We start from the raw sequence: 143,553 nt of genomic DNA on the forward strand, positions 1-143,553 counted from the left end.
CATCAGACCGAGGGTAAGGCGGCATTCACCAAGGCATCCTTGGTAGCGGTGAAGACAGCCTTGGCCTCCTTCATCCACTCCAGAGTTTTGTTCTTGATGTCTATCATGGCGAACAACAGTCGCATGATGCGGGCTGCCCCTGGGATGAAGCGGATTTAAAAGTTAACCATCCCGGTAAATTCCTAGAGGGTTTTGAGATTGTCGGGTTGGGCAAACTGGAGTATGGCTGCAATCTTCTCTGCTGATGGAACTGCTCCGTCTCCCGTGATGGTGTGGCCGAAGAACTGCATGGAGTTCTTGCCAAACTGGCATTTTGCCATGTTGACAGTGATCCCGAACTCTGCCAGGCAGGCAAACAGCCAGTGGAGGTGGGCCTTGTACTCGTCGTGGTCCCTGCTGGCAATGAGGATGTCGTCGAGGTAAATTAACTCAAAGTCCAGGTCTTTGCCCACTGCATCCATCAGGTGCTGGAAAGTTTGAGCCACTTTCTTGAGGCTGAAAGGCATGCACAGGAATTCAAAGTGTCCGAAAAGGGTAATGATGGCCATCTTGCCAATGTCGTCTGGGTGTATGGGGATTTGATGGTAGGCCTGCACTAAGTTGACCTTTGAAAATACCCTCGCACCGTGGAGGTTGTCTGTAAAGTCCTGAATGTGGAGAATGGGGTAGCAGTTAGATGTGGTTGTGTCATTCAGGCAGAAGTAGTCCCCGCAAAGTCGCCACCGCCCGATGATTTGGGGACCATGTGCAGTGGGAATGTCCATGGGTTGTCAGATCTGCAGACTACCCCCAACTCCTGCATGCTGGAGAATTCTTCCTTGGCCAACTGCAGCCTGTCTGGAGGCAGTCTTGGGGCTTTGGCATGGAGCAAGGATCCTTGGGTCAGAATTTGATGTAGCACCCGGTATTGTGGCATGGTGGAGGTGAACTGCGGTTGGAGGATCATGGGAATTCATTGAGTATGTGGCCGTACTCATCGTTGGGGATGTTGACTGTGGCTACGCCTGGGCCACGGGTGGTGGTGGCCGTGAGGCAGACTGTCTGGAAGGTCCGGGCATGTACCAGGCATTTGCCTTTGAGGTCCACCAGCAGACTGTGTGCTTAGAGGAAGTTGGCACCGGGGATCGCTGTGCCCACCATGGCTACGGTGAATCTCTAATGGAATTTCTCACTTCCCAACTAAATGCACATGTTGCTCATGCCTAAAGTCCGGATGTTGTTGCCGTTGGCTGCCCATAGCATGGGGCATTGCTGCCGGGTGTGGGTCTCCAGTGTGGTTAGTGGGATGACGTTGAGTTCTGTGCCCATGTCGACCAGGAACCGTCGGCCATTCACCTTGTCTGTTTCGTGGAGGAGGCTGTTGATGTGGCCAGCGTCTCAGCCATTAATGGCGGTTGGCCTGGTCATTTTCCTGAAACGAGTAGAGTTGACTGTATTTGCATGCCTTGGCTCCCCAACGCTGAAGATAGAAACACCAAGTGCTGTTCAAGGCCTCTGTCTTTTTGCTGGGGCACGGTTGTGGCTGGCTGGGGCTGGGACATGTCACCTGGCTCATGGCTGCTTCATTTTAGTGCTTCATGCTTCATTTTTGTGCTTCGTGTGCATCTCATGGACGAGATGCTCGCCCTGGCAGAAGTCCACAAGCCATGCCTCATGTTTGAGCAGGCTTTCCTAGAAAAAATGCCGGACAACATCCAGCTATTGTTGGTGGATGAGGACTTCTCGGACCCATGCAAGGTCGCGGCCTGAGGAGATGTCGGTTGTTTAGATACCATATTGCTTATTTCCCCTAATATGCATTACTAGGCAGTGTTTGTAATACTTTTAACATCACCATTGTGGGATGAAACTTTGGATTTTGATCATCTGAATTCTTGCTGAAAGCAAACTATGCTCTGTGCTTACTTATCCTCAAAATGATAATGCCTACAATAGTGGAAACCTTAGATAAATTATCAATTAATCTAAATGCATAAAGAAAAATATTGAAATAAAAGCTACTTACAGGACAGGTACCAGAAATGAATCTCTCATGCATAACAACTTAAAATTCCTTGATTAATTTTGCAGCGAGATTGTCAGCTGAGTGCATTCCCAGACCAAAGTAAATCACCAACCTTCAGTTTGCAGTACAGAACTGGAAGATTCAAAAAAGCAAAGAAAAAAAAATGTCGTATTTAGGAGGATGGAAGAAAAGGTTGTGGTGAAGCACAAAGCATAAAGTAAATGTGCAGGTTAACGCCAACTTGTGACATAATAACATTGTCATGGTAAACACAATCTCAAGGCTGCAGTACAAAGTCCTGAAAGCATTACTTCTAAATGTTTATATATTTGGAGCCTAATTTAGAAAACAAAATAATATTTGTAATATTCCAGATATGAAAAAATATGCAAAAGTACTGAAATATCATCCAAAATACTCAGTTGTACACTCAATTAAACCATTTTTTTTCTTTTGGGCCCCCCTCCCTTCTGGGCCCCTAGGCTTAAGCCTACTCAGCCAAATGGTTAATCTGTCACTGCTGTCCATGTCCTTATGTACTCTTCCACCAACACCACCCGCAAATTGGAGGAACAACACTTGATTTTCCGTTTGGGCACACTCCAGCCAGATGGCATTAATATTGACTATTCTGGTTTCTGATAACCTCCTCTCCTCTTCCCCTTTCTTATTCTCCTCTCTCCCTTCCCCCTCCCTTCACTTAGCCATCCCTCCTCCCCTTGATTTCTGCTGACCCCCTTCCCTTCTCCAACTATCATCTCCTGCCTTTGCGACCACCCCCCTCCCCCCACCTCTACTCTAGTTTGGATGCCGACATTTTCTCATACCTTGATGAAGGGCTTAAGCCCGAAACGTTGGTTATGTATTTTTGTCTTTGCTATATAAAGGACACTGTTGGACCTGCTGAGTTTCTCCAGCTTTGTGTTTTTACTATTCTGAATAGACTAATTCTGTTCTTCATATTTTCCTTTAACAAAGTTATTCTATTTCAAAGAAGAATACAAAATTTGTCTTCTTTCAAGAAGCTTGTAATATCAGGACAGATTTTCCAGATCTACACAGCATTAAAAATAATATGAATCTGCAATTAATTTCAAAGTAATTTTGGAGAATATGTCCACAGAGCCTGTATTTCAGCATATCTGAATGCTAGTCTTGTATTGATGCTGCCATTGGTGTTGGTGGAGGTGAATTTGCCAGCAGAATAAGAGAATCCAAAGGATTTGAAATAGCAATCACATTCCTTCCTCGGGGTTCCCAGTCCACATTCTATTCTTATGGACCTTCTCAACTTTTGGGACAAGATGTATTTCTTCTATATATTACTTGCAGTGCTCAAAATATTGGCCCTTGCTTGAAATCTTATGTTTTTTTTCTCTTTCCACAGATGTACCTCAGCTGCTGAACGTTTCTAATGTTTTTATTATTTTATTTATTTTTTACAGCATCTGATTTTTTGATTTTATGATCATACAAAGGTTGGGGAAGGCCAATTGTAAAGGTGTTCAAGTGGTGACATCTTGCCATGACTGTTAAAAAGCACCAGTTGTAGATTTTTATCTCTAGATGATATTCAAGTTTGCTTTAGTTAAAAAGATGCCCCAGAGATATCTGCGTCTTTAGTATCTGCATATTTGGGATTTGTAAAAAAAAATCTTACCTCAGACCAATAACCATTGACTCAAGACACCAGTTTATATTTTTGTAATGTTGATGGGAGTACCAGCAGGTTCTGTCAAACAGGTTATAACTAACAAGTATTAGGATCCAAATATGAATAAAGATCATTTGGTAGATGTATCAGAAGGAATTTAAACCTGATTAACAAAGACAATTGGTGTTTCACGGAGTGAACTCTGCAGAAAATCATCCCATACCAAATGGAAAAACTAAAAAAGATAATTGAGATTCTCAGAGTTTTAAAAGTCTCTGATCTGGGTAACAAATAATTGATGATTTTTGGCAAATATATTCCAGTCTGAGGCTGTGAAACATAAAGGCCTGCAAACACTGTGATTGTAATCAAAACACAGAAATGCTGGAAGAACTCAACCAGTCTCACAGCATCTTTCGGAGATTAAGATATATTACCAATGTTTTGGGCCTAAGCCCTTCCTCAAGGTGTGAGCAAAACAAGACAAGTGTCTGTGTTAAAGATTGGTGGTAAAAAAAGAGAAGAATAGGAGGGGGAGGAGTACAGGCCAACAGACAAAAGATGTTAATAGGATTTGATAAGAGTAAGAATTGATTTTGACTTTGTGAAAGCAGGTTGGAGGGTGCCTAGACAGAAGATATGACGTTGTTCCTCCAAGTTGCAGGTGGTCTCAGTCTGGCTGTGCATGAGACCATGCACAGACATGTCAGCAAGTGAATGGGGTGGAGAATTAAACTAGGTGGCCTCTGGGAGATCTGTCGCAGTTGTGTATTTACCTTCATCGGGAGCAGTGCTGGTTGCCGTTGATTGCATAAGTGAAGCGACGTGCAGGAGTAATATCACGCATGCTCAGGTGTGTTAAGTGTCAGTATATGGGTGATGAATCTCAGACAAAGGAGGAGGAGAGTGAGAGTGTTAGAATCACCTGTGTGGCAGTGACCCAATGAGAAGGTCAGAGGGTTTGCCTGGGTGGTGTTTGGGGAGTTGAAGAATGCAATGTTGTGTCTAGAGAATAATAAAAAGAAAGTTGGCTTCACGGTGTGCTGAAAGAAATAAGCGAGTGCATTTTTTATTTGTTTTTAAGCTGTAGAAAATCAGTATCATTTCAAGAGGTGATCCTGTGAGTTCACAGTACCTTCTAATTTAAAATGGATAGTGATGTAGATAAACCCCTTACAGGAGCAGTTGGGGAGGTCAAACTAAAGATTCCCCTCCTCCCACCACTTTTTATTAATAATGCACCAGCATGGTTTATGATCCCCGAAGCCCATTTCTTTGGCCTCAGTTGATGAGTCAGAAGACTAAATACAGTCACTTGTGGACCATCTTTCAGGGCAGATTGCCTGTGAAATGGAGGATGTCTTAGTGGATCCAGATGGTAATCTCCCATATCACATGCTTAAGGTGGCTGTTCTGTGATGTATTCAACCATCTAGGGAAGACACATATTGCCCATCTACTAGCTGATGGCAGGCTAGGTGATAAGCAACCATTACAGATGATGAGGAAGTGGCACAGGCTAGCTGGAACAGATCCTGTTGAAGGCAAATTTTGGAAACAGAGTTTCCTTCAATGTTTACCATGTCATGTTCATGAGCATTTGGTAAATGTCCACCCTCGATCAGTTGGTGGATCATGCTGACCTTATTATATCCACGATCTCCACATTGAAGATAGAAGGATTGGTTTCTTCCCCTAGTCAACATGAGCAAATGGAACTGGAACAACTACCTTGTGAAGTGCCAGCATCTTATCAAACGAAGGTAGCACCAGCACCATATCAATTGAAGATAATTGAGTTGGAGCAGCAAATGGCAGCACTGACTACGCAGGTCCAGGTTTTGGGCATGCAGTGGAATTCCTTCCATCAACCTGGTTGGAATCACGGTGGTTGAGATGAAGGAGGGCGTATTTGTTGTAAGCAGTGGAGATTTGGTGCAGCCACCTTACATCTTCTACAAATGGCAGCCAGGAAACGATCAGGCCCTGTAGTGGAAATAACTGCTGCCCGTGGGCATATCGGCTGCCATATTTTCCTCAAAGAACATCTCTCAGGTGTTCAATTTCTTGTCAATTCCAGTACAGAGATTTCTGCAGTCCTGCCAATCCCTGAGGAATGTAGACACCCCAATATATCATATGTTCTTTCAGCCATGAATGATTCTCATATTTAAACATATGGCCAGAGGTCACTCATGTTGGATTTTGGTCTCAAGAAACCTTTTTGGTGGGTTTTGATGGTTGCAAATTCCATTTTGGGAGTGGATTTCCTGTCATGTTTTTCTTTGTTAGTGGATTTGAAAAATCGCTGTGTCATGGACCACAGCTCTTGTATGCAAGTGAGCTGCATCTGTCATCTCTCCAATGTCATGAGCTGCCTGACAAGCCTTCAACCTGGCTCCTGACCTTTCCAAACCTTGCTCAAGTGTTTCCCTCACCCAGTGATCCCATACAGATGGTAAACATACAGTAACCCACCCAATCTCTTCCTACCATGAAGGACACCTACTACACTCATTGCAGGGAGAAAGCAATAAACATTCTGAAAGACTCCACATATCTCATATGTAAACTGTTCTTCCTTCTGCCATCAGGCACGAGGTACTGTAACACTCGGGCCCTTACATCCAGAGTAGGAAACAGCTTTTCCCCTCAAGCCATCAGGCTACTGAATTCCCAATACAGATGTGTATAGTGTGCTGTGGCCTTTCAATGTATACGTCTTATTACCTTAATATTTTAATGTGTTAACTGCTTTCCTAACTTACATCTATGTAAATATGTTCTGTCGTCCTGGAGAAGCGCTATTTCATCCTACTGTGCGAGCATGGTATGAATGATAAATAAAATTGATTTGAGATTAAAGATTGGAAACCTTATAGGGAATAGGATGTGAATGGGGTGTACTTGAGGTAGGTGTGTGAGTTGGTGGGTTTGTAGATATCTGTTGAGAGTTTGTCTCCCAAGATCGAGACAGAGATCAGAAAAGGGAGAATGTTGCAAGAGATAGTTGGTTGGTGTATAGGCTCGGGTCTTGTATCCATTGTCAATGCTTGTTGGTTAGTCTGCACCCTTAATGCAGCCTTGTTTTTATCTCCTTGTATATTATTGAAGGCTGCTCTAGTTAGTTTGGGAGTTGAGACAGATAGAGAAAATGAAAGAATGTATTGTATCGACTGCTGCACAGATTGAAACACACCATGACCACGTTGGAGGTTTCAAACGAATTGTTTATTCAAACTTCGCACGTGCCCCTTTAAGGGCAGCGTGAGCTCCACCCCCGTGTCAGTGGTGAAATCACCATGCTCGCCCGAGGCGCGCGCCTTGCTCTAACCCACACGGCATGGAGGTCCCCCGATGGCGCCATCTTCTTGCGGCTGCCCCACCAGTGTGGCAGTACAAGTGGAGCCAGTTCACCACGTGGATGTGCACCGCCACACAAGCCCCCCTCCCAGAACCGGCTTATGCCTCTCACTGCTCGGGCGGCCGACCTCGTCGTTTCGGCCGGGACGTCACTACTAGCTGGCTAAGGTCCAGGTGTGCCACCTTGAATTGGTCGACTGTGAACAATTCCCCTTTGCCCCTGATGTCCAGGGTGAACATCTTGCCTGAGCGTTGCAGGACTTTGTAGAGGCCTTTGTAGGGGTACTGCAAGGGCGCTTTGTGTGGACCTCGCCAGATGAAAATGAAATCGGCCATAGCCAGCTCCTTGGGGACACAGGATGATTGGCTGCCATGGTGGGAGCACTTGTGAGGTGAGCTTACCCTGCAAGTCTGCCAGCAAGGTCCAACCCTTGGTCTTGGAGTCGATGCTCTGGCCGAAGAACTCCCCGGGTAGCGATAGTGGTGCGCCGTAGACCAACTCCGCAGATGATACCTGTAGGCCTTCTTTTGGAGCCATTCTAATGCTGAGCAGGACCAAGGGCAATTCGTCCATCAGCTGGGACTCGTGAGGCGAGCCATGAAGGCCAACTTTAGGTGCCGGTGGAAGCGCTCCACTAGGCCGTTGGCTTCGGGATGGTATGTGTTGGTGTGATGGAGCTTGATCTCCAAGAGGTTTGCCAGCTGTTACCAGGGGGCAGATGTGAACTGGGCACCCCTGTCGCTCGTCATGTGCACCGGGACCCCGAACCTGGTGATCCAGTGGGCGAGTAGGTTCCCGGCGTAGGTCTCGGTGGAAGTGTCCCTCAGTGGGATGGCTTCCAGCCACCTCATTGCTCAGTCGACCACTGTCAACAACTATCCTTGGGCACCAGCAGGGGGCCCACAATAATGATGTGTATGTGCTCAAACCTCTTGGCCGTAGAGTCAAACTGCTGTACCATGGCCTTTACATAGCGTTGGACCTTGGAGGTCTGACACTGCATGCAGTTTCTCTCCATCTGGGCTACCTGTTTCTTGAGGCCATGCCACTCGAACCATTCCACCGCCATGTGAACCGAGGTCTTGACCGAGGGGTGGGCAAAATCGTGGACCATCCTGAAGGCCTGCAGCCTCCATTGCAGTAGGACTACTGGGCATGGCGAGCCGTTGGAGACGTTGCAGAGCAGCATGTTGGGGCTGTCCGGTAGTTTGAAGTCCTGTTGCTAGAGACCCGTGATGGCGATGCGGAAAGGTTATGTGTCTGCATCGTCCTCTACACCTGCGCTAGCTGGGCGTAATCCAGGCCGGGGGTGAGACTGTGGGTGGTAGGCCTTGAGAGCGCGTCTGCCATGACATTGTCCTTACCCATTCGGATGCCAGTGTGTCGGAGGTGAAACTGCGCTTCTGCCTGCCCGAACCAAGTGCATGGGCGATACATCCAGAAGGTGGGGGGGGGGGGGAGGGGGAGAGTTTCATTGCAACCGTGTTGATTGCTGTGGAATCCATATCAGGAGGCCAGTAAAACGTCTGGACTCACTGGGATCACTGATGTAGTGACTGCTACATAGGTTGAAACACACTATGACCATGTTGGAGGTTTCAAATTAACTGTTCATTCAAACTTCGCATGTGCCCATTTAAGGGCGGCGTGAGCTCCGCCCCCGCATTGGCAGTGATGTCACCACACTCGCCCGAGGCGTGCAACTTGCTCTAACCCACGCGCCACGGAGGTCCCCCGATGACACCATCTTCTCACGGCTGCTCCGCCGGCGTGGCAGTACAAACCGGGCAGGTTCGCCACGAGGATGTGCGCCGCCACAGTGTCAACCTACCTCTTCATTACTATCCATAATTTTAAATTATTTCTAACACTTCTCCTTGGTGACTTGGTCTATTCTGATATTTTAACAAACTATCGACAGACAAATTGGCATATTTTCAAAGAATCAAAACTATTCCAAGATTCAAAATTCAACAAAAATTTTGCTTCCTGGACACTTTTGGGTATGACGTATTGTTTTTTAGATATAACCTACTTTTGTGAATGTTTCTCATATTTTAAGTCGACTTCAAGCATATGAAACCATGAAGTGCAACTTGTCATTGAAATTTCATTTTCTGCATTCGCACCTGCGGATCTTAGTGCAGTCAGTGATGAACACGGTGAAAGATTTCACTAGGACATTCTTCTTCTTTGACTTGGCTTCACGGACGAAGATTTATGGAGGGACATTATGGCCATGGAAAAGTGATATCAGAGCAACTGGAATCCATCAAGGCTGGCTGACTATTGTTGGACACTGACATGAGAAGCATCATATGCTGAGTACTAACAAAAAAAATAGCAGCAAAACATTTTTAGGTCAGTTGAACTAACACAATGTGTCAGCATCATTATGCAATTAAACATGCTAAATTCAATAAATGTTTACTTAATGTTTTTCCAACTTCCTACGTGATCAGCCAATCTGAAATTATCTCTGTGTTCAACTTGAAGCTGTCTATCATAATCTCCCATGTTCTTTTCAGGAAGCAAACCTTTTTGAGTAGATTTGATTTTGGAGAAATGAACACGATGTAGCACTTTGAATTGAAAACGACTATGCCTATCAAACAATGATGAATTGTAAATCAGGCCCAAAATTAAGTCCATTCTTCTTCTGAGAAAGAGATATTCAGATCATTCTTCCATTCCACTTAAAGAAATTACTTTCATATTCAATAGTTTATAATATAAAACAGATATCATGCTTTCATGAGTACATTGTAATGAATAGCTCGTCAATAAAATTTGGGTCAGGAAGAATAGGAAATGTTAAAAGCTTGGAGCAAACAAAATGTCGAATTTGATAGTATTTGAAATAATGTCTATTTGATAGGTTAATTATCATCCCCAATTGTTGAAGACATACAAAATGTAGTTGTATAAAAAGATCATAATACCTAAAAAATTCCATTCTTGAAAACTGGCATCTAAAATAGCTGGTTGAAATAAATAAATAAATAAATAGGACTTGTAACTATAAATCCTGCAGGTCCAAAAAAAATTATGAATTGATTCCAGATCTACAGTCTATGTGTCATTATTAAATTCTTTGTCAATTTTTGAACAGAAATAGGTAAAGATGACCCCAATACCACCCATAGGGAGGTACTTCTGCAGGATTTGAACTCCATCTCAATCCAATTAGGATATTCATCTGTATTTTCACATTGCAGCAATAGTATATATTTATTATGTTACTTTTATTTACTTATGTTAAATTCATGCTCATTTATTCTGAAAGAGGTACAAGGACTGCCTAAAGAAATCTCTTGGTGCCTGCCACATTGACCACCGCCAGTGGGCTGATATCGCCTCAAACCGTGCATCTTGGCGCCTCACAGTTCGGCGGGCAGCAACCTCCTTTAAAGAAGAGCGCAGAGCCCACCTCACTGACAAAAGACAAAGGAGGAAAAACCCAACACCCAACCCCAACCAACCAATTTTCCCCTTGCAACCGCTGCAACCGTGTCTGCCTGTCCCGCATCGAACTTGTCAGCCACAAACGAGCCTGCAGCTGACATGGACATTTACCCCCTCCATAAATCTTCGTCCGCGAAGCCAAGCCAAAGAGTTCACTTTATGAAAAATGTAAAATATTCAAAGCCTCTTTGTTACATATGTTTTGGACTTACCCTAATTTGCAAAAATATTGGACTGACATTTTTAGAACTTTTTCAACCATATTTAGGATTACTTTAGATCTGTGGTGCGGTGTCGGTCAAAAGAAAACACACAAATTTATTTGATGTTAAACTCCACAGAGCCAGCTGTCAGATTATGCTGCTGTGAGCTCCGAGAGTGACTTTGAAGGGCCGGCTCAGGCTTATATCCTGGAGGGTGATTGACACCCGACTGGGTGGGGCTTGGTCCAATCAGGTCGGCTGATTGACAGCCGGCCAGGTGTTGCCTTGTCCCCGTTCTCTTCTGCAGGTACAGAGGTTGCCCCCTGCAGTAGGCCAGTGGTGTACCACCCCATTATCCATGTCTATTTGGTTTTTCTAAAGATATTAATATTATTTTATCTTCTAATCAAAGACAGGTTACAGCATTCTCCACTTTATTAGCAAAAAGAGAAATTATGGTAAAAATGGAAAGATGAGTTTCCATCTACACATAATCAATGGTTATTAGATATTATGTCTTTTAAATCTGGAGAAAATTATGCATAACGTCACAAAAATCATGATTTCTTTTGATAAGACTTGGGGCCCACTTATAGCTCAGTTCCATCATTTAACTAATGAGATGCGATGATGAACATCCCTGGGCCTGCTTGTTTGGATCCCCTGAGGCCACATGTTCGGATTTAACACTACACACATGAATTTTATCCTTGAGTGCTGTGGATTTGAATTTTTTTTCTTTTGTTTTCATTTTTTTCTTACTTACCTCTTACAATATTTTATGTATTACCATTTATTAGATTTAAAATTAAGTAGTATTGCTACTGTACCATATGTTATTATTTGTAAATCTCCAAAGGTTTCATTGCAATTAATTTATTGTTGTTTTGTTTGTTTTCTAATAAAACTCAATAAAAATAATATTTAAAAGAAAGGAAGCAAACCTTCTGAAAAAAATTGTTGTCCAATTAGGGACATAAATTCATAACTGCTGCCTGACCAGATCAGTATTTCCAGAATTTTCTGTTAAGTCACAGGAAATCCTGGATAATGTCCTCATGATGGATCTAAAGTGGAGAGAAGATGTGTAAAACATGGAAGACAAAACAATCCAACCATCAGAATAAGCTTTACAGTGTTAAAACTATTATTTATTATTTTATGGCCAAAGTTTGAGTAGACAAAATGCTACTTACTTCATCTTAAGAATATTGCACAAAAATTATTAGCTGTATTTTATGATCTTCATCTCCACATGCTGTCGAGTCTCACAAAGCAGTGTGAACTGAAGCAGCTTCATCACATTTTGTAATTGGCATACTTACTTTCTTTCTTTGGTTTGGCTTCGCGGACGAAGATTTATGGAGGGGTATGTCCACGTCTGCTGCAGGCTCGTTGGTGACTGACAAGTCCGATGCGGGACAGGTAGGCATGGTTGCAGCGGTTGCAAGGGAAAATTGGTTGGTTGGGGTTGGGTGTTCGGTTTTTCGTCTGTCTTTTGTCAGTGAGGTGGGCTCTGCAGTCTTCTTCAAAGGAGGTTGCTGCCCGCCGAACTGTGAGGTGCCAAGATGCACGGTTGGAGGTGATATCAGCCCACTGGCGGTGGTCAGTGTGGCAGGCACCAAGAGATTTCTTTAAGCAGTCCTTGTACCTCTTCTTTGGTGCACCTCTGTCTCGGTGGCCAGTGGAGAGCTCGCCATATAACTCGATCTTGGGAAGGCGATGGTCCTCCATTCTGGAGACGTGATCCACCCAGTGCAGTTGGGTCTTCAGCAGCATGGATTCGATGCTTGCAGACTCTGCCAGCTCGAGTTGTTCGATGTTGGTGATGAAGTCATTCCAATGAATGTTGAGGATGGAGCAGAGACAGCGCTGATGGAAGCGTTCTAGGAGCCATAGGTGATGCCGGTAGAGGACCCATGATTCAGAGCCGAACAGGAGTTTTTGTATGACAACAGCTCTGTACATGCTGATCTTTGTGTGTTTCTTCAGGTGATTGTTTTTCCAGACTCTTGTGTAGTCTTCCAAAGGCACTATTTGCCTTGGCGAGTCTGTTGTCTATCTCTTTGTCGATCCTTGCATCAGATGAAATGGTGCAGCCGAGGTAGGTAAACTGGTTGACCGTTTTGAGTTCTGTGTGCCCGATGGAGATGTGGAGGGGCTGGTGGTCATGGTGGGGAGCTGGCTGATGGAGGACCTCAGTTTTCTTCAGGCTGACTTCCAGGCCAAACATTTTGGCAGTTTCCGCAAAACAGGACGTCATGCACTGGAGAGCTGGCTCTGAATGGGCAACTAAAGTGGCATCGTCTGCAAAGAGTAGTTCACGGACAAGTTGCTCTTGTGTCTTAGTGTGAGCTTGCAGACGCCTCAGATTGAAGAGACTGCCATCCGTGTGGTACCGGATGTAAACAGTGTCTTCATTGTTGAGGTCTTTCATGGCTTGTTTCAGCATCATGCTGAAGAAGATAGTAAAGAGGGTTGGTGCGAGGACGCAGCCTTGCTTCATGCTGTTGTCAATGGAGAAGGGTTCGGAGAGCTCATTGCTGTATCCGACCCGACCTTGAAAAGTGGCAAAGCAGCAGGTATGGATGGAATCCCCCCAGAGATCTGGAAGGCTGGCGTCAAAGCTCTGCATACCAAACTGCATGAGTTTTTTAAAATTTTTCACACTATAAAGCATATTGATCAAGATACATACATTTTCCTTCTTAAATATATAGAGTGTCATTTTCTCCCCCTTCCCTCCTCCCCTCCCTACCTCCCCTCCCATTTATTTAAAGTTCAGAATATAAGATACATTAAACTCGTCAAACAATGTTGTCACTCAATAAAAATAAACAAGAAATTCCACTGAGTCAGTTCTTTTCATTCTCTTTTCCTTCTGTCATTTTAGGTGGTAGATGTCCACGGTAGGTTTTCTCTATTATGTTTCATGTATGGCTCCCATATTTGTTCAAATATTGTAACATTATTTCTTAAATTATAGGTTATTTTTTCTAATGGAATACATTTATTCATTTCTATTTACCATTGTTGTATTCTCAAGTTATTTTCTAATTTCTAGGCTGACATAATACATTTTTTTGCTACAGCTAGGGCTTTCATAACAAATCTTTTTTGTGCACCATCCAAATCGAGTCCAAATTCTTTGTTTTTTATGTTACTTAGGAGGAAGATCTCTGGGTTTTTTGGTATATTGCTTTTTGTGATTTTATTTAATATCTGGTTTAGATCTTCCCAAAATTTTTTCACTTTCTCACATGTCCAAATTGCATGAATTGTTGTTCCCATTTCCTTTTCACAGTGAAAACATCTGTCAGATACTGTTGGGTCCCATTTATTTAACTTTTGAGGTGTAATGTATAGCCTGTGTATCCAGTTATATTGTATCATACGTAGCCTCGTGTTTATTGTATTTCTCATAGTTCCTGAGCATAACTTCTCCCATGTTTCATTCTTTATCTTTATGTTTAGATCTTGTTCCCATTTTTGTTTAGTTTTACCATTTGTTTCCTCATTCTGCTTTTCTTTTAGTTTAATATACATGTTTGTTACAAATTTTTTGATTATTATTGTGTCTGTAATCACATATTCAAAATTACTTCCCTCTGGTAACCTTAGACTGCTTCCCAATTTGTCCTTCAAGTAGGATTTCAGTTGGTAGTATGCCAACACTGTATCATGAGTTATATTATATTTATCCTTCATTTGTTCAAAGATAATAATTTATTTCCCGAAAAACAATTTTCTATTTTTCGATCCCTTTTTTCTCCCATTCTCTAAAGGAAAGGTTATCTATTGTAAAAGGGATTAGCTGATTTTGCATCAGTATTAGTTTTGATAGTTGGTAATTTGTTTTATTCCTTTCTACATGAATCTTCTTCCAAATGTTGAGCAGATGATGTAATACTGGAGAATTCCTACGTTGTACCAATTTTTCATCCCATTTATATATGTTCAGGTATCTTCTCCCCTATTTTATCTAGTTCTAATCTAGTCCAATCTGGCTTTTCCCTTGTTTGATAAAAATCTGATAGGTATCTTAATTGTGTGGCTCTATAATAATTTTTAAAGTTTGGCAGTTGTAAGCCTCCTTGTTTATACCATTCTGTTAATTTATCTAGTGCTATCCTCGGTTTCCCCCCTTTCCATAAATATTTCCTTATTATTTTCTTTAACTCCTTGAAGAATTTCTCTGTTAAGTGTATTGGTAATGCCTGAAATAGGTATTGTATCCTTGGGAAAATGTTCATTTTAATACAGATTATCCTTTCTATCAGTGTTAGTGGTAAGTCTTTCCAATGCTCTAAGTCGTCTTATAATTTTTTTATTAGTGGATAATAATTGAGTTTATATAGATGGCCGAGGTTTTTATTTATTTGTATACCTAGGTATCGTATTGCTTGCATTTGCCATCTGAATGGTGATTCTTTCTTAAATTTTGAGAAATCCGCATTATTCATTGGCATTGCTTCACTTTTATTTACGTTAATCTTGTACCCCGACACTTCTCCATATTCCTTCAATTTCGTATGTAATTCTTTTATTGATATTTCTGGTTCTGCTAAGTATACTACTATAACGTCATCTGCAAATAGACTGATTTTATATTCCTTATCTTTTATTTTTATCCCTTTCATATTATTTTCTGTTCTTATCAATTCTGCTAGTGGTTCTATGGCTAACGCGAACAATAAGGGAGATAGTGGGCATCCCTGCCTTGTTGATCTGCTTAAGTTAAATTGTTTTGATATATATCCATTTACTGTCACTTTCGCCAATGGCCCCTTATATAATGTTTTAATCCAATTAATATATTTCTCTGGTAAGCTGAATTTTTGTAGTACTTTGAATAAATAATTCCATTCTACTCTGTCAAAGGCCTTCTCTGCTTCTAAAGCAACCGCTACTGTTGGAGCTTTATTTCCTTCTACTGCATGAATTAAGTTAATACATTTACAGATATTGTCTATTGTTCGTCTTTTTTTTAATAAATCCAGTTTGGTCTAGATTTACTATTTTTGGTACATAGTCGGCTAATCTGTTTGCTAATAGTTTAGCTATTATCTTATAATCTGTGTTAAGTAAAGATATTGGTCTATATGATGCTGGTGCAAGTGGATCTTTCCCTGTATTTCGTATTACTGTAATTATTGCTGTTTTGCATGAATCTGGTAAGCTTTGTGTTTTATCAATCTGGTTGATTACTTCCAGAAGGGGAGGAATTAATAAATCTTTAAATGTTTTATAGAATTCTATTGGGAATCCATCCTCTCCTGGTGTTTTATTATTCAGTAGTTTTTTTTATTATCTCTTGTATTTCTTCTATTTCAAATGGTTCTGTTAATTTATTTTGTTCCTCTGTTTGTAATTTCGGTAGTTCAATTTTAGTTAAAAATTCATCTATTTTGTCATCTTTCCCTTCGTTTTTAGTTTGATATAATTGTTCGTAGAATTCTCTGAAGTTTTCATTAATCTCCATTGGATTATATGTGATTTGCTTGTCTTTTTTCCTTAATGCCAATACCATTCTCTTAGTTTGTTCTGTCTTAATCTGCCATACTAGAATTTTGTGCGTTTTTTCTCCCAGTTCATAATATTTCTGTTTTGTCTTCATTATGTTCTTCTCCACCTTATATGTTTGTAGTGTTTCATATTTTATTTTTTTATCTGCCAATTCTCTTCTTTTAGTTGTGTCTTCCTTCATTGCTAATTCTTTTTCTATATTTGCTATTTCCCTTTCCAACTGCTCTGTTTCCTGATTGTAGTCCTTCTTCATCTTAGTTACATAACTTATTATTTGCCCTCTGATGAACGCTTTCATTGCGTTTCATAGTATCAACTTATCTTTCACTGATTCCGTATTTATTTCAAAGTACATTTTAATTTGTCGTTCAATGAATTCTCTAAAATCCTGTCTTGTAAGTAGCATGGAGTTTAATCTCCATCTATACATTCTTGGTGGGATGTCCTCTAACTCTATTGTCAATAACAGGGGTGAGTGGTCCGATAATAGTCTAACTTTATATTCCGTTTTCCTAACTCTCTCTTGCATGTGAGCTGATAACAGGAATAGGTCTATTCTTGAGTATGTTTTATATCTGCCTGAATAATATGAATATTCCTTTTCCTTTGGGTGTTGTTTCCTCCATATATCCAAAAGTTGCATTTCTTGCATCGATTTAATTATAAATTTGGTTACTTTGTTCTTTCTATTAATTTTTTTCCAGTTTTATCCATGTTTGAATCCAAATTAAGATTGAAATCCCCTCCTATTATTATGTTCCCTTGCGTGTCTGCTATCTTCAAAAAGATATCTTGCATAAATTTTTGATCTTCTTCATTAGGGGAATATACATTGAGTAAATTCCAAAACTCCGAATATATCTGACATTTTATCATTACATATCTCCCTGCTGGATCTATTATTTCCTCTTCTATTTTAATTGGTACATTTTTACTGATTAATATAGCTACTCCTCTAGCTTTTGAATTATATGATGCTGCTGTTACATGTCCTATCCAATCTCTTTTTAATTTCTTGTGTTCCACTTCAGTTAAGTGTGTCTCTTATATGAATGCTATATCAATTTTTTCTTTTTTCAGTAAATTTAACAGTTTCTTCCTTTTGATTTGGTTATGTATTCCATTAATATTTAAAGTCATATAGTTCAACATAGCCATTTCATACTTTGTTTATCTTTCCTTTCCGTTTTCTCATCATCACCTTTCCTTCTTATCCATTTCTGCTTTCTTTTTTTGAACACATTATAAGACAACATTTCTAAAACATAAAATATTTCCATTATTCTCCTATCTAAAATTCCTTTAACCCCACTATCCCCTCCCCTTCCTGAGTTGCCCTTTGTCCCTTGTCGGGCAGCCACATCTCCCCTCTCCATTTGGATTTGCGAAATCTCTCGCAAGAGTCAACTGATTTCGCAGTGACCGTAATTCTTCCCCACCCAGCCCCCCCCAGAAAAGATTTTAACCTTCATATATAACAAAGGTCACTCTCTTAATTCCCTCCTTACTTCCTTTCTTCCCTTACTTTCCCTTCTTAGTTCTTATCTATACTCTATTTTTAAAAAAATATACATACACACATATATGCATACATATATATATATATATATATATACCCATATACACACATGCATATAGTTTGTGGTCATTTTTGTTCTTCTCATTACATGTCTTCATCTCTCTGTCTGTTTTGTAGTTGTTCTGCAGATTTTCGTGCTTCCTCCGGATCCAAGAATAGTCTGTTTTGCTGCCCTGGAATAACTATTTTAAGTACCGCTGGGTACTTTAGCATAAATTTATATCCTTTTTTCCATAGGATTGTTTTTGCTGTATTAAACTCCTTCCTCTTCTTCAGGAGTTCAAAACTTATATCTGGATAGAAAAAAAAAATTTGACCTTTGTATTCCAGTGGTTTTTTGTCTTCTCTTATTTTCCTCATTGCTTTCTCCAATATATTTTCTCTTGTTGTATATCATATAGTTATTGTTGACCTGTATATATGGAGCTGGCCCACCCACTGATGACTCATACCCTATGACTCCTCCCCCGTGGTCCTGAGCATTAAAGGTCAAGCCACCTCTCCCTTCCCCCCATCTGCAGCCATGATCAGAAGGACCACGACGCTAACCTTGCTAAATTTCTGTAGACTGCAAAGTCCCTTAACTTCTTATACAATAAAGACAAGTGTGTCTTTAATCCCAATAGCCTGGCTCTCCTTGGATGCGTCATGGCACATGGAGTCATTGCCCTGGACCTCAACTGCATGTGGCCTCTTATGGAGCTCCCAGTCCCGAACACGCTGAAAGCACTGAAGAGATGCCCGGGGCTGTCCTCCTACTATGCACAATGGGTGCCCATCTATGCCGATAAGGCCCACCCCCTTATTAGGCCCACAACTTTGCCGTTATCAGCGAAGGCCCAGGCTGCATTCCATCTAATCCGAGGAGATATCACAAAGACCACTCTGCATGATGTGGACGAATCCGTCCCGTTCCAAGTGGAGAGCAATGCCTCTGACTTCCCACTGGCCACCACACTCAACCAGGCAGGCAGCCCAGTAGCATTTTTTTCACTTACCCTTCACGGCCCTGAGACATGGCACTCCTATGTTGAGAAGGAGGTGCAGGCAATTGTTGAGGCGGTGCCACTACCTGGCTGAAAAAGGTTTACCCTGCTGATGGACATGAAAACCGTTGCTTTCATGTTCAACAGGGTAAAATTAAAAATGACAAGATTCTCAGGTGGAGAATCGAGCTCTCCACCTACAACTATGATATCTTGTATCAGCCAGGTAAACGCAATGATCCGCCTGATGCCCTCTCCCGGGGTATGTGCACCAGCACACACCTCAATCATCTCCAAGCCCTACACAATGCCCTTTGCCACCCTGGAGTTACGAGACTGTTCCATCAAGACTTGAAACCTCCCGTAATCCGTTGAGGATTACCAGACACTGTTGGATCTGCACTGAATGGAAGCCGCAGTTCTACAGACCCAACAAGGCACACCTCATAAAGGCCACTCGCCCATTTGAATGACTAAGTGTCGATTTCAAGGACCCCTTTCCTCGTCCAACAAGAACATTTATTTCCTGAACGTTATCGAAGAGTACTTCCGGATCCCTTTTGCCATTCCCTGTCCAGATATGACCTCGGTCACTGTGATTAAGGCACTACACAATATCTTCACTCTGTTCAGGTACCCGGATTACATCCACAGCGATCGCGGGTCCTCGTTCATGAGTGAGGAGCTGCGACAGTACTTTCTGGCCAGAGGCATATCCACCAGTAGGACCACCAGCTATAACCCTAGGGATAATGACCAGGTGGAGAGAACGCCACCATTTGGAAGGCTGTGCTCCTGGCCCTGAATTCCAGGGACCTGCCAATGTCTTGCTGGCAGGACATCCTGCCAGAGGCATTCCACACCATCTGATCACTCCTGTGTACCGCTACAAACACCACCCTGCAAGATTGTATATTTGCCTTCCCCAGAAAGTCAGCGAATGGACCCTCAGTGCCTCCCTGTTTGGCAACGCTAGGCCAGGTCCTGCTCTGGAGACATGTGAGGGGCCATAAGACTGACCTGTTGGTTGAAGAGGTGCACCTCATCCATGCTAACCTTCAGTACGCTTTTGTGAGGTACCCTGACGGCCTGAGAACACAGTACCTGTCTGGCATCTGGCACATGCCGGCGAGCCCGGAACCACTCCATACACCTCTGACCTCCCTGAGTTTATCACCACCCGACAATGGGACTTACTGTTAGGGGCAGACTCGTCTGGGATACCACCCACCATGGATCTCACTTGAACGGGGCTGGCTCCCCTCAGGGCACTGTCCCCCCTCCACCCCATACCATTTCCGACATCAACCCAACAGACAGCACCCTCTCCACGTAGTCAGATGGTGACTCCGTCTCTTGACACCAGGCCGGCGGAACAGCAGACCATCCCCACCCCTGCTCCCCACAGGTCCTGTAGACAGGAGGTCACTGATGCGATTGAATCTTTAGTCTTGGCAGTTTTTTTTGTTCAAAGACTGAGGGAGGTTTCTGTTTTAAAAGGAGGGGTGAATGTGGTGATATATTTCCTCCATTGTATATAGTTATTGTTAACTCCTGCATATATGGAGCTGGCCCGCCCACTGATGGCTCATACCCTATGACACCTCCCCCGTGGTCCTGAGCCGTAAGGGTCAAGCCACCTCTCCCTTCCCTCTATTCCTATACCTGGATCCAGGCCATCAAGGTTCTTATGTATATTAAAGCCTATTGTTCCCTCAGCCTAGTCTTTGTGGTTACTGGTAGTGCCTAACAACAATTCACATGTAATTTAAGTGCACATTCCAGATTTTATTCAAGTTTTTTTGTATACAATTTGGTTTGACCATGTAGAAATGACAGCACTTTTTATACATTGTCACCTCATTTCAGGGCACCATAATGTTTGGGACATTTATCTTCAGGTGGCTATGTTTAATTGTTTCATTGGTGCAGGTGTAAGAGCGCTTGGTTTGCTTCCAATCACCTTTGGTGACTGTAGTCACCATTTTTCAACATGAGCACCAGAGTTCTGCCAAGGGAAGTCAAAGAAGTCATAATAAGGCTGAAAAATAAGAATAAAAATAAGACATTTCCCAAACCATAGTGTCAGAAATAAAACTTCTCACACATGAGTCTCTTTAAAACTGATGACACGACAAGCTTTATTTACAAGTCTGCAGAGTTGGACTCAACTGGTTTCTCACCAGTTAAGCCCCGATACATACAGTGCATTGATTTTTATACCCTTATTGTTTGCCCTTCCCCTACTTATTAATACTGTTTTAATTGGTTAGTATTGCAAAAGCATTCTAAGTACAACTGCATTTTTAATTATCACGTTCGTTACGTACGCTGCGAACTCTACATACACTAAATTCTGTTTCTCACCCTTCTTATCAATCTTTTGTCTCCTGCATGTCTCTCACTATGACCATGGAAAGATATGTTTAAAAAAACATATCCAGCTGAACCTTTTGTCCTTGGCTGCTAGTAAGCTCCCTGTCCGTTCTGGCTTCCCTTTTTATGATTAATCATCACATTTTAACTTAAGCCATTTTAACCTAAATTCTCTATATATAACAATCCACCCCTTTCTCTCTTTAAAATGTGTGTATGCAAAACCAGAGTCCATCAGGGCATGGTGGGCCTGAGTCACCCTTCCAACCGTTAAGAGGGAAAGGAGTGGTATTAGGAATCTGTATATAATGACCCATATTATTTCCTTCTTTTTCCACACAAGGGGTATATGGATGTTGGGTGGTATTTTCTGCCCAGCATTTCTCAGGAACTGAGGTATGGGAAATAAAATTACCCTCCTTTCTTCCCCAAATGTGGTCCTGAAACAGGACCACTGTGTCTCTGCATTTCTTACATTTCACACCTGATAAAGACATAGGCAAACTAAGAAAAATCAAAGAACATAACAATAACATTGTGAATCAAGTCTTTCTGCGAAATCGCAAGGTAAGAGGTTTTTCTCCAGGAACACGTCCAATCTGAGTTCGTATCAGGGTCCTGAGGCGCCTCTACAGGTCCCTTAAATCTGGATGCGTGCGTCCACCCCTTCTCTCTTGTTCATGCTGCAGCCTCTGTAGTTAAGAGAACTTGGTATGGACCTTCCCACTGGGGCTGGAGTTTTTCAGTTTTCCAGGTCTTTTTTTTTTTTTTAATTTTTTTTATTTTTCACACCATAAATCACATTAGCCATGATATACACTATTTCTTTTCACACATATACAGTGACTTTTTCTCCCCCCCCCCTTTCCTCCCAAACCACCCCCCCACCCCCCCCTCTCATCCATTTTAGGTATACAATCTAGGTTGCATTAAGCCAGTCAGACAATGTTGTCATTCAACAAAATTACACCAGAAATTCTACTGAGTCCATTCTTTTCTTTCCTTCTCCTTCCATCAACTTAGGTAATGTTTGTCCCCGGTAGGATTTCGCTATTGTATTTAATGTAAGGCTCCTATACTTGTTCGAATATTTCAATATTATTTCTTAACCAATATGTTATTTTTTCTAATGGAATACATTTATTCATTTAAATTTGGTAGTTTCTTCCTTTTAATTTGGTTATGTATTCCATTAATATTTAGACATATAGTTCAGCGTAGCCCTTTTATATTTTGTTTATCTTCTCTTTCCGTTTTTCCATCATTACCTTTCCTCCTTTTCCATTTCTGTTTTCTTATTTTCAACTCTTTATAAGACAACATTCCTACAACATCTAACATTTTCCTTATTCTCCTATTTCTATCTTATTTATCCCCAATCTCCCCTTCACCTCCTGAGTTGTCCTTTATCCCTTGTCGGACAACCACATCTCCCCTCTCCATTTGGATTTGCGAATCCACTCGCAAGCGTCAACTGATTTTGCAGTGACCGCTATTTCCCCCCACCCCGCCTCCCCCAGAAAAGATTTCACTTTTCATATGTCACAAAGGTCCCTCTTTTAATTCCCTCCTTATTCTCTCTATTCCATTACCTTCCCTTATTAATTCTTGTCTATACTATCTATATTTTCCTCTAAGTACAGATACATTCATGTATGCTCATTGTCTCTATTCACTCTTATACCTCTTTACCTGCATACATATCAATCGTGATCATTTTTACTCTCATTACCCGTCTTCATCCCTCAGTCTATTTTTGTCTTTACCCACATACATATCAGTCGTGATCATTTTAACTCTCATTACCCGTCTTCCTCCCTCAGTCTATTTTTGTAATTGTTCTGCAAATTTTCGTGCTTCTTCTGGATCCGAGAATAGTCTGTTTTGCTGTCCTGGAATAAATATTTTCAATACCGCTGGATGCTTTAGTATAAATTTATACCCTTTCTTCCATAAAATCGCCTTTGCTGTATTGAACTCTTTTCTCTTCTTTAGGAGTTCAAAACTTATATCTGGATAAATGAAGATTTTTTGCCCTTTATACTCCAGTGGTTTGTTGCCCTCTTTTACTTTTTCCATTGTCTTCTCCAGTACCTTTTCTCTTGTAGTATATCTTAGGAATTTTACTACAATAGATCTTGGTTTTTGTTGTGGTTGTGGTTTAGAGGCCAATACTCTATGTGCCCTTTCTATTTCCATTTCATGCTGTAGTTCTGGACATCCTAGGGTCTTAGGGATCCACTCTTTTATAAACTCCCTCATATTCTTGCCTTCTTCATCTTCCTTAAGGCCTACTATCTTTATGTTATTTCTTCTGTTATGGTTTTCCATTGTATCTATTTTTTGAGCTAGTAGTTCTTGTGTCTCTTTAGTTTTTTTATTAGATTTCTCCAATTTCTTTTTTAAGTCTTCTACCTCCATTTCTGCTGCTACTGCCCGCTCTTCCATCTTGTCCATTTTTTTTCCCATTTCTGTTAAGGTCATCTCCATTTTAATTATTTTCTCCTCTGTGTTGTTTATTCTTTTTCTTAAATCCTTAAATTCCTGTGTTTGCCATTCTTTAAATGATTCCATGTATCCTCTAATAAGAGCAAGTATATCCTTTACCTTGCCTCTCTTTTCTTCTTCTATTTCACCATACTCTTCCTCTTCTTCTTCCTCTGGGTTGACCATCTGTTGTTTCTTTGTTGCCCTTTCCTCCTCTTCTATCTTGTTTCTATTGTCTTCTGTGGTCTCTTCTTGCTGCAGGTGTTCTGCAGCTGTCGTTGCCGGCTGTGGAGATCGACTCCCCAGCTGGTCCCCCCTCCCGTCGGTGTGTTTTTTTTCATTCGCATCGCGCATGCGCGAAGTTTCGCGCATGCGCGGTTGCGCACTTTTGTTCGGCTCTGCGAGCCATTTTTGTAGTCCATTATTTACCGACCTGAGGGAGCGGGTTTCTCTCTCCGCAGCGGGCCTCTTCGGACAGGTAAGGCCTTCACCTTTTTCCTCCTTTGTCTTCTCTTCCTCTCTTCTTACCGTTGCTTTCGACTTTTCTTTTTTTGTCGCCATCTTCTTTCCACCTTTATACTCACTTTTCTGTAACTTTTATTTCTGTGCCTTTGTGTTTTCTCTTGTTTTTCCCGACTTTTCTGGAGAGGGCTGGAGTTCACCGTCCGGCCACTACTCCATCACGTGACTCCTCCCCCAGTTTTCCAGGTCTTGATGAGAATCCAGTCTCGTGGTTCCACTTTGTGTAAAGAAAAGTCTAGAGGCGGTGTTTGTGCCAATAGTCCTCTCTTTCGTAAATCTGTAAGAGAGCGTGACAGTGCCTGTAAATAGTTCCTAACAAATATATCCCCTTCCCCCAAGGTGGGGCACCCCTCAACTGTACTCCAGAAGGGAAGCCCAAACATCATTTCATAAGGGGACAACCCTACATCTTTTCGTGGGGCAGTACGAATTCTTAATAAAGCCAGGGGCAGACACTTTATCCAAGGCATTTTAGTTTCCACCATTAATTTTGTCAATTGCATTTTTAGGGTTCCATTCATACGTTCAACCCTCCCTGAGCTTTGTGGATGCCAAGGGGTATGCAATTTCCAAGAGATCTGTAATGCATTACAAATCAATTGCTGGATTTTTGAACAAAAATGTGGACCCCTGTCTGAGTCTATAGAATCCATTATATCATATCTGGGGATTATCTGCTCTAGGAGGAGGCGAGCTACTGTAGAGGCTGTAGCATTTACTGTTGGGAAGGCTTCCACCCATCGGGTAAAGTGATCTATTACCACCAATAGATACTTCCATCTTTGGACTTGAGGTAACTCTGTGAAGTCGATCTGGATACTTTGAAAAGGGCGTATGGCTAATGGTTGACCTCCCATGGTCCCTGTCCTCATCACCTTTTTATTAATTTTTGTGCATAGGTGACAGTTCTGCACCTCCTGTTGGGCCAAGGTGTAGATTCCCTTACACACATATTCTCGAAGCACTGTGTCACATAAGGCTTGGGTGCCCCAGTGGCTCTGATGATGCAGGTGTTTTAAAATATTGCGAGTTATTTCTTTATTTAGAACCATTCTTCCATCTGGTGTCTTCCATGTTCCATCAGGCAGCTGGCTTGCGCCCAGCTGAGCCATGTCCTTTTTTTCCTTAGCAGAGAAAATGGGAGCCTTCTTTATGCCTTGTCTTATTGGGATTAAGGTCAGCAAACAGACTTCTTGTTGCATGGTTGCCCTTTTGGCTTCTTCATCAGCCAGTCTGTTTCCAATTGCTGTCGGGTTATCTCCCCTTTGATGGCTTGGTATGTAGACCACTGCTATTTCTTGGGGTAATGTCAAGGCTTCTAAAGTCAGAGTAATCATCTGTTCGTGTGCCAATTCCTTTCCTCTTGATGTAATTAGACCACGCTCCTTTCAGATCTTACCAAAGGTATGCACTACCCCGTATGCGTATTTGGAATCAGTGTAAATCGTTCCAATTTTCTTTGCCAGTATTCTGAGGGCTCTCTGCAAGGCATATAGTTCACAGGACTGTGCTGACCAGCTTCCGGGTAGTCTCGTGGATTCTACTACTTTCCAAGTATTTCCTTCTATTATAGCATACCCACTTCTTCTCATTCCGTCAACACATCTGGCGGAGCCGTCAATGTAGAATTCATATCCTTCTCCCAGCGGAGTATCGCAAAGGTCTTCTCGGGTCTTGGTCTGAAGATCCGTCAACTCGACACAGTCGTGCTCCACCTCTCTCTCTGTTTCACTGCCGTATAAAAACTGAGCTGGGTTGCAGCTATTAATCTTTGCAAACTGTAGATCTTCTCCAACCATTAAAATGGTTTCATACTTTAATATGCGAGAATCAGTCAGCCATCGATGGGCAGTTTGTGTTAATAAAACACTCACAGAATGGGAGGTGTACACAGTCATCTTTCCTCCAAAAGTAGGTTTACGTGCTTCCTCTACCAACAGAGCAGCAGCCGCTACTCCCTGGATACACGTCGGCCATCCGCGAGACACTGGGTCCATCATTTTGGAAAGGAAAGCCACTGGGTGTCGCTGACCGCCTTTTTCCTGTGTTAAAACCCCCACTGCTGTTCCTTGGTTATGAGTGACAAATAGCTGGAAGGGCTGTTTTAAAGAGGGCAGAGTGAGTACCGGGGCTCGTGTCAGGCGATGCTTCAAGTCCTCAAACCATCCCTCCTCCTCCTGGGTCCATTTCAATGGATATTCATTTTCATTTGTCAGCTTTTCATACATAAACTTCACCAACGCTGAGTAGTCCTCTATCCATAACCTACAGTAACCTAAGAGTCCCAGGAATTGTCTTATTTCCTTCTTATTACGGGGTAACGGCATTCTAGTGATTCCCGCAATCCGTTCAGGGGTAATCCGTTTCTGTCCTTTACTTATCTGGTGTCCCAGATATACCACAGTTCTCTCAACGAACTGTAACTTGTTCCTGGACACCCGTAGACCCTTTTTCCTCAGATAATTCAAGAGTCTAATTGTATCTCCCCTCATTTCTTGTTCCTTGGGTCCTAATAATAGTAAATCGTCCACATACTGCATTAGTTGGGAATCATCAGATTGTGGATAGTCCGCCAGGATTTGTTCTAGTATTTGTCCAAACAGGTTCGGAGATTCAGTGAACCCTTGGGGCAATACAGTCCACCGAAGCTGTCTCCGTCTACCTGTCCATGGATTTTCCCATTCAAACGCGAACATATCTCTACTTTCCTCTTCTAATGGACATGTCCAGAAGGCATCCTTCAAGTCGATAACACTAAACCACTCATGGTCTGGGGGAATCCGACTCATAATAGTATAGGGATTAGGCACCACTGGGTGGCGGGTCTGAACAACAGCATTCAAACTTCTTAGATCCTGAACTAGGCGATAGGATCCATCTGACTTTTTCACTGGGAGTATAGGGGTGTTATAAGGTGACATGCATTCTTCTAATAGTCCGTCTCGTATTAGAGTCTCAATTACCGGCTGTAGCCCTTTTCTCCCTTCCAAAGAAATAGGATACTGACGTTTCCTTACCGGCTGATGACCTGGTATTAATGTGACATGTAAAGGTGGGATGTCCAGACCTCCTCGATTTCCCTCCTTATACCAGACTCTCTCGTCAATCTGCCGTTCATCCTCTTCCTTTAAAGCGCAGAGGTGGACTCGCACTTCTCCGTCCACAGGGAGAGCACCCAAACCTAGGAGAGCCTGTAAGTCCCTTCCTAGGAGGTTAAATCCAGCCGAAGGTAATAACAAGAGGTCTTGTACCCCTTCTCTTTCTTCCAGTTTCACTGTTACTTGGGGGATTATTGATACCATTCTGGGAGCCCCTTCTATCCCAGAAATTGTCAAATTACTTTTTATAGGCTCAGTTCCGATTGGCACAGTTATTACACTACTTCGTTCCGCTCCTGTATCCACCATAAACACCACCTCTTCTCCCTTGGGACCAATTTTTAGTTTTACCAGGGGTTCCCTCTTATATTTGGTCCCTAACATTTGGAACCCCTGACACCCCTAATCTTCTTCCATAAGTTCGAGGGCACGCAATTCCCTCTTGTATCGGGGGCATTCCCTCTTAAAGTGTCCTTCCTCATTGCAGTAATAGCACTTAACGAACCTCCGGGGTCTTCCCTCTCTTGGATATTTTGGATTGTTTAGAGGAAGGTTTTGTTTTCTTTCCCCTCTGGATTCAGCATTCATCTGTCGGATAGTCTGTACCATAACCTTTGTCGCCTTCTTTTGATCTTCTTCTTCTCTCTGCACATATACTTTTTGTGCCTTTTTTAACAGTTCACTTAGGGGTTTTTCACTCCAGTCCTCCTCCTTTTCTAGTTTCTTTCTAATGTCTTGCCATGATTTGGAAACAAATTCAATTCGAATAAGCTGTTCACCCATTGGTGTACTAGGGTCCACACCAGCATACTGTTGGACATTCTTTCTCACCCTCTCCAAAAAATCAGTAGGGGACTCATCTTTCCCCTGGTGGTTCCCAAATGCGTTGGTGAAATTGTGACCCTATGGCACAGCCTCCCGTATCCCTTTAATTGTCCACTCTCTATATTGTCTCATACTTGCCAATCCCTCGGGTGTTCGTTTGTCCCACCTGGGTTCATTTAAGGGATATTTTTGTTCATGGGGTCTGGGGTCCCCAGGTTGTTCATATTCCCACATGAGGAGGGCAGCCCGTCGAATCATCTGCCTCTCCTGGGGTGAGAATAATGTTCCCATTATTGCCTGCATCTCTTCCCACGTATATGTGTTTGGTCCCAGGAATTGGTCGAGCTGTTCGGCCAGTCCTATAGGATCTTCCAATAACTTTTTCATTTCTTTCTTAAATCCCCGCACCTCTGTACTAGTTAGGGGAACATTCACATATCCCGTTCCCCCTCCCGGTCCTCCCATAGGAACTTCCCTCAGGGGATTTAGGCTTACTGAAAACTTTGATGGTCCTGGACCAGTCTGGGATCTTGTCCAGGGTCGGTTTACCGGTGGAAGTTTAGGGTCCGACTCCCTTAATTCATTCTTTTTTTCCTGGCCCCTTTCGGGGCAATCAGATTCATCACCTTTCCCCTCCGGTAATGAGCTTTCCTCGGGCGCAGTAGGCACCGGGGGAATATAAGGAGGGGGAAGGTTGTCCAGAGGTTCCCACTTCTTTTCTCCCGCTACCCTCAATTTAAAACATTTTGTTAAGGATCCTGGCCAGGGAACCCAACAAAATGCATATGCTGACTCTTCTTGATTCACCTTTGGTCTCGAATTTACATATATGTTTAATGCTTGTCTAACCCAATCCTCATCAGATCCAAATTTCGGCCACCAGACCGAGGAACCTTTAATAGGTTGTTTCGACCAAAGGAGACAATATTGAACCATCTTTTTCTTGTTTTTGTCCCGATATCTTTTACTATCCCAATTTTCAAACATTCTCCCCAAAGGGCTGTCAAGGGGTACTCCCAGGAATTGTCCTGAATTTTCAGACGAGCCCTTAGATTTTGATCCTCCCATTTTCCCACCTAGATCTGTTTATTGTTGCTGAGGACCCTCTCGTTCTGGACCCTACTCCCTTCCTCTCAGACGCCTCGTCGGAGGTGCTGTCCCTCCTTCGGTTACCGCTGAGGTTTTCCTGGGGTTGACCCCTCTCTTCTTGGCACTTCGTCGGAGGTACTGTCCCTCCTTCGGTTACCGCCGAGGTTTCCCTGGGGTCTATCCTAGAGTCCCGCGACAGGGTCCTCACACCACGACAAAAGATCTATACTTAATCTATTCCGTTAGGTTTTTATCCAAACAGGTGTATCCCGTTACACCTTTTACCCAATCCCCACACCACAATCGTAAGTCGTCACTTACCGGTGTCTTCTCGGGGATTGAACCGTCACCCTTCTCCTCTCCGTCTTGTCGTGTCACCTTGTCCGGATACCACTCGCTCAAGCCGCCCGAAGCGACGAGCAAGGGACTAGGAGCCGCTGAACTCAGCGGGGTGCACCGCCTCCGATGTCCCTCTTCTCGCCTCCCCTCACGGCCGGAGTGTAGATCCCGGACGAGCCCCCATTTGTCAGAAATAAAACTTCTCACACATGAGTCTCTTTAAAACTGATGACACGACAAGCTTTATTTACAAGTCTGCAGAGTTGGACTCAACTGGTTTCTCACCAGTTAAGCCCCGATACATACAGTGCATTGATTTTTATACCCTTATTGTTTGCCCTTCCCCTACTTATTAATACTGTTTTAATTGGTTAGTATTGCAAAAGCATTCTAAGTACAACTGCATTTTTAATTATCACGTTCGTTACGTACGCTGCGAACTCTACATACACTAAATTCTGTTTCTCACCCTTCTTATCAATCTTTTGTCTCCTGCATGTCTCTCACTATGACCATGGAAAGATATGTTTAAAAAAACATATCCAGCTGAACCTTTTGTCCTTGGCTGCTAGTATGCTCCCTGTCCGTTCTGGCTTCCCTTTTTATGATTAATCATCACATTTTAACTTAAGCCATTTTAACCTAAATTCTCTATATATAACAATAGGATTACCAAAATCAACAGTTTGAAACATCATCAAGAAAAAAGAGTGTATTTAAAAAAAAATATTTTTCACACCATGAACCATATTGACCAAAATACACGTAAACATTTCTCTCTTGAATATAGTGTCATTTTCTCTCCTTTCTCCCCCTCCCTTCCCTCCCTCCTTCACCCCCCCCCCACCCACTCAACATTCAACCTATTTGATACATTAAACAATGTCATCACACAATGAAAATAAACAAGAAAATTGTGTCATCTACCTTTACATACTGGGTCAGTTCATTTTGTCTTCTGTCATTTTAGGTGATGGAGGAACGCAGTGGGACAAAAAAAATTAGAAAGAGTGTACTGATGAGCTTAGTAATAACAAAGGGACTTCCACTGCTGATGAAGACTTCTCATCACAATGAAGAAAAATCCCTAAATGATTGACTGACATATCAGAAACACTCTTCAGGAGGAAACAACATAGCCAAAAGTGATCAAAAGCTGAGAAGCAAGTCGAGCTGCACCGATGAAGCAATTAAACATACCTGAGTACTCACAAACACCTGAGAAGCCAAATGTCCCAAACATTATGGTGCCCTGAAATAACGGGACTATGTATAAAAAGTGCTGTAATTTCTACATAGTCAAACCAACATATATACAAATAACCTTGAATTAAATCTGGATTGTGCACTTTAATCACATGTGAATCGTTTGATTAGAAATGTAAAACTGTTGAGCACAGGGACAGATAAAGGGAAAAAATGTATTTGTCCTAAATATTATGGAGTGCACTATATGCATGCTGAGTGAAACATAAAAGTCTGCAGATGGTGTGATATTGCCGTAGGGTCAGGGCCGAAACGTCGACTATACATCTTTGTCTCCTGTGGATGCTGAGTTCCTCCAGCATTTGGGTGCGTTTTTACTGTATACACGCTCTTTATTCTCATTGACTCAGTCAATTTCAACCAAGAAGCATTGGCATCCAGTATTGATGGTGAAAAAGGGCTGAATAAGCATTAACATATATTTTACTTCTCACCTAACTTGTATTTTTGTCATGTGCTGAGTTTGTCTTTACCATCTATTTTTGATCATTCATTCTTGGAGCTCCAATAATCCTGTCGCTTTACAGTTCTCATTTTCGGATTCCCTCTGCTTTTTAATGGTATGTAAATTTCCGCAAAGGGCCTTCGTCCATCAACATTCTTTTATACAGCTCTCACAATTATACAGCAATGAGCATTTGCACCTGCTGCTCAATGCTTGTCTATATTCCCAATCCTCGTAAAGTATAAAAAGCAATCTAGGGTCTTGTCATCAATATATTACTGAGGGACTGGTTTATGTTGGTTGATGGCCTTGATTTTGCACACGATCCATTCGCAGACTTCATGACTTGCTTGGATACAGGTCGGAGAGGACATTTTCCGATGATAAAATTTGGGTGCGTCAATGACTCAATGATTTCTAATTGAGGTATAATTCCGATAATTTTCAAAGTACACAATGACATTAATGAACGCTTCCAACAAGAAGCTCCGCGTCTCCCCGGCGAAGTCCGGAGCATGACGTCACTTCCTTTTCTGCGACCAGTCGAGCAGGGGCGGGGCACTGGCTGCTCTCGCGATTTCTGCCCCCTGTCTTGCGTCGCGCGCAACGTCTCTCTGGAGTTCGCGGCCTCCAGCATGATGGCGGATTTCGATGCGATCTATGAGGAGGAGGAAGGTGATGAGGAACGAGCGCTGGAGGAGCAGCTGCTGAAGTACGCGCCCGATCCAGTGGTGGTCCGGGGATCTGGTCACGTCACTGTGTAAGACCGAACGAAAAACCTAAAACCCTGGTTGGGTGGTGGGTCGGCGCCACGGAGGTGGCTGATGACTGGGAGCCGGACCAGCGCCGCCGGTGCGCCTGGGCTTTGAACCCAGGGGAGTGGGGGTGGTGTGGTGGGAGTGGGGGACAGTCCGTTTCGCGCCACCTGATGATCGGAATGCCCGTCCTCCGCTCTCTCGGTTTGTGAGGGAAGGGGAGGGGGCGAGGAGTTGACGCGAGTTGTGCGCAGCAGTGAAGGATGTGTCTCCGTGTCAACTCCCAGCCGAAGGGCTTCTCGCAACTCTGTTGAGGACCGACATTCGAAAAGTGGCCTGGGAAATTCTATTCATGGTGTATTTAACATTAGAGCAGTGTAATTCAGCCTTGTGTAGATTGAAGCATCGATTTAGATTGTGCTGTTCCATTACTGCGTGCAAATTTCGATTTAGTTCAAAAGTTTTGTCTCTTTTACGTAACGCCACCTCAAGGCACCGCGATGTGAATTGGTAAATGTTATGTCAACATGCATAAAATACAGGGTGTTGTAATGAGATTTATTAACATTTGTATGGCTTCAGTCAAACCCAAAATATTATTTAACATGATTGTGATAACAAGCTGTGATCAAATACCTCGTCTCCTGTTTGTAGTGTCTTAATGAGCAAAGTACCGGATTTGTCATAGATACGGAAGGCTTCTGTTAGCAACGACTTCCTTATTTTGTTAAGGTGTTAATTGTCAAGAATTAAAAGTTTAAGTTACACTGTTTATAAAGTAGTACAGCACCGAAAATGGGTTCTTGGGCCCATCTCAAATTTTCACTTGTTTAAAATTCTATTTATACAAAGTATTGGTATTGATAAACTTTTAACAGTGGCTGCAGTAATAATATTCCAAAGTATAGCATTGCAAATTTGCACTTGTAAATGTATGCATTGATTTTGGTGACTCACAATTTATTACACTTGATAATGCATTGTGATTCTTTATTTTCCTCCTTGGTTCCAACCTTGTAAATTTCAGAATTGAATTCTCCTTGTTGTCTGTTTTTAGCCTTAAAATAAAATGTCAAAGGCTGCTTTAGTGGAGGTTTACTAATTGATATCAAAACACACCTTGTTGGATTTAAAAACATTTGGAAGATTTAAGCTATTTCATAATGTTGATTTCACCAATTTTGAAGTATAGATTTCGTAAGATCTGTGCCCTTGGCCACTCAAGTGCTATGATTCAGTAAACAAAGAACCAAAGTTTATGCTTTAATACCACATCTGGAGAATTGTGTATGATATTGGTCTCCTTATTTAAGGAAGAATGTTTATATTTTAGCAGTTCAGAGAAAGTCAAGGTTTGACAGGGTAGTATACTCAAATTCAGAGAGAGAATAAGGACTTGATTGAAACAAATAATCCTGGGATGTCTTGTGACTGATAAGAGTTGCCATTTGCCAGAGGCTCAGCTGGTAGATCCAGAGCCTCTTGGCATCAGAGACTCGGGTTCAGTCCTGATCCCAGGTGCTGTCTGCATGAATTTGAACATTTTCCCTCGACCACATAGGGTTTCCTCTGGATGATGATAAAAGTTTTATTATAATTTACAAAACTAAAATGTATATATTCAGTGAAATTCTTATTTGCTGGAGTTATGCAGATATATAAAACACACTAACAAACAGTAAATGACATTCACACAACATGCCACAAGATTAAAAAATGTTCACATTTGCTATTGCACAAAAAAAGTGCTGTTTCAATGGCAGAGATGGCTCTTTGGTGTTGTTGAGAATAGGGTGGTTTTGGGAGGTTCAAGAGTCTGATAGTAGTTGTGGGGTGGGGAGAGGTGAGAGAACTGTTGTTGATCTTGGAGGTGCTGGACTTGAGGCTTCTCTACCATCTGCCTGAAGTTTGCACCAGGAAGAGAGCATGACCAGGGTGATTGGAATCCTATATGATGTTCCTTCTTTCTTGAGGCAGCATCTCAGTTGGATTTCTTCAATGTACAGAAGGTAATTGAAAACGATGGACAGCTAGGTCAGCTAAGGTCTGCAGTCTTATGTTCCTGGGCACTCATATTTCCAAATCTGGCCATGATGCAACGATTCAGTGTATTTTCCACAATATGACCTGTTGAAGTTTGAATGTATTAAATGATGTGCTGAATCTGCTCAGACTCCTTGCTAAGTGGTGGCACTGGTGTGTCACCTTCACATTTATCTTGATATGCTGCCCTCGGGAGTGTTCTGATATCTGGATGCCCAATAACTTGTAAGTACCAACCCTTTCCACTGCTATCCCACTGAAGAAAACAGGTGCATTGTTGGTTGGTACCCCCTTACTATAGTTTGCTCCTGCATCCTAAATTCATGCAGAATTGTAGGTTAATTGATCATTATAAATTGCCATTATAAATAAAGGTACTTGACGTGCCTATAGTGTAGTTGAGTAGTAGAATCTGGAGGATGTTGATGAGAATGAGGTGTGAACAGAAACAAATGCGATGAATGGGGGGTTTCTTCTTTGGCTTGGCTTCGCGGACAAAGATTTATGGAGGGGGTAAAAGTCCACGTCAGCTGCAGGCTCGTTTGTGGCTGACAAGTCCGATGCGGGACAGGCAGACACGGTTGCAGCGGCTGCAGGGGAAAATTGGTTGGTTGGGTGTTGGGTTTTTCCTCCTTTGCCTTTTGTCAGTGAGGTGGGCTCTGCGGTCTTCTTCAAAGGAGGTTGCTGCCCGCCAAACTGTGAGGTGCCAAGATGCACGGTTTGAGGCGATATCAGCCCACTGGCGGTGGTCAATGTGGCAGGCACCAAGAGATTTCTTTAGGCAGTCCTTGTACCTTTTCTTTGGTGCACCTCTGTCACGGTGGCCAGTGGAGAGCTCGCCATATAACACGATCTTAGGAAGGCGATGGTCCTCCATTCTGGAGACGTGACCCACCCAGCGCAGCTGGATCTTCAGCAGCGTGGACTCGATGCTGTCGACCTCTGCCATCTCGAGTACTTCGACGTTAGGGATGAAAGCGCTCCAATGGATGTTGAGGATGGAGCGGAGACAACGCTGGTGGAAGCGTTCTAGGAGCCGTAGGTGATGCCGGTAGAGGACCCATGATTCGGAGCCGAACAGGAGTGTGGGTATGACAACGGCTCTGTATACGCTTATCTTTGTGAGGTTTTTCAGTTGGTTGTTTTTCCAGACTCTTTTGTGTAGTCTTCCAAAGGCGCTATTTGCCTTGGCGAGTCTGTTGTCTATCTCATTGTCGATCCTTGCATCTGATGAAATGGTGCAGCCGAGATAGGTAAACTGGTTGACCGTTTTGAGTTTTGTGTGCCCGATGGAGATGTGGGGGGGCTGGTAGTCATGGTGGGGAGCTGGCTGATGGAGGACCTCAGTTTTCTTCAGGCTGACTTCCAGGCCAAACATTTTGGCAGTTTCCGCAAAGCAGGACGTCAAGCGCTGAAGAGCTGGCTCTGAATGGGTTTAGTGTAACTAGATCAGCACAGATGAGATGGGTTGAAGGGCTAGTTTTTTGCTGGAGCTCTCAATGAATCTAGGATGTTTCTAGTTGAAGTTTAAAAATACTGTTTACCCATTTGAGAGAGAGATAAGGCAAAAAAAAAATTGAGTTTGGAATTCTCTCTCTCAAAAAGTAGTGGAAGCAGAATCTTTCAGTAATTTTAAGGCTGATGTATATGATAAGCAAGATGGTGAAAGGCTACTTTGGGGTAAATGGGAATGTGGAATTGAGGTTGCAATTGGATTGTTAAGTGGTGTAGCAACTTTCAAAGACCAAATGAGTAGTCTGTAACTGCAACATTAACTTCTGCCATGGTGTGTTTCAACATGCTTGACATAAAAGCCAACTTTCTTTTAAACATTGTGCAAAAGTTTGTAGCACTCTAACGCACAATTTATAAAGAACGTGGGATAAAAACAATGGTGGACCTGCCTCTCAGAATTCCGCATGGCAGAGAAAGGGCTGTATGCACGGCTGTATGCACGGCTGCATGTATAGAGCGCCCTTGGAGGGGTTTCCCTTCCGCACGGAATTCTGGGAGGACAAGCCCGCCATTGTTTTTTTTCCCAAGGTCTTTATAAATTGTGCGCGATAGTGCTACTAACTTTCCCACACTGATAATAAATTGTCTGCTATTGCTATTTATTGTGAGCACTTCCTTCTTTTCTCCCCCATGACTTTCCCATGGCAAACTTTATACCTTCATTTTAATCTTTTCTTCCTCCACATTCCTGCACTCATACAAAAATTATTTTCTGTCCAAGAATCCAACTGCCCATTCTACACTTGCTTGATTGAAACGCTGGTGTCTGCAGAGAGCAGGGATTGTACAAGGGGTTGAGGCAGTGTATCCCCAGCGTGAGATGATGTCATCTCATGCCAGTGTTGAGATGATTTTCATTCTACACTAGACTGTTCTTGGGCCGATTGGCCATTAATTCCTGGGACCACATGCAAGTGTGAAAGGGGCTATTGATGCTATTGTCAGGAAAAAGGAACCATTTAAGCAGTCAGATTGATAGGCTGGGTCTTTATTTGCTGAACCTTTGGAGGCTGAGGAGCGATCTTGTAGACATATACAAATTATGAGGGGCATAGATAAAGTGAGTGCTCAGTCTTTTTCCAAGGGTAGATAATTCTACAATGGGAGGGCATGGATTTAAAGAGAGAGGGAAGGGCCGAGATTTAAGAAAGCTATATATGAGGGGCAATTTTTTTTCCACCTAGGACATGGTCTGTATCTGGATTAAGCTGCCAGAGGAAATTGTTGAAGGAGGTACAATTATTATGTTCAAAGGCCATTTGGACAGATGTATGGATAGGAAGTGCTTAGAAGGATATGGGCCAAATGCAGGCAAATGTGACTAGCCCAGAATGCTAAACTGGTTTGGTTCGAAGTGTCTGTTCTGTGCTTCAGTAGAAGACCTTCTGACCTGAGCTTTTCCAACATTTTTGTTTTATTTTCAATATGGTAAGTCTGACACATTCCCATTGGTTCACCTTTCCTTTCTGTACAGAGTTGGATGAGCTGTTTGATAACATTAGACTATCTAACCTAATGCTGTCGAACAATATAGCTCAACTCCAGGCTCCTTGTCCCATGGTATTTGTGCCATTCATGATGCTGATTTAAACTGTAAATCTGCCTGCATTAGTCTTTATCCCTCCATTCTGCTTGTTCATGTGTCTAAATGCCTCTTAAACATTGGTATTATGGTTAGTGTAATGGTTAGTTAGCACAATGTTATTATAGCACCAGCATCCTGGTTTTGAATCCGGCACTGTCTGAAGGAGTATTTAGGTTCTCCCCATGTTTGTGTGGGTTTCCTCCCACATTCCAAAGACTTGGGGTTAGTGGGTTAACTGGTCATAGATGTATTTTGGCAATGCAGGCTTGTGGGCTGTATCTCTAAATTTAAAAAAAAAAATCCAATCTGCTTCTGTACAGGTACACGATCCTTTATCCGGACATCTAAAATCCGGAAAGCTCCAAAATCCGGCAAGTGGGGTGAGAGATAGGCAGCGGGAGTTGGGCGGACGGGACACGGGCAGTGCAAGTCGGGCGGGTGAGGGGGGTAAGACAGGCAGCGCGTTGGGCAGGCGAGGGACTGGCAGCGCGAGTTGGGCAGGTGAGGTGGGTAGGGGGAGACAGCAGGGCAACTGGAAGGGGGTGGGGGTTGATATGGCAGCACAATTCAGGTGGGCTTAAATCTGGCTTTCCGAAATCCAGAAAAATCCAAAATTTGGAACACACTGTCCCCCCCAGTGGTTCTGGATAAAGGATTGTGTACCTGTACTGATATAGTATTCAACTTCATATTAAATTGTCATAACATGCAAGGGCTGGTGTTCTTTATTGAGCCTGCTAAACTCTTAAACAGGACAAAAAGCCAGATATGTGCCACACCATGCCACTTGATATTCATTGCCAGAGGTAGGTTGTTACACAAATAGCATCACCACTTTTATTTCATTGGTAACTGATGGAAATTCTTGGTGACATTTTTACCTGGTAGAGCAGAAACTAATCAAAAAGGCAGTTCTTCATAATGAGGCTTGCTAGTCCATTGTAATTTTGGCATCACGATTACTGTGTGGTTAGCACATGCTATTACAATGCCATTGTCCAAGGTTCGAATCACTGCTGTCTGTAAGGAGTTTTTGCATTCACCCTGTGTTTCCTGGATTTCCTCCAGGTAATCTGGTTTTCTCCTACTTTCCAAAGCAATATTTGGGTGGCATAGGGTTATTACAGTGCTGTAATTAAATTACATTTAAAAAAAAAAAAATTCTTTTCCAGGAGTGGCAACATAATTGTATCCCTTCATATTTTAAAAAAAAATGTGGTATCAGAGAAATGTCCCTGGGCTCTATGCCAATCTTCTGGAAGGATGCAAAATTTGAAAAATATTTTAACTGATTTAAAATTGAAACAAAAGTTTGATCAGGTTCTATCTTATTTTCTTGCCTGAAATACTTCCTACCATCGCATGATGCTTTGGGAAAACAACTACAGTGTTAATCAGATTCACTCTATTTCACCCAGGAGCTTCAGACTAAGCAAAAGAACCTGGGAAAGGTCAGTATTTCACTTGGATGGAATTGAAACACTTGCCATTCACCGATCTAGTTCCACCAAAATATCATTGTGGAGTTATGTGGCTGAACAGTGGAGGCAGCTTGCTCAGGCAACAGCAGCACAGTAAGGGATTGGCCTCATCTAGCAACCTTTTGGAAAGTGGCCAACTTGGTTATTTACAATGCACTGCCCTAATCTATCTACCATCTGACTGGATATGAAGGCACGTTGTAATGGTTATTCCAGCAACTGCTGGTCCATATGTGGTTTGATCTACCCACTATCTTCATGGTCATTAGAAGAATGACACACTTTCCTTAACCTGAAATGTCAAACACTCAATTTAGTTTGCGACTACTGTAGTACTGAAGGCATAACAGAGATTCCTTTACTATTATGTATACAACACGTGCTATTTTCTTTGTTTCACCTGTAAAGGCACACAGAGGTGCAGCTATTCCAGTGGTCCTATGAAGACGAAGAAGAGAAACAAAAGTCCCCTCAGGAACATGTAATTTCTGTGAATACTGCCACCTGTGATGCTGCTATGATTTGTGTTCCCGTAGCCTCCATAGCCACATAACCTGTTCATTCCAGAGGTGAATCAAACTTGAGGCATCCAAGTCACTCTCCTCCACCCTGGTTCCTAACACCTGATGCAATTAAGAAGCTAGGTCCCCCAAGACCCCTGCTCGGATTGGCACCTTTGTGAATCTTGATCCTGGTTTCCAAGAGCTAATCACCCCCAGCCTGGTGTGAGTCCTTCAGCCACTGAGCCCTGTGCTATTCCATAGCTGTGGTCCACTATCCTGTAGAGTTCTTCCAGGTTGCTGCTTCCATGTGGATGGGGCTGTCAAGCATGGGCTCTGCCATCTGGGGCATGGACCTCCTTGGGTTCTCCCATTTATTTTTTTTTGGGGGGGGGGTAAATTGGCAACCCTGTTCTACAGATGGTTTAAACCTGTGCAGGATGATCAGACAAGATGCTTCTCTGCTCTCCTGCTCCTGGGTCTGCACCAGTGGCAGCACTGCCATTTTTTTTGCCATCACTTTTGGGACCTGCTTCAATATCTGTAATGATTGATGCAAACGAACCTTGAGCTTGATGTTAATGCACAAATGTAGAAACAGAAAAGATGATTAATTATTTTTTGCACTCCCTGAATTTTGATGAAATTATAAAATGACAGTTAATGTTTTGAAATATAAGCCGCTTTCAGGTGGCCAGAATACCGACTGTAAAGCCACCTATTCTAACTCAATGCGGCTGTCGGGTGGTCAGGAGGAGCACTTACCTAACCCTTCACCTGTTGCCACTGTTGCACCTGAAAGTAGCACTGGGACTACAGCCACAGTCCACAGGAGCCGGCGTTCGCTCAGACGCGGCTCTCGTTCAGCCGGCATGTTCAGGTGACAAAGGAGTCTTCTCCGCGACCACCTGAACGTCCCTGGAGCACTCCCCCAGCCTCGTCTGCTGGCGCATTATCTGCGTCCGAGCATCTGAAAGGGTGCATTTGCAAGTAATGACCACAGGAGGTATAATTACCTGAACTTCAAACTTCAATTATTTAAATTTAAAATTAGACATACAGCATGGTAACAGGCCATTTTGGCCCATGAATCTGTGCCTCCCAATTTATACCGAATTAACGAGTGTGTTTTGAATGGTGGGAGGAAACCAGAGCCCCTGGGGAAACCCATGCAGGCACAGGGAGAATGTACAAACTCCTTGCAGACCGTGTTGGATTCAAACCCTGGTCCCGATCACTGGTGCTTTGAAGGCTTTGTTCTAACTGCTATGTCAACCGTGCTGCCTATTATATTATCATATTCACTTCCACATTCCTATTTTAAGGTCTGCTGCTGTGGTCCCCTATCCTGTAGAGTTGTCCCAGGCTATTTCCTCTTAGACCTGCTTTTTGTCCAATTTTGGTTTTTTAAGCAGTGGAGCACTTTATCCAACTTGATAGATAATGAAGTTTGTCAAATTACTAAAAGATTGATGAAGTGTAAGCAAAATATTTTACTGGAAAATTGCTTCCTCTTATAAAAGTATAATGGAAAAAGTAAATATATTTTGATTTCACTTTCTTTTAGCTGTCAAGCTAATTGGCTTCAAACATTATACAATAGAACAACTAGTGGTCATTACGGAGGTGGTCTTTTGTAACTACTATATGGTCATTTATATTATACAGTGTGATGCTCTGATAAAGGAAATGTTGTTTTGACTTGTTAGAGGTATTTAAAATTATGAAAGGAATAGATAGACTAGACATAAACAGACTCTTTCCCCTGAGGGCAGCGGAGATTGGAACAAGAGGCCACGAGTTAAGGGTAAGGGGGAAAAACTTTAGGAGAAATATTAGAGGTGGCTTTTTCACTCAGCGAGTGATGGAAGAATGGAATGAACTTACGAATGAGATAGTTGTGGCAGGGACCCTTCTGTCATTTTAGAGAAGGTTGGATGTGTGTGCTAGTGGAGTTCTAGTGAACCGGTGCGGACTCGAAAGGCCGACATGGCCTGTTTTCGCTCCGTAAATGGTTATATGGTTATATGCTATTATGAAGTGTTCCAATATATGGTTGATCCTGGTATTTTATTTGGAAGCTCAAGAATTGATCTTCAGCTATAAAACATTCCTAGGAATGGAAATTTAAAAAAAAAATTCAACATCTAGCCCATGAACTCGTGCTACCCAAATACCCGAATTAACCTACAAACCCTGTATAATTTTGGAAAGTAGGAGGAATCCCATGCAGACACAGGGACAATATACAATCTCCTTTTGGATCACACCCACGACCCAGATTCGAATCTGGTATTGTAATAGCGTTGTGCTAACTGCTACACTAACCATGCTACCCACAATTGTCTCACCAGATTGTTATTGACCAGGAAACTGGCAAGAGCTGTGAGTTTCAGCTGACTGTTAACAAACTAGCACAAAATGGTGATGAGAAATATTCGTAGAGTAGCCTTCTACTTTCAAATTTTAAGGCAGTAAATTTTGGCTATGGTTATTCTGTTTGAGTCTCATAATAGAAAATTAGTCACCCAAAGGGTACATTTTATTGTTTTATTTTGTAAAAGCTTTTTGAAGCTTTTGGAATCTTCATTATCAACCATGGTTTCTCTTTTTGGTTAAACAGTTGATTCAAGATTAAGAGACATTTTGATATAAAAGTTATTTTCAAACCTCTAGTGTTTCCTCTTCCTAAGTGTAGTCTCCTGCACAGTGATGCAAGCAGTTTGTATTGTTGCCTCGTAGCTCCAGCAACTTGCGTTCAGTCCTGAATGTGTAAAGCTTGCATATTCTCCTGATTGTGTAAATTTTACTCATTTGCTAGCTTCCTTCCACCTCTCAAAGATGATCTTATTGGTAATTTAATAGCCTAGTGTAGCTTATGCTTGGTGTAGCTGGGTGGAGTAAAGATTATGGGCATGGAACCATAGAATACTGCAGCACTGAAAACAGGCCATTTGGCCTTTCTAGTCCATGCCAAAATATTCCACTAGTCCTACTGACCTGCACCCTGTCGAGAACCCTCTAGACCTCTCCCATCCATGTATCTATCCAATTTATTCTTAAAACTTAAGAGTGAGCCCGCATTTACCCCGTCAGATGGCAAATCATTCCCCTAATATTTCCCTTAAATCTTTCCCCTTTCACCCTAAAGCCATGTCCTAACCTTTTTAACATTTCCCTGTTACTCAACTCCTGAAGATTCAGCAACATCCTAGTAAATCTTCTCTGCACTTTTTCCATCTTACTGATATCCTTCCTGTAGTTTGGCGACCAGAACTGCACACAATATTTCAAATTTGGCCTCATAAATGTCTTGTACAACCTCTTTTTAAAAAAAAAAGTTATTACTCAAATTAAATCATACAATCAAAAGCAGAATACAAATATACATAGTATTTCCCCCTATAACCCCCGACCCCCCCCAACCCTTACCCCCACTATCCCTCCCAACCCCCCTCTAACCTACCTCAAAAGAAAGAAAGGAAAAAGGATAGAAGAGATCAAGTATCGTCATGGTTTGGTGCAACCCCAATACCCGCAGGGGAAAAAAGTAAGGAGAGCTACAAATTCAGACCCATATATTTCATATACGGGCTCCAAACCTTAAAAAAAAAATTATTATGTCAATTATACGTTTCCAATGATGGGAAAATCCAGAACCCGGGGCCATGGTTTGAGGATAATAGGCAAACCATTTAGGACCGAGATGAGGAGGAATTTTTTGATCCAGAGGGTGGTGAATCTGTGGAATTCATTACCACAGAGAGCAGTAGAGGCAGGTTCATTGAATATATTTAAGAGGGAATTAGATCTATTTCTTCAGTATAAGGGTATTAAAGGTTACGGAGAGAAGGCGGGGACGGGGTACTGAACTTTAAGATCAGCCATGATCTCGTTGAATGGCGGAGCAGGCTCGAAGGGTCGAATGACCTACTCCTGCTCCTATCTTCTATGTTTCTATGTTATCTTTTCCAGTGGAATACAAGACCTCATTTCCATATGCCACCGTTGAAAACTCAAAGCCATTCAGCCCTTTTACACTATGGAAGTCCCAGTCAATATGTGGAAAGTTTAAAATCTACTATCAAAATCTTATGTTTCCTGCAACTGTTTGCTATCTCTATACAGATTTGTTCCTTCAATTTTTCCAAGTGATTGCCAAACATTTTCTTCACAGCTAATGTCAGTCACAAAAAAAACAATTTGAAACTTACCTAATTTTAATTCCAAACTTAATATTTTTTAATATAATCCAATAAAAATACCATCGGGTCAAGTGAAATTTTGAATTTAAATAAACCTTCTAAAAATTCCTTAATTTTATTCCAAAAAGATTTCACTGTGTCACACAACCAAATTGAATGTGAAAAAGAACCAACTTGTTTGTGGCACCTAAAACATAAATCAGAAGAAATAAATTTATATTTCCTCAACTTCTCAGAAGTTAAATATAACTGATGTATAAAATTATAATGAGCCAATCTATATCTTATATTCACTAATTTAGCCATACTGTCCTCACATCCAATCATCCTGAGAAATATAGACAAATCTTTTTTCCCACCTAAGCCTAGATTTATAAATATCTGGCTTATACATTTTATGTTGTAATAAAGCATACATCTCAGATATAAATCCCTTCGTACCCCCTTCAGTAAGTAAACTTTCAAATCTAGACCGTCTAGGCAATCACTTGTACAACCTCACCATAACATTCCAATTCCTATACTCATTACTTTGATTTCTGAAGTCCAAGATGCCAAAAACTTTCTTTGTGACCCTGTCCACCTGCAACACCACTTTCAGGGTATTATGTATCTGCATTCCCAGATCCCTTTGTTTCTCTGCACTTCTCAATGCTGTCCTCTTTACTGTGTATGCCCTACCTGGGTTTGTACTTTCAAAATGCAACACCTCAGACTTGTCTGCATTAAATTCCATCTGCTATTTTCTGGCCCATTTTTCTAGCTGGTTCAGATCCCTCTGCAAGCGTTGAAAGTCTATCTCGCTGTCCATAATGCCACCAATCTTGGTGTCATCAGCAAACTTGCTGATCTAATTTACCACATGATCATTGGTTATAGATAACAAACAATGGTCCAGCACAGATTCCTGAGGTACAGCACTAGGCCTCTAGTCTGAGAGGCAATAATCCACTCTCTAACTTCTCCCATACACCCAATTTTGAATCCAATAAAAAAACCTCTCCATGGATTCCAAATATCTGAACCTTTTGAACTAACCTCCCATGTGAGACCATGTAGGCAACATCCACAGCCTTTCTTTCATCAACTTTCTTGGTACCTCCTCAAAAAATTCTATGATTCGTTAAACACTGCCAACCACACACAAAGCCATGCTGTCTATCCTTAACCAGGCTTTGACTGTCCAAATATTTGTATATCTAATCTCTCAGAATACTTTCCAATAATTTATCTACTATTGATGTCAGGCGCACCAGCCTATAATTTCGTGGTTTACTTTTGGAGCTTTTTTTTAAAACAGCAGAACATGAACTGCCCTCCAATCCACCGGCACCTCACTTCTGGCTAAAGACATTTTAAATATTTCTGCCAGGACCCCTGCAATTTCTACACTGGTCCCTTTATTTTCTGTAAGGCAGCAAGCATCACCTCCTCTTTAATCTCTTTATGTTCCATGGCGCAACTGCTTGCTTCCCTTCCTTCCTTATACACAATGTCAGTTTCCTGAGTAAATACTGATGCAAAAAACTGTTTAAGATCTCCATCTCATGAATCTTCACACAGAAATGATCACTCTGATCTTCTAGCGGACCAACTTTTTCCCTTACTATTCTTTTACTCTTAATATACTTGTAGAAACCCTTCACATTATCTGCCAAAGGAACCTAGTGTCTTTTTAACCTTCCTTGCTTGCATTTTTTAAATATTCCTCAAGTTCCTCATTTGCTCCATGTTGCTTATGCCTGTTGTATGCCTTTCTTCTTCCAAACCAGATCCCCAATATCCCTTGAAAATTAAGGTTCCCAAAACCTTCTAACCTTGCCTTTATTCCTGACAGGAACATACAAACTCTGTACTCTCAATTTCTTCTTTGGAGGTCCTCCACTTACCTCGCACATCCTTGGCGGAAAACAACCTATCCCAATTTTATGCATTCTAGTTCCTTTCTCATTTCCTCAAAGTTGTCCATTCTCCAATTTAAAATCTCAACTCAAGCCCAGATGTATCTTTTTCCATTAATTAACTTGAAACTAATGGCATTATGATCACTGGACCCAAAATGTTCCCCTACACATACTTCCGCCACCTGTCCTGTCTTGTTCCCCAATATAAGATTCAGTATTGCACTCTCTCCAGTTGGTACCTCTATATATTGATTTCAAAAACTTTCCTCAATACATTTGGCAAACTCAAAGCCATTCAGCCCTTTTACACTATGGAAGTCCCAGTCAATATGTGGAAAGTTTAAAATCTACTATCAAAATCTTATGTTTCCTGCAACTGTTTGCTATCTCTATACAGATTTGTTCCTTCAATTTTTGCTGACCATTTGGCAGTCTCATGAGTGTCATCATGTCTTTTCTGTTCCTCAGCTCCACCATATAACCTCAGCAGATGAGCCCTCTAGTCCCTGACGAGCAATGCCAGTCCTCTCCCTTTCATCTCCACCCCCAGTTCTATTGCGTCTAAAGCAACAGAAGCCTGGAACATTGAGCTGCTAGTCCTGCCCTTGGCCATAATGCAGTAATTCCAAGTGCCAATCTATACTCTAAGCTCGTCTACCTTTCCAACAATAGTCCTTGCATTGAAATAGATGCAACTGAGAACTTTTCCACCATGTTCAACCCATTGATTTCTAACAGTACATGCAATTTTAACATCAACTTTTCCCTCCTCTATCTACTCTGGTACTCTGGTTCCCATCCCCCTGCAAATCTAGTTTAAACCCACCAGAGCAACACTAGCAAATCTGCCCACAAGGAAAGTAGTCCTCTTCCAGTTCAGATGCAAGCAGTCCCTTCAGAAAATGTCCCACCTTCCCTGGAAGATAGCCCAGTGATCCAGAAACCTGAAGCCCTCCCTTCTACACCATGTATTCAGCCATGTGTTAAGCTGCATTATCCTCCTATTTCTAACCTTGCAAGCATGCAGCATGGGTAGCAATCCTAAGATCTCTACCCTAAGAGTCCTTTCCATCAACCTAATGCCCAACTTTCTGAACTCTCCTTTCAGGACCTCTTCACCCTTCCTACTCACATCATTGGCCCATACGTGCACCACGACATCTGACTGTTCACCCGTCCTCCTGAGACTGCCTTGAATTTGATCTGCGATATCTCAGACCCTAACACCAAGGAGGCAACATACCATCCTGAATACTCTATCTCCTCCACAGAACCTCTTTCTGTCCCCCAACTATGCAATTCCTCATCATGACAGCTCACCTCTTCTCCTCCCTTCCCTTCTTATCCACAGGACCAGACTCCGTGTCAGAGACCTGATCTCCGTGGCTTGTGCTGGTAGGTTACCCCCTCAAAATGGTATATTTGTTATTGAGGGGAATGCCCACAAGGGTGCTCTACACTGCCCTACACTGCCCTCTACTGACTGTCATCCATCTACTGTCTTCCTGCCCCCTTGGTGTGACAATGTCCCTCTGAGAGAGAACAAATTGGAGGGTAATAAGTGGGAGATTGGCACTGATGGAATTGCTCTGAGACTCAGCATTGACTGACAGGGCCTAATGGCCTCCTGCATCATATGAGAAAATGAAAATTGCTTGTCCAAACCTGAATTATGAGTATAGGAATTTATTCACTTCATCATTGCCTGCTGCAGCCAAGTCTCCATGCTCGAAAATGTCACTTACCATTGAATATTGCGTCAAAGAATGGCCCTTTGGCCCACCATGGTGATATTCTAATTCTATCTGTCTACCTGTGGTCGGTATCCCTCTATTCTGTGGTATCAGCTTCCAGCACCTCCCCTGTATCCCTCTATTCTGTTGTATCAGCTTCCAGCACCTTCCGTATCCCTCTATTCTGTTGTATCAGCTTTCAGCACCTCCCCTGGCACCACATTATAGGCATATCCCATTCTCTGTGTATACAGGGGAAAACTTGCCCTCAACTCCTCACCTTATACATATGTCCTCAGGTTTTTGACATTTTCCTTTGTTCATTTGATTGAATATCTATGGAAAGAGCTTGTTATTAATATTTTGTTTTGATAATTCATCTTTGAAGTATATTTGAATATGTGTTATTTTTAAAGGCTTTGTTTTAGTGGAAGTTGCCATGATCAAGTGTGTATTTTACAAAGCATTCACAGGTCGTACAATTTTTGCTGTTTGACAAGGACATTATTTATTAAATGATATTCATGTTTAGTTGCAGTGCAGGCAGTCAAACTTGGAATGAGTCAGTGTTGCTCATTTTTACTTGAATTATTTACTGTCATGTGTATCAAGTTATTGTGTAAGTAAGTAATTGTGTACTGTGCAGGCAAGTCGACTTGTACTTAAGTACAGTAGGTAGGTCAATAATAAAACAAAACGGTAAGGTGTTATGGTAAGTCAGAGTGTAGGAAAGTGTTACAAGACAAAATGGAGAATTGTACAGTTGAAATAGTGCAATGGGAAGTCCATTTAAGAGTCAAATAACAGCAGGAAACTTCCCTTGAATCGAGAGGTTTTCAAGCTTGTGTATCTTCTACCTGATGGATGGAATGAGAGAGCATGAACAGGGTTGGCAGGATCGTTCGTATGTTGACAGCTTTCCTGAGACAATGGGAGGTATTAATGGAGGGGAGCGTTGGTTTATTTGATGCCCTGAGCTGCTCTCTGCAGTTTCTTTCAATCTTAGGCAAAGCATTACTTCATTCTTAACACAGGAGAAAAAATACCACAGTATTAATTAGTTGTATCTGTCATCACAAACCATGTAGGCTGTGAGTTTGTAGATCAGCATTAATTATCATTCTGAATTCTTTGTGTTTTGAAATGAATGCCAAATAATGAATTAAATCATGACCTGATTACTTGCATTGTATCAGTCCGCACACCTGGGAGACCTCCTATACGGCAGAAAAACTGTGGCGGGAACGCCGGCAAAGTACCAGGCCGGGTTTCCGATGACGTGGTGCCCTGACATCAGCCCTTGGGGTCCATGTAAACGCGATGGCCAGTGCAATAAACCAGTCTTGACTTCAAGGCTTTGGCGTGAATGCCATTCTTCTCCACGCCCGCATAGTGCAAATGCTACATTGGTGTCCCTGACAGGTCCAATCGGCAGTTGGACCCAAAGATGATGGTCCAGGCAGAGCCAATGACCCCCCACGCAGTTTCACTCTGCTCCCATTGTTTTGGGTGTCACAGCCTCACGTGTGGTTCGAGCAAGCTGAAACTCAGTTCCTGCTTCGACATATCATTGCCAACGACACCTGCTACTTCTGTGTCATAAGCGCACTCGATTAAGACACAGTGACTTCTTATGGCAGCCTCTGGAGCAAGGCGAACATGTGGCCCTCAAAGAGCTGTTAACCCACACTTTTGGGCTCTCCTGGCAAGAGCGCACTGCCCGATTGCTGCTCAGGGACAGATTGGAGGAGAGGGCACCGTCTGCCCTATTGATCAAGATGCTCACTTTGACTGAGAGACACAAGCCTTACCTGCTCTTTGAGCAGATCTTTCTGGAGTAACTGCTCGAGTATATCCGATTCTTGCTCATGGGCGGGGACCTCAGTGACCACCAAAGGATTGCAGTCTCGGTGGACGTGTTCTAGAGAATGAAGAAGGATACCACCACTGTTGTCGACCACATCATCAAGCCCCGCAAGCAGCTGACTGCGAAACCAAGATGAGCGGAGAGGCAAGTTAATTCCCCGGGACAATTCTGCTACTATCATCAGCGATGGGGTGCAAAGGCCTGTTGATGCTGCCAACCCTGCGGGTTTCCGGGAATGTCTTGACCAACTGTTATTGATGGCTGTGGTGGTTGGCCCACATGATGGCCTACTCTACATTTTAGACTTTTTATCGGGTAGACATTTCCTGGTCGACACTGGCGCCAAGATAAATGTCCTGACCCCTGCAGGCCTCGACACTCGCAACGACAAGCACCATCACCCTTTGCTTCGACACAGCAGGTTTACACGGACTTTCACCTTCGGGGCAGTGTGACAACCGCTCCTGGGGGCCAACTTCCTTTGTGCCCACTGCCTGCTCATAGACGGCGCTTGGAACACGTCATATCTTTTCAAACTCGACCTCCGGGGAAGCCAAAATCCCCCACCCCCCCCCCCACCTTGATTCTATAACACTTTCCGACAACAAGGTCATCCACGTCCTGGCAGAGTTCCCCTCAATAGTGGGAACATGAGGGGAAATTTCTTTATGCAGAGGGTGGTGGGGATTTGGAATGAGCTTCCAGCAGACGTGGTCGAGGCGGGATCATTGGTTATATTTAAAGAAAGGCTGGATTGTTACATGGATAGGAGGGGCCGAGAGGGGTATGGTCCGGGTGCTGGTCAGTGGGACAAGAAGGGTGGGGATTTGCTACGGCATGGACTAGTAGGGCCGAACTGGCCTGTTCTGTGCTGTAAGTGGTTATATGGTTATATGGTGGTGCCACAATTCTCCGCAGCCAAGCCAAAGCATGGGGTGAGGTACCACATTCTGACTGAGGCCCCCTGGCTCCCTCCTGAAAAGTTCAGCCTCGCAAAGGAGTTCAAGAAAATGGAGGAGCTAGGGATAGTGTAGCGCTCCAACGGTGCCTGGGCCTCATCCCCCCACCCCCACATGGTGCCGAAAACAGCAAGTGGGGGTGGGGAGTCCTTATAGTGACTACCACAGCCTCAAGACTTTGCTGCCAACCTGCATGGGTATTTTCTAAGGTGGACCTCATTCAGGGGTACCACCAAACCCGAGTTCAACCCCAGGATGTCCCAAAGACTGCGATTATAACCCCCTTTGGCCTATTTAAATTCCTTCGCATGCCATTCGGGTTGAAAAATGCAGCACAAACTTTCAAGTGGCTGATGGATGCGGTGGGCTGAGACCTCCTATTTGCGTTCATCTATTTGGACGATATCCTCATCACTAGCCGCCCGCCTGAGGCCACGCCCCCGCCTGAGGCCACGCCCCCGCCTGAGGCCACGCCCCCGCCTGAGGCCACGCCCCCGCCTGAGGCCACGCCCCCCGCCTGAGGCCACGCCCCCCGCCGGAGGCCACGCCCCCGCCGGAGGTCACGCCCCCGCCGGAGGCCTCGCCCCCCGCCGGAGGCCTCGCCCCCCGCCGGAGGCCTCGCCCCCCGCCGGAGGCCTCGCCCCCCGCCGGAGGCCTCGCCCCCCGCCGGAGGCCTCGCCCCCCGCCGGAGGCCTCGCCCCCCGCCGGAGGCCTCGCCCCCCGCCGGAGGCCTCGCCCCCCGCCGGAGGCCTCGCCCCCCGCCGGAGGCCTCGCCCCCCGCCGGAGGTCACGCCCCCCGCCGGAGGTCACGCCCCCCGCCGGAGGTCACGCCCCCCGCCGGAGGTCACGCCCCCCGCCGGAGGCCACGCCCCCCGCCTGAGCCCTCGCCCCCCGCCTGAGCCCTCGCCCCCCGCCTGAGCCCTCGCCCCCCGCCTGAGCCCTCGCCCCCCGCCTGAGCCCTCGCCCCCCGCCTGAGCCCCCCGCCTGAGCCCCCGCCTGAGCCCCCGCCTGAGGCCTCGCCCCCCGCCGGAGCCCTCGCCCCCCCGCCGGAGCCCTCGCCCCCCCGCCGGAGCCCTCGCCCCCCCGCCGGAGGCCTCGCCCCCCCGCCGGAGGCCTCGCCCCCCCGCCGGAGGCCTCGCCCCCCCGCCGGAGGCCTCGCCCCCCCGCCTGAGGCCTCGCCCCCCCGCCTGAGGCCTCGCCCCCCCGCCTGAGGCCTCGCCCCCCCGCCTGAGGCCTCGCCCCCCCGCCTGAGGCCTCGCCCCCCCGCCTGAGGCCTCGCCCCCCCGCCTGAGGCCTCGCCCCCCCGCCTGAGGCCTCGCCCCCCCGCCTGAGGCCTCGCCCCCCCGCCTGAGGCCTCGCCCCCCCGCCTGAGGCCTCGCCCCCCCGCCTGAGGCCTCGCCCCCCCGCCTGAGGCCTCGCCCCCCCGCCTGAGGCCTCGCCCCCCCCGCCTGAGGCCTCGCCCCCCCGCCTGAGGCCTCGCCCCCCCGCCTGAGGCCTCGCCCCCCCCGCCTGAGGCCTCGCCCCCCCCGCCTGAGGCCTCGCCCCCCCGCCTGAGGCCTCGCCCCCCCCGCCTGAGGCCTCGCCCCCCCGCCTGAGGCCTCGCCCCCCCGCCTGAGGCCTCGCCCCCCCCGCCTGAGGCCTCGCCCCCCCGCCTGAGGCCTCGCCCCCCCGCCTGAGGCCTCGCCCCCCCGCCTGAGGCCTCGCCCCCCCGCCTGAGGCCTCGCCCCCCCGCCTGAGGCCTCGCCCCCCCGCCTGAGGCCTCGCCCCCCCGCCTGAGGCCTCGCCCCCCCGCCTGAGGCCTCGCCCCCCCGCCTGAGGCCTCGCCCCCCCGCCTGAGGCCTCGCCCCCCCGCCTGAGGCCTCGCCCCCCCGCCTGAGGCCTCGCCCCCCCGCCTGAGGCCTCGCCCCCCCGCCTGAGGCCTCGCCCCCCCGCCTGAGGCCTCGCCCCCCCGCCTGAGGCCTCGCCCCCCCGCCTGAGGCCTCGCCCCCCCGCCTGAGGCCTCGCCCCCCCGCCTGAGGCCTCGCCCCCCCGCCTGAGGCCTCGCCCCCCCGCCTGAGGCCTCGCCCCCCGCCTGAGGCCTCGCCCCCCGCCTGAACAATTAACCTTGCGAATTGCCACTTCGTTCTGGACACTATTGATTTCCTGGGTCACAGAATAACATATTTGGGGAAATACCCCTCCCTGAAAAGGATGAGGGAGTCATGTACTTCACTAAGCCACGATCAGTAAAGGGGCTACAGGAATTTGCCTGTATGATAAACATTTACCACAGTTTCATACAGGCAGCAGCCTTCATCATGCACCCCCTCTTCGCGCTAACGGTGGGCAAGTCCAAGGAAGTTACCTGGGGCAATGAGTCTTCGAGGGTGTACCAAAAGGCCAAAGACGTGTTGGCCAATGCCACCCTTCTAGTCCACCCCAGACCAGAAGCACCTTTCACTCTGACAGTTGATGCCTCCATCACAGTGGTCAGTGTTCTGGAACAGCTCATTGATGGCCAGTGGCAACCCCTGACCTTTTCCAGCTGACACCTCTGCCGCCCCCCCCCAGAGTTTTAACTGAGAGCTATTGGTAGTATACCTGGCCATAAGACACTAATGTTACTTTTTGGAAGGTCAGCACTTGAAGGTCTTCACTGATCACGTAGTGAACCTTCACCTTCCAGACAGCAGAGACACTTGTCCTATATGTCCAAATTTACCATGGATGTACTGCATGTTGTGGAGAAAAGAAATATGGTAGCCGATGCTCTGTAAAGCCTCGCGATCGAGTTGTTCCATGCTCTTTCCTGGGGGTCAACTACATGACCCTTGCCAAAGCTCAGCATCAGGATCATGAGATCCCGTCATATAAGGCACTTGTCTCTGGTCTCAGGGTAGAAGACATCACCATCGGCCCAGGTAACCTGACACTACTGTGTGACGTCTCCACTGACAGCCCTCACCCCAATACCCTGGCCGCATGGAGGCGCCAGGTTTTCGATGCCATACACAACCTGACGCATCAGGCAATACGAGCTACACTCAAGATGGTGGCTAGCAGGTTTGTCTGGCATGCCCTATGGAAGCAGGTCAGCCATTGGTCCAAGACCTGCATGCTCTGCCAGTCCTCAAAAGTTCAGACTCGGACAAAGGCGCTCACACAGACTTTTGAACCAGGGTGGTGCAGGTTCAGCCATGTACATATAGATATAGTGGGGCTACTACCAGTTTCCCGAGGGGTGAGATGCCTACTTACCATGGTTGACTGCTCCATGAGGTGGCCTGTGGTGGTCCTGCTGGTTGATGTCACCACAAAAACCTGTGCCAAAACATTCATTGACATATGGGTGTCCAGATTCGAGGTCCCAGAGCACCTAACTTCAGACGGGGTGGCACAGTGTACTTCTGGGCTCTGGGCAGCGCTGGCTAACTTTCTGAAGAGACAACTCCACCACACTACAGCATACCACCCTCAGGCCAATGGGTTGGTGGAGTGGTTTCACAGGCACCTGAAGGCAGTCTTGATGACTTGGCTCAAGGGTTCCAACTGGGTGGATGAACTAAACTGCCTTGGTCCCTGTTGGGGATTTGCACCGTGCTGAAGGAAATGTTCAATGCTTCGGCGATGAAGATGGTCTACGGTACACCTTTAATCATTCCAGGGAAGTTCCTGGCCCTTGACAAATGTCCGGAAGATCCTGTGGCCACCTTTGAAAACTTGCGGTGAAAACTGGGGTCCCTGGTCCCACATCAACCTCCACCACATGGCCAGCCCAAACAACCCCAGGGACTTAGACTTGCCAGCACGAATTGGTGAGAAGGGGCACGCACCAGCCACCTACAACGACCCCACGAAGGGCCTTACAGGGTCATCAGGGACAGCAGCTCCACTTTTGTCCTTTACGTCGGTGGTAAGGAGCAGATCTTTACCGAAATCCGCCTGAAGCCATCATCTCTGTACTTAAGCAGCTGGTCCACTCCTTTCTCCCCTCCACCACCCCACCGACGTAGGGATTAACTGCCCAAGTCAACACAACGACCAATCGCCGGTTCTTGTGGGGAGGGGGGGGTGTCGTGTAGTGGTCTGTGGGATGGAGACGTGGACCAGTCCACAAAATGGCCGATAAATACGTTGACCTGTGGTTGACAGTGGCTATCGTCCAAGATGACTTCCCGCATGGCAGAAAGACAGTGAATTGTGGCAGGATAGCCAGCCAATCCCAGGCTGGTGATCTGACGACTCAGTTCCCTGACATCAGCACTTGGGGCCTATATAAACATGATGGCCGGTGCAATAAAAAAGTCTCAACTTCAAGGCTTTGGTGTGCATGTTATTCTTCACCCCCGTGTAGCGCAAAGACTACAGTAGCATATTTACTGTATATACTTGTGTAATATTCAAAGACCAATCTTTTGGTTTAAATTTTGGGGAAATACTGCTTTCAGTCATGGTAAATGCCTGCGTTGTTCAAAGTGTTGGGAGCTTGGATAGCTGGGACCAGTGGTAAGTCTGTGTTCGGAGCGTCGGGAGCTCAGATGGGTGGGCAGGACCAGGAGGTAAATCTGTGTTTGGGGCGTTGGGAGCTCGGGTGGGTTGCTGGGACCCAGGAGAGAGCCTGTGACTGGGGTGTCGTGATCTCTGATGTTTGGAAAGACAGAGCATGGGTCTTCAATCGGGGCATTGGGAGTTCTGGTGGATGGGTGGCCGGGGTGAAGATGCATGGTCAGGGTGACAGGGAGCTCGAATGGTAAAGGTTCCAAAATTGTCATGTAATACTCCATTTCGAATGTAACATATGCGAAATTCTTTAATTTCTGTGATGGGCAGGCAGCCAGGGCAGGGATCAGCGGTTGGGATGTCAGGAACTCAGATAGGTGGGTGACCAAGGTGAGGATCCTTGGCCAGATGTCAGATACTCTGGTGGGTGGGCAGCTAAGGTAAGGATCTGTGATCAGGGCATTGGGAGATTGGATGGCAGGGGGCCATTTCGAGGATCCGCATTCGGGCCGTTGGGAACTCAGATGGGTGAGCGGTCAGAGCTAAAAATGAGGGGTGGACTTTTACAGGGTTCATACAGAAAATGTGATTTTTGGGCCAATAAAGGGAGGGCGGGGGGGTTGAAGTTACATGAGTATATATAGTAATAAATTAAGAAATATTGTCAAATTTTGCACAACAAATATTTATTTGGTTATTTCTTGTGCACTACGAGCCAATAATGTTTTTGTTTATTGAAAAAAAACCTGTGCCCATAGTTTCACTCACCTAAGATTGCTGGATCCCTCGCTCTCTCTGGACCAGCCTATTTCTTCCAGCTTTGACCAAGGGATAGTTATCTGGCTCATCGATAGAGCTCAGCACAGAGCAGTGTAACACTGAGGCATTCCCAGTGTAAGTCATCAGATGATGTTCCTGAAGGGCAGGGACAGCTGGTGAGGCCATTGCCAAGCTTGTGCTCAGCTATTGCACATAAGTGGTGGTAAATACCTTTATCATTTCATAATATTCAATGTGTTAGACATATAACATGTATAAACAATATAATAGATTACAATACTGTTGTAATTGAAGGCCTTTTACACGGCCTAAAGTATAGTGATATTACTGCCATCGCCAGAGTTATTACTGTTGCCAGACCTAAAATTTGAGATTTCTGTGATGAAACACGTTAACCTGATAGAGGTACATGCATCCAAACAGAGGGGCTGTTGCATTATATTGTGATGAATGATAATAGTGAACTTTTCTTGTTCTTTGCTTTTAATATTCAGTGAAGACTCCAGCTACCTTTGTGCAAATATGGATTGCACTATTATGAACAAACCACTTTATGCCAAATTATGGTGGTGTTAAATTTTTTCATGATTCTCCAATCTTAAGTAAATACATTACTGAAGTACTGTTAATAAATCCAGTGAACTACCAATTCTGAAGGGCATTTATTTTGAATTTTATAAACTGATGTTCTTGTGAAGATTCAAGAGACTGCAGGTGCTGTAATCTGGGACCAAAAATCAAACCACCTGAGGATGATTGGAGGAAGAAGACGAAAGGGGATAAAAAGAATGAATTGAGGGGCAGATAGAGCCAGATGGGGGAAGGGGAGGGTTAAGGAGAAGACAGGCTGGAGGGTGATGAGCAGAGAAATAAAGGCTACGTGCTGGAATCTGATGAATTGGAACCATTTAAGTGAGAAATGATAGATAGAATCTAATGGGGGAGGAGATTTGGTGGGTGAACTATATAGATGAAACTATGAAGGGGATGAAAATGTGATTCAGTGGTGGAGGTAAGGAGATGGGAAAGAGAAAAATGAGCAGATGAGAGCTTTCTTGGAAGGTATAAGAGGGAATGTGGGTTGAGGGTTAACTAAAATTGAAAAATTCAATGTTCATACCATTGAGTTGTGAACTGCTACAAGATAGTTTTCTTCCAGTTTGTATTTGGTCCCTCCCTGGCAGTGGGGAAGGCAGAGAAGAGAGCGGCTGGTGTGAAAATGGAAAGGAGAGTTAGAATGGCATGCAACCCTCCAGACAGAGCACAGGTGCTCTGTAAGATAGTCGCATTGTCTGTGTCTGGTCTTTTCAAAGTAGAGTAGGTGAATGTGAATCTTTGCTTCACTATGAAGGGCTGTTAACACACTGGGTAGTAGAGAGGGAGGTGTAGATACAAGTATTGTATCTCCTACAGTTACAGTGGGGTGTCAGTGTCCTGGGAGGGTTGGGGTGGAAAGGAATGAGCAGATCAGAGAGCCACAATGAAAACGAGTCCTGCTGAAGGTGGAGGTGGAAAGGTGACAAGTAGTGGGGTGCCATTGCAAGTGACAGAAATGATAAAAGATGATATAACTGAAGTTGATTGAAAGAAGAATTGCCACATTGATTCTGGGTCTCAGGTCATTTACCTTTTTGTGCTTGTGTGCTAAATATTTATTTGAAAAGTCAATCAAGTGGCATCATAATTCGTGACTTACAAACCTACGAAGCAGCATGGTTGACTTGTTTGGCTTGGAAAGTTGAATGGCAAACTACAAGTTAATGAGAGGTTAGAATTCTTCTATTTTTCTTGCCATCTTCTACAAGCCGTACTACAAGGTGAATGGAAAACATTTCCTCAAACATAATGAGGAATTGATAATTTTTTAAAAGAAAGCCAGGAATTTGTAACAGGATTCTAGATTTCCTAACAGAAAGGCCACAGTCTGTCCAGGTCGGTAGCAGAATGTCAAGCACCATCACACTGTGCAGTGGTACACCTCAGGGCAGTGTGCTTAGTCTATTCCTGTTCATGCTCCTGACCCACGATGCAATGCCAGAACCAGCTCCAACAGACATTTGCAGATGACATGACAGAAGATGGTCTCATCAGCAACAACGATGAGTTGCACCTCAGAGGTGGAAAATAACATGTTATGGTGCCTGAGTCTAAAAGTGGATGAGATAAAAGAGAAGTAGGGACAACCACCCTCCACTACACATCAATAACTTTGTAGTGGAGAGAGTAGAGAGCACCTAGTTCCTTGGAATTACTTAAGTAGTGACCAATCCTAGACATACAAGATCTCCTCACTTGTCAGGAAGGCACAACTGTGACTGCACTTCCTGAGAAGATTGAGACAGGCAAGGCTACCAGTCACCATCCTGCCTAGTTTCTACAGGAGCTCTATCGAGAGTGTTTTGGCTGGCTGCATCACAGTGTGGTATGGTTGCTGTAGTGCGTTGAATCGGAGGTCAATCCACAAGACTATAAGAGTGGCAGATGGGATCACTGATGTCTCCCACCATCCCCCCCACCCCATCAACATGATCTACTGGGATCGTTGTCTGAAGAGGCTCACAAAATCGTTAATGATCACTACCACCCCACACTAGTATTGTCCAGTTACTCCCATTGGGAAAGAGATACAGAAGTACCAGAGGCATACCACCAGGCTGAGAAACAGCTTCTTCCCATGACTGCTGAATGATTTCTAAAGTGCTCATACAATCCCTCCAAGAATCTACTATTATTTAACAATATTTTTGTATATGTACACCTATAAATATGTGTATATATGTTTTCATGTTTTTTCACTGAAGAATGCCATTTTGTCTAGTTGTGTTTTACAATTGTATGATAATAATAAACTTGAAATTGAATGCATTTCTAAGACAAAGGGGAGGACAACATATCCTGTGAAGGTTGTTTCTAAATTAAAATTTTAACCATACCAAGCAGCCGAATTTGTACTAAACTTGTTAGTGTTTCAAGTCTTATTGCCTGAGTCATTCATATGAATAAACAGTGTAGTGTTATTATAGCAGCTGTCAATTTTTTTCAGATCCACATGCCCTTTGTTAAATCCAGCAAACCTGGATAAGCAGATGGGAATTTGAGTACCATAAACTGCCAGGGACTAATGAAGTTCCTAGATATTTTATTGAGTCTTTTGGAAGTTTTTCCAAGAGTAATATAATGAGCTCCTCCAATTAAAAAAAAATTACAGTGGGTGTGTCAGAAACATTTGTGAACAATAATATTAAGGATTGATATTTTTGTTTTGCTTCAATGAATTATAATAACATGGGTGTGGTTAATTTATCTGTAAAATTCACTGCAATTGTTTAAAGGAAGATTGAAGTCTTTTTTTCTCCCCACAGAGCATAGAATAATTCTGCAATTGGCATTTTAATGAGGTTATTAACTTGGACATTAACTCTTTTTTGCTCACTATAGATTGTACCTGACCTGATGATTATTTCCAGTATTTTCTTTTTATTTCTCTTGATGCCTCTCAACTGAGCCAGATTGTGCACGTCGTTCGTGTCTTGTTTGAACCTGCGATACTGATGGCAGAAATGTAGTTTGAAATGTAGGGCACAATCTCTGCCCTATTTCAATGTTGGCATCCTGTTCCATGCCTTTGTTGACCTATTTGACTCTCCCAATTGACATCCAAACTCCCTTATTCTACTTGTAGGCCATCCTAAACTTGTACCAGACCTAGAATCAAATCATCATATGGTTACAGGCTTGTGTTGTCTCTCCTTTAAGCAACATTTTGATTTTTAGGATTTTCATCCTGGTTTTCAGATACCTATTACGACCTTGCCATTCACCATCTCTAGTTTTAAGATTTTGTTCTTTCAGTTCTGACATTAATTTTGGATATCTGCACTGATATTTCCTTTTGTAACTTGGTGTCAAAACAACTTTGATAATGATCCTGCATAATACTGTGGGATGTTTGAAATTCTTGATATTTACTTGGAAGAAATATTCAATTTCAAGTAGTATTTGAGGTTATGGATTTGAATACTCTTATTTGTTGTCTGAGGAACAGGATGGGCCTGTGGATTTGAGGAAAGTTGGATCAGTATGGTTCGAGGGGGGCAAATGAGTTATTATTACTTATGCCTTGCATTTGATTTGAGTTGGAGATCCTTAATTCACTTCCTAGTAGAGCAGCTTCCAATTAATAAATTCTGTATTAAATGCTAGGCATTGATGCGGTAGTCCTGCATTAACTAAATTGGGTGAAGTAATGCTGTAATGTAAAGAAGTGCTTGATGCTGATGCATTGAATACATCTGCACTCCAAATTTTACTACTCTTCTGTTTCTTCTTTTCATTGTTGTACATGTATACTTTTTTGATCCATTAAACTACAAAGCTAGAATTGGCTCCTAAATGGAGTTTCAGAGTTATGTATGTTCCATTGTCTAATTTTTTTTGTAATTTCAGGTTTGGTTTGAGCAACAAATTTGAATTTGAATTTCCTTCGCCGTTAACAGGAAAGGTGAATCTTTTATTTCTTCTCTTAAATTAATTTTCTGTTTACTCTAGATGAGGGTTAACCTTGCAATTGAGTGAATACATTTTGAAAATTTAAAAGTCTTTAAATTTACATAAAATATGCTTACTGCTAACATTTTTTTGAAAATGAAAACCTATGAAGTTCGTGATGCCTTTTATATATCAGTGCTGTATAGATTCATATTGAAATTAAAATAACTTGATATGAAAATAACTGACTAATCTTTTGTTGGTACTAAATTTTACTGGAGTTGGATAAGAATGTCACCTTCACTGTTCTTGATCACTACTTTAGGTATTGTTTATGGAATGCAGGAGCAAGAAAAAAAATTTAATTCTTCAGACCTGCTCTACTATTCACTATGATCATGGTTGACCCTCTATTTCAATACCCAAGTGTTGCTTTCTCCCCAGACCCCATGAAATCTTTTATATAGAAATCTATCTACCACTTTAAACATATTCGGTGATCTAGCACCAACCAACTTCTGTGGTAGAGAATTCTACAAGTTCTTTATTCTCCAAATAAGGACATTTCTCCTTTGTCAGTCCTAAATATATTGTCCAAATTTTGAGACTCTTTCCATTCCTCCCTGACTATGTTTAGCTCTTCAGAATTTTGTATGTTTCAGTGAGTCCCCTTTTCATTCTTCTAACCTTGTGGTTGGTTCACTGAATCCTCTTTTGGCGGTCCTGTTCTTGCAGGAATAAATTTGCTAAATGTTTGCTGGACTCCCTCTATGATAAATATATCCTTTCTTGGTAAGAAGACCAAATATATATATATATATAATTCTCCCAAGTGTGGTCTCACCAAGGCCCTGCATAATTGCCCTTTGCCCTTGTGTCTCAAAACATCTTGCATTAAAGGTCAATATTACATGTGTGTATTTAACTGCTTTATGTGCTTGCATGTTTGGTTTCATTAGTATTTTTGGACATTTCACTACCCATTGTTGATAGGCTAACTGGTCTGAGGTTTCCTGCTTTGGCTACCCACTCACCACCCCGCCCCCCCCCCCCCCCCCCCCCCACTTTATTAAATAGTGCTCTTACATTTGCCACCCTGCAACTGCTGGAACTTTTCCATAAATTAGTATTTTGAAAGATGGCATTCCCTGTTTTCAGTGCTAGCCTATAGTAATCTGAGATGCAGTTTGATCTTTCCTGGGGGCTTACGGATCTTAGCTCCATTAATTTCCCTTGCACTTTTTTTAAACTAATGATTTATTTTAGGTCCTGTTTGTTTAACCCTTGGTTCCTTAGAAATTATTGAAAGTTATGTACCATTTTCTGTGAACACGGGACCAAATTATTTGTATGATCTATCTGCCATTTTTTGTTCATCATTATTATTATAAATTCTCCTATTTCTGATTGTAAGGGGCTTTTTTTGATCTTCAACCTTTTTTGATTAGATAATTGGAGAAGCTTTACAGCTCCCTTTCAGAAGCCATCATCATTTACTCCTAATCCATTTTCTCCTCAATTAACTCTTTGGTCTTTTTTATTTTGCTGAATTATAAATTGCTCCCAATTCTTAGGCCTACTGCTTTTTCTGACAATTTAATATGCCACCTCTTTGGATCGAATATTCAAGCTTGTGTTCCACTGAGTTAAGACATCACATCAGAATCCTAAATGTCTTATCTGTGACCTGAATCTGTGAATCACAGGATAGCTTGTTTTTTTCAGTCATTTCTGACTGGTTTAAGAAATATTTGAACCTTCAAGGAATTCATCCCATAAAATATTATTTCTAATTGGTTTTGCCCAGCCTCTATGCAAGGTCAGCTGTTATTACTCCAGTATTCTTGCTAAATTTCAGGGCGATGTCAACTTCTATACTCCACTACTGTTTTTGGAGGCTTATGGGGAACTCCTATTCATTTTTTCTGCCCCTTGGTGATGCATTTTTGTTTTGAGCAAAGGTCCATTCTCATTATTGTAGCTTATATCCTATCCTAACAAAGCCACCTTTTCCTTTTTGTCTTTTGAAACCTAAAAATTAAATATCTGTATATTCAGTTGCAACCTTGGATACCTGCAAGATCTTTGACATGGCAATTATTTCATCTGCTTATACATATTCACACTGATAATTTGTTTATTACAAAGACTTCATCTATTAATCACAAAACCTTTAGATTTGTCTTTTTAACATTTTTACATGAACCATTTTTGTACTGATAGCCCTATTTTTTTATTATCCTTTTTCCTTACCTGGTCTCATTTGTCAGTGTAGCATTTATTTGTACTTTGGTTTCTTTCCTGACAGAATTCAGTTATCCTTCCCCTAATCATTTTGCTCCCCTTCCCTGTTTTTCTCTTGACATTTTAGATTTCCTTCCATTAGGATCTTTGATCTACTACCTCCCCCCTTCCCCCACACCCACCCATTTGGCAAGGCCCTAGCTCCTTAGTTGTTTGATTTTTCTAAAACTTTACTCCTAACCTGGTTCAGATGCAGACATTCCCAAAGGAATAGGTCTCTTTCCCTGGTACAAATGCCAATGCATTAATAAAGGCATTTGAGTCCTCTTTTTACTACAGTTCTCTGAGATCATGAAACAGTCACTGCAAACAAGCTGAGAAAGATAATTTTCTTAGCCTTGTGCAAAGCCAATATTATGCACATGGAGTTGGAACTATTCAATTGGTTAAGTGACATAAAGTATCTGATCTTTTATACAAATGAGGGGAAATATGACAGTATTGTAGATTTTTAAATAGAGGAAGTAAAACCAAGAAAACAATAGGAAAGTGGAAGAGCAAAATGCAAGCTTGTGTAAATCGAAAGGGTAGTAATATGTTCAAGTTCAGCCCAAAAAAAACTGTGTTCTCCGGTCCTCTATGCAAAAGCATGAAAACACACATACAGTCAAATGATACAAATGCAGTACATGAAGTGCCCTCCATAATGTTTGGAACACAGACATTTTTTTTGCTTTACTTACCCCTGTGCTGCACAGTTTTAAATATGTAAATATTTAATCATGCGATAAAGTGCACATTCCCGATTTTCATTCAATGTTGTCTGTAAGCATTTTGATTTGCCAATGTAGAAATTACAGCACTTTTTATACATGATCCCTTTATTTCAGGGCACCACAATGTTTGGGCCATTTGGCTTCTCAGGTATTATTCCTGCATCACTTCGATTACATAATCAGGGGTGACCGTCATTGCTCCTGATGTAGTTAAGTATGTAACCACAACAGGCATCTCCCAAGTCATGCAAGGAGGCAAATAAGTGGAACTGTCCCACTACACAATGGTCTTGAGGGCTGACAGTTCAGCTTGACCTTGTACAAGACAGCAAGACAGGTGATGTACTGTCCGACTGGCAGGGGTTCGACTGGTCCTACGACTCTGGCCCCAGCGTAGAATAAGGATCATCAACATAGGCCGGCTTCAACCTGTCAATGGAAACCGTCAGGTTTTCCATTCTTGTCCATCACAAAAGTCTTCGAGTGGCATCATAAGACCTGAAAAGGACCATTCTAAATGGGCTGAAGTGATTTGCAAATGGTATCATGCTGAAGGAACACGAGTACAGCATTGTAAATCATTCAGCACATATCCTGCAGTGGACGTACGTCACATCCGAGTAGGTCGGAGTAATTTCATGTTTTCCTGAAGACTATCAAAATAAAACCGCCGCATCAGAGTGTTGTCCTTGGACTCAGATTCACAAACTTGCAAGGCAAGGACAGCGTAGTGCCATATACTAGCTCAGCTGCTGAACATCCAAGATCCACCTTAACAGCAGCATGGACACCCAAGGAAAACCATGGGCAAATGTTCACTTCAGGAAGATGCATCACTACCTGCTTTCAATTGTCGATGGAAATGCTCAATTATGTCATTGGCTTGCGGATTGTAAGCTGTTGTGTGAATACAAGTATTGACCAAAAGATCAACGAGAGCTTGGAACAATGCTGACTTGAACTGAGACCCTTAGTCCATCATAATGGTGCCTGGAGCACCGAAAGGTGGAATCCAACGATCCACGAAAGTCCAAGCGACCATCTCCACAGAGATGTCAGTGATAGGAATGTCCTCCTGCCACTTGGTAGTCCGGACTTCGTGAACAGATAAGTATAACCCTGGGATGATGGAGGCAGGCTTATCAAGTCCAGGTGCATGTGCTTGAAACAAGAATCCAGAACAACAAAATCCCCCAGCTTGGATTTTGTATGTTTGGAGACTTTAGAGCGTTAACATGGCAAGCAGGTCCTTGCCATAATCCAACATCCCATTTGACATGAGGTCAAGTAAAAACTTTCCTAATCAGTTTGATGGATGCTTTTCTACTAGGAAGAGAGAGATTACGAAGAGACTCAAAATTCTCCCTCCTCATTGCTGCCAGTACAAAAGTCCTAGGTCTTCCTGTGAGGGGGAAAAAAAATCACAGGCTAGCGTTTCACCCGATTGATTCAAGGTCACATTGTGAAGACTGAGACCAAAGTTGATCTGATGATGCCTGATGAGATTGGGATTGGTATGCTGTGCATGAGCCATGGTGGTGAAATCGATGGCAGTATTCACAATGAGGAATCATTGTCACACCTGGATAGATTGACAGCTACGATATTCACTTTTTCTTGGATGTGCTGCATGTCCAATGAAAATTGTAAGATGAATCCAAGTGCCGAACATCTTGGGGCGAGTAGAGATGTGTGCATGTACTCATGTCGTGCGTAAGAGGCTGGTGGTCTGCATAAATGGTGAAAGGACAAACTTCCAATAAAAAGCGAAAATATTTCACAGAGACGTATGGTTAAGAGTTCCCGACCAAATGTACTAGAATCGCGAAAGCAGTATTCAACCACATGGAAGAGTTGGGCATAGTCCACAGATCTGACAGCTGCTGGGCATCACCTTTACATATGGTTCTGAACGTGACACGGTAAACATTGGAGGATCCTCTGTTTCCAAAAATCCCCTTCCACAGGGTCTGTTCCAGCTAGCCTGTGCCACTTCCTCAACATCTGTCATGGTTGCCTATCACTTAGGCTGTTGTCAGCTAGTAATTTGGCAATATGAGTCTCCCTAGATGGCTGAGTACAGGGTTGGCGCCAAAGGGGACATCGCCGTGCATTGCTCTCCCAAGCGAGGTGCTGTTCCCCACCCCCTCCAGCATCACTAGTGTCTAGCTTGACGCATGCTAGTGACTCTCCATCTGCCTCAAGCTGTGTAATTAACGTGCGTCAAGCGTCACTAGTGGCTAATGATGCTTGATGCCATAAAAGCGCCTACATTGGGTGGGATGGAAGATGGTAACAGCAGACAGGCCCCCCCCAACTGATTGAGTTTTCGAGCATCGCACCATGCCCCCTCCCCCAAAATGCTAAATCCCCCCCCCCCACCGCCCCCTCCACTAACACTCATTCTGGCACCGGCGCTGGCTGAGTACATTGCAGAATAGTAGCCTTAATAATGTCATATGGAAGGTTACCATCCAGATCCACTAAAACAGTGATTCTCAATCTTTTTTTTCCACTCACATCCCACCTTAAGCAATCCCTTACTAATCAGAGAGCATCTATGGCATAGGGATTACTTAAGGTAGTATGTGAGTGGAAAGAAAAAGATTGACAACCACTGCACTAAAACATCCTCTACTTCACAGGCAATCTTCTTTAGAAGATCCACCACAAGTAAACCGTATTTCGCCTTCTGATTTTTCACACTGAGGGTGAAGAAACACCTCCTGGATCATGTACCACACTGATGCATTATTAATAAAAAAGGGGAGAATCTCAAACTGCTCCCTGTAAGTGGTTTATCCTCATCATTATCCATTTTAAACTAGTTGCTGTGAACTCGTGTCGGGGGTCACCACTTGTAATGTCACTGATTTACCCAGTTTATACACAATTAAAGAATACACTTGCTTGTTTCTTTTGGCATAAAATGGAGTCGACTTTCTTTATTCTTTTCAGATACAATGCATTCTTCAACTCCCCGAACACCACCCAGCCAAACCCCTCTGACCTCAATGGCTCACCGCAACATGGGTTATCCTGACATTCTCACTATCCTCCAGCATCTGAGATAACATCACCAGCTGACTGCTTAATTAACCCATGCATACGCGCTATTATTCCTGCATGCCGCTTCAATTACGTCATCAGTGGCGGCCAGCACTGCTCCCAACAGTGTTTTTCAAAGGAAAAATCTGGAAAATTCTTGAATGGCTAAATCAGTCGCCTGATCTAAATCCAATTGAGCCTGTCTTCCATATGCTGAAGAGAAAATTTAAGGGACAAGCCCCCGAAACAAGTAGAAGCTGGAGATAGCTGCTTTAGAGGCCTAGCAGAGTATCACTTAGTGATGTCTGAATCATAGACCTCAAATAGCCATTGCATGCCAGGTATATGCAACAAAGTACTAAACGTAACTACTTTATGTCCCAAATATTATGGTGCATTGAAATAAGGGGACTATGTTTAAAAAGTGCTGTAATTTCTACATGGTCAAACCAAAATGCATACAAGTAATCTTGATAAAATCTGGAATGTGCACTTTAATCACGTGAATTGTTTTATTGCAATTTTAAAACTGTGGAGCACGGGCAAATGAAAGAAAGAAAATGTTTATGTCACAAGCATTTGGAGGACTCTGTATATAAAAATAAATAAATACTGCATGAAGGAAGAAGCTGTGTCTCAGTCTGATGGTTCTGGTTCTGATACTCCTGTATCTCTTTCACGATGGGAGATGGTGTGTGCAAGATAGGGGCCCTCAACGATTTTGCATATTGACATTAAAGATCTGTAAATCTGTTTCTAGATGACCAATGTTCAATATAAATTGAGATTCACTCATTGACTTTGCCTACACTTCCAACTATATCTTCTGCGGAAAATTCAGCATCTGCACTTTTATTTCTTTCCTTTCTATAGTCGGAGGATGTAATGTGCATTATGAATTAAACAGTGATTTGTTACTTGAAGTTTAATATTCTGTCCTTGCAGCTTGTAATAGCATTTTTGTGCTGAAGAGTCTAAAATCAAATGTGATCATTTTGTGACACATTGATCAATTCATGTGTATGACTATTAAGTTTACAGTTGTCTGTCATTTTAATTTCTCATCCTATTCCTGTGTCTTTGGCTTCAAATATTTTGCATTAAATATCTGCACAAGTTCTCTGATCAGCACTTGATCCTTATGCAGCCTTTCAGATTCAACATTGAGATAATTAATTTTAGATTTTAAATATCCGTCCATTTTTATCAGACAGTAGATATTGTAAATTATTCTTTTTCCATTTGTGCTTTATCTCTACATTTATTTTGTACCTTTCTCGCTTCCTTCTATTTTGCACCATCATACCATTTGAAATTTAAATCTTTGGGCAATCTTCATTTCAGTAATCTTCCCTACCTTCGTTGTTGCCACTTCTTAACTCACTGTATAAACTGAAGATCATGAACCTCAAATGTGAAGTTTTTCTCACTTTATATGCTACCCCATCTATTGTTTTTCAAATATTGGTTTTAGACTTCTGGAGTTCACAATATTTTGCTTGTTTAAATGAAAGCTATCTTAACAGATTTTTTTTTAGTTTATCTATAATTTTCACTCTATTTTCATTTCAACAGGTTGCACCAGAGGAATTCAAAGCGAGCATTAGTCGCATTAATGGCTGTTTAAAGAAGAATCTTCCTGTCAATGTGCGTTGGCTGCTCTGTGGCTGCTTGTGTTGTTGTTGTACTTTGGGCTGCAGCATGTGGCCAGTAATCTGTCTCAGTAAAAGAGTAAGTTTTTTTTTTGTCTTTACGATGCATTCAGGCTACTTGATCAGCACAAAATTCAGTTTGGGTGAAGTTGAAGAATGTTAATTACTGATTTTTTTTAAAAATCACTCAGCATCAAGTACTACCTTACTGGTTACAGCATGATAAAATGCAGGCAAAGCTTTTAACAAAATGCTCCCATTCCAACCATAAAAAAACTTCCACCAACTGATATGGTTCTTTGTTGATTATCCTGTAAGAAATTCTCAATTTGCCCTATTCATTGCCAAATTAAGTTTTATGAAGTGGAAAGCTAGGGCTATCTAAACCAATTTTACACCAGAGGTTTGCAGTAAGACGCTCTCGCCACAACAATCCGAGTTAAATTTCAAAATTAGTATTTTTAAAGGGAACGATGGCTTTTCACAGTAATTGGTAATCATAAAGTCTTTTTGTTGACTTGTCCACAATCAGATCAGATTTTACACCTTTCAAGAAAAGGTGTTGGGGAAAAAACAACAATGTACATAATTGGAAATTTACATATCAATATCATGTGTTTGGAAATTCTATAACTGGAATTAAAATCTAATCTGTGTTGGAAATCATGAATCCATAAATGGTGTTGAGTTTAACTTTAAATTAATTTCAGAATTAAGGGATTAAAATTAATTTGTAGAAACATTCTTTTAAGTTGCGTAGATTGCTTTCTACTCTATTTTCAGTTAAAGATGCATGACTATCCCAAATTTAGCATTCAGAGAAACATTCTAAATGTTTTAAAATTAATTTTAAGTTCTACTCTTGGTATTATCCAAAAACTAAACTGCTTAATATAAAATTTTGTGGTTTATTAATTGTAGAATGAACTGTACAGCTAATCCTTGTGGTTGGATGTTCATAAAAAACTTAATATGACTCTAGAACTTGCAATTTTTGAGTCCTGATATGTGATAGTTCAGTACGGTGATAGTTCAGGAGAGCATACTTGTTGTTCATCTAAATAATAAAATGTATTCTAAATTATTACAACTTGTTTGCAGTGAAAGGTATCAGATTTTCTTCCATTGAAGGTATAAAATCAGGTGATCGATTTATTAAAAAAACATAATTGTTTTTTTTAAATAATTTCCTTTTATAGATAGCTTAGATAACTGTGGTAAACCCTTGAAGCTTTGTTGGCTTGATCTTGGCTAGACTGGGAGGAAGGCAGAGTTTCACATACACTCCTTTGGTCTGCAAACAGAGAGATCTGAATTAAAGGAACAAATGAGTTAAATAAACTGGGGAGCATGGTGGCTTCAACAGTGAGCATGAAGTGCATGTGCTACTCTAACCTACAAACAATTTTATAAAAGCCAATTTTCCCCCCTCTTTATCTGATATATTTCTTGAGATCTGGGAGAACAGGGCAAGTTTAACCCTGAAATGCACGTTTAAAATTTAGGCTTCTAGTCTCCACTATTAAAATGTTCATCTGTTGTCTTGAATTGGCAGGTAGATTACCTGCTGACCCCTCTAGGTTAATTCCAGAAATGACTAGTTTGGAATTGCATTCAAGTTTCTTTTTAAATGTTTTAATATCATCCCTGACTATAATGTCACTTTTCAGATGTTAAAAGTCAATTGTACGTCAGATAAAATGTGAACTCTGTCATGCAAAGTGGTCTTTGTCACATCCATAGGATTCAGTTGGGTATAGATTTGAAGAAATTCTTTGCTAGAAGCTTAGTTGGCATTCAGTAATTCAAAGACACCGGCACATTTTGAGTTATCAGTACATTAGCCCTTTGCTTGAATTTCTAACAATGCTAATGCAATAAATACCAAAAGGGATGTTTACAGCAATATACAAGCTGCTATGCCAGGAACCTTGAGCAAACCATTCCCTGTCCCGCAGCTGCGTGAGGAGGCTAGAAGAGGATTGGGCCCTCTGCAGGCACTCCTGCAGCAATAATGTGTTTAAAGTCATTTCTTCACCATGTGCAGTGAACCAAATCTGCCATGTACCAATGTACAATATTTGACTTTCACAGTCATGGAGGCTGGCCTTTGTGGAATCTTCAGGTTAGGATGACCTGTGCACCTAAGTGGCGGAGATGACAGCAGCTTGTATCACATCCAAGAGGTAACAAAAGACAAGTGGGATATTAATGCTTGCAGCAATGATGGATCATGATCAGCAATAGTGTGCACTTTATGTGCTGACCAAGATGATGCTCTGTATCCACATTATAAAATTGAGCAGTGTTCCAAGCCTCCTAATGAAATAAAAAATGACTGCTGTAGATTGATATCCAGGAAAATATTAAGTATAGTTATTTTGTGTAGGGGCCTTTATTGGATATTACATAAAATGGTTCCTGGGACCAGTATTTTTTAACATAAATCAGCTTCTTCATTTACAAAATTTTATTTATGTAACATAACAAAAATGGAAGAGGAAACGGGCACAGAGAGTAATGCTATATCAAAAAATATTTTTTCCATTTAAAGTAATTTGGTAATTATTTAAACATATACACTTGTGAATATAAACTGTTTAACCTCTGTGCGATGTGTGGAACATTCCTTGATTTAATTTTAATTGCTCCCCTGTACAATTTGTCTTTCTACCAGATAACTGAGTCGTTGAAATTCAATTCAGTTGTTAATCATTTCTAAAGTTTTGAATGCTCTCTATGTAAAATTTAACCATCTTGTCAGAATGTATTGACCATAATTGAGGACCATTTTATTTGGCTGTCAGTTAACTCTTGAATAAAAAGCATCTGCATGAGAATAGCATAAATTTATTCACACCTTCATATCCAGCCATTGAAAAGACTGGGAACGAGAAGAAATAATGGTCAAAAAAGTATGGAAATTTTTAAATTGCATTAGCATGAAAATTGACCAATATAACATTGACTTGTTCTTGAGATGTATGAAATTAGCCATGAAACTGTTAGTATCGCAAATTAAATTGCATAAATACTGTAAAATACAATCTTTGTTACAGGGTGCTGCTTTATTTTTACTGCTGCCAGACACAGGGGAACAGTTGGTAACAAAATACTTGTGCAAACACACAATGTGATGCTGATAGGTATATGCAGAATATTCCAAATTCCCGTAAATTTCACTTTTGGTTCTTGTTACATTATTTATAATATTTCACCTTTCTAATTTAATTTTTTTCTCCACTTTATATCCTTAATTTTCCAAGGTCTCTGAGTTGTACAGTTTCTTGTTTTGAAGGTGATGTGCATTTCCTCATGGCGATACCCACCACTAGAGCTTGTAGCCATTATTTTTTCCCCAGATTAACGACATTTCTTTAAAAAGAGTCACCAGTGACGTCATCAGGGGAAGCATCTAGACACAAGGAGGAACACTGAGAGGCTGTGACAATAGATGATGGTCTATAAATTCTTGAGCTGTGCCATCCTCCAACCAGCAACATCCTTTGTTCTCTTCTAACAATAGGTATAGGGCCTTGTGGTCAACCGAATGCCATATTTCAACAGGCCAGTGGAGACCTGACCCACATGGCATCACAGAGTCATGTGGCTTGCCTTGATCATCGGTAATCAGTCCAGATCAATATCAGTTCTCGACTCGAGTGTATGGGATATAATGAAATAGGTACTTTACTGATGGATGAAGTTTTGTAACTGCACAGTTGGTGTTGCGGTTAGCACAATGCCTTTACAGTGCCAGTGATTGGGACTGGGGTTTGAATCCCACATTGTTTATACATTATCCCTATGACTGTGGGTTTTTCCCGGGGGCTCTGGTTTCCTCCCACTGTTTTACAAAGTACTGGGGGTGTGGTCAATTGGGTGGCGTGGGCTCATGGGCCGAAAGGGCATGTTACCGTGAGCATATGTTTAAATTTAAATTTCAATATGTATGGGGGTTGTGATGTAATTGGGTGGCATGGGTTTGTGAGTCGAAAGGATGCAATTCTGCCAGGTGGAAAGTTTGATAAATGGACCAGCAAAAGTTGAGATGGTTAGGAAATGGCAAGAATTGTGGCATTTGTATTTTTTAAACATGGATAAATATGGCAATATTTTGTTATGATTCATTTTTTAGGTGCCCTCAAAGTTTGGATTGTATATATTGTCTCTGCAAAATGAAAGTGTGCATAGCAGCTCTAATCCTACCACTGATTCTCTAACCACTATAGTCTCTGATCTAACTGCACATGGAATCCAGTGGCAAAACGTTAACTAGCTGTGCTTCCTTGTCATTAATGCTTGTGAATTATTTCATGGTCTCTTTGTCTGGATGGACATCTTACAAGATCCAAGAACATTCTGATTTCAATAAGGTTTGTTGGCTGCAGATAGGAAATGAAAGGGAGGATAAATTCCTGTTTGTAATGATCTCTGACACTTTGATTATTTTGTTCTTTGGGCATTTTAGTCAATCTTTGTACAGTTTTTTTTGTGATTTTTTTTTATATAGTTGTCTTTCTGCAACATTAAAAGAAATTCCCAGTTTTGGAGCCAACAAAATTGATGGGATGGTTTTGTGTGTTGTTGAAGTTTGTGTCCTTGCATGTTGGAAAAGAGAAAAGTAAAAGTATATTTTGTGGCTGCAACAGAGGGTTATATGAGAGAGAATGGAGTGTTCAGGTGGAAAACAACAAATTTTGTTATTCTGATTCTGAAACTTTCTAATTCTGTAGGAGAGGAGGCATTAGCACTAGTCCTGAAATAAGTGGTAAGAGAGGCGGTCTGAGAGGAACTGAACCAAGCCACACTCCTGTTAGAGACATGTAGCTGGACCATGCAGATTCCATAGCAATAGTTTTGATTTGAAGGAAATGAGTGGAGTTGATAGAAAATTTCTGTGTGAGTATAAGTTTGGTGGTGGTGGAGTGGTACAAGTTAGGGCATTGTTAAAGGAAGAAGTGAAGTGCATTTAGGCTATTCTGATGTGGGTTTGAAGATTGGACATCTGTGAAAGAGAGCCACTTTAAAACTGGAAATTGTCAAAGTAGAATGAATCAATGTTACTGATGTTATCAGAACATGATGGGCATAGGGTGAAAGGAAATTGTTGAAGTATCAATCAATAACCTTGGACAATGTCGAGCAGCTCAGAAGCAGGCTCTTTGCCTCACTGTCTATACCAGCCTTCAAGCACTTATCTATACTAATCCGTGGCTTTCTTTGCCATGGTATTTCAGCAGCTTAACTGAGGGCACAAACAAATCTTATGAGAAGATTGCCTTCATCGGTTCCTTGGGGAGTATGTTTCAGATTTTAACTGGTTTTCTAATCATCTCTAAATCTCCTTACCACAAAGCTGTCTGTGAAGGAGGAAAATTGGATATAACATCTTCTTAAAATTATGGCAGCCTTATTTACTGCATATAGATACCTCACTGGTGCCAATATAGGGTTATGATCGCTACTGGCTAGCCAGTAGACCTCTGAAAAGATCTTAACACTGTGGTATTATCATGTCCCCATATATTTTACTATATGCACTGACAATGGGATGATTTTTTTGTTTCTTTTTCTTCGTTCTTTCTCTGTTTTATAGAATGTATAGAGGAGAGGGGGAGGAGGGGATTGTTATTTTTATTAATAATTTTAAATATATTTATGACCAAAAAAGAAGAAAAGGAGGAAAATTCTTCACTGTCTACCTATCTATGTAGGCCATTCCATTTCATGTATTGAGTCCTGCCTTGGTCTTCAATGATCTGTCAAAAAGAAATCCTGCTTATCCAGTTTTTCTTAGCTGAAACACCATCCCAGGCAATATCCTAGTAAAATCTCTTCAATACACTTCAGTGTATTCACATCTTCCTATTGCATGGTAACCAGATTAGCATTCAGTGTTCCAGCTAACTAATAATTTGTACCATCACTTCCCTGATCTTGCATTTTATGCCCAAATTAATGAAGGCAATATGTTATAAGGCTTAGGAACACTATAAGTAGGCTAAATCTTGAGATAAAATAGTACTGTATTCAAATATGAAAAGATGTGCAACACAGTATTTTCACATGGTAATTTGAATATTTTTCGTAGCTTGTGCTCTGCTGCTGTATGTCCTGGTTTTTATGTAACTACAAATTAAGAATGGGAACTTGTCATTGTGCCAGATAATAATAATCATAGCCCACATGCAAAACCAGCATCAGAGAAGCAGGTAATGTGAAAAATTTGCAAAACAAAGTTCATTCTGACTCAATCTGAGTGGTGGCAATTTTCCTTTCCTAATATCACTGTTTTAGAGAAGTGTTGTAGTTTAACCAGGTTCAGTAGGTAAACTTTTTAATAATTTTGTTAAGAATTCCTTTTAGGTCTGGAGATTCTTTTTAAATTAACCATGCCACTTAGGTTAGCTGTGATTATAATAACATTGCTCACTTTAGATTTGGACTTCTCATGTGCTTCTCACTGTAAAGTACTTGGATGTCAAGTGATATGATTAATTAGGCGGGATGTTCAAGTGTTTTTTTTTAATCTGTCAGGTTGTAAAGATGATGCATGAGATGCCTTTCAGTTCATAATTTCTTAGAGGACGTAAAACCATTTACGCACGTCAACTTTGATTTCCGTATTTTCAGCTGGAGATTAGAACCTTTTCTAAGTTCATAATGATCCTAATGTAACAATCAAGTTTGATTTCTTTAACTTGGTTTACACAAATTTTTGTATATTGTAATTTTGAAATAAATCAGTTCACATTAACTGCTCAGATCAATTCCCAGTGAACATTATAGTTCCCAAACAATGAACATTCTTCATTTAAGTGCAATATAAAATAAGATGCACTCAAAACTGCAATGTATCAATCTGGCATTGACCTTCAACTATACCCTCTTAAAGACTTGGCTACATTTTAACTAACAACCAATACACGCAGACCTGTATTGTTGAAAATTAAATGTAATGTTAATTTGATACATTTTCTTCCCTCAAACCAATGTTGTTTTATTCTGAATTTAACCTAACTAATACAATTGTGCCAAAGTGTTGTTATTGTATTCCTTCCTTGTGTAGTATATCTTACAATAAATGAGTTGTACAGCAGGGAAGCTGTCTTCAGTCCACCAATTCCATGTAACTTTTGCTCATCTACATTAATCGCATTTCCCAGTCTCAAGATCTCATCCTTCTTTGCATTGCCTATTTAAATGTCTGTCTAAATGCCTTTTAGATGTTGTAATTATATCTGGTTCTACCAACCATCTCATGACTTCAGATTTGTATTCAGAATACATACATGACATCACATACCACCCTGAGATTTTTTTCCTGTGGAGGAGGCAGAATTACCACTTAGTAGTGCAAAAAAAACTCTACACAGTGTGTACATGTAAACAAATAAAGAACAGTAAACAGATAACTAATGTAAACAAACTGACTGCAATACAGAGAGAATTTTAAACCATCAATAAAGCACACAAGTAAGAGTCCTTCAATGAATCCCTGATTAAGTTAGTTGTTGAGGTGACTGATGGTGGAGGGATAGCAATTATTCTTGAACCTGGTGGTGTGGGTCTTGTGCATCAGTGAGAACTGAGCGTGTGCTGAGTGGTGGGGATCTTTGATGACTACTGCTGTTCTCCAACGGCTGCATTCCCTTTAGATGTTCTCAATAGTGGGGAGGGTCCTGTGCTGTGTCCGCTACCTTTTGGAGGGCTTTATCCCAGACTGTGATGCAGTCATTTAACACACTTTCCACCACGTAGCTGTAGAAATTTGCTAGGGTTTCTGTTGTCATACTAAACCTCTGCAAACTCCTGAGGAAATAGAGGCACTGATGTGCTGCCTTCACAATACCATTAGTATGTTGGGTCCAGGAAAGATCCTCTGAGATGGTTACTCCCAAGAACTTAAATTTACTCACCCTCTCCACCTCTAATTCCCCAATGATCACTGGATTGTTTACCTCTGGCTTTCCCTTCCTGAAGTCAATATTTTGGGTGAGGATTCTATCAGACAAGTGGGAAAGGGAGATTAAAAAGCATAAGGGAAAGATAATGTGTCGAGAAGTGATGGAATACTAGACTGAATCTTTGAGTATGTGACCATAGAGTTGGATTGCTGTTGAAAGTGCAATGGTTTTGGGGGGGTGAGAGGAGAGCTTCACCAATCTCCCTTCAAGGGAGGATGTAGACTTCTTCAAATTAAGCATTTCTTAATGAGAATTTGCACTGGAATAGTAAACTAGAGTATATCCTTATGAGAAGATCTACAGTGAAGTAATAAGAATATACCCTTGAGAGGATATGTACATGTAAAACCTAGAGAAGGCAATCTTGACAGAAGAGACAATTTGAGTGAGCTAGAACCAGATACTCATCAGTTATGGCAAGACTTGCAAGCTATTACATCCTACAAAGCGAAGCCTAACATCATAAATGGCTGTGATGCATTACTACCTGATGAGCTGAACACCTTTTGTGTTCATTTGGAAAAGGAGAATTCAACTAGTACCAAGGAGAATCCCTGTAGAAGCTAGCAATCTTGTGATATCTGTCTGAGGCCACTGTCAGAACATCTTTCAAGGTGGTGAACCCTCTCAAGGTGTCAGGCCCTAGTGGCAAGGTTCTGAAAATCTGTGCTAACCAACTAGCTGGAGTGTTCATGGACAATTTCAATCTTTCACTGCTGTAGACAGAGGTTCCCATCTGCTTCAAAAGTGGTGGGAAAACTGGTGGTCAAGAAGAGCAAACTGAGCTGCCATAATAACTATTTCTCAGTAGCACTTGCATCTATTGTAATGAAATGTTTTGAGAGGTTGATCATGGCCAGAATTAACTCATACCTCAGTAAAGACCTGGATCCACTACAGTCATTCTATTGCAGATACAATCTCACTGACTCTCCACTCAGCCCTGAATCACCTGCAACACAAACATCAGGCTGCTTTTCATTGATTAGAGCTCAGTTTTCAATATCATCCCCTCAGTACTGGTCAGCATGCTTCAAAACCTTGGCCTCTGCAACTGGATCCTTGACTTCTTCATTGGAAGACAACAGTCAGTACAAGTCAGTTATGATGTCTCCTCCTGCCAATCAACACAGGTGCACTTCAAGGATGCATGCTTTGCCCACTTTTCTGTTTTCCACACCCACGACTGTGGCTAGGCAAAAATCAAATGACATCCACAAATTTATTGATGACACCACAGTTGGCAGAATCACAGACTAAAATGAAGAAGCATATAGGAGTGAGACAGATCAGCTGATTGAGAGGTGTTAAACCAACAACATCCAATCAATGTTAGCAAAACTGGAATTTTGGGAAGGGGAAACTGGGAGAACACAAATCAGTCATTTTTGAGGGGTCAGTCATGCAGAGGGTCAAGAAGATCTGTCCTGGGACCACCATGTCAATGCATTCACGAAGAAGGCTCACCTTGAGGATAGAGGCTGCTTTCTTAAGACACCATTAGGAGTTTGAGGAGATTAGGTATGTCACCAAAGACTTGAAAATTTCTACAGGTGTACCATGAAGAGCATTCTGACTGGTTGCATCATTGTCTAGTATGGAGGTGCCAATGCACAGGTCAGGAAAAAGCTACAGAGGGTTGTAAACTTGGCCAGTGCCGTCGATGGCATTAGTCCTCATTCCATTAAAGACATCCTTAAGAGTCCGTGTCTCAAGAAAGCTACCTCTATCATCAAGGACCTTCACCACCCTGACTATGGCCTCTTCTCACTGCTACTATCATGGAGGTGGTACAGGAGCCTGAAGACAAACACCCCACACCACAAAAACAGCTTCTTCCCCTCTGCCATCAGATTTCTGAAATTGACATTGAAACACACTCAACCATACTTTTTTTCCCCCTCTTTTGTACTAATGATTTATTTCTAAATATTGTATTTACAGAAATGTAATTTACAGCAATTTTTGCATCTGTAATGCTGTTGCCAAAAAACAACAAAATTTGTGACTGACACATATAACAATAAACCTAATTCTGCAAAAGTTGTGCTTAATGGGATTTTGATGCAAATTCGAAATGAGGGATGTGATTAAAGTTTAATCTTTTCTCTCTTGAATTAGTGGTGGGTGCAGGCAAATTACGAATTCTTGGCTGATACTTTTTTTGCTAACAAGCTAGTAATTTGATTTTGGATTCTTGATGGTGAATCATGCTCATGTATTAATTCTGAGGGATTTTCAACATTAATAGAAAATTTTGCACACCACACACTGGATTAAACATGATGAATTGTGATAATGCAGTAATTTGCAAAGCCGTTTTTTTTTAAATGATTTTTGACCTAATCTTAGCCCAGTATCAATATTTTTTTAAAGTTGCAGATAGTGGAAATCTGAAACAAAAGCAGAAATGCTGGAAATGCCCAGAAAGGATTAGTTATTAAACATTTTGTTCTGAGACCCAACATTAAAACTGGGAAAGAGGGAAGAGTTTGATGTGTAAAACAAAAGGAATATCTCATCCTTTTCAATTTTTGCAAAATGAAACTCTCTGGATGCCTGAGAAGAGTTAGCTGAGATATTTACTTTTCCACATCAGGAGATGTTGATTCACACCGATATGTGATGGGAATAGTGGATAGAGAGTTTGGGAAATGGTGGGGGTGGGGGGAAGGGTCTGTCATTGTAATATTAGTGAAAGAAGAAATCATGGTAGTCTTTAGAGAGGATGTTGCCAGAGAAATATGTGAGGCAGAGTGGGTGGAAATTATGAGCTGATAAAGACTAGTCATCTTGATTATAGGCCACCAAACAGTCATGGGAGCTAGAGGAACAAGTGTGTAAAGAGATTGCTGAAGTGATTACTACTTCTGAACATTGACTGGGAATGTCAAAGTAATAGAGGATTGGATGGGCTGAATTTTGTGAAGTGTGTCAGAAGAGTTATCCATAGCAATATGTGGAAAGGCCTATAGGAAGGGGACAGTATTGGACCTTGAGCTGGAAAATCAAGTTGGTCAAGTAACTGGAATATCCAAAGGAGAACACTTTAAGATATTAATAAAAAAGGAAAATAGTGGTCTTCAAGTTAGAATCTGAAATTGGGACTGGTCCAGTTTCAATGTGATTAGGCAGGAATTAGCAATAGTTGTCTGGATGCAAATTTACAGTATCACTGCCATATGGGAGGTGTTTAAGAGTGTGATAAAGAAGATTCAAGATGAACCTGTTCCCAGTAAGGTAAATAGAAGGAAAAGGAATCCTGGTTAACAAGAGATACAAAGGCAAGGAAAAGATGCATCTGTCAGATACAGGCTGACAGATTTGAGGAAATCCCTTGAATGTAAGGAATGTAGGAGCACAGTGAAGAGGGAAATGAGATGGGTTAAAAGAGGTTTTGAGGTGGCTTTGACAGACAGTGTAAAGGAGAATCCAAAAAATTCTATTAGTACATAAAGTACAAAAGTGTCCCCAGGGAAAGAAAAGGATCAGGAGGGGTGTCTGTCAAGCTAGATGAGATGGAGAAGATTTTAAATTAATGTTTTGTAAATATGTTTACTATGGAGCAGGATAATCAGGGGAGGAACGTAGTAATTAAAGATAGCCTAGGGCAGCCATTCTCAATGAGGACCATACCACCCCCCACCAGAGCTACACCATAATTAAGGGGGCCCAAGGATTGAAATCCTAATTTTTATGTAGTTGGAGTGAAGAACAGAGGAAACCAACTCAACGACAGCTTCACAGGGGAGGGTGTCGGACTCTGGCTTTACCTTACTCTTAATTTAGTCTATGTTTAGTCTGAGTCCAGCGTGTTCTTTGAATGAAGTGATAGGAGAAGGTATTCGGTTCAACAGTCAATTTATTACACAGCACAAGAATAAAACTTAACAGAGCTCTGGGTCACTCATTAGTTCATAGGTCACCTGCACAGTGAGCTACTCCCCAAGACTGACCCCTATTGTCCAGTTGGTTCAGTTTATATAGGTCAACCTTATCATACAGAACAAAAGTTGGCTTCCTTTACTAGATTTCATTATCATACAGAACAAAAGTTGTCTTCCTTTGCTAGATCTTTTTGCATAAGGGTTATCACAAGTCATCTCCTGTTTTGCAGATATCTGGGGTGTAGCACTCCCATCTTAATCCTCCAGGCCAGACTATCCTGTTGTGTTGATCAGAAATTAATTCATCCCCAGATATTTCTAATCACCATTCTGTTCTTGTCCGGCCAATTTCTGCTGTTCTCTTTAACACCTCCTCCTGCCTTAATCTTCCTCCTAGACTGGTTTTCCATTCCCTTTGTTTCTTGCAGGCCATTCTTTGTTCTGATCTGGCCTGTGTCTCCTGTGCTACTCACCACCTCCTTTAGTTTGAGCATTCCTCCTAAATCGTTTTATGCATTTCCACTCCCTGTATTTTGGAGCAGACAATTTTGCTCAGCCTACTTTGCTCCATGCTGTGATTGCCACTTAATCACATTCCTTTTTCCCTGAACCATGCAGTAAATATACACTTATTAATTAATCATTTATTTCATACTGTTTTAACCCCTAGATTCCAACAGTCCCCCTTTTGGTCTCATGAAAATGAGACCAACCACCAGTTAACTTATTCGGCCGAGACCTCTGGAGTTATTGCCAGGATCGGCATCTCCGACCCCTTGTTAAACTTAACCTTACAAACTTGGCCATTATGAACACACTTCAGTCCAGTGGGGGCCCCAACACAGTGTTCAGGAACGTCAGTCCAATCCGCAAAGTACTGTTTCGGTTCGTTATGGGCCTCCCAGGCTGACCACAAACACTTTGTACAGTTGTTTCCTTCTCCAGATGCTTCAAGGGCTAGGAACAACATCACCCATAGTCCCCACATAGTGTCCATCACAGCTCCCTTCATTGTTTTGATGCCAATAAATCGATTATGCCGTCAACCACTGATACACAGTCACCGTAGTCCAATAGTCTCTTTAAAAAGGGACGTTAAGTGTTCTTAGTCCGTGGTTGCTTCACAGGTTTTCAGTCACCTCCGTTCGAATCTGTTCCAGTGTCCGTGTCGGTGGGTCCGTTGCTGCACACTGACTCCAATGATACCACGTCTCGCCTTTTCCTTGTAGTCGAACCGCGTGGGACGTCCTCTCCACCACTCTGTAGGGTCCTGTCCACCTGGGCTCCGACCACTTTCTTTTGATGACCTTTAGCAGAACCCACTCCGCGACTAAAGGTATCGGTGTTTCCCCTTCTCTGTTGGGACTTGTGACCTGTTGTGAAAAATCTGACACCAGAGCCGTTAGTTTTTCATAATAAAGCTTGCATCCCATTGAACTTACCTCATTCTTCGTAGTCTGAATTCCGGCTCCCGGTCCTGGAAACTGGTGCCCTGTTTGTAGTTCATATGGAGTAAATCCTGTCACAGAACTTACCGAACTCCTTATTGACATTAATGCCAGGGGCAACGCATCCACCCAATTTAGTTTGGTCCGTGCCTGTACTTTCCCGATCTTACTTTTTATTGTTTGGTTCATCCTCTCCACTTTCCCTTGGGATTGCGGATGGTACACCGTTCCAAAGGCATATTTCAATCCCAACATTGCTTCTACCTCCTGTAGATCATTATTCTTAAAATGACTTCCATTATCAGACCTAATTTTTCTAGGAAATCCTTGTCTCGGAATATACTGGTTGATCAGGAATTTACATACCGTCCTTGCATTTTCTCTTTTGGCAGGGATTGCCTCCGGCCACCCTGTGAACACATCTACTGCTACTAAGAGGTATCGATAGCCACTTACCCTCTCAATCATGATCTTATAATCAAGTACGATTTCCTGCTCTGGTAACTTAGGTAGCGGGAACTGACCTTCATGTGGCTTTACAGTCGCCTTTACATTGAAACCTATACATACCTCACACTCTCTAATATGGTTCTCCACCATCGCCGGCAGGAAGGGGTGCCACCAATGTATCAAGTACCTTATCATCTGCTTCTTTCCACAGTGTGTTAGCCCATGCGCCTCCTCGAGGAGGGGTTTCATGAGTCCAGATAGTAAAACTGGCCTCCCGTCTATTGATCTCCATAGTCCTTGATCCTTGGTTTCCCCCCTTTCCTCCCATACCATCCTTTCCTGTGCTGATGCCTTTGCTTGTTCCTGTACTATTACTTCTACCCTACACGGTGGTAATAAGTCATGTGCTGTTCTGTCTGCCTGTATCATAATAAACTGAGGGCCGTATCCTGCTGCCCTTTTAGCGGCCATGTCCGCTTCCTGATTTCCCCGAGCCACCATCGTATCTGTTCTATCATGTCCTTTACATTTAAGAACTGCTAATGCCCTTGGTTTTAGGATGGCCTCAGCCAGTTTCCTAACATCCTTCTCGTGTTTAATTGGGGTCATTGCTGCTGTTAAAAACCCACTTCTAATCCATTGACTAAGCTCAACCTGTACTGTCCCTACCACATATGCCGAGTCTGTATATATATTGACCTCCTTCCCTTCTGCCCATTCTAATGCTGCTATCATTCCCTGTAGTTCTGCGAGTTGTGCTGACTCCTTTCCACTCACTGTCCCTGTAATGATTTCTTCAAATCCTCCTGTAGTTTTTCGTACCACCGCATAGGCAGCTTTCAATCCATCTGTGGGGTGTCTGTAACAACACCCATCTGTAAACAAGGTTTCATCTGGTTCTCTTAAGGGTGTAGCCTGTAAGTCAGGTCTTATTTTAATATCCTTCACTACCCTCTTCTCACAACAGTGTGGTTCTCCCTCTCCCATATTGTCTGCCATGTTAATGCCTTCATGGGTAAATGTAACATTTGGAGCATTCAGGATCTTTTCTAGTCTCGTCTGCCTTAGCGAAGTCATTGTAAATGCTGTCGAGCTCACAAATGCTACAATGCTATGTGTTGTTAATACCGTCAGGCCATGTCCCATTACTATGTGTGCCACCTTTTGTAAAATCTTTGCTACTCCCGCTGCATGTCTCGTACATGGTGGGTGTCTGTCTTCCGTCGGGTCTAGTGTGATACTCACATACATGAGCACACATCTTCCACCCCCTTTTTTCTGAAAAAGAACACCATCAATTGTGTGTGCTTTTTCAGAAACATCCAAAAAGAAAGGTAGTTTATAATTTGGAATCGCCAAATCTATAGCTGTTGTAAGAGCTTGCTTCAATAGAATAAAACTCATCTCAGCCTGTGCAGTCCAATCAAAGGTAGCTCCCAGATTCCTCATCCCCTGCTCATTCACCAAAGTTCGCAGTGGATGTGTCAACTCACCATATGATGGGATAAACTGCCTACTATAACCTGACAAACCCAAAAACGAAAGCATCTCCTTTACTGTCTTTGGTTTTGGATGATGTAGTATCGCTGTTCGATGTGCAGGGGAAATCCCTGTGCCTTTCGCTGAGACCATTCTCCCTAAAAAGGTGACCACCTGCCTGCAGCATTGCAGTTTTGAGCGAGAGACTTTAAAGCCTGCCTTGAACAGCTGCACTAGCAGGAGACAGGTGGCCTCCAAACAGGAAGTATGATCAGGTGCTGCTAATAGGATGTCATCTACATACTGGATCAGAACTACCCCACCTGGCAGTGCTAGCCCCCCCAGCTGTTCTTTCAACACCTGATTGAAAATCCCTGGAGATAAAATAAAGCCCTGCGGAAGCCTAGTATACCGCAACTTTCTACCTCTATACGTGAACGAAAACACATCTCTTAATGGTTCTGCCAGCGGCAAGCAAAAGAAAGCATTCGCTAAATCTATGCAAGAGAACCACTTGTGGTTGGGGGTTAAAGCAGTCATGGCAGTATATGGGTTTGGTACTGGAACTGTGGGTGTTCTCACCAAATTGTCGGACTCTGGCTTTACCTTACTCTTAATTTAGTCTATGTGTAGTCTGAGTCCAGCGTGTTCTTTGAATGAAGTGATAGGAGAAGGTATTCGGTTCAACAGTCAATTTATTACACAGCACAAGAATAAAACTTAACAGAGCTCTGGGTCACTTATTAGTTCATAGGTCACCTGCACAGTGAGCTACTCCCCAAGACTGACCCCTATTGTCCAGTTGGTTCAGTTTATATAGGTCAACCTTATCATACAGAACAAAAGTTGGCTTCCTTTACTAGATTTCATTATCATACAGAACAAAAGTTGTCTTCCTTTGCTAGATCTTTTTGCATAAGGGTTATCACAAGTCATCTCCTGTTTTGCAGATATCTGGGGTGTAGCACTCCCATCTTAATCCTCCAGGCCAGACTATCCTGTTGTGTTGATCAGAAATTAATTCATCCCCAGATATTTCTAATCACCATTCTGTTCTTGTCCGGCCAATTTCTGCTGTTCTCTTTAACACCTCCTCCTGCCTTAATCTTCCTCCTAGACTGGTTTTCCATTCCCTTTGTTTCTTGCAGGCCATTCTTTGTTCTGATCTGGCCTGTGTCTCCTGTGCTACTCACCACCTCCTTTAGTTTGAGCATTCCTCCTAAATCGTTTTATGCATTTCCACTCCCTGTATTTTGGAGCAGACAATTTTGCTCAGCCAACTGTGATTGCCACTTAATCACATTCCTTTTTCCCTGAACCATGCAGTAAATATACACTTATTAATTAATCATTTATTTCATACTGTTTTAACCCCTAGATTCCAACAAGGGAACCTATAAATTTTGAGCAGTCCTAAGGGGGCCATAGCCAAAAAAGGTTGAGAACGGCTGGCCTAGGGTATGTCTGCAGCAGTAGTGAAGAGGTGTTAGCAATCTTGGATCAAGTGGAATAAATCTCTGGATCTAGATCTGGTACATCCAAGAACATTGTGGGAAGGCAGGAATAAAATTGTTGAGGCTTTGACAGACACTTTCAAACTCACGACTGAGGACAGGAGAAGTTTTGGAGGATGGCAAATGTGGTGCCATTATTAAAGGAGGGCTGTAAGGATAATCTGGGTAACTATGTAACTACAGACCTGTTAGTCTGACATTAGTGGTGGGAAACTGCAGGAGTGGATCCTTGGAGTTAGAATGTTATCAATAATTGAATGGCTAGGGGACCCATGTGGATTTGTGTATGGGAAATCTTGTCTGAAAAGGTGACAGATTTGAGGAAATCCCTTGAATGTAAGGAATGTAGGAGCACAGTGAAGAGGGAAATGAGATGGGTTAAAAGAGGTTTTGAGGTGGCTTTGACAGACAGTGTAAAGGAGAATCCAAAAAATTCTATTAGTACATAAAGTACAAAAGTGTCCCCAGGGAAAGAAAAGGATCAGGAGGGGTGTCTGTCAAGCTAGATGAGATGGATGAGATAGCATCATCAGGAAGATGATGCTATTTGTGGATTCCGTAAAGCATTTGATAAGGTCTCACATGGCAGGTTGGTATTTGAAAGATTGGTTGTAGAGGGCAGTCTTTCAGACTGTTGGACTGTGATGAGTGGAGTGGTTCAGTCCAATACCAAAATCTTTGCTTTGTCTAAAATACCTAAATGATTTGAGTAAGGATAATTGTGGAAAACTGAGAAACTTTGCTGATTTCACAAAAATGTGTGAAGAAGGTTACCTGGGATGCAATGTGATCTGGATCAGATGGAGAACTGGGCTAAAGAATGGAAAACGCAATTAAATTCATTTGGGCAGGACTTATTCTATTAATGGCAATGTCCTAAATTGTGTTATGGAGCACAGGGGTGCAGTATTTAGCTCTTTAAAGATGCACAGGTAACCAAGTAGTGAGGATAGCATTTGGGATACTTGTCTTCATCGGTCAGGACATTGAATATGTTTCAGGAGGTCATTGGTGAGGTCATGCTTGGAATATTGTGTGCAGGTTTGGTTGCTTAGCTACAGGAAGGATATTATAAATTTGGAAAGGATACAGAAGAGTTTTATGAAGCTATGCCAGGATCAGAGTGGAGAAACTTAGTTTTCTTTGAAGCATAGGCGATTGAGAAGGTTCTTATTGAGGTTTATAACATCATGAGGAGTAGAGATAGGATGAAAAGAGACCATCTGTTTCCTTGAGTAGGAAAATTTTTAAACGGCAGGTATAACTATAAGGCGAGATGTGAGATTTAAAATACAAAGATTTAAAGTACTCCCAATTTATCTATAACTCTTTTGTTTCCCTCAATTTGGAGCATATTTGAATTCCTTTTGAAATTGATGCAAAAATATTTGAATCCATGCATAATCATGGGAGTTCCCTGATAGCCAAGTGAAATTATTTGCACAACCACAACAGCATTTTCTTAACCCAGCTCCTCAAATAACCCTTCTGTGCTTCGTGATTTTTTTTTTCCCCCAGAGACTGCCTTAGCTTCCTTGATCCACCACTGAATTTATCAAATACACAGCTGAAACTTGGAGAGCAAGGAGTCCTTCATACTGAGTTATCTGATCTCAAGCAGGAGAATCAATAATTTTTCCCTGTACCTAATTACTTTTAAAAGCAAGAATGCAAAAGAAAATTGACATGGCTTGTATTCTTTTATAACTGAAGATTGAACTAGTTCCCACAGTAAAATTGTTTTGGGGTGGGGGGAAAGAGTTTTTTAGTAAAACACATTTGGTTTCAAGAAAAAAAATCTAATTTTTATTTTGAGAAATACATAATTGCATTTAAATTAGCTATTCATGAAAACAATGCTATTGTGGATAACAAATTCGTAAACTCCTAACATTTTACCTTAAATTTAAACTTTAGTTTAATAGGTGTTGGCAGTTTTGCCGTAAATACCAAATATAATTTGGGGAACTTCCTTTCATGGAGGGCTTCACATTGAAATTTGTGGTTTGTACAGCTACTGTTAACAAGGCTGAGCAGTCATCCGGCTTGTGTTCAGAGTTTTTGTTCTAGCCTATAATGTGATTGCACCTAATGGTTCCATTGGTACTTGCTTTTGTTAAATTCAGCCAGCAGCACTGGGAGGAAAAAACAGAAATGAAGTATATCCTACACTTACTGTCTGAACTTAAGGGATGTTGAGAGCAAAATCTGTAGTTTTGTATTAGTGTCACCTTCAAATCAGCAGCGGGTGGGCAGGCAGATGCCAGTTTGAAGTAGAAGGACGTAGTACCCTTTTCCCATTGATAAAGTAGCCTTTCAGAGTCAATGAGCTCTGTCAATGCAAGCTTGTCAAGACTACAACTTCATAGACCTGAGAGGCGGTTTGAGAGGTCAGGCCTTTTCAAATTCGCTGTGATGCAAATGAACATTGCTGCTTAAACAACTATTGGAATTTTTATGTCCGCTCCTTGTCTGTTTCACAAAGTCATTGACGAGACATTCAGTGCTTTTTAAATTGGGGTAGCATTGTGATAAAGACCAAGTACAGATTTACGGAGGGCTGAAAGCAGTTAGATCATGTTCTTTTCATGGTACCATTAGAATCAAATCGATTTCCCTTCAGCCTTCAAATGGTAAATTTTAACAAAGCTTTGGGGGCTAGACAAGGGCCAAAATGACTGAAGTGAATGTTAATTACACTCTACAAACTTTTTCCATATTGACTAACAACTAAACTTAAAAGTGTAACTATAAATTGCTATATCCGTTGTGTATTAGGGGATCAGGCTTTGGAAAAACAACTTCCTCAGAATGTGGTTGATCTGAAAATCTGTAGATGCTGCCATGTTTACTAATTGCACAGGGTACAGTTGAAAAAAATGAAGATTTAAATACATCATACTTAAAAATATGACTGCCTTTGTTTGTTCTCATTGGTTATGGTTTGTATATCTTGTAGGTCTCAGAATTACTGGTCATTGAACAGTTCAGTAAGTGAGGTGGTTAAATTGAGAATTAAATACCTCTTGAAGATGTTTTTGTTTTCGGACAATCTTTCTACTTCTGAACCAATTGATTTACATACACTTTCACCACAAAATCAAGGAAACCGAAATCTATATATGTATGTACCTACACTATTGTCTTGAAATACCATTTAATACAGTAAATTTAAGGGAGTTGTTAAATTTTGCAGTCTAATGTTAATTCCTCATCCCCACACGGTTTGATATTTTGATAGTCTAGAGTTGTGAGGAGGATATAGATTTGAAAAAGAATGATATTTGAACACCTCGTTACCTACATCTTTTTGTCTTTAAGCATTAAATTAAGAAATCATTTTAATTGATGTGTTCTGCTGTTGCAAATATTTTACCAAACATCCACTGTATTTAGTGAAATTACTAATAATTAATCATGGATCTTGTTTCAATACAAGGGTAACATTATATTTTAAAATAAAGGCTTTGTTGCATTTAAATTGCTTATTTTGTTAAAGTTGCATAGAATGAAAAGTGACTTCACAAATCAGGAAAAACAAAGAATACAAACAACAAATTTAATATGGCTTTCAAAATATAGTTTGTTTCCAGCATTAATGCTTCAAGATTGACTCTTATTGTAATGAGCGGGGTGAATAGCATACTAAAAGCTATTATGAACACTTCTGGATTAGTGAAAATTTAGCTTTTAAGAGAAAGCCACACCACATGGATATTTGCTATAGTTATATACTTTGTTAATAGTAATAATTCTTTGAAATTAGTACTGTGTGGCTTCAGTTATGTCAGAACAGGAAAGACAAAATGTGTAACTCTTACCTGTTTTGTTTTCTGACATCCTTTTAAACAATGATGCAGTTTGGTTTCTGAGCAGCAGCTGCATCAGTGGTGCAGTTGAACTGCAGGGCAATGTTTAATGGCTTTTCTGCACCTGCAGCTATAGAAGCTTGTTTTGACACCTGGCATCATCACTTATTTACCCTTCCCCCTTCCTTTTTAAAAAGAACAATTTCTCTCTCCTTTCCGAGTCCAATTCCTGTTGATATATAGATATGTTAGTGATATGAAAAGGGCTAATCAGTAGGGATTCTTTTGTTATTCCGGCTCTATTTGAAGCAATATCGGTGTGCTATTTTCTAACTTTGGTTCAAACAAAGTGTGAGCAGTAGTTTCTCGTCTTAGCTCTGATGGTTTGGGTGCCTCTGAAGATGATGCATTCGTTTCACTTTGCATCATTAAATGGGATGAATTAACATAAAATGGGTTTGTTTTGAGAAATTATACTCAATAAAAATGTTAGAGCCCATTGTTTTTTCCTTCTCTGCATTGAAGCAAACAGAATTTTAGGACCCATAATTAAACATGTATACTAAACTTCAGGAAGTAATCTCGTTTTTGTATAAAATCGAATGAATGCTTTGTGTGTAGCTGGAACAAGAAATGTATTGATGGATACCAGCTCTAATTGTGGTATTTTCTTATCCATCCAACATTTCATTTTTTCCATTTTAGATAACTTCCTTCATTGTGCAAAATTTTTTGAAAATTTTAAAATTCTGTTTCTATTTGATACACAATTTGAAATTGCATCATTAAATAAAGTATGCAGACTGAAACTCTAATATTCTGGTAATATAGATTTTGGCATTAATTTTATTTTTACCTAACAATTTGTACGTGGTTTAAATTTGTTTTTAATATTGTTTGGTGTTTGCATGATCTTTAGATATCTTTTAGCAACTAATGTGACAGAGAAATTAGTTAATAACTTTCTCCTTCATCATAACTAAAAACCTCTTAAAAAGTTGTTGGTGGAAAGTGTATGAGGGAGGAAGAAATAACTTATTTTAGTTGTTATTTAACACTAAAAGGTGCTTTGACAGCACACACAGCCTGTGTTATAAGACCACCCTGTATTCAGTCACTGTCCCTACACCTCTGTATTTTCCATTCACACAAGCAGCTGCACTAAGTTTTTCAGAAGTCAGTCAAGAGTAAAATTCTACCTCATTTGTCTTCCAGACACGAAGATCGATCGAGAAGTTATTAGAATGGGAAAACAATAGGTTATACCACAAGGTGAGTGCAGCAGGGAGCAACTTTAGCATGGGGTTCAGACCAATGGGGTCTGAATTGCACAGTATGGAAACAGATGCTTTTGTTGGTAGAAAAATATGAAAGATGGATAAATGGGTTTGTCTGGATGCAGGAATAAAATGGAAGTCATTTTTCTTTCTTTTCTCTATTTCTTTTCCAGCTGTGCTTGCACTGGAGACTGAGCAAAAGGAAATGTGAAACCAATAACATGATGGAATATGTAAGTTAAAGGGCTGTTTTGTTGCTTTCTCTATTAAATGATCATTTATTTTGCTTCTGATCTTATTCTTTTAGCAGTTATTAATCAGAAAGGTGTCAGGCTACTTAGTCGCTTGAGTGGAAAAATTTATTACGGTCCACAGATGCACGTATTCACGTGCAAGGCAGATTTATAAAGTTATGAATGGCCTGAAAACAAGGCTTGCACTGTGTTCTGAAAATAATAAATTAATTGCCAGAATGAATTAACTGAGATGTATTGAAGAGTTATGGTGTCTGTCTCAAGAGAAGAATCTTTGAATTCACCACAAAATCCTTTAACCTGTTTCAGTTTAATTCTATAAAATAAGATTATTTCTTTTTAACATACACACCTGAAAAAGTACTGAAAAAGAAGTCAAAAGCAGTTTGTATGATATTCCACCAATATGCACTTCAGGAGAATCCAGTAAAATTATTGTTGTGCTCTGTGATAAAGAAAACAAAAATAAACACAAAAATAAAACATTGCATTCTTTGTTTGCTAGGTTTGAAAATACAAAGTAAACTTTCTCAAGCATCTAATGCAGTGATTATAAAGTGCTGTGCTGTTTCATGAATAGTTTCTCTGAAGTTTGTGTTTGTAAATTTGGAGCATTATGTAGAATTACAAGAATTAGATTAGTTAAGAAATTGCCTTTCATAGTTGTTGCACTAAATTCGCATAAAGCTTGTGACTTTTTCCCCATTACTTAGATTACCTTTATCCACTTCTCCTTCGGATAGCCTGCTCAGTCATCCAAACTGTGCATCACTAACTACTCTGTTGCTATTCCAACTACCATCACAGAAATCAGAAAACTTCCAAAATTCTGGTACCACAGCTCCTAGTAGGATTTCTGCATGCATCATTCATTTAACATAGATTTGCTTCCAGTTAAGCAGTGTCCCCAACATTTTCACCCTTCTTTTGAAATTTCTCGATGCACAGCTTTCTCTACCTTGTGTCATTCTTTCTTTTCTTTGGCTTGGCTTCGCGGATGAAGATTTATGGAGGGGTAATGTCCACGTCAGCTGCAGGCTCGTTTGTGGCTGACAAGTCCGATGCGGGACAGGCAGACACGGTTGCAGCAGTTGCAAGGGAAAATTGGTTGGTTGGGGTTGGGTGTTGGGTTTTTCCTCCTTTGTCTTTTGTCAGTGAGGTGGGCTCTGCGGTCTTCTTCCAAGGAGGTTGCTGCCCGCTGAACTGTGAGGCGCCAAGATGCCCAGTTGGAGGCAATATGAGCCCACTGGCGGTGGTCAATGTGGCAGGCACCAAGAGATTTCTTTAGGCAGTCCTTGTACCTCTTTGGTGCACCTCTGTCTCGGTGGCCAGTGGAGAGCTCGCCATATAACACAATCTTGGGAAGGCGAAGGTCCTCCGTTCTGGAGACGTGACCTACCCAGCGCAGTTGGATCTTCAGCAGCGTGGATTCGATGCTGTCGGCCACTGCCTTTTTGTGTCATACGGCCCTGCAAAACACATACTCCTTTCTCTCTGGCCTTTTGACTATTCCTAAATTTAATCAATCTGCATTTCTGACCATGCCTGCAGCTTCTAAGTGCCTAAGCTCTGGGACTGCCCAATTCTTCTCTATCTCTCTTTTAAGCTGCTCTTTAGGATCTCCCCCTTTAACTAAGCTGGATGGGTCACGTCTCCAGAATGGAGGACCATCGCCTTCCCAAGATCGTGTTATATGGCGAGCTCTCCACTGGCCACCGTGACAGAGGTGCACCAAAGAAAAGGTACAAGGACTGCCTAAAGAAATCTCTTGGTGCCTGCCACATTGACCACCGCCAGTGGGCTGATAACGCCTCAAACCGTGCATCTTGGCGCCTCACAGTTTGGCGGGCAGCAACCTCCTTTGAAGAAGACCACAGAGCCCACCTCACTGACAAAAGGCAAAGGAGGAAAAACCCAACACCCAACCCCAACCAACCAATTTTCCCCTGCAACCGCTGCAACCGTGTCTGCCTGTCCCGCATCGGACTTGTCAGCCACAAACGAGCCTGCAGCTGACGTGGACTTTTTTACCCCCTCCAAAAATCTTCGTCCGCGAAGCCAAGCCAAAGAAGAAGTAGGTAATTGTGCCTTCATGTCAAATTTGTTTGGTAATGTTGTTGTGATGTACCATGGGATATTTTTCTGTGTAAAGGTGGCATATAACAAATTGTATTTATTATATCCCTTTCTCTCAGTCCTTGTATGAAAAGGCATGTCGCATGATATTAATTGCATATCTAGCATGTTCTTCTTAAAAAGCTGGTGTGATATAGACAGAATTAGCAGGGGCTAACAAAATTGAATAATCAGATTAAGAACAACCTTCTTATTTCAACGACTGTGGTGAAATTGTTGACATTTAAAGGATATGGTCCAATCATATGATGTGCTTTTAAATCAAGATAAAATGGAAGTAAAACCAAATGTAAAACCAAAGTGCTGAATGGGTTAGGCAGCATCTGTTGAGGGGAAAAGGCAGTAGACAGGGTGATGCCTTTCACCTGGATTGAAAGAGTAGAGAACAAAAGAGATGGGGGGGAGGGTTGGGGCAATAGCTGGCAAGTGATAGGTGGAGACTCATGAGGGTTTGATTGGCAAATAATGAAGTGGGAGTGGGAAGGATGGAAATAGCAAAAGATGCTGGTGTCATTCTGTGGAGACAACAAAGGCCTACAGGTGGAATCTCATGAGAAAAGGTGAACAGTGGAACCACATAAGATAGGGATGATGGGCAGATGGGAGCAATGGGGTGAGGTGAAAGGGGACCTAATGGGAGATGTATGGGTGATGGATAGATGGGGAAGGTTAAACAAACTGGGACACAAGGAGCTGGGAGTGGCTGGGAGAGAAAGGGTTGTATGAGAGGAAGGTTGGATCAGGAGAGAGAGGGTCAAAGGGGAGCAGGTTGCCAGAAATTAAAGAATTTGGTGCTCATGCCATTTGGTTGTAAATCAAGCCAAAATATGATTTTGTTCTTCTAGCCTGCATTGGGCCTGAACCTGGCAGTGGAGGAAGCTGATCATTGTGGGAAATGTTCCCAATTGCCTTTTTGTCCTTGTCTGTTTTCACTCTTCACCTTTCTTAGCAGATTCCATTCTCTACATCCTTTATGGTCTCCTTGTTGATATCTCCACCCTTCCCTCCTCCACTTGATGCTCTCTGCCAATCAACTCCTTTTCCCCTCGATCATCTGCATCTCATGCCATCTGTCCACCATTCTTGTTTGGGTCGACTCACTACCTTATTTTTTTATCCGATTCCATGATCTATAGCCCTGTGACATCTTCCAGCCTCTGCTCTCCCAACTGGCTCCATCTGCCCATTACTCCTTTATTTACCCACTGTCTTGGGTAAACTTGTACCTCTCACTTTGTTCGTTTTAGATTGGTCACAGTGTTCAAGCTACCGAAAGAAAATAGACATACACACACCGAGAGCAGTTCAGTTTATACAAGTCTTTATTACTAAATCTAAATTCACATTACAATATGCAAGCCCTTCCCAATTATGCTTATCAATGCCTGGACTGGTCTCAACTGCCAAAGCGAGGCGACGACTGCACACTTGTAGTAGGTTGTCTGGGCGTCGGTAGCAGCTTCTCCACCTCCCCGGACCGGGAGTCAGTTTGGAATCTTGAAGTTCTTCTTCTTGCTGAGAGATGTTGCCACCTCTTGGAGAGTCTCAAACTTCAGCAGTGGGATCATGTTATATTACCCAAATTACTTCAGATCTTATCTCTTTGAACAAATGATTTAATTATCTTCAAGGTCTCCTGACAGTCTGCGACCAACAAAAGACAACTGCATCTCTTGGCCTCATGGTGGAAGTTGGATAATGTCTACTGATTCATATGCATTCCTGGGCCCCATAGTGTAAATTTAGATAATGTCTTCCTATTCAACTGCATCCTGGGCCCCATAGTGGAATTTAGGTGTGTCTACTAAATATGCATCTTGGGCCTCATAGTGGATTGAGATTATGTCTTCTGATGCAACAGCATCCCTTCTTTCATAAGCTAGTCTAAATCCTCCATTACACCCACCTATATTTTCTTTGGCTTGGCTTCACGGGCGAAGATTTATGGAGGAGTAATGTCCACGTCAGCTGCAGGCTCGTTTGTGGCTAACAAGTCAGATGTGAGACAGGCAGATGCGGTTGCAGGGGAAAATTGGTTGGTTGGGGTTGGGTGTTGGGTTATGATCTTCTAACTATTGGCCCACCCCATACTACTCCTTGCAACTTTATACTGGCTATCTCCCTTCTTTGTTCAGATGAAGTCTCGATCTATAATGTAGACTCTCAGTTTCCCTCCCTAGATGGCACCTGATCTGCAGAGATCCTCCCAACAGTTTTTAAGCAAACTTGGTCTGTGTTTATAAATTGCATTGCCCGCATTGCATTTAGTTCCAACTTACTGAGTTGCCTTTTCTGTTTTTAAGATGAAGTTTTAAAAGCCAAATAATTTTGGAGATTTTCTCACGTCTCTTGTAATACAGACTCATTTGTGCATGGCATTTTTAAAAATTGTGACAACTGAGAGCTTAGTAGAATTTCATTTATAAAATGTATCCTTTTAAAGTCTTTCCTTATGGAAATTAAACAACTTAGTTTATTTCTATCTAATCCTTTATTTAATCAGCAGCTTTTCCCGTCACCTTTCTTGCTGTTAACCTTATTGAAACCCCCATTTGAAGCTAAAGTCTACAAATAACAAAGGCCTTTCAAAATGCTTTTTTTTGTGTGAACCAGCATTGGTTGCTATAGATTATTTGTAACATCAGTAACTATATCAAACGTGCTGATTTATGAGAATGTGAAAGGCATGTGAAGAGCTTTTTGTAATGCGAAATACAAAAACCTGTGATTTATTGAAGGTTTTTTATTTTTAAATAGCATCTTCTTATCCCTTGATGCCAAACAAAGTTTTTAATTAGGATGTATTCTTTGCTGAAAGAACCATTTATTATCATTTATATAATAACTTGTATCCTGCATATAAGAAGTTGTTTCTTTCTTAACTTCAAAGTTACCTATCCTTTTTTACCTATAAAGATGAAAATCATTTCTGCACACTGCTCAATAGGGATCCATACTTTTGATGCTATCATTTAAAGTAACTGATTTACTTTTTCTCTATAATCATTACTTTATACTTAAAGCCCATCCAGCTTTGTAAAAAAACTCTAACTCTATTCTGCTTTGCCAAATAACCACTGCCACCAGAAATACACAATGAATTTTTTTTTAAATAGGTTTATGTAATGATTTTAAAATAACAATACACTTTAGAAAGAGGTCAAGAATTGGTATGCAGATTTGATTTGGGAGGTGGAAGGACAACAGTGGTGAGGTTCAAGAATCATAGAGGTAGACATCATGGAATAGAATACCTTTTGCTATATTACTGCTATATTGACTCCCAAAGTTCCTCTTTTCTGCTTTAACCGATTAGCTTTACTTTGTTCTTCAAATGCCTCTTTAAGTCACACTTGATAGTAATTGGAAACTATACTTGCACCATTTGGGAATATATTTTATATTCTGTCAATATGATGAATTAAAAAAAAATGCTGTCTATCCCTTCATTTTTTTTGAGTGAAAGTTGTTCTCAGTAGGCACTGAATCCCAAAACAGTGTAAATACTATTTTCCTATTTGCAATACAAAAACTATATTAACATTTTGAATTGTTAGTACATCCACAACATTTCCTGAAAATAAAATTAAATGGAGAAAATTAAGAGTTTTTTCAATGCTTTTTTTGTTATTTGCTGCAAATAGTTATAACATTTTTTACTCTGGGCATTTTGTTTTACAAATTCCTTCTTTTGTGTTTCTTAAAATTAGGTTTTGTGCATTTTGTTAACTGTTAATTGAGTCCTATGTTCGGATCTCTGGACGTGTATCCATTGCAAATGTCAGACGACTGTTTTATTGTTAGCTTAACCCCTTTTGAATAGAGGTACCTCACCAATCATCTGGTATAAATTATGTGAATAAGTATGATAATTTGATAGCCATGTTGAATACATAGCCCATATAATTCCTAAAATCACGTTTAACATTTCCAGTACTGCATTTTCAACCAAACACAGGGTCTTGCTACTTTAACTATTTTGCGTAGCAGGCATGAGACTTGAGGTGGAAGATTGCTGGTCTCTGGTAATCTTGGATTGCAGCTGTCAAAGGCCCTCTTAACCTGGTTTTAAATGTCTGAAGAAACAAGAACCATATAAAAACAGTTCCTACGAGTTTTAAAAAAAAATGTGAATAATTATTTAAGCCTCAAGAAATTATTCCTTTATCTAGGGGAGTCCAATGGATCGGGTTGTCCAACTCATTTAACTTGCACATTGCATTGCAAAGCTACAAAAAGTCAGAAATTAGCTCATCAGTGAGATGAGAAACAAAAACTGCAGGTACTGGAATCTTGAGTAAACAAAAAATTGCTGAAGGAACTCTGCAGGTCAGACAGCATCCATGAGTAGAAATGGTCAGTCCTTTCAAATTGCCTTGTGAAATGGGGTAAACTGGGCAATTTACTAGGTTGAAGATCCAGGTACAGGGCTATTTAAAAGGGCTGAACTGGGCAAGCCCAGTCAAAATTACCTGAGTCCCAGACCTACCTCAGAGCTGGTCACAGAACCCAGTAAAACTTACCCAGGTGTCCTCCTCCACCTGTTTGAAAGGGGAAATGGCTCATCCGGTTACTCTGGAACTTTAAACAGAGAGGGAACAGAAGGAACACAGGGAACGGGGATTCCCTATGGCTGCGTGACGCGCCAATCACCATGTCAGCACAGGGGTGGGATCCCCCTTAAATTTCTGGGTTGGCAATTTAACAGGTAGGTTAGGCTGTTATTTAAAAGGTGCAGGAGACACACACTACCCAATAATCTCACCTAGATCCCAGGAGGGTTATCCAGGTGCTGCAATTGAAAGCACCTAATGTTTTTGGTTGGGAACCTTTTAAATGAAAAAGTTATAATGATTATAAAGGAGAAAGAAGCAAGGGGAGGGGCCTAGAGGTGAAAGACAGATGATGTGAGTGATGGAGAGACTACAAAAAGGTGGTTGAGGGTAGAAGACAAGGTCAAGTCAACTTTATTGTCATGAACAAACAGTGTTCTCCAGTCCTCAGGGCATAACATTCACACAACCATACACAGCAAGCATGCAGACAAACAATGCACATGCAGGACAAGTATTCAGATGTACAAATAAAAAAATATTGTTTTTTGAATATGGGAGTATCAGTAAATACAGGAGTAGGTAAAGAAGAGATGGAAATAGTGAAACCAGATGGGGATGAGGCTATACATAAAACAGACCTTCTGGGTGAGGCAGTCCTAATCTCCATTCACTGTATTCATTGTGACCTCTCTCCATTGGTGTGACTAAATGCAGATTGGATTACTGCTTTCCCAAACACCTATACACTTTTTGTAGTTCTGAATCCTGTAGCCATTTCAACTCTCCATTTTTTTCTAACTTTGCATAACCCACATGTCTTTTTAGTTCCATTGTTTCCATCTCCTTATCTGTTTCTGTCCTTGCCTCTTCTTGACCCCCACAACTTCCCAACTTTTATCCCCCCGCCCCTCCTTGTGGTTAATCTCTCCACCTGTCTCTCTCTACCTCTCACACTTATCAAATACCCTATCACTATGTCTGACTGACTAAACACACACACAGATACAGATATAATATCACCCCCTTAATTTAGTCTTGATTTAAAGGGTCCAGACCATTTCCACATGTGGATCCTGTCTAGCCTGCTGAGCTCCTCCAGCATTTATCTGTTTAATCCATTGAGGGAAATGTTATTGGCTGTTTTCTAAGGAGATTAGTTTATTTTGGTCCATGATCTTCAAGTTAGAAAACTGGTATCTCTACAAGACCTTATTATGATTATTGTGGTATTAAAGTAATTTTAATCAGAAAAATGTACCGTTTTGTACTCATTTTCTTTTTAATTTGTTTGCTTTTCAGGTCATCCTAATAGAGTTTTTACCGAAGACACCAATATTTCGACCAGATTAGAATAAGATTTTCTTTTCAGAGACTTGTCTTAACGTGTAGCCCTTCCATTGGTGCCTTGCTTGGTACTCTCCCAGTGAAGATTGTGTAAATTTGATATTTTTAATGCTTGTTATTTGGTTTTTCACTCCATCTATTCACTCATCCATCCACATTTTTCCTAACTTTGTTTCTTCTATTAATAGTTGCATTCCAAATTTCTGATGTCTTGCCTTGTGATTTGTTCTTGCCAGCCTCTTCTCAAAATATTTCATATTGTCATTTTTTTTCTTTTTAATGATTCTCGACATGGAGTTCTCGTTTCTATACATTTGAATGCGTTGCTAAATTCACTAAAGTTATGTATGAAAACATTATTACCAAATTGATTTTAATAACATTCCTGTGAATCATCCCAGAGGTTTGCCATGAAGGATTGTAATTTCTAGTTGGATTTATTAGAATCAACACTTTTGTGTTGGATTTTGTAACTAATACATGTTGGGGCCAGGGGAAAGAGAAGTTTTGCACAGCATCTTTCTGTTATTTTCATGTATTTTATTCTGCCCATGAAAGTCGAACTTGAAACCTATTCTGCCCATATTCAGAAACACAAATTCTACTGCAATACAGAAGTCACAAAGTATGAAGAAATCTGAGTCAAGAAACAATTATCAGCTGGCTTTGGCTATTTCCTAAATACTTAATACAAATGGAGAGAATGCCTTGAATTAATAACACAAATCAAATTAAGGCTTTGGGTGTATAGTAAGGTCACCAGAAGCCAGGACCATGGGAAAGACAATAGAATTGCATATATAAATTGAACATTTTGTTCACAACCTGTCATTTTATGTTCAGTTATAATGTTTACTTTTTCCTGTTACGTGTACACATTTACATGTAGATGTTTTGATTTTTTTCTGTAAATAGTTATAATGTATACTGTACATTCAACAGATTATTGTTTTACTCTACACCTCAGACAGTGGTACTTTAAGTTTCAGTACTTCACTGCATAGTATCAAAAATTATGGTAGAGCTTTTTAAATAATTCTGTTCTGACTTTTAGAAAGTCAACTTATTTCTTTAAAGATGTCCTTGGATTTGAAGGACCAGTTTTTATTGTTAAATATAATTGGACCATTAGGAAATATCTTCAATAAATGTCCTCATCCTACTTGGTATCTTGTTTCCATTGAAAATTGTAGCAGATAATAATTTTTTTCTTGGAGATACTGGAAACGAATACAAGTGAAATTTAATTTGTAATGTTATGTAAACATATAAAACTTCTGTGTGAGATTGTCCCACACATGCTATAACTTTTGAATAACATGTTTTTTAAATTCCTTTTATTGTATTTTTGTCCTAGTCAGTATGCATCAGGATTATTCCAATATTCAGATCAAAGGCACTCTCTTGATGTTCCTGTTCATTTTGAATAACAGCCTTAGTCAGGTTTTATAAAGCAGTAAAGGTATTTTTGGTTTGATATGTCTAAACATTACAGTGATCTTGACTCTTGAGCCAAAATCAGTGCTGCCATAACTTTACAGTTAAACAGTCTCTGGTTAAAAGGCACCTATTTCATCTAAGAAACTACCGTATAATCAGGGGATTGATGGTATAGCCATTCTATAATCACTCGCATTCCTATTAATGTTTAATTTGTTTGCATCAGTCTGCCTAATTTTAATTTGGATAATACATGTACAGCTTGTATGTTTGCCATGTTTTCATTGCATTTATTTTAGTTGCGCACATTTACTTCAAATTGTTGAATGATGTTGTTGCATGTGACTCTCGTAAGGACAGTATATGCAGAGAGAATATTTCTGCAGATGGTTAAATAAGAACTACCAGTAGTTATTTCTGAAATAAAAGACTGATCAAAAATAATTAACACTGCTATATTAATGCTGCCTTATTAATTTGAGTTACATTGTTTGGAAAAAATGAACACTGCTTTTCAGTTTCAGTTAGTTTACTTTTGCAGCCTGCGGGTAGCTACCTCACTCTATAAATATTGTGTTAATGATGTGAAAGAAATCATTTTTTATTTCCTGTTTAAATCCTGATGCAGTCACCGTCTTGGCTTGAATAGGAAAAACTGGACTGATGCATCACCTTTGGATTTTTTTAAAAAAACTCCATAGGCAATGATGGGATATTAAATGTTTTCCTTTTTTTTTCCCTTGAGCTAATTTCAAACAGCTGATTATTCCAAAATTTAATTTAATACCATGTTGTAAATTTTTTAGATTCTATTTGCTAAGAATGAGATAATTATTTTTTTCAGGTTAATTGCAGTCCAATTATAAGCGATGAATGATTTGTTCCATTTAAGTCTTGTGACTTTTTTTGTTAAAAGTTTTTTTTAAAAAGTCTATTTGATCATCGTTAACTGTCTAGGCTTTGTAGGAAACTTTAGAATATCTTGATCTATTGTTTATTTGGAATCATTTGTGTGACTTTTTTTAATTTGTTAAAAAAATTGACCCAAGGCTGGGATTTTCTTAATATAAATATTCACTTGCATTAAAGTGTCTGTTTTGTATTTTAGCATATTGTCTGAGTCTTGGCACTGAAAGAGCACTTTCTGCCCACTTGATGCCAACCATCAAGCACCTCCTACTCTAATCCAATTTTATCTACCTTGCATTCCCATCAAACTCCTTGTCTGCAGACTTTTTTGCTTCCTTTTCTTGTTCCTCTTTCCCCACCAAAAAAAGAGGGACAATTTACATTGAGGACAATAAGCTGTGGGAGGAAACCTAAGCAATCAGCACAAATGTGCAAAATCCAAACAGACTGCAGTGGAGCTCTGGATTAAATCCAGATGGCAGGTGCTCCAGCTGCGCTGTGATGCTGCCAGTTGTTTTAGGTTGTTCCTGAAAGAGAATATTGGGTTTGAGTAGGAATTTGTGGATCTTGGGTGAACCTGGTGTACATGATCACAGCCTTTCTCTCTTTTGATGGAGTGTTTGGCCAGTTCCCAAGGTAAATAGCAGCCTGGATTTCCTGTCAGCTTGTGGACAATGTATTTCAGAGGGCAGGCAAGGAACATTCATTCCAAAGCGACACTCACCATTGTTTCAATGGCTTGGTGTATAAATTGGTGCTTAATCTCTTGCTGAAAATCAGATAGATATCATTATTTTATTTTAATTTTTATCATAGGTTTGGGAGCAGAATGAAGTTGAGAGATGATTCATCAACAGCAACATTAGATTTTAGGAGATCCTGGAAAAGTCTTCAGCTGGAAAAAAATAATTGAACTTTTGCAGAAATCTCTGTTCCTTGTCTGAGGAAGAAATATATTCCAGGAACTAGTAGTTAATTTTTTATGGGGAGGGGAGGGTTTAAGAAATCTATTTCCTGACATTAAACATTGTTATTCTGCTCAAGCATAACCTATCATTTTCAACAGTTTTTGAGTATTTATAAGATATTGACTATATCTCCCTGATGACTAGATATTTTAGATGAACAGAATTCAGCTCTGTTGGGTAACCAATCATTTTTAAAATGGCATCTGCCCCATGGTCAGCCTATGAACTTGTTCCATAGACTCTAGAGAGGATACCTTCCTAAAAATGGGACAATATTCTAGATATGTTTGTGAACTTTTTAGTCATTTTCATTCAGCAACATCCCAGGTCTTTTTCTGGTTTACGAGCTTTTCCTTGGGATATTGCAAGTATACTTCATTGACTTTGCCTCTGCACCCTTGGTTATCAGTGGTTATTGTATTTAGTGACCATGGCGCAATGCCATTTCAAAGCTCAATCTATTTACTTTATGTCATCTAAAATGTAATAAAATTTGTACAAATACAGTACTTACACAAATCTTTGGGATTCAGAGCATGACCATAAGGCATGTTCCAAATCCCAACTGACAAGCGGTGCTGGTTAACTGGGGCGTGGTATTCTGGAGGGTTTGTATGCAATTTAGAAACACCCGCTTTACAAAAGTCTACTGAAAGATGGATAGCAATCTTGAGTTGTGCTCTGAATTCACTTGCCATATTGTGTCCAGCTGCCCCATTCATGTAAGTGTTATAAACCCAAAGGACCCCAAAACCCAGCAGCAATGGATAGTCACCACGACAAATGGTTACTTAAATAAAGGTTATTTTTAATTATCTTTAAACATTAAAACAGAATCAAACTTTAATTTATCTCTATTAACTAACCCAACTTAACCCCCTTCTAATTCTAAGCACACGTGTATGTAATTGTGTAAATTCAAGAAAAGTTCTTTGGTTCACAGTTCAATCTCACTTCTCATTCTTCCGTTCTCTGGTTGCAGGCTATTCTTATACTGTGCCCAGAATTTAATATGTATAAAGTTCACCAGGGTTTGGTGCATGAAAGGTAAATGGTTACTCTTCAGGAGTCTCTAGCTGCAAGGTTATCATTGAGCTCTGTTCCCTGTTATAGGATCAATTGTAATTCTCGAAGTCTGGATTCCAGAACTTGTTTTACATTTTCATTGGTTTTGTTGTGGCTTCTTGGATCTAGAAATTGCAGTCATTGTTACTGAGATGTTCCTCATAGTTGTCATATTATACCCAGGACAGTAAGATGGGTTCTTGTGCAGACAGTCTAACAGGTTATCTTTAACATTCATGCAACCCTGCAAAGAAAGTATATATTTGCAATGAAATTAGTACCAAGTAATGGCAGCATGATTGCACATTTGTTGGGTTCATTCAGGAGGCTGATGACTGCAGAGAAGAAACTTATTTTAAGTCTGTTCTGCACACTGTCACACCCTTGAGCTTTCTATCTCCTAGGAGAAGAAAGTGTGCTCTGGGCATGATGGGTCCTTTCCTAGGCAGTGGGAGATGTAGATGAGGTCCATGGAGGGGAGGGGAGTTTGTGTTCTGAACTACATTCTGATCTTGAGCAGACCACTCTGGAATGTATCCCTCTAGAGTGCTTTGCTGGTGCACTTGTAGAGGTTGTTGGACATGTTGAACTTCCTCATTCTAAGAGAATAGAGGTGTTGGTGCACTTTCTTGAGTGTTAGATCAACATGCTTACCCCAGATCAGCTTTTTGAAAATGTTTATTTCTAAGAAGTTGAAGTAATCTGGACTTCCACTTCAGCACCATTGATGTCGATAGGGATGTGCCCCCCCCCCCCCCCCCTCAAGATGATGATCATTTCCTTCATCATATTGACATTGAGAGAGGTTAATAACTTGGCAGTTCGTACCATGCTGCAACCTCTTTCCTACATTTCAATTCATAGTTATTCGATATCTGGTCCATTTCTGTGGTGTTGGCACCAAATTTGAAGACTTCAGCTGGAATGGTATTTGGCTGTATAGTTGTGGGTGGAGAGAGAGTATAGTCGGGGACTGAGTGCACAAACTTGAGGAGGCCCAATGTTTAATGTGACCATTCACTGCTAAAATAAACAATATTTAAATATCCATTTTTTCAAGACGCCGGTACGATGGCTTAATTATTTTCTTACCATTTGGTAACCGCACTTCTCATGTAAGTTTGTTCCTGATAAACTAAAACCCGTTCAACGTACATTTTAAGCAGTTAATGGAGCCGATAAAACTAATGACTCGGTTGAATTCGGATACGGAGATGACAAACGCTCTGACTATTCTCGTTTATTGAAAGAGTTCATTTGGAGAAAATCCAAGTTTTACTGGTTCGTTTAAAAATTGCTTGATGCTGCGGGCGAAGAAATTCTCACTGGGTCGTGGGGAAAGTGATGGGCGATTGGAAATCGCGCATTTTAAAAAATCGCTAATATAATCAGCGAGCAGCAAATCAAGGCTGTTAGAAAAAAAGATATAATCCCACAATGATCTTTTCCAATAAAGAAAAAGATTCGGACTTTTTCGATATGCCAGCGAGGGTTTTTTGTAATCGAAAAACTATAAGATGAATGAAAAGTCATGTTCTTGCACTTTTTCAAAAGAGCGTTTGGTAAATGAAGCGTTTTGGGAAACGTGCATTGTTTATTTTCCTAATCCATATAGTTGAGCACATCTGGTGCAGAAGCAATTACCTCTCCCTGCTGAACTACTGCAAAGCAAAAAAAAACGATTTAGCAAATGAGATTTCGTTTACAGGTTCAGCAGTATTGCAAAATATGTAAAGTGGACGTTTGTTTTTAAAGTTTGGGAGGTTTTGCCCTTTCGATAACATCCTTTGGGGCGACCTTGTTGAAAAATCAAAACACCCCACTAAGAAATAAAAAAACCCCGCTGTTGCATTTCCATTTGCAGCCCAGCTCTCGGATAGCCGGGGTGCGGCGTAATGTTGCTGAGAAGAAAAGTTGTACGATCGATTTAATGTAGCCGATTGTCTAACGTGTGAAAAGGAGTAACAATTCTGTGAGTTAATTTTGAATTTTTCATAGTCTGTCTGCCTGCTAGGTATTGTGTTGCATTCTCACAGATAAATGCCCATTCCATGTGGGCTGTTGGATCTTAAATGCTCTCGCCGTGACACTCTGCTCTCCTTTTGCAATCAAGATTATGTTGCTAAGGAGATTTGCTTTACTGTTACCACTGATTTGTGTTAATACGTATTGAATACCTTTCAGTATTCTTTCAGACAAGGGCGAAGGAAAACTTTCCTAAGTTTCTGAATTTACATTACAAATGAATCGGTCGTGTAATGAAGCCGATATAAAGTGCGGAAGAGAAAAGAGGCTTAAAGAAGGGCACTCATGTGAGAAATGAAGTGAGCTACAGGCTGCTGTTGAGTTGAGAGCGTTCACTATCAGCTGGAAGAGGGGGAGAAAAGCTGGTCGAACGCCTCCATCACCGACGACCACCCACTTACTCAAACTGCAGAAAATCATTAGTATCGCTTTGACAATGTATTGAAAAAAACCCGCACCAGTTGAGTTCGCCTACATTCCTGTTTATATCTTTTTAATTAACAGAGTGAAACTGTATTAAGATGAGATTGAAAATCGCCTTTGTAGGACAGATTATTTAAAAAATCCATTCTACAGCTTCCAAATGTAGGTATTTCTGATGCCAAGAATAGGCTGTGATTTCTTTCAATGAATCTTAATTGTGTAAGCTGCATGTGAATTTTGTGGGAAACGTGTTCCCTTCTTAAGCCTGCCCTGGGATCAAGGATGTCTTGTGTCCACTTCTGTGGGTTCTAAGGTGAGGCCCATAAGGCAACCAACTGCTATGTTCCTTAGGTGGTGAAGGAAATACAGGACAAGAAAGTTGATGGTTGAGTTGGGAAGTGGTACATTTTCTGCGCTTCCTGCCCACTGACTATTACCGATTTTTTTTAATGCTATGCTCCCAAGAAATGGTATTGGGAATGTTCTATCTATTTTCAATGGGCATGGCAAGGGATTCCCATGAGTGTGGGGCATTACACTTTTTGAAGGAGACTGAGAGCATCCTTGAATCGTTTCTTCTGTCTGTATAGGAATCTCATTTCAGATGGCTGGTGTTCAGTTTGTAAATTGTAACCAGATCATCTGTGCTGACTAAGTGTTATTAGGGCCTCTGTGGAGGGAATATTGGCTGGGTTGTTGATATAGGCATCAGTTATCTTGCCAGAGGATTTTGCAGATGTGTCATTTGTACTACCTTTTCAATGCTCTGTAAATAATCCACGTCTCATTAGTGTACGAGAGGTCAGGGATCACTTCTGCCATGAACATTGTGCTCATTTTAAAATCTAAAACCAAAAGAAATAGGCCATGGCTCTTCAAACCTGCTCCATCATTCAGAATGATCATAGTTTTCCATAGTCCCAAATTCCCTGATCTTTCTAAAATGTATCTATTTAAATAAACTCCAAGATCCAAGAATTCCAGAAACCTGCCAACCTCGGAGTGAAGTAGTTCCAATGGACCTCAGTTTTAAATTACCACCCCATATTTGTAGCCTTTGTTTTGAGGTTCTCCTACTAATAGAATTATTTTCTTAATCATCTCTTCTCAGGATCAACACATTCACTCCTCATTCTTCTAAACTCCAAAGAATGTAGATCTAATTTCTTTGCTTCTAGTGACAATTTCAGGAATTAGTGCAGAGAATCACTTTTGGGCTGTCAGAAACACAAATTCTCACAAATGAGTCTCTTTAAGATAGGTGACACGACAAGCTTTATTCTCAAGTCTGCAGAGTTGGACTCAACCGGCTTCTTGCCAAGTCGAGCCCTGATACATACAGTGCATTGTTTTTTATACAATTTGCTTGTCCTTCGGCATCTCCACTACACTGCTTTAATTGGTTAGTTTTTGCAGAATCATCCTGATTACTGTTAGTCACGCACACCACGATCATTCATGACCTCTGCTCACACCAAATTCTGTTTTTCACTCTTTATCAATCTTTGGCTCCTGCATGTCTCTCTGTAGTTAAATCTGTTGCAAGTCTTTTGTAACATTTTCCAGCTAAACTCCAGTGGTTAGCCCCCTTTTATGACTAATCATCACATTTTAACTTAAACCCTTTTTAACCCAAATTCTCTATCTATGACAGGGCTATTACCAATCTAAGTGTATACTTAAATCTTTCTTCTTTGGCTTGGCTTCGCGGACAAAGATTTATGGAGGGGTAAATGTCCACGTCAGCTGCAGGCTCGTTTGTGGCTGACAAGTCCGATGCGGGACAGGCAGACGCGGTTGCAGGGGAAAATTGGTTGGTTGGGGTTGGGTATTGGGTTTTTCCTCCTTTGTCTTTTGTCAGTGAGGTGGGCTCTGTGGTCTTCTTCAAAGGAGGTTGCTGCCCGCTGAACTGTGAGGCGCCAAGATGCACGGTTTGAGGCTATATTAGCCCACTGGCAATGGTCAATGTGGCAGGCATCAAGAGATTTCTTTAGGCAGTCCTTGTACCTCTTCTTTGGTGCACCTCTGACACGATGGCCAGTGGAGAGCTCGCCATATAACACGATCTTGGGGAGGCGATGGTCCTCCATTCTGGAGACGTGACCTACCCAGTGCAGTTGGATCTTCAACAGCGTGGATTCGATGCTGTCGGCCTCTGCCATCTCAAGTACTTCGATGTTAGGAATGAAGTCGCTCCAATGAATGTTGAGGATGGAGCGGAGACAACGCTGGTGGAAGCGTTCTAGGAGCCGTAGGTGATGCCGGTAGAGGACCCATGATTCGGAGCCGAACAGGAGTGTGGGTATGACAACGGCTCTGTATACGCTTATCTTTGTGCAGTTTTTCAGTTGGTTGTTTTTCCAGACTCTTTTGTGTAGTCTTCCAAAGGCGCTATTTGCCTTGGCGAGTCTGTTGTCTATCTCGTTGTCGATCCTTGCATCCGATGAAATGGTGCAGCTGAGATAGGTAAACTGGTTGACCGTTTTGAGTTTTGTGTGCCCGATGGAGATGTGGGGGGGGGGGGGGGGGCTGGTAGTCATGGTGGGGAGCTGGCTGATGGAGGACCTCAGTTTTCTTCAGGCTGACTAATAAGGGGACCAAAACTGTACAATGTACTTCAGGTACAACTTCATGAATACCTGTTAAAGTGAACTTGAGACTACTTGACAAAAGAATGCAAATGCAGCTACAAATTTCACCGTACTTTATTGTTACTTTGCAAAGTGTGAGGACTCCATTACAGCATCAAAAAAAAAACCACTGTTATATGCAGCTAGTCTCACCACAAGGGAGTCTGCCACTTGGCTCACAAGTTTCCTATTTATAAAGACAAACTTCCAGAACATTCATACAGACCTTCACAATCCTTTTTCCATTTAAGTATGATTTCTAGGATTTATCAGAATTTGTTACACTGTGCCATGTTCCTTACCCAATGGTTAATAGTCTTTTACTGTCTTGTCCAAATAAGGAGTGTTCTTCACAATCTTGCTAAATCATCAACATACACATTCTGCTTCTTTTGTCAAAGAAGTGTTATCACAAGAAAAAACAATAAAATGATAAACCCTTTTTTAAGCTAGCGTAACCAATGTGTACCAAACCATTATCCAATGGGATCGGTGTATTAATTATGTATGCCAACCCTGATTTTCTTTAAATCATCCACATGTGGTCTACGGGTAAGTTGGTAATATTCTCAGAGCTGTCTGGTATATATCGACAACATTCTTGGCCTATAATAGCAATGTACCCCACTGTCAGCAAGCAGAAAGTCCAATATCAACTGATTTTTTTTTGAATAGCCGCTGTTCTCATGGTAACCATTTCAGCAGACAGCTGCCTCATTGCATCCCCTGTGGCCTGGAACCCACTGGCCATCTCATTGGTCAGCTGTTCCAAGACCGAAGCCAAGTGGATGAGTTCTTTCGATGTTTTTACCGTTAGAGAAGAATAATTCCACTTTTGGTTCTGCACCTGCCAGGCTGAATGCTCATGATGGATATAGGGGACAACATACCCAAGGTGGCTTAACACTGTCCAGTTTACTGGTAACTAAGTGTAGGCCTTGTGCCATAAATTAAATAAGTTCTGTTAGAGGCTGTCATATTAGATGAAGGAGCCCCTGGATCAGCTACAGTAAAGATACTGTCCCCTAACTTGGTCAGAGATTTCACACCAGAGTGGTCCTTGTACCTGCAACAACTAGGACTGGAGGTGTATGGGTGTGATCATATAGGGATAGTAGCTGTGGGCAAAGGTGGTAAGGTTTAGGGTGTCTAAGTGGCATACACAATTTTCGTGAGTGCTCTTTCTAATGTTGCTCCTTAGTGTTTGGTTCACCATCTTGTTACATACCTTGCTTGTACCCTTGGGTTTCGAGCAGGTGGCAATGGGTTCCTTGTTCTAATACACCAACCATTCAACAGATTCTTGCACTGGTTGCAAGGGAATATCTCCTTCAGAATGGATAGAGATGTGTGAGTAGATCCAACAAGTATAAATAAGACCTATGAAGAAAGGTGCTACGGAGCAATGCTTGTTTCTCTCTGTGGGATTTGACTTGTGATGTGTTAATGGCCAGGAAAATGGTCAAGAACACACACAATAACTTAATTGTTTTTATTCAGCCTCCACCTGCAAACACTCTTGTCCAACCAATCCATCTTGGATGTCCTTCTTCCTGTTTTATCGCAGATGGAGTGGTAAGAATTACTTGGAATGGATCTTTCCAGCATGACCCCCAATTTCTTCTGTTCCCACTTCTTTATCAATATGTAGTCACTGGGCTTGTACAGGATAATCACCATTTTCCTTATCACTAGTGTATTCTGGCCGATGTGCTTGGCATACCTGCGAATGCACCATTCATAAATATTTGGTTAGTTGTTGGGAGAAGATATTGGTAAATATTTACATGTGTAAATCCATTTTATATTGGGCTAAGCTCCCCAAGGAGTCTGCAATTGTCATCTGTAAATGATCTCTGCAGCCGATAATCCGGACATGGCATGCGGAGTAACCCTCATCTGAAATAATGCTAGGGGTAGCACTTTTAACCAATTGAGCCCAGTTTCCTCTGTTAATTTACCCAATTTTGATTTTAGAGTTCTATGTGGATGTTCCACTATTCCTGCTACTTGTGCATGGTTGGAGCAGTAGTACTGCTGATCAGTCGCCAATTCTTTGCACAATTCTTTATTTATTTTTGCAACAAAGTGTGGATCATTATCCAATCTTAACATTTCAGGCAGTCCATGATGCAGAATAGTTTCTCAGAACAAGATTTTTACAGCAGTTGATGTAGTATTATTTGTGGTAGCTTCAATCCACTGACTAAACACAACCGCAATTACCCAACAAAATTTGTAGCGATGTACATGTCCGAACTAAATAAAAATCAAATTGCAAACATGAAAAAGATCCACTTGGCAAGGAGAGTATTTCCAGTGGATCACAGAGTTCCCTTGGGAACATTATGCTTCTGGGATATAAGGCATGCTGTGTCCTTCCTTTCAGTAGCCTGATGGGAATTTTGGGTGCCACCAGGTCTATATAAGATTATTAACCATTCCTTCCTTGTCAAGGTGGTTACGAGTATGTAGATGATCGATTTACAGTGGTAGAAATTGGGTGGGAACACAAACCTGACCAGCCGCAAATTTGCGGTGGGGCACTGGGTGCAACTCATTTTGGTCTATTGTTCATACTGCCCTTCAGACGTCCCCTTCTGAAAAAATACATAAGGCTTCCATGTCTGCCAGACCCGTTGTGTTGGAAGGGAGCTTGAAAATCATCCAGAGGGACTGTATGGTTAGGGTGGGAAGCTGCTTTCCTTGCTGTGCTATCGGCCTGTTGGTTGCCCACTGATACGGGGTCTGTGACACTGATGTGGGCAGTGTATTTGATCACAGCCAGTTTGGCAAGGAGCTGGAGAGCTCCAAAGGCATATCAAGAATCAGTTTATATGTTAACGGAACAGCCTGTGCTGAAAATGCAGGTGCTGGTGAGGGCATAAAATTAATCTTTTTTGTGCAGACAAGGGTGAAGAGAAAGTAATACTGTCAATGATCCTGAATCAGAAACAATGGCATCGCCAGAGCGATGCTGACCAGTCTCATCAATTAAAGAGCTGCCATCCACATAAAATGTTAAGTTGGCCTTCTGAGAGCAGTTCATCAGATAAGATAATCCTGAGAGGTAGTAAAAGTATGGTTACAGAGTAGGCAATTGTGGTCAGAAGAACCCTTATAGAAGGGTGGAGTGGTTAAAAGTTGTACAGTGGTGGAAGGTAAGCAGAGGTATGTTAAGTAAGGCCGTTTTTATATCTGTTGTGACGTGCCTCAGTCAATTGCTGGGCCTGCTGTGAAGTAAGAAGGCTTACTATGTATGTATGCTGGGTGTAAATCTGAAGAGGTTGATGTAATATTTACTGCAGCAGTAACAAGCGGGCAGAATCTGAGTGCAGGGAGGCATTCCCAAGGTGAGGGGGGTCTAATTTAATTGAATAGTAAGAGATTGGTTGCCTCTGCTTGCTTGAGGACAGCTGAAGCACAACCATTCGGAGTTGTAAAGCTGGAAGGAGCAGTCCAAAAGCGGGCTTTCAACAAACTCTGTTTCAAGGCTACAAAGGTGGTGATTTCAGTGGGAGTTGCATCATACTGCAGGGCTACCTTAGAGGAGGCATACATTTGACAATAACCTAGTGTGGGTAGTAATATTGGGAAGCAACTGTCTGCAGAATTAGTCCCAGGAAAGCTCTCATCTGCTTTGGTGTGTGTGGTGCAGGGGTTTGGACAATCAGGGTGATCTTGTCCTTCGTCAGCTTTCTGTCCATTGCACTAAGTGTAGTGCTAAGGAATTTTACTACTTCTGGGCCCTGTTTTACTTTACGGGGAGGAATAACATAGCCCAAAGAATGCAGCGTGTTCAGCAGAAGTGGGGTACCTGAGTTATTTGCTGCATGGGATGGACTAGACGGTAGTAAGTCATCGTCATACTGGACTATGGTGGAGCCCTCTGGTAGTCGCAGGTCCTGCAATTGATGGTGAAGTGTTTGAGAAAATATTGTGGGAGAGTGGATGAAACTGAGCTGTAGGTGGGTCCAGGTATATTGTTGCCAATTGAAGGTGAAGGCAAATAAATACTTAGAGTTTGGGTAGAGGGGAACAGCAAAGAGGCATGTTAAAGATAAATCTCAGTAAAAACCAGAGATTCAGCTGGGATCTCACTGAGAATGGTGGCAGGATTAGAGACAAGTGGATGGAGACGAGTCTACTTTGACTATTTTAAGACATGTTCTTATACCCTCAAATATGCAGCCCTATTTCTAAGTTCTTCTTGCAATAATGGCTAATGTGCCATTTGCTTTCCTAACCATTTACTGCCCCTGCCTGCTAACCTTTTGCAATTTGTGCCTTTAAAAAACACCTAGATCCCTCTGTACTTTGCTCATCTGCAATTTTTCTCCATTTAGATAAGAATCTGACTTCAGATTCCTCTCACAGAGTGTATGACCCTGCATTTCCCACATTAAATTCCATTTCCAAATGTTTACTCACTCATTGAATTCATCTATCCTGATGAATAGATGAATTCATTCTATCCTGTTGCAGAGTCCAAATATCTCATGCAATGTGCTCTCCCTCTTTATGTCATCAGCAAACATATGCGTTATACTCTGCTTCCCTCAAGTCATTGATATAAATGGCAATTGAGGGCCAAGAACTGATCTTTGGGACACTTGGTGAGTTATACCCAGGCTGTAAAATACTCATTTACACTGATTCTCTTTCTTCTACGAGGGAACCTATCTTTAATCTACGCAACCGTACTCTTTCCACCTAGCTCCCCCACCCCATACCATCTTTTTAAGTGTCTTCAGAAAGTCCAAGTACACTACATCTACAGGTTTTCTTCTATTGACCCTGCTTGTTATATCCTCCAAGAGCTCACGCAAATTTGTCAAGCATAATTTACCTTTCATAAAACTTGCTATGAATTGATTTGGATGGAAGTTCCCATGTGACCATTTTCATCGTTGGATATAAGGTACATTATGATACAGTCTTCCTCACTGCAATATAGTTTTAATGTGACATCCCAGCTCCTGTCCTCACTGCCCTAACTGAAGGCAAGGTAAGTGTGTCAAATGCTTTCCTTTTCAATTTAATTCTCTTTCCTCTATTTCTCTCCCTCTGTTCCCACTTAAAACCTGTTCCTTCCCAAAATTTTCATATTTACAATGAAATATTATCACCCTAACATGTTTTTTTTTCTCTCCTTGCATCTGCTACCTGACCTGATGAACAGTTTGAGCAATTTCTGTTTTTATTCCATTTTCTTAAACCCACTGTGGCTAGCTCTTGCACAACACTGATAGTAATAATTCCATTCTAAGTATATGATTAAAACAATTCTCTTCTGTTCTGGTGATGTCATCGTTCAGAATGACAGCCTAAATTAACAGTTCCTCTGGAAAAACAATTATTTTGCCTTGTTAATCTGCCAAAAACAAATTTCTTGAAAATATATGAACTGATAAAAGAGGCAAGAATGGGGAAAAGAAATGGAGATTATATAAAGAGTTACAGTGGATGAGGGGAGTGCAATGAACAACACTCCTAAATGGGCGTGTGATAATGAAGCTGACATTTGGCCTTGTTTAAGCGAAGCAGCAAAGCTAAAGAAGATAGAGGTGGCAGGGGCACAAATTGAAAAGGTGGAAGATCGAGTTCAAATTGCGCAACAGATGTTAAGTAAGATGATAACTGTATTAAACCAACAAGAAAATAAACTACTTGATCAAGAAGGAAGGTCACGACGGCAGAATAATAGGATATATAATGTTCCCGAAGGTGTGGAGGGGTTGTCTGTGGTGGAGTTTGTAGAAAAGTTATGTCTGCCCATCATTATTGAATGAAGATCTACCGGGACCAATGCCTGAAGAGGGCGCACAAAATCAGTGAACCGGTGCGGACTCGAAAGGCCAACATGGCCTGTTTCCACTCCGTAAATGGTTATATGGACATGCTGGAGATACCCCTGAGATTGAGGGAGCACATCATGCTCAGTGCCATGCTTGTAAACTTGCTCAGCAGAGGGAGGGGGTGAGGGTGGATGCTGGTCCTACCTGCCAACGAACGTTTACATCTTCCGTCCCTCCAAAGTAGCAGATGAAAGCACTGCTTTTATTGTGTCAACCATTACAAGCTAGATGCTAGTAATGCTGGACACATGGTAGTGATGTGACTAGGGGGTGGATGGAGAGTTGCTAGTGTGCATCGAGCTAGACTCTGGTTATGCTTGACGCACACTAGTGGGGGCAGGTCTGATGGCGAGCGATGAACGTATGGGGGAGGCACAGCACCTTGTTGGGGGGGGGGTGGTCAATGCCCGTGGATCTCTCCCCTTGGTGCTAACCCTATGCACTCGTCCCAAGGCCTCTGGAGACACGGAAGGTAAACCACAGTCAAAAATAATCAGATTCCTTTGGTACAAAACTAAAGTAGAGATTCTGTGCAGGGCCTGGAGAAAGAAGGAGGTATTTTTGAATGGGAAATGAATATATTTTGATGAAGATTACTCCCCTGCCCCCAGTAATCCTGCAGAAAAGTAAGTAATATGAAGCAAAGTGAATATTAAAGCAAAGAAAGATTAGCTTCCAGACTCCATACCCTGTTAAACTGTGAGCGTTTTAAGAAGACGGGATGTGGCTATATCAGATAGTGGAAGAAGTGACTGCAGACATGAATGATAGAAGGTTGTCCGTCAGCATGGTCAAACCAAGGGCAAGCCTGTCTGAACAACTATCCCGCTCTATTTGGTAAATAGTGACAGAATTGAGAAAGAAGAGTGAGAGAAGAATATTAGGAAGAGACCGAGTTTTCAGAAGACAGACCTCACCCCCTCCAGAAGAGTTATAAGATCTGACTACCCAATTTCAAAAGTGTTGATAAGCTAAACAGAAGCAAAAATACATGGTGCTAAACTTCTCTCAACAAGTACATATTACAAGGAAATCTTTATATCACTTAATTATTTTTTAAAACTTATACTTTCACACCTATTTCCTCATATAAATGAGAATATATACATAGGAGGAATTCACAGGGAAGTCTTTTCTGTATAATGGAGATATAATTTTTTTTTCATTTACTTTTGCAGGTACTGTAGTGGAGGCCCTCAGTTCACAGGTAAGAGATGGAATCCCCCACTGCTAGATGGTGACTCTATCTGACTCTTATTTACTAGAGACCCAGCCTTGAAATCACACTTTCACAGCCTTTTATTTCTCCATTCACATTTCTTGGTTTATATAGTAGGGAGTAGATCGGTTAAGCGACATTCTGCTAATTTCAATGATATATTGGCAGATAAATGTACATGGTTAAGGATAAGATAAAATTCATTTCTTTTAATGTTAATGGGCTATTAGAATTTATGATGTTTAACTGGATTTATCTAAAATGAAGAAAGAACAAGCCCATTTAGTATATTTACAAGAAACTCATTTAAATGATAATGAGCATGGAAAACTAAAGAGAATGGGCTTCCCAAATTTGTGTTTTTTTTTCCCCCTCATATACATCAGGACATAGAAGAGTTGCTAATCTCATCTCAAGCAATAAATTTTGAAAAAAACTATTTGAAATGAAAGATTAGGAGGGCAGATAGTAAAGGGGAATTTAGATGGGAATCCAGCTATTCTATTGAATATATATGCACCTCCAAGAAGTGATATTAGTTTCTTTCAGAAAATTACTAATATTATGGTAGTGGAAAGAAGATCTCTTGCTATGTGAGGGAAACTTAAATTTACAGTTAAAACCAAAGTTAGACTCTTCTAATTTAAAAAAAAACATAAAATCTTTATATAAGAAAGTTAACACAATTTTGAGAATATTGGACTAATTGATATATGGGGGGGCCTTTTCCTTGACAGAAGGGATTACACTCATCACTTTGTCCCGTCCCCCCCCGCCCCCATTCTTTATATTCAAAAAAAGACTATTTCATAACATTTGAAAAAGATAAAGACAAAATATACACCCATGATAAAGTTTCAAAAACATTTTCCCAAAATCTTCCTAAATTTGGGCACTCCTGAATTTTACACCTGCATAAAAACAAGATAATTTGAGTTTGGACATCTGGATTCTATGTACCACCTTAAACTGTAATAAACAGTGCCTTGTACAGAATGAGGAATCATTAATCAAGCTAAGAGTAGAGTACCAATCTTCATCTGAAAATGTTATATTCAAATCACATTCCCAATCATTTTTCAGATCAAAATAGAACTATGCCTCCTAACTGCCTTGGTTTTTTTTTTCGGGAACTGGATATACCTTTGTCTGCATCCCATAAAAAAGTTTTAGCTTTTATCATATTGATAGCAAGACGAGCACTTTATTGAAATGGAAAGGTGACTTGTCACAGTGGTTTACATGATGGAATGTCCATTTTAAGCTTGGAGAAAATTAAATACAATATTAAAGATAGAAAGTTTCAATTTGGAAAGATGTGGGCCCCATTCTTAGAATATTATCATGATTGGAAAATTAAAAAAGTTTGGATGCTCTGATAAATCTGAGTAGTTTCTGAAGGTCACTATTTGATCCATATTTTTACATTTTTTACAAAATAACCTTGATTAGAGGGAGGGGATAGATTAGATTTAGTAAATAATAAAATTTTAAAAAATAGAAAAAATATAAACACCTGTGGATTGAGCTAATAGATACAAGTGACCATGCACCTACATATTTATGTTAATTTTTGACCTACAACCAAAGAATACTATTTGGAAATTAAATTCAAATCTACTCAATAATCCCTATTTTAAAGAGCAAATTTAAAAAAAATCTTAGAATTCAATGATAATGGAGAAGTTTTACCTCCTATTTCATGGGATATTCTAAAGGTCTTGAGGGAAAATTATAGCAATATCTTTATATAAGAGAAAATAATGAATGAAACATTAGAGGAATTGCAAATTAAGCTGAAGGAAGTGGAAAAAACAATGAGTTTGGAACAGGATACATTAGAAGAAATTTTTAAAAATTAGAAATGAAATTAATAGCTTGGTTACACAAGAAAACAGGAAAAAAAATTTAATGTTTCTGAAACAGAGATGCTATGAAAGTGGATCTAAATCTATGAACATACTGGCATGAAAACTGAGAAAAAAGACAGCAGAAAATGCCAATCATAGAGTTAGTGATCCGATAAGAAGTGTTTAAAAAAAAAAGCTAAGTGAAATTCAAGAAACTTTTGAAATGTTTTATAAAACTCTATATTCCAAAGTTTCAGGGGGATTCAGATCAACACCTTATTGAATTCTTTAGAGTTACTCATTTTAAGTAAAGTACAAAAATAGAACATTGCGGCGGCCCACAATTGTGGAGATCGGGCCGGCACATCGCGTGGCAGCAGACGCGGACAGAGATCACTAAAGTGACTCCCAGGACAATTAACCGGTGGGGGTACAAGCTGGGGCAGCATCAGACCAACAGCCTTAAAATGGCATTAGTCAAGCTGCCCAGCTAACTCATCAGAAACAGTCTAGGGAAGAAGGGAATTCATATGCATGGATGTTACCGCCCGCTATTATTCATATGGCTGAATCAGTCAATCATCAAAAAACGGCAGGAACTTGAACAGTATAAAAACAGTGTTTCCAGACATAATAAAGGAGTCTGCTTAACCTGCTTCACTGTGTGTGTGTGTGTTTCTTTGTAGTGGTCGGCTACAATTGGTGACCCCGACGGTTTAGAAGGAATCTAAATTTAGCAATGGAGAATGAAGCAGCAGTCAACGCAGTCGGCCTGAAGCTCCTGACCTTCTGGACAGTTCGACCCGGTGTGTGATTCAACCAGGTGAAGGCTCAGTTCCAGATTCGGGGCATCACAGCACAGCAGAGACCACCTGGTACTACCATGTGATCAGCGCCCTGGATTCACAGACTGCAGGCCACCATCGGAGGGCACTTACAATGCCTTCAAAGAGTTATTAACTGAGACGTTCGGACTCTCGTGGCGAGAGCGAGGAACACATTTGCTCCACCTGGATGGGCTTGGAGACAGATCCCTGTCAGCACTCATCAACGAGATGCTGGCCCTCCTGGGAGATGTGCAGCTCGGCATCATGTTCGAGCAGGCATTCCTGGAACAGATGCCTGAAGACATTCAACTGCTCCTGGCGGATGCAGATTTCTGGTGTATCCTGGTGGATACAGGAGCAGAGGTCAGTGTGATCCCCCTGACAGGGTTGGACACTATGGCTAGAGGGATCCACTTTGAGGGCTGCCAACAACAGCAGTATACGGACTTATGGCACTCGTAGGGCTGAGCTGCAGTTCAGGGGCAGTTACTTCTCATGGGAGTTCACACTGGCCTCAGTGGAACAACCACTTCTCAGAGCGGATTTCCTGTGAGCCCACAGCCTCCTAGTGGACCTTAAGGGTAAGCGACTCATCCACACCGAGACCTAACAGACTATCGTACTGAGGGGCGCTAGGTTTCTGGCAATGCACCTGGACTTCGTCTACAGCTCGGAGGATGAGTTCTCCAAGGTTCTAGTGGGATTCCACCAATCCTTTCCCCTCAGTTCACAGCAGAGATGCCTCAACACAGTGTCAGACATTACATCCTGACCAAGGGCCCACCTCTTCATGCAAGGGTGAGACGAGTTCCCCTGGAGAAGCTCTGACTGGTCAAGGAGGAGTTCCACAAGCTCAAGGAGTTGGGTGTTGTTCGACGGTCAGACAGCCCATGGACCTCGCCCCTGCACATGGTGCCTAAAGCAACTGGGGCTGGAGATCATGTGGCGACTATTGCCGGCTCAACAAGGCCACCACCCCGGACTGTTACCCCGTGCCACACATCCAGGACTTTGCGGCAAACCTGCACGGGGCAACAATATTCTCAAAAGTGGATCTCATGCGAGGGTATCACCAGATTGCAGTGCATCCTGATGACATCCTTAAGATGGCCATCATCACTCCATTTGGCTGTTTGAGTTCCTGAGGATGCCATTCGGGCTCAAAAATGTGGCACAGACATTCAAGTAACTGATGGACGCAGTGGGCTGAGACCTGGACAGCACTTTTGTCTACCTCAACGATATACTCATGACAAGTTGAACCTGAAAGGAACACCTTCAGCACCTCCAAAATCTCTGTTGTCATCTGCAGGAGTTTGGCCTCACCATTAACCTGGCCAAATGCCAGTTTGGCCTGAGCACCATCGATTTCCTGGGCTACATGATTACAAAGGACAGAGCCACACCACTGCCCGAAGCCCAGTACAACCAAAGGTCTGCAGGAGTTTGTGGGGATGATAAACTTTTATCGCAGGTTCATCCCAGCAGCTGCCTGAGTGATGCACCCTCTGTTCATCCTGATGTCTGGGAAGAAGAAGGACTTGACCTGGGATGATGAATCTGCACGTGTGTTTGTGGAAACCAAAGAAGCCCTGGCCAAAGTTGTATTCCTGACCCACCCCAGACCAGATGCACCCATGGTCCTCACAGTCGATGCTTCAGGAACAGCGATTGGTGTAGTCCTGCAGCTGCAGATAGAAGGAAGATGGTACCCATTAGCTTTCTTCTCTGCGGCCCCCTGAACTAAAATACAGTGCTTTTGATAGAGAGCTGCTGGTGCTGTACTTAGCCATCCACCACTTCCAGTATTTTCTTGATGGAAGGGTTTTCACGGACCACAAACCACTGACTTTCACCCTGGCTAAAATCTCTGATCCCTGGTCAGCCTGCCAACAGAGACACTTGTCTTACATCTCGGAGTACACCACCAACATCCAGCACATCTTGGGCAAAGACAATGTGGTTGCGAATGCCTTGTCAAGACACAGCATCCACTCCCTGGTCAATGGTCTGGACTTCCCAGCACTGGCAAAGGCACAGCAGCAGGACAACGAGATCCCGCAGTACAGGACCGCTGTCACAGGCCTTCGGCTTCAGGATGTTCCATTCGGCACAGGTACTACCACCCTCCTGTGCGACATGGCCACCGGGCAGGTTCGACATATTGTCCCAACAGCGCGGAGGCGACTCCATCCACGGGCTGGCACACCCATCTATCAGGACTACGGTCCAGCTGGTGGCCAGCAAGTACATGTGGCATGGATTGCAGACACAAGTCCAGGGGTGGGCCAAGGCGTGTACGCAGTGCCAAACAGCCAAAGTACAGTGACACACCAAGGTCCCCCCACAACCTTTCGAGCCAATGGAACACAGGTTTGACCACATTCATGTGGACATAGTGGGACCCTTACCAGTCTCTCAGGGTTTCCGCTACCTGTTCACAGTGGTTGACCGCTTCACTCGGTGGTCACAAGCAATCCCCCTGGCTGACATATCCACCAGGTCTTGTGCCAAAGCACTCCTCTCGTCCTGGATTGCAAGATTTGGACTGCCAAGCACATCACTTCTGTCTGAGGCACACAGTTCACCTCCAGTTTGTGGACTGACATTGCCAACCTGTGGGGCACTCAGCTACACCATATGATGGCATACCACCTCCAAGCCAACGGCATGGTGGAGCTTTCCACAGGCACCTCAAGACCACCCACATGACCAGACTCAAGGGCCCCAACTGGGTGGACGAGCTACCATGGGCACTACTGGGCATCTGAACAATGCTGAAAGAAGACCTTCACACATCCTCCACTGAACTCGTCTATGGAGCCCCACTCAGAGTTCCCAGGGATTTCATTCCACAGCAGGAGGAGACAACCACCTTCCTGGACAGGCTGTGTGAAAAGGTAGGTAACCTGCACGAAAAGGTAGGTAACCTGCGCGAAAAGGTAGGTAACCTGCGCGAAAAGGTAGGTAACCTGCGCGAAAAGGTAGGTAACCTGCGCGAAAAGGTAGGTAACCTGCGCGAAAAGGTAGGAAACCTGCGCGAAAAGGTAGGTAACCTGCGCGAAAAGGTAGGTAACCTGCGCGAAAAGGTAGGTAACCTGCGCGAAAAGGTAGGTAACCTGCGCGAAAAGGTAGGTAACCTGGCTCTGATCCCACCCTCCAGACATCCCCAAAGAACTCCAGGACTGTGAGTATGTGTTTGTATGCAGAGGACCCCACCGTTCACCACTGCAGAAGTCATACGAAGGTGCCTTTGAAGTCATCCAGAACAACGGAGCCACCTTCGAGCTGGACATTGATGGTAAACCAAAGGTCTTCACTACAAATAGACTCAAGCATGCCCACACAGATCCAGCAGAACCCGTGGAGACACCAACACCTCGACACAGAGGCAGGCTACAGAAGACTTTGGGGACTATACCTATGGACACTATAGACTGTAATGCCAGTTCTTGGGGGGGGGGGGGGAATATCATGTAGCGGTACAGAAGACTTTGGGGACTATACCTATGGACACTATAGACTGTAATGCCAGTTCTGGGGGGGGGGGGGGGGGATATCATGTAGCGGCCAGCAATTGCGGAAATCGTGTGCCAACAGACGCGGACAGAGATTGTTAAAGCAACTCCCAGGACAACAAACCGGCAGGGGTAGAAGCTGGGGCAGCATCAGACCAACAGTCCTAAAATGGTCAAGCTGCCCAGCTAACTTGGCAGAAACAGGCTGGGGAAGAAGGGCATTCATATGCATGGATGCTCCCGCCCACTATTGTTATTCATGGATGACTCAGTCAATCAGCAAAAATGGCGGGAACTTGGGCTACAACATTGTTACTCCTCACATTGAACTGGGCTTTAAAAAAGGCACAAATGCCACCATTTGGAAGGAGATGATAATCACAGCTATACCGAAAGAAGGCAAGGATTAAGTAGAATATGGGTCATATGGACCAATATCTATTGTTAATGTAAGTTATAAATTATTTACCTCCATTATGGCCAAATGATTATAAGAGATTTTACCTCCATTGATACATAATGATCAGACAGGTTTTATACAACAAAACCAAACATGAGACAATATACGAAGGAGACTTCACATTATGGATCATATACAAAAAAATTAAAGCAATAGTTATTAGCGTGGATGCTGAAAAGGCATTTGATTCAGTTAATTGGAATTTTCTTTACAGAATCTTTCATAGATTTGATTTACACGAGACAATTATTAAACCTATACAGGCACTATATGACAATCCTACTGCTAGGATTAAAATCAATGGATATTTATCAAATACTTTTATATTAGAAAGGGGTACGAAACAGTATTGTACATGGTCACCACTACTCTTTGCATTATATTTGGAGCCATTAGCTCAATATATCAGCCAGAATGAGGATATCAAGGGAATTACTATTAAAGGGACAGAGCATGATTTACCCTGTTATGCAGATGACATTTTGATATATTTAGGGAAACCAACGTATTCTTTACCTAAACTGGTGCAAACATTTGAAAGATATGGTCAATTATCATTATGGTCAAGGTACAAGATTAACATAGATAAAACACAATTACTCATATCTAAGTATAGCCCACCAAGAGAAATTGAAAGTAGATATCTCTTGGCATAGCAAACAAAGTCTGTTAAGAATTTGGGCATTATTAGGCCAAAAGATTTGGCAAAAATATTAGAATGCAGTTATTTGGCTATATATAAAAAAATTCAGTAAGATATTATAAGATGGAACTTAATTGCTTTTTTCTAATCTCAGTTCAAGGATTAAATCAATTAAAATAAATATACTGCCCAGACTATGTTGTAAAAAGCCAAGAGTTCATCTCAAAACAGCAATTAGCCAAGGAAGGAGGAGATTGGGGCCTATTTTAAAGATAATTATTTTGCAGCACAGTTGAGAGTTGTGATACACTGGTGTAACCCAACATATGATGCTCAAGAAAAGATACTTTCCATCCCCATGGAGGCAATTTTGGCTGATAACAACCTACAAAGATACATAAATAGCATTGATAATCTATGGGTGAAATGGACTTTTAAAATATGGAAAACTACAATAAAAGAATATAAACTAGAGGGAGATATTGCAATTCTCAAATGGTGTGTGTATGATTCAAATTTCATGCCGAATAAATTGGATGTTAGATTTAAGGACTGGATAGCTAAAGGAATAACAGTCTTTGTAATATAATGAAAGAAGGAAGACTATTCAGTTTTGAAATGCTTAAAGCGAAATACATTACAAAAACAAGACTTGTCGCAGATGCGACATTATGTTAATAGGAGAGTTAAAAATGTAACCAAAGGAAGTATGTTTGATAGAGTTGTTTAGAAAAGCATACAATTCAGATAATGGTTGCAAAATCATTTCAAGTATATATAAAGGTCTGTCAAATCTTAAAACACACTCGTCTTCATACATTAAACAAAATGGGAAAAGGAAGGAGAGATTATTATTTCTGAGGAAGAATGGTCAATAATATGGAGATATCAATGTAAGTGTTCCAGTTCACAGAAATGGAGGGAGTTTGGGTGGAAAAACCTGATAATATACTTTATTACACCCTCTCAGAAATCCCATTATGATAGTAATCTCCCTGTTTGCTGGAGAAATTGTTGAGTGCCCTGTTATCAAGATTCTTGGAGTGGGAAACAATGTCCTACAAGATATTTTTAAATGTGAAATACTCTTAGAAAGTAAGACCATATATTTTGGGAACCTCAAGACTGGTTGAAAAGAGATAAATATCTAATGAATATACAGCTAGTGGTTGGTAAAAAGACTCTTACCAGGAAATGGTTATCACAGGAGAGCCCAACTTTAAGTGCGTGGAAGGAAATTATAATGGACATTTAAAAAATAGAGAAGATAGCAGCATCTGTTAATTATAAATTGGAACAATTTGATTCATATTTGGGGGGGGGGAGAAAGTTTAACTACATAATACTTCATAGACTTGACCTTATTCTTACAAATTAATGATAATGTCATTTAAAAAAAAACTCCCAACTTGTATATAGTTTTCTCCTTTTCCTTGTTCTGTCTTTTCTCTATAACTGTATACCTCAGATAAATATTATGTGGAATATTGTTGCAAATAGGAATATATGATATATATGTATAATATCTGAGATACATCTTATGGAAAACTTCAATTAAAAAAATTAAAAATCTCTTGTGGAAAAATTAAATTTTTTTTAAAAAGATAAAAGGTAGATTTAAAATAGGGAGAAATGTAAATGAAGAAAGAAATCTAAACAAACTGACCATGCAAATAAAGGAAAAATAATAATGTGCAAAATTTAAAAAAAACATGTCATCTAATTTGCAAATTTATTTGAATATAACTCGAGTTATTGGCACATAAAAATCCTTCCAAAGACAGACTATTTAAAATTAAAAGGAGAAGCTCTCTTCCCAGGTTATCATAAATACAAATTCAATCAATTTGGGGATTGTAGCAACTACTCCAATAGAGCTGCTAAATAAATTCACCAAACACTTACAAGTCAGCAAAGATACTTTATTTGAATTTGACTCCACTTTTAAATCCCTCCCGGCCCGGACACCCAGAACTGAAAGTGACATCACATTGATAAATGTGCCTGCCACTTACCTGCAGGGCTTGTGTCTTAAAGTAAATACAATGGGAGCCCTGCACCATCCTGAAGGTGAGTGCCGCGACCCAGCTCACAGCTCCGCGTGTGGCCACCCCTGCCAGCCAGGCGAGTGAGCAGCAACCAGGCCCGCAGCGCTGTGCGGCCGTTCAGTGAGCTAAATGGGTGACTGTTCAGCCCACTGCGCTATGTGGTCACTTGTCCCGCTACACCACCCCCTCCCCCCAGAATTGTCACCCAAAAGAGATGAACCAGCTGTGCGTGCCTTAGACAGACATCCTCATCTCATGGGCTGGGGGCAGCAAATAGGGGTAGTAGGGTCCACATGTGCTAGTTTGATTCTCTCACTAAACAGTTGAGAATGTCCCCCACTGTCTAAAGTGTATACAACCATATCCCTTTTGATCATGTGGAAAGGGCCAACATACAACTGTTGCACGAACACAAAGTCAGTGACGAGGAGGGCTGGAGGCACATTCTGTTTGGATGTTCCATGCCAGTTGGTTGCAATCTGTTTTCTTACTGTGACATGGTATCGAAGTATGTCGAGATTGGAAGGACAGGAATTGGACGAGAAGCGAACGTCACCTGGAACTGAGAGAACTGAACCGTAAACCATTTCTGCGGATGACGCTGGCATGTCTTTCTTTGGGACGGTGAGCACTCCCAGCAGAATCCATGGCAACTCATCTACCCAATTGGGCCCGGTGAGTCATGCTTTGAGGGCGGTCTTGAGTTGCTGGTGGAAACGTTCCACAAGACCATTGGACTGTGGATGGTACACTGTGGTGTGATGTAGTTGTGTGATACAAAAGTGCACAAGGGCAGTCCATTACACAGAGGTGACGTTGTGGAAACTCCGAATCTTGAGATCCAGTTGGTAATGAATGCTCTGACACATGTCTCAGTGCTGCTGATGGCAATGGGATGGCCTCTGGCCATCATATGAATTGGTCTATGACTGTGAGGTTTTATTTCACATTCTGAGACACTGGCTGTGGTCAGACCAGGTCTATATGCTCAAAACAAAGGCACACTGCTGCGAAAGACTGGAGAGGTGCCTTGGTGTGCCACTGTATGGCAGTGGATACACGTCCGGGCCCACTGCACAATAAATTTCTTAAGTCCACGCCATACATTTGACTGTTGTTCTGATGGAGGGATGGGACAGGTTGTGAACTTTGTAAAAAAGGCGCAGTCTCCAAGATGCGGGGACTACCAGCATGGGGTAGTGCATAGACCTGTCGCAAAGCAGACTCAGCCCACCTAGTTGTGGTGCCACGTTATAATGTCTAGGTTTATAATGGCTGTTAAGTATGCCTGAATATCTGGGTCCATGGCCTGTGCACTTGCCAAGTCAGAGATATCGATGGCAACCTGGATGTGATGCACTGCTAGTCTGGATTTTCCTGAAACATGACGCACATCTGTACAACAAGTGGCGTTGCTGCCTGGCCGACCATGATCTGATATCTTGCTAAAGGCAAAGGTGAGTGGCTTATGCTCCGTGAAACCAGTGAAATGGCAGCCCTCCAAAATGTACCGGAAGTGTTATGTGGCCAAGTACCATGCCAACAGCTCTTGATCAAATGCACTGTACTTCATTTCCGATGGCCGTAGGTGGCAGCTAAAGAAAGTCAGGGGTTGCCAATAGCCATTGACTGTTAGTGGAGTCTGTGGTGAGTGCCAGGGTAGTGGGGGGATTAAGATGCGCGAGTATCTCTGCATTAGCCAGAGCATCTTTGGCTGCTGCGAATGCAAACTCCACCTCTGTGGTTCAAGTAACTTCTTTGTGATTTGTGGTGAGGAGTTGAAATATTGGGCCAAGAATGTCAGTGGCTGCTGGAATGAATTGGTGATAGAAATTCATCATGCCCAAAAATTTCGGCACTCCCTTAACCATGGTAGGTTTCAGGAAAGCACGTTTGGTGGATAAGGGAAACACACCTTCTGCCCCAATCTTGTGCCCTAGGAAATCGATGGTCGTTCTGCCAAACTGGCATTTGCTGGGTTGATGGTAAGTCTGAATTCATTTAGCCATTGGAACAGGCAGCATAAGTGCAGTTGGTGATCTTGCTCATTTTGACTGGTGATGAGGATGTAGTCTACGTAGGCAAATTCTAAATCCCTGCCAGCTGGAATGTTTGAGCAGCATTCTTCAAACCAAATGGCATCACGAGGTATTCAAAAAGCCCAAAAGGAGTAATAATCGGCATTTTGAGTATATCATCTGGGTGGACTGGGATTTGATAATATCCCTTGATGAGTTTGACCTTAGAAAAGGCATGGCAATTGTGCAAGCAAGCAGCGAAATACTGTGTGTGCAGAATGGTGTATCTGCCAAGCATAGTTATATCATTGAGTCTGAGTTGGTTGCTGCAGGGTTTCTACCCACCGGTGCTCTTGGACACCATATGTAATGGTAATGCCCAAGGGCTGTTGGAATGCCAAATGATACCCAATTCCTCCATGGCAGTAAATTCTGCCTTGGCATGCTGTAGTTTATCTGGTGGGAGATGTCAAGTCCTGGCATAAATCGGCAGGCCCAAGGTGTCAATGTGATGGGACACACCATGGACCATTATCAAGGAATTGAATTTAGGAGAGAGCACACCAGGAACTTCATTGAGCAAGATAGCATAGGTGTCAATGCGTAGGGCGTGCACCCCGAGAAGGGAAATTTGTCTGTATATCAAAGGATATGTTTAGAAAGTAGTGGTGTTGACTGGCTTCTTTCACTTAACGTCAACTAGAAGGTCGTGGGCCCATAGGAAATCTGCACCCAAGATGGGCTGTGTGATGGAAGCCAAAATGAAATTCCAATGGAACACTGCCTATCCTAATCATGAGGCATTGCATGCCAAAGCTGGGAATGGAAGACCCATTCGCAGCTTGAACGGCAAGTCTCTGTCGCTTATGCATCTTTTCGAAGGATGTTGATGGGAGCAAATTGAGCTCAGCACCTGTGTCTATGAGAAATTTGTGCTTATAAGCCCAAGGTAGAGGAGGCCAGTACTTGTGCCAGCTGCCGAGGCCACTACTGGCAGCTGGCTCTGTCATTTCCTTTTTTTTTGAAACTTTATTTATTAATTTTAACATATGAAGAAAGTAAGTAATTCACGTACAGAAAAAATACAAAATAAAGTAATACAAGTACAAAGTAACATAGTTAATACAATACCAATCTCGGCATCTCCCCCTAACAATTAAAAACTAAGACTAAAAAAAACTATTTTTAACCCCTAAATCCCCCCCTTCCCACCCCCACGATAAAGAGTGAAGAATTAATACTATTAGTATAATTTAAAAAAATAAAAAATATATATCTTAAATAAAAAGATCGATATATAAAAAAAACTTTAAAAAATATTAATTAAGTTTTAATTATTAATCCAAAAATTTTTTATTATATAAGAATATATATGAAAAAACAAAAACAAGAAGAACTTAAATGAAAAAAACAACTAATAATTAAAAAAACTAAAACAAAAGAAAAAAAAAGAAGACATATATATAGAAAAAATATATAATAAAAAAAGTTTTTTTTAAGAAAAAAAATGATTAATTCAAACTTATTTAAATTGTATGTAATCAATAAATGGGGTCGACTTTAACTCATAAAAAGACATCTTATCTTGTATAGAAAAATATATTCTTTCCATAACCAAACAAAACTTCATCTCTGAATACCACCTATCTAAAGACAATACATTTCTATTCTTCCAAGTAATCGTTATACTTTTCTTGGCCACTGACAGCACTAAGTAAATAAAAGAGATCTGATAATTATCTAATTCTAAATCAATCAACGGTTGCATATTCCATAATAAAAATATCAGGGTCTAATACAATATGAAGATTATATAGATTATTAAATACAGATTGAATACCTTTCCAAAATTGTTGTAACCGATCACACAACCAAACAGCATGTAAAAAAGTACCAGAAACCTGATCACAATGAAAATAAAGATCTGACTTAACTAAAACCAAATTTTTTAAATTTTTCGGGTGTTAAATACAATTGATGTATAAAACTATAATTAATCATCGCCAATCTAGCATTAATCAATTTTCGAACACTATTACGGCAGATTTCAGACCAATCTTCTTTAGTTATTGTTAAACTTAAATCTTTTTCCCATTTCATTTTATCTTTATCCCAATCTATTTTACTTTCACTTTCCAACAAAATACGATACAAACCTGATATATAACCCTTTTTTGGAAATGAGAGCACATATTTCTCAAAATCAGTTTCAGACAGTAAATTCATTTGACGACCGCATACCTGTTTTACAAAAGATCTTAACTGATAATACACAAATATAGAATAACCACTTATATCAAATCTCTTTTGCAATTCTACAAAAGATCAAAAATGACCTTCTAAAAAACAGTCAGATAAATTATGTATTCCTTTCTCCTCCCATTGTTTCAAAATAGTATTAGATACCGTGAAAGGAACAAGTTGATTATTATATAATGGTAATCTTCCCAACCACTTATTTTTCAATCCCATTTTATGTAATTTACTTGTCCATAAATTCATTAAATGTTTCAATATTGGTACATCATAAATTCGTAACAAATTTTTATTCCATCGAAATAAAAATTCATTCGAAAAGTTTTCAGAAATAACTGCCAATTCTATCTGTGCCCAACTAGGCATATCTTGCGTGGCCATTAATGCGCTAAGAAATCTAAATTGAGCTGCTTCATAATAAAATTGAGTTAGGTAGCCGTAACCCTCCAAATTGAAAATCCCACATCAATTTTTTCAACGCCACCCTAGGAAATTTTCCTTTCCACAAAAAATCCCTAATTACTTTATATAAATCCTTAAAAAATCTTTTTTGTAAACAACAAGGAATTGATTGAAATAAATATTGTATACGAGGAAAAATATTCATTTTTATAGTATTAATTCTTACTAATAAATCCAAAGGTAAATCTTTCCATTTAACTAAATCTGCCTTAATCTTCTTCATTAAAGGAAGATAATTAAGTGAATATAAATTTTGGTAGTTAGTATTAACATTAATTCCCAAATATTTAATTTGTTTTGTCCACTTCAAATTCGTAATATTTCTAAACATTGAATAATCATCTTTACTAATTGATAAAATTTCACTTTTAGTCCAATTAACCTTATAACCAGATAATTGACCATAAATCTCTAAGGAATCTTGAAGTGCTGGCAGAGATACATCAGGATCCACCAAATACAGCAAAACGTCATCCGCAAATAAATTTATTTTATAATCTTCATTCAAGACTCTCATACCTTTGATACTATCATTCTGACGTATTAATTGTGCTAGAGGTTCAATAACTAAAGCAAACAAGGCGGGTGATAATGGACATCCTTGTCTAGTAGATCTTGTTAAATTAAAGGATTCTGAAAGCAAACCATTAGTAACAACTCTAGCTTTTGGACCATTATACAGAGCCCTAATCATACCAATAAATGAGAGACCAAACGAAAACTTTTCAAGTACTTTAAATAAAAACTTCCATTCTACTCTATCGAATGCCTTTTCTGCATCCAATGAAACCATCATTGGATAATTCTTCTGAGATTTAGATCTATTTATCAAAGTAATTAATCGTAGAATATTATCCGAAGCATACCTATTTTTTATAAAACCTGTTTGATCACGATGTATTATCTTTGGTAAATACTGAGCCAACCTATTAGCCATAACTTTAGCCACTATTTTATAGTCTACATTCAACAAAGATATAGGACGGTAAGAAGCTACCTGTAAGGGATCTTTATCTTTTTTTGGTATAACTGTAATTATAGCATTAGAACAGGACTCAGGTAATTTAAAAGTATCATAAAGTTGTTGTATTATATTCTTAAATAAGGAAGATATATCAACATAAAAAGTCTTGTAAAACTCAATAGAAAAACCATCTCCACCAGGCGCTTTTCCATTTGGCATATCTTTTATAGCCATTTCAATTTCACTATCTGTAAAAGGTTTATCTAACTCTTGTCTGTCTTCTTGAGATAACTGTGGTAAATTAATATTTTTCAAAAATGAGTCTATTGCATCTTCTTTTATCTCTTTACATTCAGTCAAATAAAGTTTTTTGTAAAAATTACAAAATTCATCGTTAATTTCTTTTTGACTAAAAGTAATACCCGATTTATTTCTAATAGCTGGTATAATCCTAGATAACTGTTCTTTTTTTAATTGCCAAGCTAATACTTTGAGCTTTCTCACCCCATTCATAAAATTTATTTTTTGAACGATTCAACAGACATTCAAATCGATATGACTGTAACTTATTATACTTCAACTTTAAATTAGTTAATTGGATCTTTTGGAATTCAGTAAGTTTCTTTTGAAATTCTTTTTCACAGATTGTTATTTTCTTCTCCAAATCCTCAGTTTCTCTAACTCTCTCTTTCTTCAGTTTGGATGCATAACTGATAATTTGACCTCGTAAAAAAGCTTTCATTGCGTCCCACAAAACAAACTGATCAGAAACAGAGTGAACATTATTAGCAATGAAATCCTCAATTTGTTTTCTCAAATAAACAATAAATTCTGGCTTTTGTAGTAACATAGTATTAAATCTCCATCTTAAAGTATGTTGTGTAACTTGAGAACTTTGATATTCCAGTAATAATAATGAATGGTCCGAGACTAACCTTGCCTTATAATCCACAGATATAACCTTATCCTGTAAATGTGCCAAAATTAAAAAATAATCAAGTCTTGAAAAAGAATTATGTCGAGAAGAATAAAAAGAAAAGTCTTTCTGTGTAGGATTAAATCTACGCCAAATATCAACTAATTTCAAATCTTTCATCATATTAGCCATATGTATCACCATCTTAGATTTCTTAATTACCTTTGGATACTTATCCAATAACGGTTCTAATACCATATTTAAATCCCCCCAATCATCACATTGGAATTAGCTTGTCCCAATAATAAAAATATTTCTGTAATAAAAGCAGTGACTTCAACATTTGGAGTATAAACATCAATCAAAGTCCAGGCTTCATTAGAGATCATACAATTCAACTTAAGTAGTCTTCCTCCATTTTTTTCCTCATCTTGCAATTGAAACGGTAAATTCTTATGTACCAAAACCGCAACTCCTTTTGCCTTTGAATTAAATGAAGAATAGAAGACTTGTCCAACCCAGTCCCGCTAAGTTTCAAATGTTCTTTATCTGTCAAATGAGTTTCCTGTAAAAAGGCCACATCTACTTTAAATTTTTTTTTAAATAAGCAAGTACTTTCTTACACTTTATAGGATGATTCAAACCCTGAACATTAAGAGAAGCAAATTTAAATTTCGACATGTCTTACAACACTTAGAAAAAAAACCCAACTGTTACCCCCTTACCCTCTCTTAATACGATCAAAAAAAAGAAAAAAAGAAAGAGAAAAAAAATGAAAAAGAAATTTTTCTTATTATTTAAAAAAAAACCCTTCACTCTTTAATCTAATAATACAAAAAAAAAGAAAAAAAAACAGGTAGGAAGTTAAAAATATCCCCTCCCGTCTAAACCGTGCAATGCGGTAACTCCCAAAAAAAAATGGGTGTGAGATAACTCACACGTAGCAGATGACTTTCAGAAAATAGTGCCTATCCAGTTCTCTCCCCCAACTCTCACTTCATCTTAAACTAACATCATCATTATTTAATATCCCTTTTTTTGAGAAAAAGCATTAGAAAAAAAAAGGACAACTCTTCTTTTAATCAGCTCCAACTGCCGAGTCACCATTACGACCATTCCTTCTTGGAGCACGGCTCTTTTCTTCCATCTCTTGTCTCCTTGGAGATCGCGGCGGACTATATTTCTGTTGAAACTGAGTGATTGGCAGCTCTTGAGCAAATGCTATAGCTTCCTTTGGAGAATCAAAGAACTTTGGTTGGTAACCATCTTGAAAAACCTTCAAAACAGCTGGATATCTAAAGGTTGCCTTATAACCTTTCTTCCACAACAACTCTTTAGCAGGGTTGAATTCCCGTCATTGGAACATAACCTCTTGACTCAAATCCGCATAGAAGAAAACTATTATTTTGAATCATCAAGGGTGATTTTCTCTGTTGTGCATTTCTAATAGCCACTCGTAAAATTATTTCTCTGTCATAATAATTCAAGCAATGAACCAAAACAGGTCTTGGACTTTGACCTGAAATAGGTCTTCTACGCAAAGCTCTGTGAGCACATTCCAGTATTATACCTTCCGGGAAATGTTCTTGACCCAGCACCTGCAGAATCCATTCAGTAAAAAATTTTCTTGGGTCTGGTCCCTCCATACCTTATGGCAAACCAATAATCTTTATATTGTTCCGTCTGGATTGGTTTTCCAAATAATCAATCTTTTTCACCAAATTTTTATTTTGAGTTTGTAAGTCTTCAACCATTTTGGTCACATCAAGAACTTGATCCCGTATTTCATCTATATCTTCTTCACACAAATTAAATTTATCTCTCACTTCAAGCTTAAAAGCTCCAAACTCACCCATCTGTTGAGAATGTATTTTCACCAGGGTATTAAACCTAGTACCAAGTTCAGTCATAATCTTGGATAATCCCTGCATTGTATAAGATAATTTAGATTCAAGATTCACAAGAATCTTTTCAATTGGAAGAGATTCTGGCTCAACAGATTCCTGCTTCTTCTGCATAACCAAAGGATCTTCTGTTCCTTCCTTCATTCTGGTTGCCTTCCTTGTAGTATGACTGCATGTGGAAACCCCAGCCACAGCCTCTCCAGCAGTGACTGGAGGACGCTGGCCGGGGTTTTCCCCAGTCCATAATGTATTAAGTTCTCCCAGTACATCAAGTTGTATAGGTTCTTCTATCTCAAGAGGTGCAGTTTGCAGCGCCACCGCTACAGTTGACAGATGCCTTTCCCCAGCCGGTGTTTCAGCTGGTAATACTTCAGCTGATGATACTACAAGCGGTTCATTTATAACATTGCCGTCAGATGCTACTGCGCATGTGCGAACCTGACCAACTCTTTGTTCTAAAGGCTGTTTAGCGCCCTCTTTAGGGGGCTCTACCGATGTAACATAGAGCTCTGCATCCGAACACTGTACCTCTCTCCTGGGATCCATTTCACGCTGTGTCCCGGTGTCTTTTCTACAGGTCGGCTCCAAAACTTGAACTTTTGGAAAATGTAGTTTTTTGATGATCTGTTATCATTTTTTTTTGCTCTTTTTCACCAATTGTACCATCAGAAGTTAAATTAACAACACTAAAGTTATCTAAACTTTTAAAGAATTTTAACGGGCATTTCTAGACAAAACAATAAGATAGTCAGGAGAGGACTGGAAGGCACGTCTGATCCTTACGCCATCTTGCCACGCCCCGGCTCTGTCATTTACCAACAAATATTCAGGCCTGCCACTGCTGCCCTGGTAACCACATGGGGCCACGCATCTACAGGCATTTCTCTCCCTCCGGCAGTGGTGAAAACACCATTCTCAGCGCCTGTTGGTATGTTTGCTCCCTTTTGTTTGAATCGCAGATATGGGTGGTGCGCAGGGCTCAGGAGATGTTTCTGCTGAGAACATGGGCTAAATGTAGGCAGACTTGCCTTGGTGTGCGGTAGAGTCTATCAACCTCCTGGCCCATGCCATAGGGACGGCTGAAATCCATGTTTGCTAATGGAGATGTGACCTGGGAGCTTTGCCTAACCCCTCCATATTCAAAAGCTACAAGCCCTGTTCGTGCCTGGTTAATTCCAGGGTATCCAGGAGGAACCGCTGGAACCTGCTGTATTGGTTGTCTGTGAGGAGGTGTCCAATATATTCACTTACTTTAGCTGCCGTAGCAATGTCCAGTGCCCCGATGACGTGCCAAAACTTCATGTCTTCAGCTGGTATTCCATGAAGGCAGAACTGGGTCTCACCCTGGTTCAGCCACATCAGGCTGGTGGGCTCTGAAAGGGGGCAAGTGAGCGCCTACTGCATTGACCAAGAACTTGGTTGGAATTTTCTGGGCCTGACCAAGATTCACAGCATACTCGAGATCTTCCGTAACTGGTCGCCATGGTAGGACTGAACGGATGAAGACAAGCTTTTAATTTTAGTATTTTTGTTTGATTTGTATGATAAATATTTTTGGAAAGAAACACAAACTGCTCAAAATGCTGCTGCTGTTGTTGCGTCCGTGTTGACCATGGATTCAAGCTTCATCTGAGTCTTGCAGTCGGGGTCACCAATTGTAACGACTACTCCACTAGAGCGACTAAACGAACACACCAGACACAATACTAGTCAGCAAAGACATTTTATTTGAATTTTCCTCCACTTTTAAATTCTTCCAGCTCTGAACTGGAAGTGACATCACCCTGTGCCTGCCACTCACCTGCAGGGCTCATGTCTTAAAGTAAAGACGACGGGAGCCCCACGCCATCTTTAAGGTGAGTATCCAACTCTTCAGTGTGCCGCGACTCAGCCCACAGTGCCGTGCACAGCTCCCCAGTCAGATGAGTGAGTAGTGACCAGGCAAGCCACACAGGTGATAGTTCAGCCCACTGTGCTAAGTGGCCGCTCAGCCCGCTACAGGATAATCATTTTACCTTTACAATATTTATTTTGTGGAGTTGTGATTATTAAAAATGGCTAACGTGAAAGGAAATGACCAGGTGAGATCAGAGAAGGAAATCTGGATTTGCTTCTTCAATTTTTCTTCTTAAACTTTAGTTGGATTATTTGGTCCCTTTTCCCCATTTATTTCCCTGTAACCTATTCTCTCACACATTGAATTCTTTCCCACAATTCTATTGTCATTCACCTGCACTAGTGACAATTTGTATCAGCACCTCTTGGATCCAGAGCACCTTGGGGAAGCCCACTCAATCACAAAGGAAAATGTGCAAGCACACAGACAATAAATGCCAAGGCTCTTAAGCTCAGAAATTTTGTTTGTGAACATCATCAGCCCACAACCTGCTTCCTGGTCCCTTTCTGAACTGTTTCTGCTTTGACCCAACTCTCTAACAGACCATCAGTTATCTGCCATCATATAACATGGAAGCGGGCATTTTGACACACCAAATCCATGCTCCACCAATTCTGATCTTGCACTAACCCACTTTATTTCTTCCTGCAATCCAAACAACTTGCCCAGATTCTACAATTAACCCGAGTGAAACATGGAAGATTTCAAATACTGTAATTGTAGTAAAAACATATCGAAATGCTGGAGGAACTTAGCTGGTCTTTTCATCGCCTATAGGAGACAAAGATACATTGCTGACGTTTCGGGCCTGAGCCTTTATTCAACAGATTAAAAGAGACTTCGCTCTGTTTCTCAATGCAGGTACTTTGTTTGCTTGGTACCAAGGAGAGGGAGAGCTGGTCTCCACCAACATTCAATCTAATACTATACATGCAAAGTGAAGCAAGCATTTGTCCCCCATTCTTCCAGCTGGGGTTACAATTGTTTTTATGTAACTGCCTTTTTACACTAGATGTTTACTCCTTGTTACAATAGTACTTTTGGTTCCCTAGCCTTCATTATTTTGATAGACTTTGTCTTGGATCACCCACTAGGGTCATGGGTTTTGATTGTCCTGTCGTGATCTTTGGGCGAAAACAGAAATAAATAACTTTATCTTATTTCAAAATCCGCTGGTCTTGTCCTGCACTGCCATCTAATTCTTCCATAACAGAAAGGTAAGTTTGGGAATGCTATAAAGCCAAGTATTTCTCTTTCCTTTGATTAGTATAAAAATAATGAAATTATGTTAAGAAATTATCAACCACGTATCAGGCCTTATTTATGAGTAGTGTTTAATTCCATGTCCCATTTTTTAGAAAAAAAATCAAGATATTCAGTTATGTGAAGTGACTGTAGAAGATGAGAAGTTGTCCGCTTTAGAGAAGAGAGGGTTAAGAACAGCTGTAAAAGGATATTCAAAATTAAGAAAGGCTGATCATCTGATGTTTCCATTTGCCACTTGTTAGGTGTAATATCAGTGCCTACACTTTACAGTGGAGCTCAGTGACAGTCTACTTCTCTTGTCCAACTGTGACTCACTGTGAAGGAGCAGTTTAGACTCCCTATTTACAAATAACAAGCATTTGGCTGAATGGAAGGTTTATTTCCACAACCCTGAAACATTTCAGAAAATAGTCCAGATTTTCTTTTGATTTCTGCTCTGTTACCCACTATGTCAGTAATTTTTCTTCAGGCTTGGTCCACAGAACCACTCTGATCTGATTAGTAAGAGCCTGTGGGTGCAGAGGGTCTTCTGTCATGTTGAACTGTTGTAAATTTCTCCAACACGATATTATAGTATGATAAATTAATCTTAAAAATGTTGAAATAGTTAAAATCTTTAGATTAAAGGAATTCAAAATAAAATAAAATTGAATCCATTTAAGTTGTATGGAATTGAAAAATGTTCTTTGAAGCTTGCATTCCTTAGCAACATTTCCTCTGCATTGAAGTAAATGGAGTTACTAAACCAATTCAGCAAGGATATTTCCCAGCATAACTCGTGTAAAGCTGTAGGACGTGAGGTTGCCTTTTCATTCCAGTTCATGCCGAGCCTGTTGTAGGAGGGCAATTAGAACGCCAGTGGTAATAGCCTCTCAGGACTTCCTCTTTCACACATAGACCCTGTTCCCCAACACCCTAGTTTAGTCACTTCCCGCTTATGTTGGCATAATTTCTGATGCCATTTGGAGTTTCTAAGTGACTATTTCTAATTCCCTTGTCCAAGCCAGCGTGAGAGTTCTTAGTAAGGGTCGTTGTCTTGAAATATTAATTAGTTTCTTTTTCTACAGATGCTGCTTGACAAGTTGAGTTCTTCCAGCATTTTTTGTTCAGATGCAAACCTGGGTCATGTGGAGGTTTACCAATAGTTCTGTCTGGATCTCCAGCAAATTCCAGCTATATATCCTGGTACAGTTGCTCATTTGCACACATCTCAGATTGAATTTGTTCTCTTCAGAACTGACCAATCAATTGCCTTAAAGTTCATTTTGGGTTATCACAATAATCTCCATGATGCAGCAGAATTCTGGTTCCTACCGAAGTGGCACAACTGCTAAATAGTCTATTTAGCATGATCACCCAAGGTGATTTTAAAGCAAATTAGTTACGAAGAAAACAAATAAAACAATTTAACAGTAATACAAATGGAATAATGTAATGTCTATCCATGGCCTTGTACATTGCCAAACTGAGGCCACACATAAATTGGAGGAACAATATCTAATATTCTGTACAGGCACTCTCATCAACTTCTCCGGTTACTGTTAGGCCATTTAAATAAGATATTTAAGCTTGTCACACTATCAAAAGGAAGTTTGAAATGTTTAAGATTAATATTGGTTCCTTGGCTAACAGAAAACCTGACTTGTGGAATTCAATTAAATGGAAATTCTCCTGTGAATTTTAAAAAGAAGAAATGAGAGTTTCTTATGCATAGTTACAATGTACTAGAACATAGACAATTACATTACAGTACAGGCATTTTGGCCCACAATATTGTGCTGACCTATATATTACTACCAATAAAATACTAATCCTTTTCTACCTCATAATCCTCTATTTTTCTTTCCTAAAGGCCTCTTAAATGCTGCTAATGTTTCAGCCTCCACCACAACCCCTGGCAAGGCATTCCAGGCACCCACAATTTTCTGTGTGGGAAAAAAACCCTGGTGTCTCCCCTAAACTTTCCTCCCTTCACTTTGTACAGATGTCCTCTGGTGTTTGCTGCTCCTGCCCTTGGAAAAAAGGCACTGGCTATCTACCCTATCTATGCCTCTCAGAATCTTGGAGACCTCTATCAAGTCACCTCTGATCCTTCTTTGTTCCAAAGAGAAAACCCCTAGTTTTTCTAAACTTGCCTCATATGACTTATTTTTCAATTCAGGGAACATACTGGTGCATCTTTTCTGGACCCTCTCCATAGCTTCCATATCCTTCCTGTAATGAGATAACTAGAACTGGACATAATACTCAAAGTATGGTCTCACCAGAGATTTCCCGAATTGCAACGTGACCTCTTGACTCTTGTACTCGATCCTCCCTATTAATGAATCACAGCATCCCTTAGGCCATCTTAACCAACCTATCAACCTGTGTGGCATCCTTGAGAGATGTATGGATTTGGACCCCAAGGTCCCTTTGATCAGATTTATTGTCAGTAATTGTTAACAATGGTAAATTCACACTGTTAAGTATAAGGCCATTAATCCTGCACTTAGCTGTCAGATTTGACCTTCCAAAGTGCATCACCTCACATTTACCTGGATTGAACTCCATCTGGCACTTTTCTACCCAACTGTTCATCCTGTCTATGTCATTTTGTAACCTTTGACAAACTTCTGTCCTATCCACAACTCCTCCAACCTTTGATTAATCCACAAACTGACTGACCCATCCTTCCTCCTCTTCATCGAGATCATTTATAAAAATTACAAAGAGCAAGGGCCCCAGAATAGATTTGTGAGGAACCCCACTGGTCACTGACCTCTGGACAGAATATTTTCCATCCACTCTGCTTTCTCGAGGTAAGCCAATTTTTAATTCACACAGCCAATGTTACATGGATCCCATGCCTCATGACTTTCTGAACGAGTCATCTGGGATCTTGTCAAATGACTTACTAAAATCCATATATACCACATCTATCGCCCTTCCTTCATCAATTTAGTTTGTTACCTCCTCAAAAAACTCAATTATGCTCATGAGGCTCAATCTTCCCTTCTCCAAATGCTCATAAATCCTGTCCTTAAGAATCTTCTCCAATAGTTTACACACCACTGACATAAGACTCACTAGTTTATCATTTACAGAATTCTCGCTATTACCTTTTTTAAATAAGGGGACCACATTTTCCATTCTTCAATCCTCTGGCACCTCTCCTGTGGTCAAAGAGAATGCAAAGATCATAGCCAATGCTCAGCTATCTCTTTCCTACCTTCCCACAGCAACCTGTGGTATATCGCGACTGCTCTGGTAACCTATCAATCTTAATTTTTTAAGAAGATCTAACACTTCCTCTTCACTAATATCAATATTGTCAAGCTCACAAGCCTGTTCTATTCTGATCTCACCCTGATCAAGGTCCTTTTCTCTGCTGAATACTGAAGCAAAGTATTCATTTAGGAATTCCTCAAACTCATCTGCCTCTAGGCACATTGCTTCCTTTACCCTTCAGTGGCCCCACCTTCATTCTTGTCTTCCTTCTATTCTTCACGTATGCCCAGAACGCTTTGGGATTCTCCTTAATCCTGCTTGCCAAGGCCTTCTCATGCCCCCTTCAGACTCTCCTAAGCACTTTCTTAAATTTCTTCCCAGCTACCAAATAATTCTCATAAGCCCTTCCTGTTTTTTTGCCTCCTAAATCTAATTCATGCTTCCTCCTTTTTAACTACAGTAGTTACCTCACCCGTTTTGTCAACCACATTTCTCTTTTCCTTCCTTCTTTGCCTTGTCTCAGTGGGACAAACCTATCCTGAACCCCAGCAAGTGGTCCCTAAACATCCTTCACATTACGTCTGTGCTTGCTCCTGAGAACATTTGTTCTGAATTTACTTTTCCTAATTCCTGCTTCAATTAGCCCTTCCCTAATTAAACATTTTCCTATTTTGTCTGCTTTTATGCTAAAGCTCAGGGAATTGTGGTCATTTTCATGGAAATGCTCCCCTACTAATAGGTATGTCACATGCCCAGGTTCATTATCCAGTACCTATATCCAGTATGAGCTTCAAGCCAAAGTCCAGGAACAGTAAAGCCCCCAGAAAGAGGTTCAATGTTGGAAACTTGCAGTCAGACGAAGTGAGAGGAAACTTCCAGGCAAACCTCAAAGCAAAGCTCGAGGATGCAATCCGCCTCACGGAATCGTCCCCTGAAACCCTCTGGGATCAGCTGAAGACTGCCATTCTGCAATCCACTGATACTGGGCTTCTCCTCCAGGAAAAACAAGGACTGGTTCGACGAAAACAACCAGGAAATCCAGGAGCTGCTGGAAAAGAAGCGAGCTGCCCACCAGGCTCACCTTGCAAAGCCGTCCTGGCCAGAGAAGAAACGAGCCTTCCGTCACGCATGCAGCCATCTTCAGCGCAAACTCCGGGAGATCCAAAATGAGTGGTGGACTAGCCTCGCCAAACGAACCCAGCTCAGCGCGGACATTGGCGACTTCAGGGGTTTTTACGAGGCTCTAAAGGCTGTGTATGGCCCCTCACCCCAAGTCCAAAGCCCACTGCGCAGCTCAGACGGCAAAGTCCTCCTCAGCGACAAGATCTCCATCCTCAACCGATGGTCAGAACACTTCCAATCTCTTTTCAGTGCCAACCGCTCAGTCCAAGAATCCGCCCTGCTCCAGCTCCCTCAATAGCCCTTAAGGCTAGAGCTGGATGAGGTCCTCACCCGGGAAGAGACATATAAGGCAATTGAACAACTGAAAAGTATCAAAGCACCAGGTATGGATGGAATCCCCCCCAGAGGTCTGGAAGGCTAGCGGCAAAACTCTGCTTGCCAAACTGCATGAGTTTTTCAAGCTCTGCTGGGACCAAGGAAAGCTGCCTCAGGACCTTCATGATGCCATCATCATCACCCTGTACAAAAACAAAGGTGAGAAATCAGACTGCTCAAACTACAGGGGAATCACGCTGCTCTCCATTGCAGGCAAAATCTTCGCTAGATAGAATAAGGCTTAGTGTCGCCGAAAATGTTCTCCCAAAATCACAGTGCAGCTTTCGTGCAAACAGAGGAACTACTGACATGGTCTTTGCCCTCAGACAGCTCCAAGAAAAGTGCAGAGAACAAAACATCACCTTTGTTGACCTCACCAAAGCCTTCGACACCGTGAGTAGGAAAGGGCTTTGGCAAATACTAGAGCACCTCGGATGCGCCCCAAAGTTCCTCAACATGGTTATCCAACTGCACGAAAACAAACAAGGTCGGCTCAGATACAGCAATGACCTCTCTGAACCCTTCTCCATTAGCAATGGCGTGAAGCAAGGCTGTGTTCTCACACCAACCCTCTTTTCAATCTTCTTCAGCATGATGCTGAAACAAGCCATGAAAGACCTCAACAACGAAGATGCTGTTTACATCCGGTACCGCACGGACGGCAGTCTCTTCAATCTGAGGCGCCTGCAAGCTCACACCAAGACACAAGAGCAACTCGTCCATGAACTACTCTTTGCAGACAATGCCACTTTAGTTGCCCATTCTGAGCCAGCTCTTCAGGGCTTGATGTCCTGCTTTGCGGAAACTGCCAAAATGTTTGGCCTGGAAGTCAGCCTGAAGAAAACTGAGGTCCGCCATCAGCCAGCTCCCCACCATGACTACCAGCCCCCCCACATCTTCATCGGGCACACAAAACTCAAAACGGTCAACCAGTTTACCTATCTTGGCTGCACCATTTCATCGGATGCAAGGATCGACAATGAGATAGACAACAGACTCGCCAAGGCAAATAGCGTCTTTGGAAGACTACACAAGAGTCTGGAAAAACAACCAACAGAAAAACCTCACAAAGATTAGCGTATACAGAGCCGTTGTCATACTCACACTCCTGTTCGGCTCCGAATCATGGGTCCTCTACTGGCATCACCTATGGCTCCTAGAAGGCTTCCACCAGCGTTGTCTCCGCTCCATCCTCAACATTCATTGGAGCGACTTCATCCCTAACATCGAAGTACTCGAGATGGCAGAGGCCGACAGCATCGAATCCACGCTACTGAAGATCCAACTGCGCTGGGTAGGTCATGTCTCCAGAATGGAGGACCATCGCCTCCCCAAGATCGTGTTATATGGCGAGCTCTCCACTGGCCACCGAGACAGAGGTGCACCAAAGAAGAGGTACAAGGACTGCCTAAAGAAATCTCTTGGTGCCTGCCACATTAACCACCGCCAGTGGGCTGATATCGCCTCAAACCGTGCATCTTGGCGCCTCACAGTTCAGCGGGCAGCAACCTCTTTTGAACAAGACCGCAGAGCCCACCTCACTGACAAAAGACAAAGGAGGAAAAACCCAACCCCAACCCACCAATTTTCCCTTGCAACCGCTGCAACCGTGTCTGCCTGTCCTGCATCGGACTTGTCAGCCACAAACGAGCCTGCAGCTGACGTGGACATTACCCCTCCATAAATCGTTGTCTGCGAAGCTAAGCCAAAGGAAAGGACTCTCCTCTAGTCAGAGGGCCACATACTGTGTCACAAATCTTTCTTGGACACACCTACAAATTCTGCCCCATCTATCCCTTCTGCAGTCAGGAGGTGCCAATCAATATTTGTAATTCTGGTACCATTCCTAAATCTGCCTCCTTATTTGTTCCTATTTGGGGGCCTATACACTACCCCCAGTACAATGATTGCTCCCTTCCTATTTCTTGATTCCACCCACACTGACTCAGTAGAAACTCCCTCTACAATGACCTCTCTTTCTACAGCAGTGATAGTATCACTAACCAGTAATGCTACTTCCCCTCCCCCCTTACCTCCCATCCTATTTCTTTTAAGAAACCTAAACCCCGCATCAGCTAATCCTGTCCTCCGCCAGCCAAGTCTCAATAAAGGCCACATTATAATCCCAGGTACTGATCCATGCTGTCAGACTCTGGCTTTACCCTACCCTCAATTTAGTCTATGTGTCGTCTGAGTCCAACGTGCTCGTTGAATGAAATGATAGGAGAAGGTATTTGGTTCAACAATCAGTTTATTACACAGCACAAGAATAAAGCTTAACAGAGCTCAGGTTTAGTTGTTAGTTCATAGGTCACCTGCTCAGTGAGCTATTCCCCAAGACTGACTCCTACTGTCCAGTCTCTTCTATTTATATAGATCAACATTATTACACTGAACAAAAGTTGGCTTTCTTTGCTAGATCCTTTGCATAAGATTTATCTCAAGCAATTTCCTGCTCTGCAGTTATCTAGGATGTAGACCTCCCATCTTAATCCTCAAGGCCAGAACAGTTGACAATGGCGTGAAGCAAGGCTGTGTTCTCGCACCAACCCTCTTTTCTATCTTCTTCAGCATGATGCTGAACCAAGCCATGAAAGACCCCAACAATGAAGACGCTGTTTACATCCGGTACCGCACGGATGGCAGTCTCTTCAATCTGAGGCGCCTGCAAGCTCACACCAAGACACAAGAGAAACTTGTCCGTGAACTACTCTTTGCAGATGATGCCGCTTTAGTTGCCCATTCAGAGCCAGCTCTTCAGCGCTTGACGTCCTGCTTTGCGGAAACTGCCAAAATGTTTGGCCTGGAAGTCAGCCTGAAGAAAACTGAGGTCCTCCATCAGCCAGCTCCCCACCATGACTACCAGCCCCCCCACATCTCCATCGGGCACACAAAACTCAAAACGGTCAACCAGTTTACCTATCTCGGCTGCACCATTTCATCAGATGCAAGGATCGACAATGAGATAGACAACAGACTCGCCAAGGCAAATAGCGCCTTTGGAAGACTACACAAAAGAGTCTGGAAAAACAACCAACTGAAAAACCTCACAAAGATAAGCGTATACAGAGCCGTTGTCATACCCACACTCCTGTTCGGCTCCGAATCATGGGTCCTCTACCGGCACCACCTACGGCTCCTAGAACGCTTCCACCAGCGTTGTCTCCGCTCCATCCTCAACATCCATTGGAGCGCTCACACCCCTAACGTCGAGGTACTCGAGATGGCAGAGGTCGACAGCATCGAGTCCACGCTGCTGAAGATCCAGCTGCGCTGGATGGGTCACGTCTCCAGAATGGAGGACCATCGCCTTCCCAAGATCGCATTATATGGCGAGCTCTCCACTGGCCACCGTGACAGAGGTGCACCAAAGAAAAGGTACAAGGACTGCCTAAAGAAATCTCTTGGTGCCTGCCACATTGACCACCGCCAGTGGGCTGATAACGCCTCAAACCGTGCATCTTGGCGCCTCACAGTTTGGCGGGCAGCAGCCTCCTTTGAAGAAGACCGCAGAGCCCACCTCACTGACAAAAGGCAAAGGAGGAAAAACCCAACACCCAACCCCAACCAACCAATTTTCCCTTGCAACCGCTGCAATCGTGTCTGCCTGTCCCGCATCGGACTGGTCAGCCACAAACGAGCCTGCAGCTGACGTGGACTTTTTACCCCCTCCATAAATCTTCGTCCGCGAAGCCAAGCCAAAGAAAAAAAAAAAAAGAAAGAGACCTCCCATCTTAATCCTCAAGGCCAGAACAGTTGTCTTGTCAGAAATCAATTCTTACCCCATATATTTCTAATTATTTCTTTGTACTCATCTGGCCATAGCCTTCTGTTCTACTCAACACCTCCTTATGCCTTAACCTTCCTACTGAATTGGTTTATACATTTTCTTTGTCTCCGATATTCTCAGTCA

The 143,553-nt window shown here is 41.6% G+C and overlaps 1 protein-coding gene and 1 long non-coding RNA gene across 3 annotated transcripts; one reads left to right on the forward strand and one right to left on the reverse strand.

The window, feature by feature from the left end:
• Positions 1–31,810: 31,810 nt before the first annotated feature.
• chic2 (cysteine-rich hydrophobic domain 2) lies at positions 31,811–99,251 on the forward strand. 2 transcript variants are annotated; one of them, XM_069924670.1, is made up of 6 exons: positions 31,811–31,989; positions 59,482–59,536; positions 67,167–67,238; positions 89,016–89,072; positions 89,251–89,310; positions 97,323–99,251. In XM_069924670.1, exons 1-6 carry the CDS (start codon positions 31,865–31,867, stop codon positions 97,371–97,373), a joined length of 420 nt encoding a protein of 139 aa, XP_069780771.1. In that variant the 5' UTR covers positions 31,811–31,864; the 3' UTR covers positions 97,374–99,251. The 2 variants fall into 2 exon arrangements, with proteins under 2 accessions (XP_069780771.1, XP_069780770.1); XM_069924669.1 differs by having other exon boundaries at positions 31,812–31,989; positions 67,167–67,322.
• Positions 47,445–52,256, reverse strand: LOC138757414 (uncharacterized). Its single transcript, XR_011353578.1, has 3 exons — positions 52,121–52,256; positions 48,762–48,936; positions 47,445–47,807 (listed from the first exon to the last, which is right to left on the reverse strand). It is a non-coding gene; the product is annotated as an uncharacterized lncRNA (long non-coding RNA).
• Positions 99,252–143,553: the final 44,302 nt, after the last annotated feature.

This window comes from Narcine bancroftii, chromosome 3, assembly GCF_036971445.1.
Source record: "Narcine bancroftii isolate sNarBan1 chromosome 3, sNarBan1.hap1, whole genome shotgun sequence".
NCBI classification, from domain to species: domain Eukaryota; kingdom Metazoa; phylum Chordata; class Chondrichthyes; order Torpediniformes; family Narcinidae; genus Narcine; species Narcine bancroftii.

What these genes read in the sequence shown, in the direction of transcription:
- chic2 (XM_069924669.1), top strand. Translation starts at nt 31,865, where the DNA reads ATGATGGCGGATTTCGATGCGATCTATGAGGAGGAGGAAGGTGATGAG. An exon ending in GGATCTGGTCACGTCACTGT is followed by an intron (nt 31,990 to 59,481) that starts GTAAGACCGAAC and finishes TTGTAATTTCAG; the next exon opens with GTTTGGTTTGAGCAACAAAT. An exon ending in CCAATAACATGATGGAATAT is followed by an intron (nt 89,311 to 97,322) that starts GTAAGTTAAAGG and finishes TTTGCTTTTCAG; the next exon opens with GTCATCCTAATAGAGTTTTT.